This window comes from Lepisosteus oculatus, chromosome 5 (assembly GCF_040954835.1).
Source record: "Lepisosteus oculatus isolate fLepOcu1 chromosome 5, fLepOcu1.hap2, whole genome shotgun sequence".
Lineage (NCBI taxonomy): Eukaryota > Metazoa > Chordata > Actinopteri > Semionotiformes > Lepisosteidae > Lepisosteus > Lepisosteus oculatus.
In genome coordinates this window covers 58,579,539-58,696,888 of record NC_090700.1, presented here as the reverse complement: position 1 = coordinate 58,696,888, position 117,350 = coordinate 58,579,539, and the positions used below count along the sequence as shown (strand labels likewise).

At 39.5% G+C, this 117,350-nt stretch overlaps 2 protein-coding genes and 1 long non-coding RNA gene across 5 annotated transcripts; 2 read left to right on the top strand and 1 right to left on the bottom strand.

Moving 5' to 3' along the window:
• Positions 1 to 730: 730 nt before the first annotated feature.
• Positions 731 to 51,902, bottom strand: trpm1a (transient receptor potential cation channel, subfamily M, member 1a). The gene is made up of 28 exons (XM_069190722.1): positions 51,767 to 51,902; positions 47,642 to 47,836; positions 28,369 to 28,448; positions 26,718 to 26,922; positions 26,115 to 26,328; positions 25,058 to 25,182; positions 24,442 to 24,613; positions 23,105 to 23,279; positions 22,324 to 22,447; positions 17,065 to 17,137; positions 16,638 to 16,738; positions 15,896 to 16,072; positions 15,137 to 15,271; positions 14,260 to 14,310; positions 13,744 to 13,884; positions 13,298 to 13,327; positions 11,708 to 12,003; positions 10,717 to 10,945; positions 9,789 to 9,920; positions 8,897 to 9,028; positions 8,436 to 8,564; positions 7,646 to 7,897; positions 6,173 to 6,347; positions 4,960 to 4,980; positions 4,209 to 4,353; positions 3,668 to 3,870; positions 3,405 to 3,537; positions 731 to 2,390 (listed from the first exon to the last, which is right to left on the bottom strand). The coding sequence occupies exons 2-28, from the start codon at positions 47,768 to 47,770 to the stop codon at positions 1,094 to 1,096; spliced, it is 5,076 nt and encodes a 1,691-aa protein (XP_069046823.1). The 5' UTR covers positions 47,771 to 47,836; positions 51,767 to 51,902; the 3' UTR covers positions 731 to 1,093.
• LOC107076954 (uncharacterized) lies at positions 49,824 to 73,628 on the top strand. 2 transcript variants are annotated; one of them, XR_011189729.1, is made up of 4 exons: positions 49,824 to 49,908; positions 52,273 to 52,352; positions 71,764 to 71,885; positions 73,393 to 73,628. It is a non-coding gene; the product is annotated as an uncharacterized lncRNA (long non-coding RNA). The 2 variants fall into 2 exon arrangements; XR_001478073.2 differs by having other exon boundaries at positions 73,352 to 73,628.
• An 8,788-nt stretch (positions 73,629 to 82,416) lies between these two features.
• Positions 82,417 to 115,268, top strand: klf13 (Kruppel like factor 13). 2 transcript variants are annotated; one of them, XM_006628916.3, is made up of 3 exons: positions 82,417 to 82,804; positions 82,921 to 83,397; positions 105,547 to 115,268. In XM_006628916.3, the coding sequence occupies exons 2-3, from the start codon at positions 82,953 to 82,955 to the stop codon at positions 105,837 to 105,839; spliced, it is 738 nt and encodes a 245-aa protein (XP_006628979.1). In that variant the 5' UTR covers positions 82,417 to 82,804; positions 82,921 to 82,952; the 3' UTR covers positions 105,840 to 115,268. The 2 variants fall into 2 exon arrangements, with proteins under 2 accessions (XP_006628979.1, XP_069046822.1); XM_069190721.1 differs by having other exon boundaries at positions 82,418 to 83,397.
• The last annotated feature ends 2,082 nt before the right edge of the window (positions 115,269 to 117,350 follow it).

Here is a 117,350-nt window from a genome sequence, read left to right as displayed (position 1 = left end):
AACATAAAAACCCTTAACATAGGATATATATTACAGTCTATGTATCACAGAATTAGTTTAGAGCCCTTTCTCAATTATCCTGAAGCATATTCTAATGACATCTTTATAAAACACCTGGGTAATAATTGTTTGTTGTGTTGTATTCCCCAGTTAGCATTCCATTACATTTAAAAGGTGTTTTTTAAAAAGTGTCCTATATTACAAACAAAACAAAATATAAGTGTGAGCTTAAGTAAATTGAATGTTGCACCCGCTCAGAAACCTGAAATGCAACCTAAAAGAGAGTATTTATGTGTGTATGTGGATGTAAATCTATATGTGCATACAGTATGTATATGTATGTCTGTGTGCATGTACATTAGGTTGATGTTTGTGTATGTATATGAAACGGGTTAGCTCATTACTCCACCAAAATGTCCTTTGTAATCCTTACGGGACAGAAAGTAGTATTGAAACTATATGCTTCAACATTATACTTAAAAAGTCTTGTGTGTCCTTTCCTCTTACCCACAACTTCCCTGAGGTGCACTGAGTTGTTGAGTTGCTGAGAAGCACTGCAATTCACAAGATAAAACTTCTAAAACAATCATATTTTTATTAAAGCTACCTATGTAACACTTCCTTTCTTGAGATGTGTGCTTCACAATTTTTTCTGAACTGCTGGAGTAGAGATTGTCATTACTTTTCCTATTGTTTTGCGGAAGCCAACCTTAAAAACCAATTACGCTGATTAAGAGTCCAGAAAACCTTTTATTTTTAAGTCCTGGAAGAGAATGGATATTAAAACCATTCAAATATGACTATTGATAAGAACAAAAATAATATATGAGCGTAACATTGTTCCATTTCTGAAGTGTCAGTCTTACAATAAGTTTCTCACAATTAATTAACACTACTAAATCCCTGGTCCTTTTTTCTCACCTTCATTCTTCACTGGCATTAATTCATTTTCACTGGCAATGTACTGTACAGAATTGGTTGGAGAATGCATGGCAAATACTGCCTTTGATTCACCCCTGTACGTCACGGACTAGGTATGAAATATGCTTTTAACACTAGTGTTCACACATCCCTTTTGAAGCACGTGAGACCATCAACAATCGGTTTCAGATGACTTCTTCAATCCTTCCTCCATCGGTGTCTCGGTATTGCCCTCCTCCTCCATGGTGCTACATGCTGTCACGATGTCTTTGACACTGCTGGCTGCGCGGAGCTTCTCTGCGCTGTCTCCCCTGGTCTTCATCTTCCTGGGGTTGGCATTTAAACTCTTCGACCTGAGAGAGGGATACATCCTGTCCTCAGCCACAAACAAGTGGTCCATGTCCGTTCTGCCCTCCTCCGCTGGGCAGGGCTCGTTCTCCTCCTCTGTGCCCACGGCCTGCTGCTTTTTCTCAGCCTGCCTCTCGGCTTCCGAAAGGGGGATCCCACGATTGTCGCGAGCGGGCGGCTTCGTGATGGAGAGCCAGGGAGACGGGCCAAGCAGGCCCGGCTGAGCCTGAGGCTCAAAACGAGCCGTCCACGGTCCCGCTGGAGACTTGGTCACCTGGTCCATAAGAGAGCTGCAGTCCCGGCCCCAGATCCCTTCGTCTCCGGGTACATTTTCACCCGTGGCCGGAGGAAATATGAAACTACTTCTGGACTTCGTGGCAGAGGAGGGAGACGTACTAAAAGTTTGTGAGGGATAGTACCGCAAGGCTTTGGATCTTTCCAGAGGGTAAGAGATGGCAGCCTCCAGTTTTGCTCTTTCCACTGTCAAGCCCCTATCTCCCAGCACTCCGCGGACAGCAGCCTGGCCGTTGGCTGTGGGTTCTGGACGTCTTGTGTGTCTGTGAGGATCAGAACTGTCTGCTTCTAGCTGGGTTTTCTGATCACTTGAAGAAATTAAGATGTCCACACAGGAACCCGGGTGTCTGGGATCCGGGGCAACATCTGTGACCTGGCCACAGTCCTTTGTGGTCACTGCACTGGTACTGGAGGAATGGAAATAGCCGCCTTGGCATTCAGGAGTGAGCTGCTTCTTTCTCTCCCCAGCCTCCTTCTCTTCCTTGGCTTTGCAGTGCCTCCTCTGCACTCCTGGCGAGAGGGAAGAGCCGGCATCGTCCCACGAGTGGTCGTCCCCATCTAGGTGGTACCGGTAGATGCTGTAGCCGTCCGAGCTGTTGACGCTGCTCTGCCTGAGGAGGAAGGTGGGGTCGCACTCGGAGGAGGCCCGGGAGCGCGCGTGGGTCAGCTCCGACTTGTCGACCCCGGCCAGCTTCTCCAGCGCGTTCACCATCCGCCCGGAGAACTCCTCCAGCTGGGCCAGGCGGAGGTCCACCGTCTGCAGGGAGGCCTTCATGAAATGCTCCCTCTCGTTGACTTCCTCCAGTCGCATCGACATGTTTTCAACTCTGGAAAAGCCAAAAAATACAGAGGGTTCAGAAGGACAAGCTGGAAATCTCCAGAAATTTTGATCTATAGGTACAGTACACATAATACATCTGTGCATATGCTGTATATATATATAGTGGATTTGAAGCACCGTTTTATTAATTAATCCTTTTCAAAACCTTTTTTTAACAAAGCCAGTCTTTATGATGAGACACTTGAGCTTTCATTTCCTGACTCCTAAAACAGATCTCCAGCAGTTATATCATGATCTACTTGATCGGTACAATCAATCAATGAGTGCAGTAAGGGATAAGTATCTTCAGTGATGAAATAATATGATAATAATATCCTTACACTTATATAGTGTTTTTCTGGGCACTTCACTAAAAGTGCTTTACAGCTAATGGGGACTCCCCTCTTCCACCACCAGTGTGCAGCCCCACCTGGATGATGCATCAGCAGCCATAGTGCACCAGTACACTCCCCACACACCAGCTCTCAGTGGGGAGGAGAACAGAGTGATGAAGCCAGTTCAAAGATGGGGATTATTAGGAGGCCACAATTTGTAAAGGCCAGGTGGCAAATCTGGCCAGAACACCAGGGTTAACACCCCTACCTTTTTTGAGAAACTACCTGGGTTTATAATAACTACACAGAGTCAGGACCCTGGTTTTATGTCTCATCGGAAGGACGGAGCCTTATTAGTGTAGTGTTCCCATCACTATAATGGGGTTTTAGGACCCAATAACCCCTCTTCCAGCAGCAACCTTAGTTTTTCCCAGGAGGTCTCCCATCCAGGTACTGGCCAGGCTGACAGTAAGAAATATGTTAAAAACAAACACGTTTACCATTAATCTGCAATTTCTCATAAAAAACAAATCCACTTATCCGTGGTTTGTAAAAAAGTAGAAAACGTAAAGGAACCATTTCACCTGTCTATTAAGGTTTTTTTTTATTTTAATAGTGGATGCATTCTCAGGAGCAGGGATACTGAGTAGCTTGGTCTAAAAAAAAACAAGAGAAGAGAAGCTAACCTTTCTGACGTCACTCTAATGCGCTCATCATTAGATGACAGCTGCTCATCCTCTTTCTCCTGGAAGTATTCCTCCACACACTGCTCTTCAAACTCGTGAAGCTTCTTGAGCTCCTCTTCGCTCAGGATCAGCTCTGTCACACAAGGTTTGAATCAGTGTTTAACCCTGATCCCACTGAGACGTACCAAGGAATAACTGGTCTCCGCTTCACTCAGAGAACTCCGTCTTTCACATGCTTCCTTGACCCCAAAGAGCGGACTTACTCAGGCCTCGGTCTCGCTCGTCCAGGTCCCCCTCGTGTCTTTTCCTGCAGCGGCAGCAGAGGCGCTTCAGGATGATGTAGATGTGGCTGAAAATAATGAGAGGGGGAGGGAGGACAGGGCGGTCGTGGAAGGTCATGATCAGCTGATAGCGCTGGAACTTCCACACCTGGTTGGAGATGGACTTCACTTCGAAGAAAGTGTTGCTGTCAGGGAACGGGACAAGTAGAGAAGGGGTTATACCTCACAGACTTCATGACAATGACCAACAACAGTTTTTAAAGATTAGTGTGCACTCCTTGGGATAGGAACTGACCATTAATGGTCCCCAAACAGAAGAAGGGATAAGCTTTATGATGAGTTTTCTCGTTATGCACAGTGAGAGGCTGTCTAGCAGTTTCCACATGATTATGGTCACTGTACAAAGTGCTAGTGAAACCGTGCCATGTCTTTGTTTCAAGGAATCCTGAACTACGCAACATTTTGTGACGTGCATGAGCATGATAATGTATTGTGTGCTGTTAGGAAAACAGCGCATACTCACTTGAAGACTGCAATGAGTAAGTTCACAAGCAGGATGTTAGCCACCAGCAAATAACAGGCCATGATGGCAGGAGTGAGCCAAGCACCAGGGATACAGGGAGGCAGCTTCTTCCCGTCTTCATCGTACAAGTTATCGCCACAGGGAGCTTAGAAAAGAAAGACAGACCATGGGAACTCTAGCTTGGTAAGAGGGCAACATTGGGAACCACATCATCAAAGTTCTCCTGAATTAAATAATTATGCTATAGATTATTCATTATTTCAGTCTCTCTTTAGAAAATTCACAATATTGCCAAGGCTTGCAGCAAAGTGCTGCTAAAGACTGTATCTAACCACCTATATAAGTAGTACTGCTTTTGAATTTTTCGAACATAAAATTGAAAAAAATATTACTGTATTTAGCAACATGCCTTTGATTCAGACAATGGTTTATTATTGATTTCCCCTGGCTAAGCAGACTCAGATGTCTTCTCTTCCTAATCACTCAGTCAAATCCTCCATGAACCTGTCAAGATTATGCTTCCAGTCCCCTACTGAGATTAAAATGACTGAAGGTTGGAGGTTTAAAAACTCTCTGGATACAAGCCAGTGCACCATTTTAGTGGTGGAAGAGCCTCAAGGTGTTTTACATACAATACAATAGAATTATTGTCCTTTTAAAGTAAATGAAACAAGGAGAGATAGAAATTGCCAGATGAAGAGCTTAAAACAAGAAAAAAAACAACTTCTGGAATTTGGAATGTGTGACTTACGGTTAATTTCCATTGCGTAGACTAGTTACAAGTCCAGTGATGCAGGGAGACAAGAATATGAAAAAGACACAGAAAAATACACTAAAAAGCAGCTGCACTTCAAATGGAAAATTCTGATTTTCTGTCACGAGGAAGACAAGCTTAATTGGTTTCAATTTAATCATTCGTTTTGAGGGAGGAACATGTGAAAAATCTTGGGCTCCTGTAAATCGTGTAAATAATCCACCAGTTTTGAACATGATTGCTAGTTTTAAATATTTTTAAATGAAATAGTTGAACTGTGCATTAAAACCTTTCGTGTGTTAGTTTCATGCATTTGTTTTAAAAAAACATTGCTCACATTTTGAAAGTATTCTTTTGTACTTTAAATATGATATATTGCTTCCTGACGTACTCCAAAGTGCTTTAAGGTGGTGCTCAAAACAAATTGTGAATTGTAATTAACTGATTAATTCATTGAGTGACCAATTAAGGCATTGAATAAAGACCATTCTGCAGTGCTCCCTGAAGTTTCACTCACAACAAGGCTTTGGACAGTATACAACGTGTCTTCCCCCTGTCAGGAAACCTGAGAAAACCACCTCATCCTCAATACTGGCAGGCAGATGATCGTCGACATTTCAATGAGAAGCAGATGTCAAAAAAGCAATTCAGCTGAGTACCATAACACTCTTAGCGCCCTTGTAAGAAGCACTTTCATGAATGTCACCTTGGCAGTCTTATCGGAAATAAAGGCAGCCATAATTTCTACTTACATTCTGAATTTAAAATGGTTCAGTATTCAAAAAACAAAGGTCATGGAAACACACTAGCATTTTACAGATATCATTGTAGAGCATGAGAAGAAAATAATAAATATCACCCCCAGGGACAAGAGGAGAGAAACAGGTGTGTTAATCTTGGGAAATGAAGGAGTGGTTTGCAGGTGTGTGGAATCACTAACACAGAGCAGTGAGGTTCTCTCTGAGACTAATTATGCTTTAGCTGTGCAGAGAAGGGGGGAGGAGATCTATTATACATGTTTGCAGATGCTACAATAAAGGAGAGAAGCAAGTGATTCCAACACACCACAAAACAAGAGGGAGGAGAAAGAGGAAACTGGATCATAAAGCCCAGCCCCACAGGAAAGGAGAAGGAGAAGGTGCCAAACATGGATCAGATCATCCGCCTTGGAAACAGGAAACAAAAGTCTTACTATGAATTCTAGTCTTACGGTCTATCTGATCCGCAAACACCTCTCCGTAGATCATCCAGTAGGGCATGTAAAAGATGTTGCGGGCCAGCCGCCAGGTGGGCTCCTCGTCGGGGTGGAGGATGGCCTGGCGCGCCACTCCGAAGCTCATCAGCACCACCAGCATGATCACCACGAAGTACAGCATGTCGATCATCTGCAAGACAGGGCCGGGCGTCAGCTCTCTCCCCGGCGGCCTGGCCCTGAGGAGGGGGCGCCACTGAGACCGCACGCCGCTCGGTTTCTGGCTCCTGTGTCACGGTGAAGAACGCTGTTCGCTATGCACACACCAGACCTTATCGAAAACAGCTGAAAATCGGGGGGGGGGGGGGGGCATTTGCTGTAGTTTTAATATGCCAAGATTTGTTGATTTATTTGGAGTTAATTGTTTGCCCCCATGCTGAGGTGAAAGAATTGTTTCCTTGGAAACAAGATTGTACCTGTGGAGGTGGTTTTGTAACTAGAAGCCTTTTGCTTCCGAATGCATTAATTCAACTCTGTTGGACTATCCCCCTCAGAGAGAGACTTTGGCTTGCTAATACAAGCATGAAACGTCTTGACACACTGCTCTTGTCAGTCTTCCCAGAGGCCTCTGTTCACCTGAGTATGTACAGTATGATAGTACATTTCTGAAGTGATGAATGCTTGTAAAATTCAGATAGAGTGCTCGCGAGAGGCAGTTTTCAGGAAAACAAAGCAGCTTTGTGTGCATTGTTCTTTAAAAAATTTACTCAGAATGGAGTTGCCCAAATTTGCACATCTGAGCTCTAGCCAGTCATTATGAAATTCAGAATGGTTTCATCCTGTCTAGGAAAGGAAGCAGGTATTGTCATCCCATCACAATAAAACACAAAATCAAAAACAAGCTCCCAATATTCATGAAGGTTTTTTTTATCAATAAATATAATTATTGTGTATTTTTATATACCAGTAATTTTTCAGATGTCATACTCTATACCCCCAATCTAAAATCTCTGAAAAACACCTACAGCCATCCAACTTTCAGTGCACTTTGATAACCTTTTTTTAAAGAGTTTAATCCAGTATAAATCTGTGTAGTAGTGTGGCGGGATTACACATGTGTTTTCACAAGGCTGTTTGTAAAAAACATACCATATGCATCAGATCATAAGATTAAACTGCAAACTTCCTATGTTACTAATCTCAGCTTTTGTGTGCTACTCCAAAGCCATATCTCTTCATAGAATCTAAGTTTTATTAGTATCTAAGCATGAAGGACTGATGTAAATGTGATTTTTTTTTTAAATGAGGGCTCTTCTTAAATTATATGGAGAATTAAAAGTAAACAATATTTTTTAATAAATGAATAAAGCACCATTTCATGCCTGACATCTCAGGGGACGCCAAGAACATGATAATCCGTTCTTTGCATCTTATCACATTGAAATGGGGCTGTAAGGTGATTTAGTGTATGAAGCAACACGCAAGTCTCACCATTTTCCCAATCATCATAACGTATGGCCCTAGGTACTTGTTCACGCCGAAGATGTCGAGCACGCGAATGTACCAGAAGATGATGTCCACGCAGTAGATGACCCGACCGTAGCCCATGTAGGGCTGATTCTGCAGCCGAAGGAGAAGGCCCATCAGAAACACTGATATGGCCACCATGTCAGTGATGTTCCAGTACTCCTGCAGCCACACGTTGATCTTCTGCTTCAGCTTGCCTGGTTCTGACATCAGGATCTGAGGAAAGGAGGGAAAACTGAGGCAGACACCTGACCGGCACCGAGGGCGTATCATGGGAACAAGACCCGTAATCCCACAGTAAACATTGTTAAAATGATCCCTCCTAATGGCAGCAGTAAGTTCCCCTTGGATACATCAGCTGAGTGAACAAAATCAGACTGAACAACATTATGTTCCTGCCTTGCAGTACACAGGGGCATGCTCCGATTATTTTATTTGGTTATACTTGCCTGCTTGCCTCCGTTTGCAGTTGTGCTTGAAGATATGGTCAACAGTTTTACTGTAAGTGTAAATCTGCATTAAGATTCTGAGGATTATAAATCACTTCAAACTGGAACCTATTTAGCGGTTTTAAAATGTGCAGTCAGGGGATTTGGTTTCTATTTTGAAGCAACCAAAGAGCAAGCAAATACATTATAAAACGTAAATGTGGGGCAGCTCCTACGTTTTAGAGTCAGTTTCACAGCACGAGGGATCGACCTTCCTTATGTGCGAGTTAATATGAGCGTGACTGGTCTCGGACACAGAGCTTTACCTCTCTAACTTTCTCTAAAGCCAAGGTGAGGATGTAGGAGATCACAATCCATTCCTGCAGTGAGGGCCAGCGCTCCATCTTAACTAGGATGACGTAGTTGAAAAGCATCAGATACAGAAGGTAGGAAATCTACAGAGGGGAAATTATGACTTAGTATCAGGACTATAAGAAACATTATAGGGTGTATTAAATTAGAGGTCTACTATTAAATTTGTGAAGAATACTGGTAATGAGAAACTTCTAATTCAAACCTACCCATCTGTGACAGAAGGAAGGTACTAATATACTTCTTAAAACAAGTCTGTGTGTGTGGTTTCTTTGTGCGCTTTTACATCTGCATGTATGTTTTCTATTCTGTCGCTTACAGGGTATTTATTTGCTTGATCAAGTGGAGAATCTAAATGATAGAGACAATGCTCTAGCTCTGTCACAGAGCCACTGTGAGAGTGCCAGCCGCTTACAGTGTAGAACCAAAACTTGGTGAAAGGTGCATTGTAGAACTCATAAATCTTCATGCCGATAGGAACTCTCCTCTGCTTTTTATTCCCATCCTCTTCATCTCCTTTCTTGGAAGCTGAGTCAAGATTGCCATCCTGCAAGTACATCCAAACAAGGATTTGTCCCAAGAATATCCAATCAAACATCGGTGCAAATGACTATAAGAGCTTCTTCCACATGGAAGGCTTGAGCCCTTGAATTGTTACTTTGGAAGAAACATGAAGCATCCACTCTTTTTACATCTATCACCACTCCTGAAAGTTAGTGTACATTTCACCGTAAAGGGAGTGGAAAACTGGTTTAAACATTTTGATATTCATTTAATTATTCTAAATGTCAATACCAGAAGCACTGCAAAAGAAAATAGCTGTGCATCTTTTTTCTGTATCCACAGGGTGGCAGTGTTAACTTCCAAATGGCACAGGCAGCGAGCTTGCACTGCAATTTTACATCCTTAGTTTCTGCAAGTTTTGATGGAAGGTACATGGCCTTATCTGCGATATTGGTATAAAATAACATTTCTACGGCATGTAATACTGTGCACAACGTGCTTGTGTGACTGCTAGTAGCTTAGTGAGCAAGAAATTCTATCTTAAAGGATCTGCCTGCTTCAATTAGCCCTCCTTCAAGTGTCTCACTGAGCATTGAAAGAAGTCTTGGAAATCGTGAAAAGGCCAAACAAAATCATCCTGTGCCACATGTTCTTATTGCCTAAAACTGAACTTCTGTGGAAGCTGTTCTGAGCTGATGGAACGGCAAGGTAGGGTTCTGCTCATGGATTTGTGTTGTTATTGAAATTCTGGTGCAAGAACAGCAGACTTTTTGATAGTAAGCTGTGTAGAAGATTGCCTCTACCTTGTTAACCGTGTTTTCCTCTTCCTTGTCCTTCCCATCCTCATTGTCCCCTGACGTCTGACAGGACAGGTCCTCATTCATGCGAAACTCCAGGAACAAAATGGTGGGAGGGAAAATGATTCCCGAAATAACCTGCAAATAAGGGGAAAAAAGCACATTTGCGGAGATTAATATATAAGCATGTAGTAACACTGAAGTCAGTTAAATTTACAGTATTTCCATTTGTGTCAAGTTGAAAGTAATCTAAAAATACCTCCTCTGATGCTTTCAAACTCAGAGTGCAATCTGCTGTGAGGTTTGCAGTACATTTATGCAGTTTACTCCAGTGGTTTGAGGAAACCAATTTAGTTGTTACATTGTTGAAATATGAAGGTTTGCCCTCTTCTGTGTTTATGAACATTATGACAGAGAAAGAAGTGCTTCATCAGTGAACAGCTAAATGTGCAATAATGGAAAGAACCAGGAACTGTCATGATCGTAATCCCTCCTGCTAAGGATACTCCGGCTCTTTCACATTTTGCTGATTACATGCAATCCTGCCCCTCGTTGTTTAAGCCTGGTGCTCTCATTATTCTGGGCTCAGCACTGGGAGATGGACACCCAGAAGCCCGCCTACCAGTGGGTCCAGGAGAGACCCGAAGGCACAGGCTTCATCACAGCATCCTGACCGTCTGAGTCCAGGGCTCAGAGCGCCTGGCCTCGTAATCCTGTTTTTATTCCCCATCCCTGTACCTGGGCGCTAACTTTGGGACACCTTGGTTTTCTCGTGACTCCGGAGTAGTAATGAACAGAGAGGGCGTGTTAAACCCACAGAAAGTCATGTAAGCAGCACAGAAAAACCATGGTAAATATGCTCAAATACCACGATCCATTCAGCCTAGTGAAGGCTCGTAAGGGGACACCTGCCTGCGAGGCCTGGACACTCTACCTTAAGGCCAGGGTTCTTGCGCATCCTCAGGCAGCCCATCCACATGTCCGTGAGCAGCATCTGGCTGCAGGTGTGTGCAATGAAGTCGCGGTGCTTGGCTGCCACAGCCAGCTTCAGGCACGTGGAGTTACTCCAGTTCTTCAGCTCATAGGTCAGCAGCTTCATGGCCACCTGCTCATCATGCTTGTAAGATTGGTCCAACAGCTCGTAGGCCAGCTGACCAAACTCCCTGCGAGAAAGAAACTCTCAGTGTCTCGACCCAGGAGTGACTTTCCAGCAATAAGCTCAGAAGTGCCGCTGAACTGTATGAAAACTCTGGTGAAGGTTCCACCGGAACATTGCGCAACAAGAAGAACTCAACAGCAATAACACCTCGTAGCCTGAACTCATCAGATATAAGAAGATGAGAAAGTCCCAGGTTGGTAGACCACTAAGGAAGACTAAGTTTTTGCTGTAAGTCTTGACTAGTTGGTCCTTAAAGATTACATTTTTAAAAGAGTAGGAGTGTTAACTCAGGTGTCCTGGCTAAATTCACTGTGCACTTAATCAGCTTAGCCTCCCTACATTTCCAACTTCATTCATTTGGTGTAGCACCTCTCACTCCTCCGCCCGATCTGCCGTGCAGCAAGGCTGCTGGAGGACAAGGGCTCCAGTGGTGGATGAAGTGGCTCCCCTCCTATCTGTAAATTGATGTGGGATCTTTTGGGATGAAGTGTGTTATAAAAGCAAGTAACTAAGAATTAATTATTGTCATGAAAGCATGAAAATGCTTAATGTTGGCACACGTTCACACCCAGGTTAAACAAATAAATAGGCTTCTCCAAAAGGCCCTGGCATCGCAAACCAGAGAATCCAGTTAAGTGCACTTCACATTCCTCATTTTGCAGCACACCTTTCTTGAACATGAATTTTAAGGATCTTGCTTCTACCCGAACGGGCTGATAGATTGAATTCAAGAAGATTTCCTAAGGTACGGTACACACAGACGTACTTGGAGTGGTTGTCCAAATCTTGAGAGATGTCGTCCACCATCTCGCTCTCTGAGGACTCGTGGGCCATGGACTTGTACAGTTTACAAGCCACCAGAGCCTTGGCCATGGCCTCCTCACCCCGCTGCCACAGGAAGAGCGCCATCTTCTGGCGCTTCATCAGCACAGCCCAGACCATGAGCTCGTGGAATGGGTACTGGAAGCGGCTGACCTCCGGGTCATCCACGTCAATGTCCACCTCTTCCTCCTTCTTTTTCTTCTTTTTGTTTTTCTTGCCCTTGGAAGGCGGCTCGTCGTCCTTGTGGAGTCCACAAGACAGAACGGTTCGTGAAAATCTGGCACAGGTCTTTGTTCATTGGGTACAAAATAAATCATCCTGCAACCCCCAGCTGGCAGCCCCACTGAAGCTCAGCAGGTGTGAGCCTGGCCAGTACCTGGATGGGAGACCTCCTGGGAAAGCTAAGGCTGCTGCTGGAAGAGGTGTTAGTGGGGCCAGCAGGGGGCGCTCACACTGTGGTCTGTGTGGGTCCTAATGCCCCACTATAGTGATGGGGACACTATATTCTTAAAAAGGCTCCGTCCTTTGGATGAGATGTAAAACGCAAAACCATCTCCATGGTTATTAAAAAGCCCAAAGTGTTTCTCGAAAAGAGTAGGGGCGTTACCCCGATGTCCTGGAGAAATTTGGCCTCCTAATAATCCTGACTTTGGCTAGTGCTGCATCATCCGGGTGGGGCTGCACACTGGTGGTGGTGGAAGGGAGTCCCCATTAGCTGTAAGGCGCTTTTTGAGTGGAGTATCCAGAAAAGCGCTCTATGATATGGCCAGCAGCCATATCACTTTGCAAATCACAACTGGCAGCCCACTGAAGCCCAGCAGGTGTGAGCCTGGTCAGTACCTGGATATGAGACCTCCTTGGAAATACTAAGGTTGCTGCTGGAAGAGTGTTAGTGGGGCCAGCAGGGGGCGCTCACCTTGCATTCTACGTGGGTCCTAATGCCCCAGTATAGTGACACTATACTGTAAACAGGCGCCGTCCTTTGGATGAGACGTAAAACCAAGGTCCTGACTCTTTGTGGTCATTAAAAATCCCAGGGTGTTTCTTGAAAAGAGTAGGGATGTTACTCCCCTATTATTAGGCCTCCTAATAATCCCCATCTATGAATTGGGTTCATTACTCTGATCTCCTCCCCACTGAGAGCTGATGTGTGGTGAGCGTTCTGGCGCACTATGGCTGCCGTCGCATCATCCAGGTGGGGCTGCACATTGGTGGTAGTGGAGGGGAGTGTCCAGAAAAGCGCTATATAAGTGTAAGAAATTATTATAATAATAATAATTATTATTATAAGTGTAAGGTATTATTATTAACACCGAAAAGACTGAAAAAATTATCTATGAGGGGAGTGATCTTGCAACGAGCTCTCCCATTGCACAGCAGTTAGAGCCACAATCTAATCAAGCTGTAGTACTTTGCTGATAACAGGGAAAACACTGCTGTTTGGGCCTCCTTAGAAAGACAAACAGGATTTTATACCACAGTACCTGACTTTGTTTTGATGCAAAAATATCTTACAAATATAGCCAGTTCTTACCTCCATTCCTAGTAGTTTAAGAGCTTTTAGCTACAATGAGAAAATGAAAAGGGGGAAAATCAGTAATGTAAAGGTGACAACTCATTCAAACAATTTTACATTTCCCTTGGGTTAGAAAAAAGCTCTAGTAGGGTACAAAGTAGGGTTTTCATTAATCTACTCAAAATGCCTTTAAGCAACCCTTTTCTGTTGTATGACACTTGGGCCAGTTTTATATAGCACACAGAGTGGTCCGGTGTACCAATGTATTACAAACAATGTGTTTTTTCATTAGTAAGTAATGAAGTAAGTAAACCAGATCAATTGTGCAACATCTTGCACAAAGCGAGACAAAGCGAGGCAAGAATAAAATAAAGCAGAAATGGTGAGATGACTAGAAAAATGAAAGTGCCTACAAGAGCCTTGAGCTTCTGGATTGCAGACCTCACCGTCCCTGCATCTCTTACCCTCTTTGGGCCGAACAGGTTGTTGTACAGTGTGCGGAAGCTCTTCCTGGTGTAATGGCAGCGGTAGGCCCCACCCATGAGGTACTCCAGAATCAGACCAATGTCAATCAGACTGATGTGGTAATCTGGGGGAAGGTTTCCCTGTGACATCAACAGAACATCTTTCATTGCATTTGTTTTAGAACCCCTGCTCTTTAGAACTGCTTATTCTCCACTGCACATTGGAAGCTTGCGCCTTGCTGGGGACTTTTTAAATCTGTTTAATCTCGGTATGCGTTTATCTTCCTCTCTGCCAGTGGCTAAGCATCAGCATATTGCAGAGCGATAGAGAAATAAATAACGGTCTTAAATTCATCTGCATGTGAAAACGGACAGACTTGACCGATGTGGGTTCGAGCAGCTGTCGTTTAGGTTGTGCATGACATAGAATGGCATTTTTTGTCAGCAAGCTGCTGTTCAAGATACTGATGTCATTCTGAAAAGACAAAGACAGAACAAAGAATCCACCATGCTTACCTTTTTAACATCCCTGACCAGAAAATGTAATGTGTTAGCAGGCCCTAATCTCTGAAAGAAACACAAAAAAGCATTAATACACACCATTGTGCAATTACACTCTGATTTGGATGTAATGGAAAATGGAGCTTTTCATGCAGATACAGCTGCAATAAAGGATACAATAAAGGAGTTTATTTTCTGTGTGTAGGATGTCAGCAAAATCTGATACAAGGCTGTGGAAAATAACCAAGTACTTTAAAGGAACAAGTAAAGGTTTATTCCACGCTGAAAAGAAGAAAAACACAATGTTTCGGCTGTGGAGCCTTCTTCGGGTGTGAGAAAGAGAGGAAAGTGACTTGGAGTCTGTATTGACTCTGGAGTCTGCATGTATTTCATGCAATCAAATAACAGCTGTGAGTGACAGGGTTGTTTCAATGGAATGATGGGCCATTCAGTCCCCGTACTTGTATACATCTGCTTTAAATGTCAGATTAAAGGTTATTTAACTTCTGATTAAAACAGAAATGCAGCTTCAAGTCTGTAAGGAGGGCACATATATTTCCCACTGTAGCTTGCAAAAATTAACCTTATTCATAGCCAGGATTGTGGAGAAGAGTGGCAGGTTGAGCATAACAGTCAACAAAACCAAAACCGTGGGATGAAAGAGTCTCTTTCACTTGACGAATTCTGCTTTTTTCTTCGTGTTTTCCTACGATGCCGTTTAGTTTTTTTTTTTCACCACTCAAGGAACGTGACGTGAAGCGAGAATGTGTGGAAGTGATTCACGTGGTTTTATTTTTCAGACGTCTGGGCACTTTGAAGAATGAGACAAAAAACCAGGGATGCCGCATGACGAAGGAGCACACATTTCCACCCGGCGCGCAGGGCTACTCACGGTGTTGTAGAGCTCTTCCAGCCGGGGGATGGTGAGAAAGTGGTGCATGTTCACTCCGTTCTCGATCAGCAGCTTCACGAAGTCCACCCGGTCTAAAACAAGGGCATCCATCATGGCCTGCTCGAGGGCGTTCACCTGCGGCAGACAAGCGCGGTGTGTCACAGGTGACGGGGCTCGACAGGCAGAGCACGGAGCCCCACACCGGGCCAAAAAGACTGAGAATCCGGATCGCGAAGGAAGCCGACAAACGCGATGTCGTCGTGTGTGATGCTGACAGGAGAACCTGACGTTTTCGATTTCCGCGTTGGAGGAAATGCTATTGTGTCCCTAAAGGTAATTGAATTTGAAAGCGAAACAGTAGTCTTATGTAAATATAACGGTCTGAAAATATAATTCGAGGGCTCAACAGAAAGAGTGGTGGCTCTGTGGCTCAGGATCTGCGCCTGTGGCTGGAAGGTTGCCGGTTCAAATCCTGCAGCTGGCGGAGGAATCCTACTCCGTTGGGCCCTGAGCAAGGCCCTTCACCCCTACTGCTCCAGGAGTGCTGTATAAATGGCTGACCCTGTGCTCTGACCCCCAGCTTCTCTGCCTGTCTGTGTCTCATGGAGAACAAGCTGGGGTTTGCAAAAAGACAAATTCCTACTACAAGAAATTGTATATGGCTAATTAAGTGATCTTATCTTTATCTTAGAAGGAAAGCAAAGCAGAGATCTTAAGATTAATGTGCAAAAACATTGTTCCAGAGGTGTGTGTTTTTACCCAGTTCAGCAATTCTAACTTTCTGGGATCGGTTTCTTCCTCCGGCTCGTCTTTGCCTTTCCCCGCTCTCCTCTTGCCCTTCGCCCTGCCCTTGCTCCGGGTGGTGCGTGTGCTGACAGCCGGGCTCTTGTCCCTGTCTTGGGACGACGCGTCCGCGGCCCCCAGGCTGGTGAGCGGCTGGGGAAGTAGGAGAGGGGAGTGGCTGAGCTACAGCATCACGCCGGACAGCCCTGCGTCTCTGATGCCCAGGCAGTCACCGGTGCGGGCTCTCCATTTCAGAGTTACCTGCTTCAATCATTATATGAAAGCACTATAAAATAGCCAGTGTATCGGTAACAGATTTCATAGGGCTCCTGAGATCTCTTGGAGATAGAAAATGGGGTCTTGAAATCATTCGCTCAATAATATGAAAAAATTGTGGTTGATCAGATACCTGTAATTCATGTTTGGCTCAAGACCAGACTTGAGAAAACCATTGGAAAGATGTGTTGGACTTTTAGTTTAAGGACGGGGGCTGCTTTTTTCACTTAAATTCAGTATATACTGTAGCACACTGCTCTATAATCTCAGGAGTGAGGTCTACAGTCACCAGCTTTTTGCTGTTTGTTTAAAACTTTTCTTTTTCCAAAAAGGGATGATGGCTATTGTGCTCTGATCCTGACATACACCAGAGAGAGAGAGGCTGCAGCTGAGATGACGCTCAGAGAATACCTGAAAGTACAGTGCTGTGTGTAACACTCACTGGCCAGTGGTGTCCATATACAAATATCTGACTGCGTGCAATATCCACTCTGTTCCAGGCCAGAGCCAGGCTCAGCTGGTCAGGAGCTGATGCGTTTGTTCCTGAAGGCACAAAACAAGCCATGAATACAATGTCACATCCTTGTATGGGGGGGGGGGGGGATGAGACTGTCATCATTTCCAACTTTTGTTTTCATGGATGTAATATAAAATGCTGTGCTAAATGGGGTTTCTATAAGGTAATACTGTATATCCTATCAGATGAATATATTAAACCTTAATCTGAAGCAGATTTTTTGAAACTGTAGTCTAAAAAAAATAAAATTGAGGAAAAAAGGGTCATTATTTCAGGTCCAATTTAAAAAGCCAGTTCTGGTGTAGTTAAGAGCTCTTCCAGTGTGGTAACTCCATGAATGCCTCTACTGTACCTTTTAGCAAAGCGGTCAGTATGGCCATCTCAATATCTTGCTGTCCTTCGGACCCCATCCTAAACACTGTAATCTACAGCAGGTTAGGAGAGAGAAATGTACAGATAAGTAGAGTTCAGAAATTAGCAATCCTGTTTTGAGCAGTGTACTGCACTGTATGAGTGGTGAGCTTTGGCAGGAGAATCCTTGGGAACGTGACACATTGGCTGTAATGTCACAAAAGAACCCAGTTGCTAAAGAAACCTTGCAGTACAGATATAATTAATTACAGATATAATTAAGTACTCTATACGCCCTTATCTACGTGTGTAAGGAGGGAGGAAATATTCATATTTAGTGCAACTGCCAGGTTCTTATTTCTCTAATCACAAAAACGGATTGTATCTTCATAACATCATATTCCTTCAGTCAGATGATTCTACATTGTACTGTTTAATGTGCACGAAATTAGATGTGAAATATGCTTTCGTATATATTTTGTATCTATTTCAGAATGCTCTTAATGGTGAGCACTGTTTGGATTCATTTCTACCAGTAGTTTAAAGGGCTTTTACCACTTCAATTAACAAATTTTTTGGACATAGTACCTGAAAGATTAGATACTCTATATTCCAGTGTACTGCAACGTTTTAGAAACACAACTTCAAATGAAAGAAAACCAGACATCAGACAAGAAACCAGACCAGTAATCAGACAAGATAAAGCTACGTTCATTCAATGAATTGTAGCAGTGATGTCAAGTAGTCACCCACAAAGAGGTTTCATGACAAATTGAGAAACAATGAAAGGGAAAGGGTGACGAGGAGCACTAAAGTTCAGGAAGACCATCGTGAGTGACCAGTCCTTGATGGGTCATTAGCCTGAATTCAGGGATGCAGACATCATTCAAGGACTGACAGCCCAGAGCTCACAGGAATCTTCTTCCATTCAGGCTGCAGATTGACCTGAAAACCAGTGATGATATGTGGCAAAGATTGATACTGACACACTGTCAATCAATTAGGTTAACCGCTATACAGCAAACCAGTGTTTATCCTTGATCCCAGACCGGCAAGGTGCAGTCACAGTACGATTTGCCTTAACTTGCCAGGCTGAGGACCAGTTTCCTGGCCATGGGGTGAGGAGGCTGGAGCTCCCTGCAGAGTGAGGAGTGAAGGGGCAGCTGCAGTGGGGGCAGATGGGTGAAAAATCAAAATGAGAAGGAGAAGAGGTCAGTTTATGGTACTTGTAGGGTTTTTTTTTTGGTCGGGGGGGGGGGCGACATTAGCAATGATTATGTGTTAGACTAGCTGAGGTGAAAGCGAATTTGGCTGCTATCTTTGTTGAAAACTCTAGTGCTCAAAATAATTATTTGTGTTTATCCAAAACTTTTCATTCCTAAAGGATTTCAAAACACTGTACAATTACGTTAACCACCACTGAGGTGCAGGACCCACCTGGGTGACGCACTGCAGCTATTGTGTGGCAGCAGCCCTTTGACACCGCGCATCTTCATGGCTTCACTACTTCAATTAAGAGGGAATGTTATGTAGGCCAGGTTGTGCAAGCAGAGTGGAGTTTAGCCAGGGCCCTGGCTAACACCTCTCCTCTTATGAACAGCACTAGGATCATAGCCAGTTATTCAGGACCTTGGTTTCATATTTAATCTCATGGACAGTTCCTTCAGCTGCACAGTGCATTCATTTGGAAGGTCTTTGACCCCTTTTAGGTGGGGTTGAACATTGCCATATTGACGGATTAAGAGGTTTCATGCATTGGCATTGCTAAAACAATGCGTTTGAAAGTCTCAGAATACAGTTAAAATACAGTAGTAGTATCTGTAGTTCTTGATGTGAGAAAACAATGATCTTATCACTTGTCACTGTCATTGCACTCTGCTTGGGTTTGGGTCAGTCACCCATCATTTGGTGTGCATATACATATTCATACTGGCATTTTGAAATCCAAGTGATTAATGCTCACACCAGAGATGTTAAGGGAAATTTAAAGGCTACTGTGTTCATTTTCTGTGCTGCAAGGGACATTTTTCAAAACCCCTTCAGACCCCTTTCAGACACAATGTGAGCTCATTCGCTTTTCTGGTCCAGTAACAGTACTGTCTTTGTTGAAGCCCAGTTGCATAAAATGCAATTATGCTTGAAGCACTGTCACATGTGTTACATTGTAAATAATGCAATTAGTACACCCTGTATACGATCCCTTGTGCTGGAAGTTTCAAAAGGGTCTAGAATGCCTACTACTAATCGATACATCATGAAGCCCTGTAGTTAAAGACTAATGATTGCAACTCACAAGCTGCACAAGCTGCCTTTCATTGTAATGTTTGGCCAGTCTGTATAGTGCAGTGAAGGTCAATCTAAATCAGGCTGATGTAATAAATTCTAATTATCCACAGTTTCTGAATGGAGGAAAAACAAACTGTTAAAAACACGATAAAATCACAGAAGACACCCAGAAAGGGCGCTATGGGACTCTGTGTCAAACGTTTGTTATGGGTGCAAAAAGTTTGGTTGAGTGATTGAGAGGATTGAAGTAGACATATATGCTGTTTAAATGCTGGATTCAGATAAAAACATTACCAGTTTTGTTTTATTACATCTGATTGCTAGATAAATACATTGTGGAGCTGCTCTCTGCTTATATGTACTTCATATAATTTATAATCCACTGGCTCTACAAATGATAAGATGAAGGGCTAATTTCTCTGTGGACAAAGAGACTTAATACATCTGAAACTGTTAAATGATGGACAGAAAGTAAGCTGATAAGCTATAGAAATATCACGGGTTGTGTAAATTCGCCTGCCCTTAGGACAGTATGTGAATCGGAGTCCATAAAGACTTGGAAAGTCAGTCTTGCCTACCTAGAACATGTTCATTTTCATCTTTATGTCAATATAAATAGACTGTATCCTCTGAAATCAAAGGAACCCTTTTCTCCAAAGCTTTGCAATGACACAGAACCACTTTTGGGCAAGATGAAAGGATTGCAGCCTAACCTAAAGAGGATTAGCTATCTGAAGTAGTGATGAAAAGAAAATAAATACTTCAAACTATCACATCTAAGCTCTTTACAGACATAGACATGCAGTCTGCAACTCTAAGGCTAGCTAAGCTTTTTGATACACAGTATAGTCTCTGCTCACGGAGTTCTGTTCTTGCAGAAGTTGACAGAGTGTGGCCGTTCAGAAAAGTCCTTCATTTGTGTCACAAACTAAAACTACTAAGAGCATAAATCTGTGTAGCTGATGTTGTAGGAAAGTGACAATATTGTTAAGCTTGTATTATAAATTCCATAATAATAGAAATTGTTTGGTTGAGGCTTGGCATTCAATGAGGGGTTTATTATCAATGCATTTACAGTATGCACATAGAGAAGTGGGATCTCTGTTAAGCAGGTTCAGGGCTGATGAGAAAAAAATTGTTGTGGATGTTTTTAGCAACTGAAACTACCTAAATGCTGTTTATTTGTTTTTAAAAAGTAGAACTAAAAACAGAATAAACTGTTAACCGTTGGGTTTTGTTGCTCAATTTTCAATTGAATGTTCTGGATCACATTCATTTCAATAATATGAATTCAATAATGATATAATGTGAGTCAGAAAAGAGGTGGTGGATTAATGTGAAGAACAGAGTCCATGGATAAAAGAGAAATCTGTTCTTTCTCATATCTATTTGAAAACAGGCCAGTTTCATGGTTGTTTTATTCCTTCCTTAGCTGGGCTGAGGAACTCCAGACTCACATTGGCTTATGTATTTATGTAGGGGCTCCCTGAAAATATATAACCCAAATTTATTTTGAAATTATTAAAGAAATTACATATTGCTAATAGCTCACTTACAAATATACCATGGCAACTTTCTGATTTAATGGCTATGCTTCAAGAATTGCATCTGCCAGATTGAGGAATTTAATTATTGTGAAAAAGTCAAGTCATTAAGCGAATGATGGGTATTTCTTTCTCAAAAATAGGAGATGCTTATACAGATTGAACCTGATTTTGCACCATAAACTATAAAAGCTCCAGCTCAACTTATGGTGTTTCTTGGAAACAAAATGGTAAACAAAGGAGTATTCATATTCTTTTTAAGGTGTGTTTTATATTACTCCTCAGTCTAACAACAGATTAGAAAACTGTAATTTTTTCTGAAGCATGCAGTGAATACTGAGTTTATTTGAAACTGTTGTAGGCTGTATAGGAAATGGGCCAAAGTTGAAATGGTTACAAAACAAGTGACTATGCATGACTTATTTTGAAGTAAAAGTCAAAATATTTGCTTGAACAATTTCAGTAAAAAGCATAATAGAATTGAGTTTCTGAATAAGTAAAGAAGAACTTTGAATACAAAGGACATACAAATGTAAAATGTCTACTGATTTAAAAGTCCTTTTCCGAGGCTGAATGTTATTAAATAACAATTTCAAGCAACCGATTATCATGATTGTTTTAAAGCTATCTTTTAACTAGTTAGCAAATGCGTTCTACAGTATATCGTTCATATACTTGTGTTCTCTGAAAATCACAAATAAGATAACATCAGCCATTATAGGTCACGTGAGTTTTATAGTGCTTACAAAAATTGAACAATTGCTAGATTTTTTAAATTAAGTGATACTGAAAGTATTACCACTGTGTCCACCAATATCCCCTAAAATCACAGCATGTAACTATTATTATACCCCAATAAAAATGATTAGGTTTGAATAAGTAGAGCTGCTACTTTCAATAAACTTTCTGTTATGTGGTATTATGCTTTATTCTGCTGCAAGTGACTTCCATTCTAAATAGATTGTGTGAATGAAAGGAGAAACACATGGAAATCGGTGTAGAATGCACTCTGTGTTCACAACAACAATGGAGAAGGAACAGACAACACAGGTATGGAACACAACACAGACAATGAAGTTGACCAAAACATATTTATTGTGGTACACGTTTCTTATTCAGTTAGTTAGGAAAGTATTTATCTCAATACCAGGAGAATCACCTTGTATGTTCATACCTTGTGCGCTCATTCTGCTCTGGACTGTACCTTTATTTTTATATAACACAAACAATAAGTTCATAAAATGTTTCTTTAAGCCTAGATCTTGAAATGCTTTTTAATGAATGCTTTCTTGAAAGTCTTACATATTAAGCAATATCAGAGAACTTCCAGTGCCTAGTTTGTTTTTTGCCTCCATTTCGTTCAATCACTCTAGCCATAGTTACACTCTGAAACAACAAACTGTTCCTGGCTCCTCAGTCCCCATACTTACAAGTTCTTTCTTCTTCATGCACTCCATTAGCATCAGGAAAAAATGCTGTGCTTGGTTCCTACTGTGGTTGAAGGTTTTCTGGATGGTCACCAGGAGCTGATCCCTCAGACTGTCACTTATAATTCTAAAAAAAACAATTGAGATCGAGAAGCTGCTCTCTCTGAGTGGAACACAAAGAGGACTCACAGAGACTATTTGCCTGCATGGAAAACTTTTAGATAAATGAAATATCTAAGTATAGTGATATCTGAAATGTCTGAAATACAGTGAACCCCAAAATAAATGTAAAACTCTAGAAAAAGTACAGAGATTTTGGATATGGATTAAATGCTTTTGGCATCATTTTAATTAAATGATTGATCATAATTGATAGAGTTGACAGACTTTGACTGCTGTACAGGCACACAGTGTCCTCACAATGACCTCACTGCTGAAAATGTTTTTAAAACATTTAAAATCTCGACTATAAATCACGTGCAACTAGCGCTTATTTGGCTAGGTTATCTGAAAACTAGCTTTCTAACTAGCTGACCCTAAGATGCAACTCAGTACTGTTTTTAATGAATTGTATTAACTTTAGGAATATTTAATTTTCCCTTTTACTTAGCTGAAACATTTTTTTTTTGCCAATTGTATTTCTCAATTGTATTTTAGTGTCCAGTCATCCAGGGATGATATCTCAGCACACGCAAAATGAAACTGACTCCGCAACTGGCTGATTGGTACGATAGTGCGTTAGAGCACAAGACACTGCATTCTGTCAGAGTCTCCTGGTCCTTACCCTCCTTCCTCTGAGTACTTATGTGCGAATGAGATGATATCGGAAGCCCGTCCACTCCCATCACAGACCACCACCGGCACAGGGGGTTCCTCGCGCAAGCTCTCCAGCACAATGGAGATGACGTTAGGACCCCCTTCCACGATCAGACACACCACTGGGACCCCCTGGCCCAGACCTGGAGCAAGCAGACACATAGCCTCACACAAGAGACACCAGGGTCCCTGGGGCTACGATACCTGTCCCAGTTCAGGTAACCTCCTCCATTGTAAAGCAAAATAACCATCAGAAGGGGTTTCGTCGGGGAAAATCAAATAAACAACCGTGGTTGTGAAATTTGTGAGTGGAACGTCTTGTAGCTGTGACATGTTTATGATCTGAATTGATCTGAAATCTGAATGGCACCCTTGCTGCAGTATGACCACAGGTCTTTTTGAAGTGCAGAGGCTAATGAAGTTAGTGGTGACAGCTGAGCACCCCTTTGCTGTCCCTGCCTTATCACTACCACCAGGCATAGGATGACAAAGGGAAACCCACAGGTCACATGATGTGAGCATTTTTTGACTGTGAGTCCAGCCTTACAATCACTAAAAAAAAGTTATTATCCCGTAAAAGGAAAAAAGACGATGTCCGGACTTCCTTCACAGGAATAAGAGTGCTCCACACAATTCACCACAGCTCAAGACGTATTTGATTCACAAGTGCATTCCTCAGAAATTTCAGTTATTCAAGATGTTTTATGGTCAGGTGCAGGGTGTTGAGGAAGCCACATCTCTCTGCCTCTTTTCTTCACGCTTCTTCCTTCTCTCAACATTGGTAGATTGAAGATAAAACTGTTCTTACGGATGTCTCGTGTATCTAGTACGGACACTGTGTGGCATTCGGAATTCTCCTCGATGAGCCCATTATATTCTTTTCCTTTCCACAAAGCCTTAAAAACAACTCATATTTAAAATGATTTATCATGACAGAGGCCTTACTCGGTAGTAGGGCTATAGGAGGGAGATCTCTTGTTATTGGTATGTACTGTAGCTCATTAGTACTGTAGATAGGACTGTTCTCTGTGACTTCTCATAATGGTGTACAGTGTAGTTACCCAATCCTTAACCATGTACAGTACATATGATCCCTTGGTGTTGAAGTGAAGCTGCTAAATCATCTAATTAAATGACGTAAGGAGTCTCTGCACTAGAGGAGAAAGTAGCTTCTCAACCTGCCTGAAGCTCATGGCCAGACAATTCACTGTAGGAGAGCTGTTTTTTTCTGTGTAACATTATTCAACCGTCCACTGGACTTTCGTAAGTGGACTTGTTTCTGTACGGAGATGCGCGGTCACTCACGAGTGTTGATTTTCTGCAGAGAGATGTGCTTCTCCAGCTGACGTCGCAGCTTGACCTCAGCCCCGTATTTCCCATAAGTGCCGTTGTCAGCCAGGATGAAGTGCGAGTGGCTGCTGTTGAGCACCGACAGCTTGCTCAGGGGATTGGACATCGTCTGATAGGGTCTTGTTACCTACAGGGAAACATGTCATTCAGAAAGGTCAGTTTGTACAGGACTGGACAACACCAGTAACAAAATCAGGCTCTGAGCAGAAGGCTGTAGGCACAGAATCTCTGTCTGGTCGGCGAAAACACGCAAAGCAAATATGTGACCCATGTTACACATTCATTTAAACAAATATATATATATACGGTATATACTGTATACTACATTTATGACAATATGAATCCATCTCCAGAAGAAAAATGATTGAAACATATTATTACATTTAATATTGAATCTCAAATCCGTGGTATGTTTTTTTTCTGCCAAAGTCACTCATGTTATAATCTTTATTCTTGAGGCTGGTGAGTAATCAGTCTCCTCAGGATTTCTCACTGCAGGAATGGGACACAGAAGGACCTGAGATTGTAGTATGTTGTTCAGCACTGTACCTTCATGCTCATCTGTACTTACATCTCTCCCAATGAGGTCCTCTTTGTTTTCCACTATCCCCCAGGGTGCTATTCCTATGGCACAGATTTTCCCTCTGGACTTCGAGCAGTGGTCTTTCAAGGCATCTCCAACGTGACGTATCACCCCTGGAGAACAAATTAAAGTAAAAGACAACGATGTCATATGTCTTTTGCTCTTCTATAAAGCTGTACAGTAGGAAAAGGTTGAAGATCGCCTGTTCTTTGGACCAAATGATCAAAATAGTATTTCCCCCTCATGCCTCAGAGTAACTGGGGGCTATATCTTTGTTTGCTCTTCTTAATATGAATGCAGTGTTAATTACCATACTGTAACTGTAGTCATGTACAGTAGGCTTTGCTAAATGTCACAACTGGTTAATGATTACCACTATTATATGTTAGAATCTCAGTAGTTGACAAAGATTACAGAACTGACAGTGAAACTCTATATAATACTGAATAAGATAATACTTTTCCTACTTCTTTGGAAATGTTAAAGTTGGTCAAGCAATATCAACCAGTATGTAACTAACACATGCATTTATTAACAAACCTTTTTTCTTTTTTCAGTTCCATTTAATCAACAGCGTCCACAATACTTAAGCAGTTTCATAAAAAACACTTTTGGTACATTTAGTACTATTATCAATGTTTAGTACTTCAGAGTACTTTTTCCATGTGTGCATATGAATGATTAATTACAATCTCTTAATATCATTAACATGGGAGTAGACATAATCCATGGATTGGCAAGTGTAAGGAGAAATCTTTCCTTCTGTGTGGGATTACTCCAATCATGAGACTAATTGAAGGCAATGTGGATCAGACAAGTCTTTCCCACAGTATCTTGAAGGAGACCCTGATTGTTACCAACGCTGTTCAAATTGAGATTGACCCCCTGCTGTGTCACCCAAAGCAGCATTGATTACAGCAGACTCTTGGGCCTATTAAAGTGCGTGGTTGTGGGCTTAGCAAGAGCAGTTTAACCTCAATACCCAAGACTCTTACCTAACTGCACAGTAGAGAATAAGAAGGAGATGGATGTGGAAGGTACCCACCCGTGCTGACTCCGCTGGTGAAAATCCAGGCGCCCGTTGTCATGGCAGCTTTGATCAGGCCTTTCCCGAACACCTGCTTGAGTTTGGGCTGCAGGTCGAAGTTCTGAAGGCCCCCATGGACCGAAATGAGGAGGGTGGGCAGCTCCAGCTGCCAGTCCTTCACCATCAGGTGAAGCAGGTTGTCAGGCTTAGAGTCATAGGATACCCTGATATACTGAGACACAACCAGGAACGCCAAAAACAGAGCGTTATCTAAACCCTGAGGGATTGTCCATCTAGATGCCCCTTAGCAAGAGTACACTACGGGTAGGTACATGTGAGTACTTCAAAGAACTCCAAAGTTATGTTCTGTAAAATATTTTCGTGACAAATACTGAATATTTACTTGAGCGCGACCCCTTCAGAATATATGTGGGCATTACAAACCATCAGCAAACCTCTCAATGACTCGCACCATCATCTTCCGCAAGCCTTTCTTCGCATGAGCAGCTCTTGTGTGCTATCTCCCAAATCGGCAACACTAGCCTGCTTGAGGGGTGTCTCGAATGACAGAGGTGGGTCTGGGCACAGTGTGGCAAGTGTGATGAGGGCTGTGTCCCCTACCATGGCCTTGTTGGAATGGCCTCCTCCCTGGAACTCGATGATACCGTAGGCGTCGGTGGAGGTGGCTTGTGTGTGTTTGCTGACAGACCATTTCTCTGCCTGGGGGTCAGCCGGCACGAGCTGGTTGCTCTCCTCCGCGCCCTTGCTTGATACAGACCCAGGGAGGACGGCCAGGTGTTGACTGATTAGAAGGCCACAGCAGCATCTGAATGGGACACATTGGGAATGGAGTTAGAAGAGGCTCCTGTGTCTACAGACAGAGCAGCACATGCCTGTACAAGCCATTTTGGAGACGTGGTTATGTCTCAAATCCTGGGGGACATCACTGGCGCTGATTAAGGTTTCTCCAGTAAATGCAACTGCAGTGGTTATTGGAATCTTTGTAAGCTGCTTAGTTTAAAAATGTCAGCTAATATTTTCATAATAATAATAACAACAACACAATATTTGTCCTACTTCTTATGAAACTGGTAGTGTCAACATCCCAAAGTACTGTATGTGAAGATCAAAGTATTTAGAAGTATAATATAGAATATATTGAATGAAGATCTATGGCTGTTTCAGTAATACAGTTAAACCCTGGTAAACTCCTGAAATTGCACTTTAATATTGAAGGAAGTTCTGATTATGTAAAAACAGGACTCAATTTCCATGACTGTGCACATTCCAAGTACCTGTTCAATGTTTCTGAGGGTAAGTACTGTATGTTACTGATCAAAAGGTAATGATAGGAGATCTGTGTGCTCTAGTGAATTCCTTTCTTAGGGTTCCAAATCGGGTGGTGTCTTTTTTCCTGGAAGATGATGTGACATGAAACAAACTTTTGCTTTCTAAAAGACTTTGCAAAGTTTTTAATAAGAAGCTGTGAAAATTGAGCATAAAGGCAGGTAAGAGAAGACAAAAAGGAACGATTTGGAAGAGATGTAATATCAGTCAGAACCGCCTCTTTCATATCTATGTGCGTCACTGCCCTTACAGCAGATACGTGCTGCCACACACACAGAGCTGAGCTATTGGCAGCCTTTCTTCACCCTCTGAGGTCAGCACTATGCCACCTAATTTGCTGCTTTTGCTACAACTACAAAACAAACGTCTTCCTCCTTTTAATTATGTGGAGTCCAAACGTCTTCATCCTGACCTAAAGGTTTATGAAAGCCTTCACAAAAAAAACACCATTTTGCTCTTTTGGGTAATTTAAAGAAAGAAAGAAATGCTAATCTAGAACATTTTAATTTTGCATCTTTGTGGATTTACTGGGATATTCTTATACTACAGCTGTACACTTTCCAAAGTGTTATTGATTTTAATTGCTTTTAAGCAGAAGCCTGTGTGAGATGTCTCATTAGGATAATTTACCATATCTGGGATTTTCTGAATCATGGAACAATAAACCAATGTGGTTGTTTGTTTTATGAGACCTTAAATGGAATAAGGACTCTGCAAGGAGTCTGCAGTAATACTGTTGTAATACATAAAAGTACGACTGATGAAGTGTTGTGGGGAATTCACGCAGTAATAAAACACCCATTTAAATATTGACCAAATTAGAAAAATAAAATTAATGACTAAGTTATAAATTGTATTTTATACTTTATTGGAAGCCATTCCACCATAGCTTTACATGAGTATACAGCATGATTCGTCTACATACCTATTTGGGTCTTTGTTGTTAGGAAAAACTTGAATACATTCTCTTTTTTGAAAAGTCTTCTCTATCCAAGCCTTCTGGCCCTGTAGGAACAATGAAACAAAAGGAAACCCAGCAGGAGCTAACTTTAGTTCTGAGTGTCCATCCTTAGAGAGAAAGAGATAGAAATCTAAAGCTTTCCAAACTTTTGCAGTGAGGTACTTTCCCAAGAAGGCTGATATACAAATGCATACTGAAGTTACACCAAAACACACCCATATTTAATTAATTAACTTAAAGCAACTTGGTATTTTGAGTAACATTTAACGAGCATAATACTGAAACCACATCTGCAAAGCAAATCATTCTTTATAACCCAAGGTCCTGTAGCCTTACAGCTGACAACTTGAAAAGCCCAGGGATGGACTCGAGTTTTGCTTATGAATGGCAGAGAGTTTTACCATCTCACTGCCTCCCTTTTCTGAAATATAAATTACAGCTTGCCAACAAGGCCCAGAATAATTTTTCAACATCCATCTCTAGAAAGACCAACATTATGATCAACATTACTCAAGAGTGCAGGCAATTGGTTGTATTTGTAGGAGTTCTCCATGTCTGTATATACACAGACACATACATCTTAGTGTAATAATTACTCCAAGTTCTGCTTTTAGTGCACACAAGTTTCACTGTCCTTGATCTTGTAATCCTCTTACTCCAAGCTTGATTATAATCCTGCATAAATACTTAAGCAGACACTGGAGTGCCTAGCTGAAAACCTTCTCATATATACCAGCAAATAGCTATATGTATAAATCTACCAAAAAATGTACTGTATGTGCAAAGCCAGTTACTTTTAATGACTTACATTATTAAGCTATAGTGATTAACATCACTCTCACGCCGGAAGCTGTGTTAATGAGCTCCCTGCAGCGCCTGTTTTGTAAAAAGCATTCACTCTGGATTACTGCAGATTAATTTCCTAAAGACAAGTGCTGGTCATAGCATCAACAGATAGTTAGAAAAATATATGTGCATGTTCATACGTTGCTTTTATTTACTGACTTGTTCTGTGTATTTTCAGTTTCATGTGTTCATTCAATGAATGTAATCATTGACATCATTGCCAACTCCTAAAAACATGAACCCTGAAAAAAACTTTTCTCCTCTTTTAAGGCTACTACTGCAAAAAAGTTTGTAACATATTTTTCTGTACTCTAAATTATTTTGGAAGTCTTTTTCTGCAATGGTAACCAGGCAATTAAATCATGTTTGTTATAGATAAGTTTTATGAATGAATGAATCTAGATGTGAAAATCCTTTAAATAATAACACAAACTGGAGTTTTAGTAGCCATATCATATGGTGTTATGCCTGTGTGCAGTCTGTGAAGCTGAACTAATGAAGCACAGCTTTAGACTGCGAAGGCTAGAGCTGACAGAAATCTTGGTCTTTCCAAGACGATGTATTGTTTTTTAATAATAAACCTAAGTGAAAGAAATAGTGAAACCCTGACAGCGTTCATAGTCAAGCCAATGCCTGTGCAATCTTACTAAGGGGTTCATTGTGCTCCCTTGTACTGGCAGAGGTGAAATAGGATCAGCTTTGTCAGTACCAGCACTGAGTTTGGAAACCTGCATACAGTATGCTATGTGTTAGCGTTTGATACATCCAGCACTTTCAGCTCTGGGTTGGTTGCAGGATCCAGTATCATTTACATGCTTTCTCATCGTGACAGAATTTTCGCAGCTGCCCCGATGAGATGCCCTAATTTATGCTGTGACCAAGATGATTTAGGATAACAAGTTCCAAATGCCACTAACACATATTATATGAAAATAATATATATACTGTATATATTAATATAACCTTAATATAGTCCCATAAATGTGATCATATCCAATTAAAGTGATTTTACATTCTTTTGGAAACAATATCCGTACTTATCTGTGCTTGATAAATTATAAATTAAAATTATTATAAATCTGATTTCATATTTTGGGAGTCTGACACTTAAATTTGATAGAGCCATGCCCTGGAACATTGTGCCTGTACTTCTAAAGAGACATTTCCGAGATATTTCCAAATTGGATGAAAAACTTTAAACATAAAAAAGTTCATTATGTACCAAAACCTTTCATCTTAAAATAACTACTTCAAGAGAGCAGTAGAACTAGGAGGTGGATTAAATTTAAGCAACATTGCTAACTACTGTAATAGCTATAACTAAGCATGAAATAATATGGAATAGAAACAAGTACAATACACACAAGCACTTCAACAATTCTTTGGAGATCATGTTTTGCTAGAATTGTAGTTATTAAAGCAAGTTTATAGTTATATTGCATTGAACCACATCTTTTTTAAGTCATGAAAAAAACAACAAAAGCTGCATTCTTAATCAATCTATTAGCTCCCCCAAGAGCTGGTATTTTGATCTTTTTCCAGTGCTAGTCAAAAATAGCCACACTTCAAAGCAATATCTGTCTGGCCTTTTGTGTCTTGTTTGGCGCTAATTAAACCCAAAGATCTGGAAGCAAATTTCTTCTGGAAGTTTGGTTATGGCTGACAAAGGAGACTGAGAGAAATTCCATGAGAAGGAGCACGTCACAGTTCCCACCTGCTCCTGAATAAAGAGAGATGCCATTTATTCATGACTACTGCCTGTCAGATGGTATAAAGAAGTACAAGTTGAGATGTGGACCAAAAGCTAGTGACTCTATCACCAAAACTTTAAAGCTCAAACTTCAAATAAAATTTATTTTAACTTGATCTATCCTCACCTTCAGCCATTTGAGTTATTTTTAAGTTGGTAAGCAAGTTCTGCGCTGTCTTGTCAAATTCATGAATTTCAGAAATGTTGTAGATTTGTTGTGGGTTGTTGCAGATTGTTGTTGCTAAAGCAGAACAACTTTATCAAAAATTAAATAGGCAAAAATTAACAAAGATTGATATCCATGCTAAGGCAGTGATGAGGCTATCCTAATGTATACCTTTTAGTTTTAATCTCTTAGAAAGATATTTATGAAAACACAAAAACACCACCACCTCTTTCTTTCATCCTGACTCTGTACTGTACTGTTTTTTATCCTTTTTTGTTGTTAACAGCTGCTGTAATCTTTTTAAAATTACAAAACGGCCTTGATACCACACAAGACACAATAAGGTGACAATTTTACATATTATAAACATTGTACAAGAATGATTTAGATGCTAAAAATGTTCCAGTATGGTTTTCACAAACACTTTTTCAGTTTACCTGTTACTTGAGTAAGTATTCCTCACATTACTTTGATTAGTAGTAACGATATAATATTACAATTTCCTAGACAGTCATCAAAATCATGATGATCACTGAAAATATGAAAGTAAATGATTGGACTTCTGAACTACAGTACTGGGAGTTTTTAGCTATTCTTTGGCATTTGGACTAATTGTTCCTGAATTTGGATTGCAATTATTTTTCCAAACTGTTAGACATTTCTAAATCAAATAAAGCAAACTTATTAATCAACCTCTGGATTATCTTTCAAATCATAAACACCAAGAACCGATATATTCTGTGACGTTTTGATGTAGCCTACCTTGTGACTGTGTGAAAGGCCCTTTGGTGCAAACTGAAATTTGAATTTGAATGCTGAAGTGGGATTTTAAGTGCTCTTTCCCCCGTTCTCTCCCAGCTGCAGTAGCTTGGCCAGTCTTCCTGGAGCTCCTTGTTCCCAGAGTCTGTGAAGCTCCTCGAATCCCACAAGACATCAAGCTTCATCACTTTATGAAGAGCGGTTCATATGATGAGCATGTGAGCAGGCTCTTTGTTCGGACAAGTCTTATGACTCCAGTTCAAGGTAATCCTTTTGGGAGTCCCATGACCCATCCCCATGCCCACAGGGCGTTTTATCCCCTTGCTGGAACAAGGCACAACAAGTCTACTTTGATAGCCACCATAATCTCCAATTTGTTAAACTTTGCATTTCTTTCCCATCTCAACAGTGTCCAGCGTTGTTTTGCAAGGAGACGATGGGAAAAAAAAAGTTCAGTTTGCACCGGGGCAAGATGGGGGAGGAAATTAATAAGGCCTCCAACTTTTAATTTGAAAGTGTCGACCCCCCCCCCTCCCCACCACCCACTCACACACCCACACACACACACTGCTTCAATTTCAACCCGATTTGCATAATTGAAACAATTGGACAAGGCCATTCTTTTCAAAGAGACCTCGTTAAGACTACAACTCTCCATTCTTTGAAAATGAGAAATGACTGGGCCCCAGGAGAGGCAAGGTCACCCCAAAACTCAAAACAAAATAATTTTAGTCTTTTTCTTCCACTTGCTATGTTGGGGCAAATAAGACTTAACTAAAGAAGACAGTAAACAAAGAACATGAACACTGTAGTATGTTAAATAGCTAAGGTTTGTTGGAAAAGTATGTATTCTGTTGACGATGATGTATAAAAATACAGTTTAAATATTTATGTTAGATTCTCAGGTTTTAGGGTATTTTCAGGTTCACTTTAGTTACCATGAGTAGGTGCCTGATTTTCTGAAAGAAAAAACAGGGAGACAAATATATAAACTTCTGTACACAAATCACATGTTGAATATGTGGAACAGTAAACAAGAAAATCAGACTAAACTGCAAGAGAAACCTGTTAGCCTTTCCTGCTGGCCTGTTTAAGATGTGTGTTATTTCAGAGTGTCGTTTCTTATACAAAGTGAAAAGAACCCAACTCTTTCTGCTTCATGTGTTGCTGTTTCATTAAAAGTTGCTAGATACTAGAATCTTATGCTGGAGAAATGCTATTTATTTGTGGCATAAATGAGTGCAATAGTACTCTTGATACACTGAGGCAAGTCCTCACAAGGAACTCAGAAAAGTGCTGTTGACAGCCGGTTTCATCAGTGCAACATGTTGGAACAGACCACAAGCCTTTAACAACTTTATTCATAAAAGCAAACTTTTCCAGGATAATTAGAAAAATTATTGCTGCATTTTAGTTGGACTTTCCATTAGTGGAGGACCTGGACAGAAAATGTATACTGTACATTCTTGGCAATTCTGGAAAGGGCAAGCTGGGATTTTGTGACAAAATCTAGCATGGTATCATTTAAAGGGCATTCACACTTAGCAAATCTAGTCCTCAGAACAATACCTCAACCTTTTTACTCCATCAGCACAACTTTTCAGGATTGCTAGCAATGCAGGTACATTATAAAGCACCTAATCTATCTTTACATTGTAGTAATTCTAACGATACTGTCTTGTATTATTCTGCTTATACACTTTGATGTACAGTACAAAGGAGACTCAGTAGAAGTTAGTGTTCTCTTTGTACCGGTGTTGAACAGCAGAAAAACATGGTTGCAGTCAAATGTGTCTTGGAATTCAAATCTGCTCATTATAAAACAAGATTGGTTACTCTTAAGTTCATGTGTTTGCCATATTTGTTATAGGATCACACTGCAACTAATAGGCGATATTGATTCCTCATACCTGAGCTTGCTTTCTATCATTTGTCTATCATATCATTCTATCATTTGTCTATCATTTGTCTATCATTCTATCATTTGCAAGACATCTTCTGATAAATCTTATTTCAATACAATATACCCAAATAACTGCATAAAGTCTAGAAATATAAAACAATGCTAATGATTTGTAGACAAGTTCCAAAACCCACTGTACCTTTTTGAAATTGGAACATATTGATTTCTTAAAAAGTATCAATTATTTTCTAAAGGGCAGTGTGTATTCAGAAAATAAACACAGAAAACCAGTAGCCCAATGTACGTATTAGGATCAAACATGTAACGGCACTCACATGGTAAATCAATTGAAGGAAGTTGGTGTTGTTTCACAGGCACAATCGCTATGTGACTTGACAGCTGTCCGAGACAGTTTCAGCCCCACTGCCAATAGCCACAGCTCATGGGCATCAAAAGGTAGGGACTGCACATGTCAGGAAGGTTACTGAGAAAATGGTAGAATGAACTGATTACCTTCCCAGTGTATGAGAGCTCCAGCAGCATTAACAAGGTGTGTTGGGGGAAGGGAAAAGGGAGAAGGGGGGAATTTTGTTAACTGGAAAGTAGACTGACTGCAAAGACAGGCTGGACTATGACAAGTAAATGATAAGTAAAATAGCTTATTACAGCAGTCTGGGATAATATTTAAAGGGAGGTGTCTGTTTCACCTGTGCCTATATAAGGGGTCTGGCTTCTGGATTTCTTCTCCTTATGTTTTCCTTCTACTCTCTTGGTCAATGCCAATGTAATGGAAAGAGTTATAACAATATCCTGCCCCTAGAAGTATTCCTTTTATGGTTCAGACAGGCATCCCTTCACAAATGCAATGCACTGTAAAGGAGAACTAAACAGGGTTCTCCTTTACAGGGTGTTGTTGGCAGATTTGAAGCCCAGTTCATTTCCCTCTCTGCTCACAACATTATAAAGGTCCCTTGAGTTCTGAGTGCAGTCTTCCATACAGCAGCTGGGAAAGGCACTGGTCTGGGAAAGAGTGACTTTTATACCTGGCTGATAATGTCAAAATGCAAATAGAAAGGTTTCCTTTTGAAGACAAAACAAAACAAAATATTCTTAAATTCTTGAATTCTTAGTTCCCCACAAAGATGACTGTGAATTCAATGGCTTGCCGGACTTCCAGATCTCACAGGAAATGTTTAGTTGTGCGAGATATTGTTTCAGACTTTTATTTTTCTTGTCTTTAGATTTAAATAAGTAGCTTTAATTTTCTTTACAGTTCCTCAGATAACCCTGAAGATGAAATAGATATTATTTCCTCTAACAGGGCTCTTATTTTAACAGGTTAAAATAATGTAAAAATGGAACTACCTAACAGAGAAAAAGGCAAAATGCAAGTCAGGTAAGGGAAAACTTGAACTGGGACGGCTTAAACCTTAACAGATCATAAATGTTACAAATGAGAGGAGGCCCTTCAGTTCATCTATCCCTTCCAACAACATGGCTGGTAAGCATTTCGTCTTTTATTCAGTTTTAAAAGCAATTCAATGTAGTTTTCATCACTTTTCCAAAGAGGGAGAACAGCTGAGTTGACTGCTTTCTAAATATGATGGTGTCAGAATGCCAAATCCTGGAAAAATGAGCTATAATATTCCTGCTGCGTGGGCCTGTGACTGCTCCGATGGAACACACGTGGACTGCTGTTAATTACAGCAGCAGAAAACAAAGAGCACTTCCAGAGAGGGCTGAACAGTATGACGCACTTATTTCAGCTTACTTAAACTCATTATCCACAGCAATTAAAACTGAAATCCAGCAAGCATCAAGTAACCTTGTTAGAGGCTCATTTGAGCTGTAAAAATGTCCAAGAACTAAAATGAAATACCCTGGAATCAGATTTAGTATCCATAAAGCAAATTAACAGGACTTACCGCTGCACGTTAACAATGAATGCTGTTTTATATTTTTGTATCAAATGAGTGAGAAAACTGTTGAACACAAAGGATGATTGTGTACCATAAGAACAAAATAGGATTTTTCTTCCGGCTTTTCAAACTACCTCAATAACCAGATTTCCTGTCCTAAGCAGATTTTTTTTTTTCCACTAAGAGACACCACTGTTTCATCTTACCCAGATACAGTATGTCGTAAACTTACTAATGGAGTGTAAAGCAGTTCACATAGACTAGTTCACAGGCCCATCAAGGATCAGTCACGACACTGTTTAATCTCGTTCATACTATCACAAGTAACGTTTCAAATTCAGAATGATACTTTTCTGGGTTAAATAATAGTTACAAATACTTGTCTGCCTAATAAATGTATTTTAATGGGAACTCTCCAGTGCCCTTTGACATAGACATCACAATTAATTTTTGCCCAAGTGACTCTGTACTTTGAGTCAGTTTCTTATAAAGGCTTTTAAAACAACAATTCAGTGGGACCCTAATAGTGTTTTTTTATGTATTTAATTTTGTTATGTGTAGATAAGAATTATTTTAACCTATAATAAAAGCTTGTGGAAAAACATCTATGTTTTGAACTACAAGTACTGTGAAACAAGTACTTTTTCATACAGTACATATTAATAGAAACAATAAAAGAACAAAACAGCTACAACTAAAAATAATTAGATATTTTAATTAAAAATAAGATATTTTTTACACAAAGAATTCACTCAGGGGTGAATATGTACAGTATGAACTCAACATATTTAAGATTTTGATGTTTCTTTGCTGTTTTTACTGACATTTAACTTCTTTCACCCATAAAAGTGTTTGGTTGGAGCACTAAAGTTTTGATTAAAAATATTCACTTGATGGGATATTAAGCAGGATGTGTATAAATCATTTTAATTAAACGAAATGGAACACCTTAGAAAGGGGTTGAATACTTTTGTAAACCACTTTGAAATATCCCTACAACTGAACTATCTCTATGTCTTAACTATAAATTGAAGACAGTATCTGAGATCACAGGCAATGCGTCATGTAGTTCATGTACAGCAGGTAGCTGCGTCAGCATTCATAGGATACAAAGGAACATGGAATAAACATGGAATGTCAGCATGGAATAAACCTTTACTTGTTCTTTATGTGTCATGTATAACATGTATAATGTTGAAGGGCTGTTTTTGCAATGTCAGGAAACATTCCTGGTGTATTCTGTTTCAGTTCCATCTTCTGTGTAAATACTAAAGTCAAAGTTACTACTTTTTTTAGTGGTCTGATACATCCTGTGGAAAAACTGTCCAGTTAGTGTCTCACCCTAACCTGAGATGAAGTAGGACACTTGGAACTCACTAAGACTAACCTAACCCTCCCTTTATAAAAGGAGTAACATCTGGATCCATCCAGAACCCTAATGAAAATAAACCATCAACTTTTGCCTTTGACGTGTATTGAGTTATAATACTCTAGGTATCTCATTATTCAGTGGGCTGATGTGTGCTGATATGGTCAGGGGATTATCAGAGAGTATTGCTTATGCTTAGTCAAAATGCAGTCATTTACCTTTAATGTGAATGACCACTGATATAATTTTTTATTTAGTTTTTGAATGCAGATCAGCTGCAAAGTTGCAAAACTACAAGCTGAAAGAATTTATACAATAACTATACATTTATAGAACATGTGTGGTGACCATAAACAGATATGGTTGTTTCTCTTTGTGATCTTAAAAAGCATAAACTTTGATTTGCCAAGAAGTCTGAGCTCTACGTGCTGCATAAGGAGAGAATGACACTACTACCTTGTTCACCAGGACCTGATCAAAGTTCATTTTAACTAAATTTGATAAAACAGACGCTGGCAAAGTTATGTGGAATTTTATGTCACTGGGAGAGAAGATAAAAGGTATTCCTAATTGAATCTGCTCCACTGAGCGGTTCAATTGAATGAGTGACATCAGGCCCTAATGAACTGTGACAAGGGAAAACTGAGCGTTTTTTGTGTTTGTATGTATAAAACTGGAATTTGCTGAAGTTCATTAGCTAAAAATTACTCAAGAAAGGTAAGAGCAATAAATATAGGTGTACGTAACAACGTATACATGACTAAATTTAAGTTTCAGTCTCTTCTTTCTTAACCTTGAATTTTATCCAAAAAAGCATTGAGAGGAGCTCATCATTCAGAAGAATTGCCTAGTTTCCTGTTTTTAGCTTGTTTCTAAAAGGCCAATTGTCCTCATGGTTTTGAAAATCCTGTTAGCCCTCACATGAGTAGCCTACAACATGTCATGAATTAACTGGGAGACCAGAAGCAGTCATGAGATGTGTTTTTAAAGCATGGGGGAGGTGGTAGAATCTGGAAAGGGGAGATTAATAAAGAAAGTATTGTTTTGTTACCAGGTTTCTCAGGCCTACACAGCCAGAGAAAAAGTTTGTAAACCTTTGTTTAATCAAAACAAGTATTTTCTTAAATAACCAAAAGGGTTATACATATCCCGTATAAACCTGTTAACAGTACATTTACCAATCCAATATTATGTATGATATAATGGTGAAATAGTAAGTGAATCCCCAGTTTACTGAGCACAATTAAAGAGGCAATTAGAATTGAGTGGTTAAATATTTGTTAGAGTTTTGGCAGCTCTGTCGTAAATATGGGCAGAATATGTGTGAGTCTTGTCTTCACCATACAGGTTAGTGGAAACACTTCCAGGCCATGATCAAAACAGATTTCCATCCACTGGCAGACAGGTAGCCTACAGAATCACAGTGATTCTCCCTAGAACCTGTCATCCAGCCAAGATCTGCTTAAGAGAAATCTGAGAAATTATCCAGGATCCTCAGATATAAGGACCTGCAGTCATCTCTTGCTGTAGCTAATGTCAGTGTTCATGCTTCAACCATTAGAGAAAGCCTGAACAAGAATGGGGGTTCATTGGAGGATAGCCAGAACCCAGCTATTCCTATTTTAAAACAACTGTTTTCAGGTTTACCAAAGAGCACCCGGACAATCCACAAGACTATTGGAAGAACTTGAACCACAAGGAGAAATGTGTTGGAGGAAGAAAACCAAACACTGCTTTCCAACAAAACAACCTCATTCCAGCTGTCAAGCAGGGTGGTGGAGCATTAGGGTTTGGTCTGCTTTGCTACGATAGGACCAATCTTACTATTACTGATGGAACCAAGACATTCTCACATAAACGCTGAGTAGCCAGACAGGTTTATTTCAAGATTTCTTCTTTGAACAACAATTTCCCCAAAGAAGAGATTAAATGTACATTTCAGGTCACTCCTTATGGTGTTGACATATCATATGACATAAAGTATGATAAATTGAAACTATATATTGAAAACCATATATCCTACCATGTATTTATTACTGTACTTTATAGTTTTTCTACACTTCACTATGAATTATATGTTATAGTTTCTATAACAAATGGGCACGTAACATATATATTTACAGTTCCACTTGAAACTTGTTTCATATAATCAGATACTGTGGTTTAATACATACAAGTGCAGTATGACCTGATTAATTAATATTTTAATTTTCTGTCAAGCCTTTAAAGTATATAGACATATGAACAAAAATATGAGCACTTAACTTCTGTCCTTAACTTACATGGAAGAAGACCCATCAATTGTACAATGAGGTAAATATCCACCAAATAATTTTATTTAATCCAGATGAGTTGCAATGTCAGTCCAAACACCATTTTTAGAATTATTCCAGTCTGCTTCTAACAACAATATATGCTTTTATTTTAAGGTTATTTTTTAAAATTGAAATTCAAATACAACAGGCTCATTTAAGCAAAAGCTAGGATTAGTTCTGGATTATATCCTCTCACAAAAAAAAATGTTGCTACAGCATTAACACTGCATTTTTTAGCATAAAACATTTGCTAGACGTGTACTTTTTTTTACTGAATTACAGTACTACACTAATGTTACTTCCAGAGAAGATGTCCAGAATTAGTTGCTTTTTTTATTCGTGTGGTATCATTGGCATTCCAGACAGTATTATTATGATGTCATACAGAATGCTCTTCAATGTATACATAATACAAAGGTAAGGTATCTATTCTTAAGGTTGTATACATTAGTCTGTGCTGCTACTTGCACTTACTTTAATGTATCATAATTTTCTGTAATGTGCGTTTTGAAAGAGGTCAGACAGTGGATTTACTATGTAATGAATGTCTGACGGCACCTCCTAGACCGGTCCGAAATGGATACAGTGGGGTTTCTTCTCTTAACAGAAAACTGACACAGCTTCTGTTCCCATCCCTGAAGGTGCCTGGTCATGAACAACTGTGGGTGGACTACCCAATGTGAGGATGGTGAAGTGTCACTCTCCATTGACCACCCTACTCAACTGACTTTCTGGAACCCATTGCCGATGTTATGCGCTTGTTGTCCTTCACTGTGCACATGTTACCGGCCCCCTCTGTCAGCATGAGAAGCAGGACAAGCGTAGCACCACCACCCCACATTCTCCTGAGGACGACTAATTTCATATCCCAAATTGAAGCAGTGTTTGTCACGATCCCTGACACAAGCAGCGACAAGGCTGCCATCTTTGCAAGGTCTAAGCCTGTGTCATGTCCCAGTAATAAAGGAGAGGTAGGGGAGACCCCAAGGGCTGCAGGTCTGTCTTACTGCAGGTTTTTGCGGGCTCTGGACTATTTGTTTTATTTCTCACTGTTTCATCAGAAGGAGGTGGCCTTTGTAGTGAGTGCAGACTCACTTCTCTCTGTTGACAACCCAGAACCCATTTCAAGACGCTTAAAGTAAGCATGAACACTTTGCAGATATGAATGACCACAGCTCTTGAGTCTGGGCTGAATCTCGATTAGGATGCTGCCCTGGGACCCCTGAGCAGGTAATTTCACTCAGATCCCTCCATTAGAACATGCTGCTCTAAAAATGGGTCCCCGGGTTGTCATGTGAAATGAGAAATTTGTTCTCAATTGCGTTTCCTGGATCAATAAAGGATTGATAAAGCACGGAGCCCCCATGCAGCATGTAAGCTTCAGTGTGGCTATGCCTCATTATGGTTCAGCACAAATATTTGTGAAGCCCAGTGCACAAACTAGACAGCAACTTAAAATTTGAACAAAAAAAAAAGGTTTTATAACAATTTTGGAGACATAAATCAAGGAAATATCCTTGTAAAATGGGGCAGCTACAATAAAACCAGGATGGTTGTTGGCCTTAGTCATTGGTGTGTATTAATATGTACCCACCTCTGTAAGGTTCTTTAAGGGAATGGTTTGATTCTTCCATGTATACCAGTGTTACCATAACAAAACTAACATGCCTTCAGACTATTTATTTTAAATAAGGAGCAGTAGTCACCACCATTTGTAATTTCTGAAGGATAACATTTAAACTGTAACACAGATTGATCCTGTGAGTACAGCACTCCCCCGTCAAGTGGTCTGAGCAATAACCTATCTGACCAAAAACCTATTTGAAAAATGAACATGTTTCAAACATCTTTCCCCAGAAATGTTGACTGTTAAGAGTAACTGTGTGTTGGCAACCATGCTGACACATGTGTGAAGTACTAAAGGTTTGTAATAATACTCTATAGTGTTTTACTATATTAAACATTTAATATAATACTTTGGCCTGATGTGTGTGGTGGCCAAATGGCATGAGATTATTTTAAGACCTAAGATCATTTTTGACCCAAACCAACAAATGAATCCTTTCTCCTTTAATAAGAGTCCTTCAATGACCATATGACAGAGGTTTTTCTGGGAGTCTTGGTTTAAGCCTACTTATTGTATATCAATTTAAAATTGGAATAATATTGTTCAAAATTCTGAAAAACAATGTAGCCATGGATCTCTTATGACTTATGTTGTTGTGTAATGCTTCTATTTCCTTAATGAATAGTTCCATTTATAGCACGAGTACTGTATGGCAGAATCACACGTTCATGCAGTTGTGAAGCTGAAGGGCAAAACATTTACAAATGCTTTATGTAGCTGCATCTCTCAGAGTAAGCACTGCTTTCACATTAACAAAACCAAATCAGTGTATCACTCTGATTATCATGCACTTCATCACAGTGACTGTTGTCTTTGTTCTATGGTTGGAAACAATGAGTCTATTACTGCCTCACATGAGTGTGTTCATAACGTATGTAGGGTTTCATCAGTGTATGTGGAAGGGTTCTTTCTAAGTCTGCTCTTTGCATGCTGCAACAGGGAGACAGAAACCTGTTTAAAAAGTACAGTATGGGACATTTAAAGGTGTGTAAAAAGCATTGTCTCATATCTGGACATTTGGATGTAGAATGTAAAGATTAATCCTAAAAATGTACTCATCAAATAAAATATATGCTTCTCTAAATATGACATTTATGGTAACTAAGAAAATGCACTTCAGTGTGTTTCTGTTCTCTGGAAATGCCATTTTCCGTAACAAATTAAAACTCATTTAGGATCTTCAGCAAACTGTACTGGGAATTCCTGCGACCATACGGGCATACAGAGTTTCCATACGGAGTTTCATTGCAGTCACTGCTGATAGCTAAATTAAAGAAAATACAGATTTTTATAGAGGCTTGTGGAGTTGGTACAGTAGCTGCACTGCTACTAATGTACATCCCATCAAAGCATACATTAATTCCAATACAACCCAATCGGTGATAATAATCATAATCTAATGTAAGAATCAAGAATGGCTTGAATGTTTTAGGTCAGATGAGACCAAGATGAATCTTTACCAAAGTGATGGAAAGGTAAACATCTGTGTAGTAGCAGAATGAGTTCTGAAGTTGGCTTAAACATTTGGTCTAATGAAAAAAGGCAATGCCTCTATACTTAATGGAGAGAGCGTCACGAAGCAGCATAAAAATGCCCCGACACATATGGCCAGTGCAACCAAGGTGTTTCATAAGAAGAAAAAAGTGAAGAGTGGCCAGGTCAATCTCCAGATTTAAATTCAACAGATCAGCCATTCTACATGCTGAGGAACAAGTTGAAGTCAGAACACTCCGAGAATAGGCAAGAACCCACAGTACTGTAGCTGCAGCAAAGCACAGTATGTTTTGTAAAAAAATATGATCAAACGTGCATGGAATTACCCAGTTGAAGATCTATATTATATATTTTATTTGCACGCTTATCATTCAGATTCATTCCTTGATCACAAAAATGAGTTGTTTAACTCTAAAGCCAAAATAAGAGTGTCCCAGTACTCTTGTAGGGTATTGTATAGACTGTATATAGACATACCACAGTTAAATTTACCAGCCTGTCCAAATCTCTTCTGCTGTCATCAGTTGCTTTTTTAAGTATACATTTTAGCGTATTAATCACATGAAAGCAGACTTTAGAAAAAACAAAATAAAAAAGATTTAATCCTTTCCAGCTGCTGGAGCCTCCATTACTAGAGATTAAACCCAGCACTGCCATGATGTCCTCACATGCTGTAGCATAACTTCCTGCCAAAGCTGTGTGGGCCTTGATATCACTTGTGCCCCGTGTGTCCTGGGCACATAGGGAGGTACGGAAGGTCTTAAGTGGCAATGTTTAATTTTCTGCAAAAAACGCTCTTACAAATATTGCAGGAGAGTTTGTTTTTTTTTGTAGATTTCCTGCATACTGTACTAGAGTTTAAAATGAAATCCCTTTGTTCTAATTACTGGAAGAGAAAAGGCTTATTTTTTAAAGAACACATGTTGCATTGTAGTCCTTAAAAGCGAGCTTCAGAGATATTTTGTAGAGTAGGTCATCTGTTAAGCCTTTTACATTTGAGGATCCAAACTGATTGTGGGTGTGTTGCCTTTGAAAATGTGTGATAAATTGACCATGCCATCATTTTAAAGTGATGCTATATTTTAAGAAGTGCCAGAGATACCGTATACCAATATTTTTTCCCATTAGCAGGGATATCATTGGCTGGAACCAAATCAGATATTCTAGGTCCACTTAACTTTGTGTATAAAAGTTAAGTCTAGAATCTTCAGAATAGATTGAACAGGACTGGTTTGTTTATAATGAAATTGTAAAAATCACCTTTTTACCAAATCTTACATTTAAAGTCGTTTTTAGTGAATGCAGCATATTTATCTTTTCACAAAATATGGAAAACTTTCTACCTACTGTACCACATAAGTATGCATTGTATATGAAAATCAGTTACTTTACTTTACTTTTAATTTTTCCTAATTTGATAGTACCATAGAGATCTTGGCATTCTATAAGTTTTCTGATAGTCATTTTTTTCTCTGCCAGGATCTCAAAATAAGAGTATAGATTATTCCAAACTGCCATGCTTAGGACAATATCAATACATTTCCTCAGCTAGTAAATGTAATAGCTCAGTGCTGAAAAAAAAATAGGTCAGTTTTTATACTTTCAGAGGTGCCTGTCATTAGGGAAAATTCAAATTGGGGTTACGTTATTTAGTCAATTCTGCTAGAAAAGAAGCCTTCGCTAAATCTGTATGAACTTACATCAATCTAACACAAAACATTTTTATTTTGGGTATGTTTTCTTGCCTGCCGTCTTCAACTAAAAACAAAAATATTACATTATTTGTCAATTGTATGGACACATTTGATCTCAAAGGTTATTCACATGCTCACCAAAGGGGCCCAACTACAGTCTAAATTAGTGTCTTCTACTTTTCACATGACCTGCATTTGTCCCTTGAACTACTTTCTTTACAAAGCTTGTGACTGTATAACCATCCTAGAGACCAGACAAGGGTGCAAGGCCAGGATTACGCTCTGGCTATTTGTAATGTTTTGGCTGGTACGCTAAAAGCTTAACTTTGAGCTCTGTATTTTATCTATTTATCTTTTATCTTAATATCTGTCTACAGTTTATTAATATTGGTTTCAGTTTATAAAGATGTCTTTTGAAACACTAAGGTCATTGTGACTGTGCTGGCAGGTAAAAATGAGAGCTTTTTAAAGAACTCCTTAATTATGTTCTGGATGGTTAAATTGTATTATACTCAATAGGAAAGCATCTCATTGACTCGTTTCACTTCCCTTTAGGAATGAATGCTGCCAGTGAGTTCATGGTTTACTAAAAAACAATTTTCAGGCAGAACAAACTTTCAGGCAGACATCTTAGACCTAGTGCAAAAGAAAATAGACAGTCCATTTCTTTTCCAGGACAATATGAAGACACAAACACTTTTCTTTTGCAATCTAGAACAAAACTGGCTGTAGAAGTCCCTGGGGCAAACATTTTTAAAAGTTTTAAAAATATATATAATTCCCATTTTCTGGGACTCCTCACACTCCATATTGTGAGGAATTCCCTACCACAATTTCCAAAAGATATAATCTGCTAACTACTTAATCATCTGTAACTTCAGAACAACCATCTATCCATTTTCTGACTGCTTTTTCCAAGTCAGGGTCACAGCTGGGAGCCGGCAAGCAATGAGCACAAAGCAGGGTGGATACTGGACCGGACCCCAGTCCATTGCGGGGAAGACACAGACACAGACATGTATACGCTCTCACCTGGGCCACTTTTCCCAGGAACCCATTTAACTACGAGTACACTCCGTCTTTGGACTGTCAGAAGAAACCTACACGAACACTGGGGGAACATACAAACCCCACACAGACAGCACCCCAGGTCTGAAAGCCAGCCGTGCTGATTACTGCAGCACTATGCCACCCAACTACTAAACGTGCTCTGAAAAGCTCAATGGCATGTGAGGGAGTGACTAAGCAGCACTGGGGTACTGCACCTCTCCAAAGCGTGCCCTACCACTCTACTGCATACAAAGGGAAAGCACACTTAGTGACCTGCTGTCACAATACACTGCCCCCCCTTTCCACTTCCTGGTTTTACACCTTGAGCATTCAAAAAGAAACGTCATAGGAAATAATTTGAAAGGCCACCTTAGGTAGTTTAAACCGAATCAGAATATCACATTAGCATGTTGTTATTTGCATAATAAATCCATACAATTCTGCTACTCATAAAACACATTAAATATTGCAAGACTCTATGTCTGAATTCTCCACAATACATGGCGTCACTTTAAAATGATTTCCTGCAATTTTGCTATTCTTCTGATTTAAAGTTTGTATTGCTGATTCATTAGGAATAAAAACTACTGTTGTCCCCTGTAGTTTCCAAAGAAAATGAACATGTTAGATATCTAGCAGTATTTTCCTTTCACATTTGAACAACAAGTTATTTTGTGCACTTCTATTTTTCTATTACATTAGATCTGAAAGCAGTGTGTGGCGAAAAGATTTCATATTTATGACCTTTATGTTATAAAATATCAATGAGGAGTAGTAGAGAAATTTCAGGATTCCCTTATTGAGGTTAATATCAGTTTGTCACAGTGGTCTCTGGACTGGAAGCATGAAAGATATAAGTAGTAATGGATTTTTTTAACAAAACTTTTTTTTCTAAATGATCTACAACGAAGGTTTAAAGTATTAGGTTTAGTGATTATAGGATCTGTTTAAAGAACTGTGCTATAAATGTCTGAAATGAAACCATTTATTTCTGTGTTTTTACAATTGCATTGATCTGTCAGAGAATCTTTTTTAAATATTCCTATTCCAGCTGCACAATTAGGAGCATCTGCAGAAATCTGTCTGGCAGACGGAGTTAACTGTGTGTTATGAATAATTATTCTATGCTGGTTTGCTACAGTATGTGATTATGAAGGATTATGCAAACAGTTCTTCAATATTCCAAATGATTTATGAAATCATACAATGGTATTATTAAGGTAGATTTTCTAAATTGAATCCAATAATTTTAAACAACTTAGTCTCCGAATAATAGATGCATTATGTCTGATTTTTAACATTGCCCTGTAGTTTTAAAAATACCTTTGTCGTTTTTTGGGTGAGCTTGTGCGTGGATAGATGGTAAAAACACAATAAAAATTAAGATGGCAAAACGTTTTGTCATTTCTGATCCTCTGTGCTAAATTGCTCCAAATAAGTAGCAGGGTAGAGCAATGTTTTATTACAGATTAACTCTGTTACCTCCACAGATGTCCTTGTTTACAGGTTACGCATGACAGATTGAGTTGCTGTTCTCAACATACAGTACATAGTCTGCCAGTGACCTCTGTAACCAACTATCCATAGATGTCAAAAGGCAGTCCAGCACCTTGCACGCTACTTAGGTCATGGGCTCCACAGTTAGTCCAGAGCAGTAGAATGAACAAGTACATAGAACATAAACTCAGGGGGTACAGATGTAAAGACAATAGCAGCTCGGGTATGGTCAGTGTATTTTTTTTTATTCCATTTATTTCTGCCTTAAGCAGCACCAACTTTGCACCATTTGAATTCACATTTCCAACAAGATGGACTTGTAGAGAGGTGCCAAAGACCGAGGCCTCACTGCAGTCTGATCTTGTGAACCTGATTTGGGGCGGGGGGGTGAGAGACATTTATGGTGGATCTTGGTTCCAAAGTGAAAAACACTTTAACGACCTTCAGTCGTTACCCCCAAAAGATTCTAAAGTTTACCACCCGACACGGTCCTGATGGTGCGCAAGCTGGCTTTCTGAAGGAAAAAAAATGAATTCCAGGTTCAATCTTATCATTTTTAATGCCAGAGTGCTTTTATTGATTGCTATTACTGGAGCATGGCTTATTGGGTCTGTCGTTGAAACCTTGCTACAGATGTGTAGTCCCACCTGAAGCCACTCTACTAGAGCAACAGTTGCAACTCCACCCCCCCACCCCCCCCAACAAAGGCAGAAAGCAAGAATGAGGTATCAAAATGTAGATGAATAATAAAGCCTCCTGCTGGTCATTGACACACACTGTATACATTTGCTGTAAGATGGTGCAATTCTGCTAACAGCATAATGAGTGGGGAAAAAAAACTCTCCTACCTTCTGTGACCCCGATGCGGTCCGCTTGATGGAGGTGCGCTTAAAGGAGCCGCTCCTCCGGAGGGATCCTGGGAACTTCCCACCTCGACTTCCAGCATCCTTCCTCCCTCTGATGCTCCGGCTCTCCATGTGTGACCCACCGGCGTGTCACAAAGGGACACTCCGAGCCTGCATCGCAATAAGCTGAGCTTGGCTCTAGCCAGGTTTGGCAGGTGAGGACAAAAAGAAGAGGAAAAAAAAAACAGGACAAGAAGTTATGCTTTGGCAGGAAAGAGTGAGAGATCTACCCCCCCCCCCTCCCTCTCACTTCGAAGAGTTCTCATTCAGTGGGACAGAGACAAGAGCAAGGGAAAATAACTCAACGATGTGCTGACACAGAGACCCCTTTCCTCTCCCTAGCCTCTATAATCAGGCTTAATGCACCCAGCTCCTGGAAGCTATGCTTTTCTAATGGATGGAGATTTAATAAATGGTGATTGAAGGTAAATCTACTTTGGAGCGCCGTGGCCTGGAAAAGGTTTTAAAAACATGCAGAGCAAAGCAAAGCAAAGCATAGGGTAAGTCAGATGGAAACGTTTTTTGATGGCAGCAAGAAAGGCATATAGAGAGGGGAGGGAAGCAGCCGGTCTTCCTGGACCTGTGTGGGTACGAGGCTTGGGGAAGAGCTCAGAGAGTAAAAACTAGGCAAGCAGAGAAGCAGGGTGATCGCAGATCACAGGAAGCAGAACCTGATGCGCTTAATTCATCATGCAGTCCTACACTACTTGAGAAAATTTTAGGTACAAATTAGGGGCAAAGGGCTGATTTGTGGGCCAACATCTGTACCAGCATGTGATAATATCTACACACTGGCGAGGTATTTTTACTGTTACAGATATTTTCTCTGGTGTTTCCCTCTTCTCTCAGGATAGCTTGGGTTTTGTTAGTGAAACGCTTGTTTTCTTATAATAAATAGACTGTTTAATCCCTTCATGCCAGTTTACAGATCATGCAAACGACCTACATTCATTAAGACGGTTTGCAGTCTTGCTATTCGTGTGACCCTTGCACAGTCAAAGTGCCTGAATAGCATCCATTTGGAATAAGGTTGGTTAAGAAATGAAGGCCTCACACAGCAAAGTTTAATACCGTAGCTATTGTACCTACAGCACAGGACCACATGACAATGAAATGCATGTCAGCCTCAGACACAGAGGCAGCGGACCAGATATGTGTAACACATTTTTTCAGTCCTAGACGAGGTCTAATTATAGGTGTGCATAGACAGTGGTGCTGTAAAGTTGAAATAACCACTGCCATACACAAAACGCGGAAAAGGAGAAGTTCACTTTATCTCTGCATGTCTTGACTTACAGATGCATGAGTTAACCAGGACTATATATAGATTATTTCTCTTAGTTTTTTTCTAAAAAAAGGTCAACTCTGTGTAAGTCAGAAACCATACACTGTATGTACTATCATACGTAGAGGCCTCAAGTCTTAAAGTATGATCAAAATAAACCGAAAAGGGTTTTGTTTTTCTGTGTGGCACACTTTACTAGGAAGCAGCCTTTAAAATTCAAACAAACTTCGGTACAGCACAGAGTATTAGACGTTTATAAAATTGTTCCAGGAAACAAAATCCAGGTTTAATTGGGAAAATTTAATGTTTATCCTGTGTAACTGTATGAAGGCATTAACTTTAAACTAATGCAGAGGTCTATTAATAAGGTCTAACTATGATTAGTTACCTTTAGGACAACTGCTTTTATTTTAAATTGTTCATTACATCAATATAAAAAATAACAGTATGTATTCCTATCACTAGTGTAATATACAGCAGGCGCATTTCGTTTTATAATTGTCAGATAAAAATTCGGACTAATTCACGCGTGATTACTTAATAAACATAGATGATTACTAGAAAGATGCCAACTTAAATTTTCATTTAATTTTTGCATTTCTTAGTCTTTCAACAAGTGCGCTTTTCATTTAGTGTTATAGTATTTGTCTCGTCATACTTCACCTGTCTGGATCAACCTTCTTTTTTAAAATTTCTTAAAGTAACTAAAACATTTTTTAATCGTATTTATTTTCTCCTCAACTTGGCTCTAAACGCTGATCATACAACTAAACAGCCAGCAGCCCCATCTAGTGGTGTGTTACGGTTTTACAAGTCACTAAATTAAAATTCATTTTGCGGGCCCAAGTCAAAACACGAAAGCGTTTCCATTTTGTCCAGGTAATGCCAGTGCTGTCACAACGAAGTAAGAAATCATTTGAGACGCGTGAGTGTTATTTACTTACATTGAATCTAAGACAGTTTCTTACTATCTCTTCCTATAGTCACATGTAGAGCATTGCTTGTCCTTTACAAATCTACTTGACACCATAACTATGGAAAACTTGGGGTGTTACTCTACAGTAGGTATTCCTTAAACAGACTTGGGAATCCTGCACCAGATACCGGAGCTTTTTTTAATTTGTAGCATTATGACTCACACTGCAAATGCACACCATTGAATATTGTTAGATAAGTGGGTGGAGCCGATCACGTTAACAAAGACAAACGCATCCCCTCTCTCCTAGAAATAAAGAGGATCAATTTGAGGTTAATCCCCACGCCACAAAGACCTGCGGTCAGCCGTTCAGAGTAAACCCGTTTCAAGCAACCAGGTGGTACCGTTAGCAAAATAAAAGACAGCGAGAGGAAGACAGAGCGAAGAAAGACACTTCATCAACTTTCGTGTTTGCAAAGCAGCTCATAAAAATGAGGTTTCCAGAGTTAGAAAAATACGACAGAAAGAAGAGAAGATAAACCATATTGTTTTAAACTTAAGTCTCGGAGGAATCTGGAGACGTATTGACTTTGTCCTGAGATAAGAACAGAGTCAGGACAAGAACGTCATTAGTGTCGGAGAAAGAAAGCTCTGATTAATATTTTTCCCTGTCGTTGTAAAGTTTGGTACAGGTTGGAAAAACGAATTCTGGTGACTTTGCACAACTAAATTGTTTCTCGGCAGAAACTAAACAAACGTTTCCTTTACATTTTATCGAAAGAGTGGAATTTGAATATTGATAAACATAGATGTTTTCTTGTATAAATGGAAAATTAGATGGGCATTATCTAAAGGAATTATGGTTTCCGTATATTAAAAAAATCAACTGTTACTCTGATTCACGACTGCTGTAAAAACATGAGAAATGTTGTGAAATAGTACCCTTCCGACATTGTGAAACACTGAATTAAAGTACAAGGACAGATCAGTGATGATAGTCTAAAATTCTGTGTAAAGCGCAAAAGCTTTTCCTCTGGGAAACAGATTGTTTTGATGAGTCTGAAATGTGAACCTTTAACCAAGTCACTTTGAACCGTGTTTACTCATTGAAAAGACTTGAGTTCCTGAAATGCAATGAAAACATTAGATACATGAAACGCCCTGGCAGGTTGTCTTTCGAAGAAAAGCCTATATTTGAGAGCAGATAAGCTAATCATCAGTTCTAAGGTACAAGTTTACTTTACAAAGACAGTTGACTAAGTCATTCCATGCTCGAGGAATGTTTCAAAACAACAGGTTGATAAAAATGGTGCATAAAGTAGGAATTTATATATGCAGTTTCTGTTGTTTGTGAGGGAGAGGGTTTATTTTTAAATCCATTTCCAGGAAATATAAGCACTCTGTTCTTACGACTAGAACCATTTTGACTAGAGTTTGAGTTATTTAATTAATATAAATGTATAAAGACGTTAACAGTGAGAATTTATTTACCTGGGTTTCATTATCTTTTTAATTGCTTTTCTGTTGACTTACTGTATGTCACATCATTCATGAAAAAGGTTGCAAGGCTTTACATCAGTCTCATTCTTACCAAATTAATGGTAGTTGTTACAGTGGATGGAGTTAACATCAGCTAAATTAAACATATGATAATAAAAATAATTACATAGCATTTTTCTGGACAGTCTACTCAGAGCACTTTACGGGCAATGGGGACTCCCCTCCACCACCTCTAATATGCAACCCCCACCTGGATGATGCAACATATGCTACATATTAGTTTCGCACAGTTTATGACAAACTTTCTCACCACCTCTAAGCAAAAAATCCCCGAATCCCTGAAATGGAGGAGAAAGGAAAGCATTACCTCATTAGGCTTGAAAAAGTTGGCACAGCGGACGGAATCATCCAGAGTCTTTGTTGGTGTGCCCTAATGTTTGGGGCTACAGTGGAGAACTTCTCTGGTGATACTACACTGTCTTCTTGTGACCTACAGAAGTGTGAATCGGTATTGTCTTCCCTTAAGAATGGCTAATGCTTAATTCCTTCTAGTAAGCAGCTGCTGTAATATGTTCTAATGGCATTACGATGGTTAGTCAGAGAGACTAATGGCTGAACCAACATTGTGCTGCAGTAGTAAATAAAAAATGCAGCACTAAATTAATATTTCATTCAGCATGACGCTATCTTCACTTCGACTCTTGATGCTTACTAAGCAAATCTTTTTTTTTTTCTGAATGAAGCACATTGTCATTTCCACAAATAGCATGCTCTTCGCCTGGCTTGCAATCACGAAAGTGCTTAACGAGTACTTAAAAAAATAAATAAAAATGCGATGTTTTAACCCATTGTTTTTTCCTCTTTTTTGTAAAGAAAACACACAAGGTTGACTTTTGTGCTACTGAAAATTAAGACATACAAGATCAAATGCCCGTCCCTGGGAAACACAAAAAGTGAGTCTGTGTAAACGTCTAAAATGCATTAGCTATTCGTACTATTTGCCCAGTTTACGAGAATCTAGTCTTTCAGAAAGAGGCAGAATTGAACAGTTTAAATTTTTACTAGCCTAGTTATCTTAATCTTGTAAGCTTCTTAGTTGTACATTTGAAAACATTTTGTGAAAAAATCTGTGTACTCTGTGAAATAAATTTATTAGTAATATTACATTAGCATGCAAGACACAGCTTATAATGTGGTTAACCTTTTTCTTTTAAAAAGTTGTTTTCTCTTCATTCCTAAACCAGTAGTACACGTCATCTTTCTGTGTTTGATACATCACGTTTCCCTATTTTATTACCTAGTTCTTGGAGCTTCTGAGGAAAAAGATGTATTTTCCTATAAATGTCAAGAATGACCAGCACTATAAACACTGACTTCAATCCCAAGTCCATTATCAAAATTTACACAGTACAGTCTGCATTGGTTTAAAAAGCGTGTGTATAAAAATCTCAAAGCTCAATATTTTGGGTGTAGTACAGTACAGTATGCTCATTAGAAAAACACGGGAGGTTAGCTCAGATTTTGTGAAAAAATACCTGCACACATCCTTTTGGAAGTTTCTTTTAGAAAAAAGTTGTTATATATTTTTATAAAAGTGGAAATTACTATTATATAGCATTGACTAGCACTTTAAAACAGCATTATGTTTTTTTCAAAACTGCAGACTGAGTCATGTTAAATCAAAATTGAAAAGGTAAGAAAAAACTACAATAAAACAACATAACTTGACTGAATAGAACTGATAGAAATTGTTTTATTTTTGATAAGTGTCTCAGAGAGGATCTGATATGTATATAATGAAAACTTTACTATTAAATACAGCATAAACCTCCAGTCAGAAGAATGTGGTAATGGACAGAATACATTGAACAGAAATTCACTTGGCCTCTCTATCCACCAGAGTGTGCTAGAATAGTTCATTTACACACATCTCCTGCCTGCTATTTCCCAAAGTCTTTTATGAGTGTGTATGTCTAGTCCAATTTACAATGTGCATATATTTAAAAGCTTAGAAAATAGGTATTTTCTGGTCTTTACAAGTTGTTTAGCATTAATAGAAAATATGGGAAAGTTAAATAACTCAAGTTACTCTTAATTTTTGTAAAAATATAGAGATCTCAGTAAGGTCTATTCTGAGCCGGTTAAATGTACACATGTACTGTATTTATTGTGGGCTCATAACAGATAAACAGTATATTTACAACACACATAGGTCTCAAGAATGATTTTTCTAGTGATTCAGAGTCATCACTTTGTGTAAGCAAACAAGAGATTCAAACTGCGAAGATGCTTTATTTTACAGAAGGCCAGCATAATTGTCTTTTTCAGGTAAATGAAGAGCATATTCAATTTATGTCTGTTTTCTGATCAGTAAGCGCAACTCTTAAGCTATCTGATTTGCTTTTGTATGATGTAGACCCCAACACTTTAATGGTAGTTTTGAATTTGCAGGGTTATCAATGATTTAAGTACATTAAATCATGCTCACATTAACAACTTATCAGCTATTTTTAAATATTGGCATCTTAAAATGCTTGGGTTCAATAGGTTTAAAAATCCTTGGCTTTGCATTATTCCACTACAGAGTAAGCACTAAGTAGTACACCACACACACACTGAAGTGTGGCTGTGTAGGTGGTAGGTGTGTCTGTAGTTAGACGGAAATGTATGAGGTTAGGTTTTGATCTCATCCCCAACTTTTGTTTTAAAAACCATGAACCCAGCAGACATGAAATGTAGAAGCTTAATCTGGTTCTTTATGACCTATTTAAATAAAATAGAAAAATTATCATTTAAACTTAATTTAAATTTGTGTCGAAATGATTAATAATTTAGTTTTTTTCAGTGTAAAATTAGAATAATTTGAGGGACATTGTGTGGTGTGTGATTTGACATTGTACAGATGAAGCTCGGATTTGTAAAATACACAGAGGATGTTGATTATTAAACATGAGAATATTTCTGCTTGTATTTTTATTTATAAAGAGAACTGATGTTCCAAATTTACATCAGCTGTTATTTAAAGCATTTTAAACCTCTGTATTCAAACTCTACTCCACAGCAAAAATTATTTTGTATGTATAAATCAAAGTAAATGGTACAAATTAAGCTGTTTAAGTACAGCTTCCAGTTCATCAAAGGTACACCTTTACCTCACTTTTAATCCCAACCACACTAGCATGTAACCTAAAGAAGTATTTGTTGGTGCAGCCTGTTACAGCCTTCATTGAAAAATTTCTCACAATGGCCTAGAAAAAAACGGTAAAACGGTATTCAGTAAGGAGCATCAGATTACATTGGCTTTATGCAGAACTCTTCACCATTAATAATGCATTGCCATACCATGCAACCAACAAGCAAACAGCGATATTCAGCTGCCATAGAGACCAATTAAAGTTACACTTGGGACCTCACGCTAGTAGAAGATTAAGGAACTATATCCAAGCTCACAATAATATTGAAACCAAGAATTGAGCTTGCCTTAATGAATATGTTTTTGAATGACACTGAAACTACAGAAGAATCGTTTTATAAGTAGTTCAGTGAGCTTAATTGGCTAAATAGCTTCTACCGTAACTAGTGTCTAACACCTCTGTATTTTAGAATTTTAGTTTTAAAATATTGTTTTAAGTAAAAGACAATAACTCAGTATACCTCAGACTGTAAAATATTTTTTAGATAAATTACTGTATTGATTTGTATTCATAGGAATATTAATTAATCCAGCATGATGTGACAATATAATACAAATAATAAGGAAAAGATTCCTTCCGCTTTTCAGTTGTTGATTGGATGTGTATTAAGCAAAGCTAAAAAACTGTGTTTTGTTTTTAATTTTGCTAAAGTACCTGCTTTGTAATCACCATGATCTCAGCAATAGCATGTCTCTTTTGGATATATAGATGTTTATGGAAAACGAATGAGGCGATACAAAAGGAAGGAATACAACGGTCTTCTGAATGCGAAAGCAGGGTCCATACAAAGTTGATTTTTGATTTGGATTATAGAGACACGTGGACACACAGTAAGCGTTGCTTTCTCACAGCCCTTACTGGGCTTCATTCCAGCCTGGAGCACCTGGGGCTTTGTTTAAGCCAGATGCTCCAGTCTCCTCCCATAGTCCAAAGACATGCTGTCTAGATCAATTTTCCCCCCTTTTGTGTTTCTTGCAATGGACTGCAGCCTGCCTCTTGCCCATCGACTGCCATCTTAGACTTCAGATGACCACAGCCCTGAACTGTTGTAGTTATTGGGGATTAATGGACATTCCCAGCTCACAACCATCCTAGGGTTTTGAATTTACATATCTGAAAATAAATAGCCAACAGGTTTGAGATTCGAATCCGATCAGTATGTTTCATGAGCTCATGGGATTCACATGGTTTACACCTTAAGCCATTAGAGGTCTGTGCTGATCTCCATCTACTGATTTCCAATATTTGGATATTTTTTCTTGATTAACTAATGGAAGTCATAAAAACTAATGTCCGGTATATACTATAGAAATAAATAAAAGTCATTTAAAGTCCCTGAAATTCTAAAATAATTAATGTATATTCTGCTACCACACAAATTACATATAGCATACTTAATTAAATTGAAACTTTTTGTGTGTGGTATTAATCCTAAGAACTAAAAAGCTACCGTTTTTTTTTTATTTTGACATAGAACAGTCTCAAAAGGCTCTTAAATATGACTTAAAAAAAGTAGAGATTTCGAAATGGTAACATTTAAGACACTGAGTTTAAAAACACAGTTTGAGACCTTCTAGTTAGGCCTCAAACTGTGATAATTATGGCAGGTTTCAAATGACAAGAGTCAAGCTGGTTTTAATTCCTTACATATCAGATGATCCTAGGGCAAGTCAAGACTCATACTATTTCTGTGCCTTTATTGGTTGTCTTTTGCAGCTGGACTGTAGTTAAGAGAAATAAAAGGTTTATTTCCTTAAACCAGTGCCTGTATTCTAGTCAGGTTCTGAGATAAACACAATTCTAATAAGAATACTGATTATTTTTTAAGCTTTTATTGGATTCAGAGGCTTAGTCGTCTTAGGGGTTTGGGAAAGAAATGCTCTGTCCCAAAGTCCATAGTTGAAAAAGGATCAAACAGTATTTTTATTGACATCCATGTCATTACAATACAACCTTTTCTGAAAAAGGATTGTGTAGCACTTCTGTGACATTTTTGTGAGTATGTCCTCTTTTCTTCCAGCTTTAAAGCAGATGAAAGAAGAGATATTGCTTTAGTAAGATGAAAGGAAAGATGGGCTGTGTGCAGACATGCAGTTCGGACCCTTTGTGAGAGACCGCCGGAAGGAGCTGTCTGGGAGTTTGTGTACTGTACATCAGTATTGTGTGTCAGGGCACGTGTTACGAGCAGGTGCCTTAAGAGCAATGAAGAAGCAGAGGCACTGTCCATGCCACTAGATTAAATTACCTTCTCAGCTGAAGACCTTGAAAAACCTTGAAGCTGACTGTAAAACAATTAGATGCAATGGGTGACTGGACATTTGCCACTACAAACAACCCGTCAATTGTCAAGTTACCTGCTTCCTTCAGAGCCGTGGTAGTGGGGAGGGAAGTCATGGGAATTTTACCTCTGTATGATCTTGATCTTGAGCCGTCAGCCTCTCTACTCCTACTGTATTACAGCAGCTAAGGTGTCATGCAAGTGACTGTACTTTCATAATGGATGATTTCAGTTATGGATTTTTGGTTTGCATCTCATCATTTTCATATGATTAGAGGTAAACAAACATGGCCTCTCATTTCATCTCAGCTAAAAAATATTTAGCTCACTCCAAAAAAAAAAAAAACACCAAACCAAAACAAAAGAATGCTGCATTCTATGGCAGCTACCGAGAAAAGCAACCAACCAAAGTAACTTAATAATGCAGTCACCATAGCAGGATCTACTTTATAAATGATTGGACTTTATACCAATAAAACAATTATTTAGTTTTTCTTGTACTGGGAGGCACAACAGGTTAATGTACGCTTAGTATTGAAATACACAACTAGATCTTTTCTACTGCTTTCATCATTAAGAAGCTAAGGAATTAGTTAATCTTGGAAATTAATTATTAACTAAGTGTGATGCTTTGTCATGTCACGCTAGGAGCATAAGTATCACCTTTCTTTCGATTCCTTGTTCATTGTAGGTAGGTGGGTCAAGCCTTATTCAGCAGATTACAGGATTACAGGTTTGCAGCCTGAGGAGTGTGATTGATGGGTCAGAGCCAGTTGTTAACAAGAGAACTACAGAGACCGCTCACGACAGACTCAACCTCTCCTTTGAGGGTGACACGCTCACGCTACTAGACAATTAAATTCTTAGAAACGTGCCTCAGGAGCTATTACATTCTTCGAATCATGTCTCTGGGCTCTGGAGAAGAAAAACACATCTTGCAACAGAGGACTTGTTGTTAAGGAGGTTGTCCCAGCCTTGTTCTTATCCCAAACTGTAAAAACCAAATAAACAAGTCAATTCGTTTAAAAATAGAATACTTTTGGTCAACATCATATTATGGCCATTACCCATTTACTACACAGAATTCGCACTTTTTTGTAATTGTTTTTCAAAGTTAGATCAATTCAGATTGCACTAGAGAAAAATAGAATGAAATACGACAGACCTCGTAGTGTCTTTTTCTGTGATCGTGGAGTCAGATTGATGAGAACGTCTTCAGCTCAGGCTAATGTTGTTTTGAGGGGACAAACAAGATTTTTGATGTTACAGCATAAGAAGTTTTACAAAGTACTTACTTTTACTCTAAGGCCATGATTCAATGATTGTTTTATTTGTGTAGTCATACTTAATGTTCCTGCTTAGAAAAATACATTGGTTCAAAACTGTTTTGTTGCCATCTAAAATGATGCAGTTTCTAACATTTGCACATGCCTTCCTAGAGACTTTAGAGAAAAAGTACAGAGAAGCTAAACCTTTTATTCCCATGAGAGGGTCATAAGATGTTACCTTTAGTTCCACACAGTACTGTAATAATAATAATTGCTTAAACTTATATAGTGCTTTTCTGGACACTCCACTCAAAGCACTTTACAGGTAATGGGGATCCGCTCCACCAACAGCAGTGTGCAGCCCCATCTGGATGATGCGACGGCAGCCATAGTGCGCCAGAACGCTCCCCACACATCAGCTATCAGTCAGGAGGAGAGCAGAGTGATGAAACCAATTCATAGCCATGATTGGTAAGGGCCAATGGGAAATTTGGCCAGGACGCCGGGGTTACACCCCTACTCTTTTCGAGAAACGCCCTGGGATTTTTAATGACCACAGAGAGTCAGGACCTCGGTTTTACATCTCATCCGAAGGACAGCGCCTGTTTTACGATATAGTGTCCCCGTCACTATACTGGGGCATTAGGACCCACATGGACCGCAGGGTGAGCGAACCCTGCTGGCCCCACTAACACCTCTTCCAGCAGCAATCTTATTTTTTCCCAGGAGGTCTCCCATCCAGGTACTGACCAGGTTCACACCTGCTTAGCTTCAGTGGGTTGCCAGTCGTGTGTTACAGGGTGATCTGGCTCCTATCTGCTATAGATAGCTTATTAAGTCAGGTCTGTACTCTACTGCTGTCAAACTACTCAAACTAAACCAGGATGAAACTGATGTGATATCCAAAATGATTAGAAACAAAGGTTCAAGTTAATTTAAGACACCATTTATTTAGTCCTTGCTTTGAAAGATAGTGACTAGGGGTTTTCCTTAACTTTTAAATTGCTTTTCATGATAAAGGTCACTTTTGATAATAAATCTTGTGTGGAATTTGTCTCAAAGACACTTTGATTTTCCTTTAATTCATTTCAAATCCGAATCTCACTTTCCTCCTCATTAGAACTCTGCTGTTAAAGATAAGATTTACCATGCAAGTGTTTTCCTTTCAAAAGGTTTTAAAAAACGTTTGACTAACAACAATCTTCATTAATGCTCTAAAATATATTTTAACATTTAAAGTTTCATTTCTCTTTAAACCTTACCTGGTGTAAAAAGTATGACATGGTACCAGAGTTCACAAGTCTAAATAATTAGATGAACATTCTGTTTTGTTAACATCCATCATAGAAAAACCTTCAAATGGATTAAAAGATCTGGAAAAGTAGTTAATCTTTTTCAGATTACCATTAGCATCACAATAAGAACCTGCAATATACAGTAATCTGCAATTTGCCTACAGTTTTATATTATTCTGTTCATGCAGTGTAAATAAAATGTATATTGGTTACAGGAACACAAGAGTTTTTAAATGGTATGTTTATTTAGTTCTATTGTAAAACTAAATTAACTAACTAAATTAAAGGATTTTTTACATAACACATGTGCTGTTTATCACAGTCTAAAAACACTGCTTGGAGTTTTAGAGAGGTGGCACTCTTTACATAAAAATGGTCTGATTTTAGCTGAAAGAGTTTCTGATTAGAGCAACCTAATTGTAGGCCACATTTAATCAGCAGCACAAGCAACCAAAAGCAGGATAACCTTGACTTTATCCCCTTTATCCTTTCTAGAAAGCACATGAGTGAAGTTAATATTTAAAGGAAAGAACATTCAAAATACTTTGCTTATGTCATATGCCGTGTCTCTGACAGATTGTGCAAGTGTCGTGGTGATAAGGAAACAACATGATTATGTAGGATTATTTTCCACACATTTTAAGGTTCAGTAATGTTTGTTAGAAGTATTTGCTACGTGAAATTATCAAGAAAAATAAATTATGAGAGCAATATATAACCTCAGATTTCATCATCTACAGAAGCACCATCTGCTTTTAATTAAATGACAGAATATATTAGAGTTTAATATTAATAATTTGTGAGCTGATCGTTCACTATGCCACACCACTAAAATTTATATAAAATATTTTGTATTCATTTCTACCTACAGAGTAATAGTGCAAAAGCTATAAAATATCTTATGCCCTTACCAGATATTGCACGTTTCAGATCAATATACAGTCCATTACACACCATACACCAACAGTCTTGCAGAGTTTGCTCCAGGCTGAGGAATGTTGTTGTACACATGGATTCTTTATAATTGACACAACAGTAATATTACGAATTCTACTGCTGAGGTGGTAAAAATGGCAGCACTTGTTTAAGAATGGAAAGAATGAGCCTGACTACAGTACTGTACATCCATCAGAAAGATGCCTATCTTGGTACCACGGTGCGGATCATGAAAACCTGGAGCACAAGACTCTGAGAGTACCTGACACTCTGCAAACGAAACTGGTGCTAGTCCTTTGCAGGGGTCATGGCGTAAGTCTCTAGTTTAAAATCAGGCCCATCCAGCATGTCTTTGGGTGGCGGGAGGTAAGAGGGGTACCCAGAGACAGCCTGTACCATCCCCGGCTAGTGTCAAACCCCGGGCCGTGGACATAGGACCCAGCAGCCACACTATCAGTCAGTCGCTAGACCGAACACGAAATCACACAACTAAAACTAATGATAAACTGTTGAACAAAAAGTTTAACCTTACATTCCGAACACTTTCTGAGAAATGTTCTCTGTTCAGACAATTATGCGTGAACTCAGTCCCTCTGAATTCTTCCTTAGTGAATCTTAAAGATAGTGAATACGATGTAATCTGGCCTGGTGACATACATGTACAACGGTATTTCTGAGCATGGTGTTATGTAAGGGAGTGTGGATACATGCAACATTTGAAATTGCTATGGCTGATGTGAAGAGTATGTCATATTAAGGTGAAATGGTTTATAGGCCATTTTGTGGCACAGTTTTTCTCTTTTTTCGCCATGAGTTCTTAACGAGAAGTTTAAGAAACACTCGTTAAGATTCCAATCCCGGTGATTCTAAGCAGATTTAAACAGTAAAGTGATTAATTTCAAAGTGCAGGGGACAGCTGCCACAGTCCTTTTCCCTTCAGATGGGCAGACAACTTTCCAATCTAAAGCCCAATCCTTTAACACATCTAATTAAACAAATGAATTCTTCTACTTAAATAACCTGATTTTCAGGAACTCTAGATTATTTTTCATCCTAGCATGTGGCAGGCCTCCTAAAGATGATTTGAATGGCAGTAAGGCATGCATTGAATTCCTCTTTGTCCCCTTTGCCGCATGTTTGCACTCTAGGGCTGAAGTGCTTGGCAGTATAATTTTAACAGGAGTGCCTGTTTTTGTAAAGGAGCCCTTTTGGTCTTTAATCTCGATAATTTTCTATAATTATACACTTATTTTGACAAACACTGCAGACCAGAGGTTTGGAAGTCACAAATTATATAAAGAGGAACCTAGGAGTAGCGTGATAATGTGTCATTTATTTTTCACTGGAATCTGTGGATTACTAATAATGCTCATCCACAACTACGCACCTTTGCTTTAGTAAATATACTTTATTTATCAATTAATTTAGTTCATTAATATTATGATTAATAGAGATTAATATAAGTAATTAATGTGCCAATTTATTAGTGTTGCAGCAGACCAGTGAAGTGTGATTTAACAGGGATGAGGTATGACTTCTGAGAAATGATCTTTATTTTAAGTGCTGATGAAAAATGTGGGCTCCCCTAAATAAATAAATGCTTTCTCCTTCTAAATCTGAAGTAAGATTTTAATGAGCAGTCTCTTCTGAAATTGTACCAGGGCCTCCAGTAAAAGCTGTTTACTGCCATTACATTTTTTAAACAATTTTGCCCTAAGGAAGTGCTTCCTGCCAAAAATACAAATAGATTGCAAATGTTGTGATTAGTGCCCCAACACCTGACAAGTGATGTTTGCCACACAATTGATTTTGAAAGTAAAATAATGAAAGCTGCTTTACTTTACCTGTAATGTGATACTAGAACAGACATCTGGGAACTCACTATCATTCCGTTTGTACACAGATTTTTGCTTTGAACCTTTTGGCTGATTCTACATATACTGTTTGTTCTTTCATATTCTGAAATCATTTTAATTATTTTATTTAAAAAAAAAGGTCTGTATGCTTATTGCTTGATAGAGCCTCCAGGGACCAATTTTTAAAAAACCTTTGACATGCAAATCACAAAAGGTTGAGATGTGTTAAATACACATCTGAAAATCTTACATTTTTCTGTAAACTGATGACTTAATTAGGTTGGCACAGTGGCGCAGTGATTAGCACTGCAACCTTGCAGCGCTGGGGTCCTGGGTACAATTCCAGGGGTGCTGTCTGCAAGGAGTTTGTATGTTTTCCACATGTTCGTCTGGGTTTCTTCTGAGTCCTATGGTTTCATCCTGCAGTCTAAAGATATTTTCTTTTTTATCAAAATTTATTTCCAAAAACAACTTCTCACAAAAAAAAAATCTCACAATATTAGTAAACATTCTAACCAGGTATGAACTTCACATGCAATAAAACTTTCCGAACATCGGTTGATTGTCCATTATCAATCCATGCAAGTGAATGTTGGGGCTGGATTGGCGCAATTGAAGAGTCCCTCAAAGCCCTACCATTTGCGTTTGTCCATTAGTCCCTGTACAGGGCCCAAAGTCCTTTGCAGCACTCCCTTTCCATTTGGCGATTTGAGCTTCATCCTCCTTCTGAGGTCCTCCAGGATCCTCTCCTCCAGCTCCCTTAGCTTACACTTATATTACATCTCACAGTGCAGATTGGGGAGTGAGGAACACTCAGGTGAGAGTGTTCCTCGTGTCCCACAGGCCTTGTTTGGTGAGGGACAGCAGCAGCCACAGCAGGAACTGCGTCCCCTTGTCCAGTCCGGTGGGTGCCAGCCCCAGCAGGATGTACTGATAGCTGAGTACCGTTTCCGCTCCCAGGAGATGCATAACTTTGCCCATTCTGCCCCACACCGCGAAGGGGCAGCTCCAGAACACGCGCTCCTGAGTCTCCTCGATGAAACACGTGTCCCGGGGGCAGTGCGGGTTCCTGGTGAGCGAGTGTCTGTAGAAGACCTCTCTGATTGCTAGCCTCTGGTGCACTGCCATCCAGTTAGGTCCAAAGACATACTGGTAGGTCAATTGGCTTCTGGGTAAACTGGCCCCGGTGTGAGTGCGCGCCTGTCTGTGTTAATTTCTGTGTGCCTTGTGACTGACTGGTGTCCTGTCCAGGGTATATCCTGCCTTGCGCCCGTTGCATGCTGGGATAGGCTCTGGCTTCCCTGCGACCCTGTATTGGATAAAGTGGTTAGAAAATCAACAGATAACTTAATTGTTGCTTTTTCCTTCTTTTATGTATTTGACGTGCCTCAGGTGTGTAACTCCAGGACAGGTATTTTTAAGTGTAGAATTTGGAGTGTCGTAATTTGGAGTCATGACGCAAGTAAACAAGGTTTAAGAGCAATTAACTTTTTTGGGGGGGGGGGGGAGGAGGTGTGTACATGGGGGGAGACGGGGATTGTAAAATGTTTTTTGGTAAATCATGTAATTGAAGCCACAAAGCTCAATCAATGTGCAAACATCATTTTGTTCCTCCACGTTATCTAGCTGCTTTAGTGCTGAAGTGCCACAAGCCTGAATAATAATACCTAAGGGTGGTGGTTTTATAGCAACTGTTACTCATCGTGTGACCTAAAAGCCTGACTCATGTGGTTTAAGGGCATTGTATAGCTGCGAAGCAAAAAGAGAAAAAGAACAGCAACTGACATTCCGCTATGACAACCCTGTGGCTTTATCAGGGTTTTGCTTCCTTAAACCTGTTGATTCAGAAACCCTTCCCAGCAGAACTCTGTGATAGAAATGAAACATTCCACCTCTTCACAGTCCATGTGAAAGGCATATTCAATCTTTGTGAAAAACCTAAGGCAATTTTAATGCTAATGCTTAACTGCAAATTGTTCATGTACATGTAAGTAGCTAAATAAACTCATATTTTGATCCGATGTATTCTTCTGTCTTTGTCAAGAAAGAAAAACACCTCACCAGCACCAGACTAACTGTGAAATCATCTGTGAAATTGTCTGAAACCACTTAGAATGCTCATGTGGAAAAGAAAGGCCACAGTTAAATAAGGCCTTTCGGACAAAAAATAAGTGTTTTTAACCAACAAGATGTACTGTGCCTAAAATGTACCCTTTTCCTTGTGCTAATGTGATCACAGGACCTCTGTAAAACATGAACAATTTTCAAATGTACAAACTTTTGTTACTATCCACAGAAGGCTACCCTCTTAATGTTAGTCTTTCGCGGTCTCTGTGATCTAATGTCCGTTGCACGTATGTTAACAATCAATTATTAAATCTAAATGCCAATGAAAATCATTTGGGGAAACTGAAATCAACTAGAAAATGCTGCTTCCTTAAAAGGGTGATTTTGTTTAGCATTGAGAGAGAAGAGGTTAGCTCAACTTTGTAAGCCTGACAGTTTTGTTATTTTAGTGCTCAGCAGCATAAATCCAGATGAGAACAGACATCAGACTTGCTAAATCCTTCTCAAAGTAGAATGGTCCATTAACATCTGCCTAATCCTGCTAATGATAGCTGTCTTCCTTTATTGATGAGTTCTTATCTTCAGCTATATTAATTAGCACGTGAGTTAGCTAATCTGTGCCACAGATGGCGAACAGCCATTTGACTTAGTCCACTGCAAACCACAGAAGTCATTGCTTCAGCTCTGTGTTTTGAGGTGAGGTAACTGGCCCTGATTCAGACTCCAGACAAGTTAGTGCCAAAGTCATCTGAGGACATCTCTGTGTTTTCCATTTTCTTGATGCTTCATTCAGCAGTAGGAATTCTCACTGTGCAAAACCTTTTATACCCCTTACTGTACAAAACATGCAGAACACAGGTAGTGTAAAAATTATACACTTAGATATTTGACATTATTCAATTACTCTGGAGTGGGACATAAACAAGCTGTTTTTGTCATGTTTTTGTTTTCTTCTGCTTGACAGAGGAAAATGAAGAAGTCATAGAATGAAGAAGGCACTGGTTACTGTTTGTAAGTGACTTTAGAAACAGTCTAATTATGGTGTTAGGCCTCCTCAGATCTTCGAGTGACAACTTCTGAAAACCTAAAATAGATTCTACTGCACCTGTCAAGGAAACCAATTCCAATTAACTACATGAGCACTCAGCTGTTTACCCCTAGTGTCTTTATCAAGTGAACTCTTTTTGTAAATCAGATGGAGTCTATATGACAGAGAATACGAGAAGCTTTCAAGAATACTATCACCTTACAGAGGTGAGACTATATCTCAAAGAATGCACTCCAAACACTAATTAGCTCATTTGTTTCTTGTTATTTTATTTGTATGTTATGGCGACAATTCTAATTAAATGTGTCACTTACATCTTTGGAAACAGTTCAAATGGGGCCCTCAGTGTTCATGCTACAAAACAAATCTTTATCAAAGTAAATCTGCTTACCCATTTGCTAATCAATGAGTAATTAAGCTCCCTTTACTGTTTAGTTACTTTATAATTTTCTATTGCCTTAGAGAAGGTGTCTTTAAGGTTTCCTGAGTTTGTCTGCATTTTCCTGTTATTCAGTTGTGTACTTGTCATTCCTATGACATTAGATTCATTAGCTTATTGTTTACAATTCCCTGTAAGTGATATAAATTGATTTCAGAGAATACTCAGGGATGCGTTTCAGGAAACACAGTGGGGAAGTACATGTGTATTGCACGTTTTTCATTCCACGATAAACATTAAAAGCTCAAGGCAATGTTACCTGGCTGCCCTAGTACATTCTCACTATCCACTTTGGAAAGTCCTTTCAGAAACTGGGATGTGTACACTGAAACGGTTAACTGCCTATGCCTAAAACATCTGAACATTGTGGATAAAACATGCAAGCATGCACACTTGGTTGCATATTAAGTAAGCTATAAAAACATCAGTGTAAAACAGATTATATCATCTAGACCTTTACTTTAAAACTTTAAAATTGCTAAACTTTAACACTGGCAAGTGGATGAACCTAGAACTGTATTAAGCCAAAAGGTTATTATTTAAACAGTGTGTACTAAACCCACGGAGAGCTCAAGTGGTTTGTTTTCCACTCCTGAAATGGGTAACACCTTATTGAAGGGTTAATATCTTACTCATAATTGTCAGTGGGTGTGTTTGGGTTGGGACTGTAATTTGCATGGTGCCTGTTGTCTGAGTGAGACGCATGAGACCAGCTTTGTCTAAACGGAATATAAGTGGTGTGGGTCAGATGTCCCTGATAATTGAGCATTTCACAGAATATGGAAGCATGGAGAGATCTAATCAAGGCGCAAGCTAAGGGCGATCAGACACAGATGAAAAATGTGGGCTCTCCGTGTTACACAAACGCACTGACTTTTTTTTTTCAGAGAGAAGCAGCCGAGCAGTTCTGTGGCTCAAGTGGTGGTACATTATGTCCTTCTTCTTACATGTGTGCACATAAAGAGATTGATTCGTTCCTGTTGTGAACACCATAATGGAAATGTATTGATTTCATAGCCTTGAAATGTTGTTTTATTTCTATCTCCCTTCCACCGGTATTACAAACACAAATTCTATTGCAGCATGGCATGATTGACCAAGCCTTTATAAGAGCAGTGTATTGCACCATTATGTTCCAAGTATCTTATGAAAAAAAAAACAAGGTAAAGGAAATTTCTTAAGCAGAATCAGAGTTCATTTAAGGCCACTTAACCAACAAAACTTGATAATGTGGGAGAGTGCAATGTTTGTGGTGTGCTTATTTGCAATCATCTGTTTCTCCGTTCCTCTTATCTGGCTCAGCTTACGTATGACTTCTTTCAACACAAATCTGTAAATTTTCAAAATAAAAAAATAAAATCCCCCACAATCCAAAAACTCCATCGGTACGACACAACACGCCCACCGTTAAATGCATTGTTTGCTGGTTGGCGACGGCCGTTTCTAAATACTTCTAGTGTGTCTTTATTTTACCATGAGCATTTTCCAAGGGGAAGAGACTTTTGAAGATGGGCCTGTCAGTGCCAGGTTGGGAACAGTCTACAGCCAATTCCTTCTCACAGAGCTCTCAGGAAAACCTCAGATCCCCACCCAACAGACCAGTCACTGAACCCATCATTGAAAATTCCACCCACCCTCTTCCTGGGACGGTGCCAAGCTCTCTCTGCAGCCCCAGTGCTCTTGCCTCTTGTCCGATCCCCAGCGCTTTGATACTAGAGGACTGGGGGAAGGGAACGGGTCTACATCCATTTAATTTACAGAATGGAACATGGAAAAGAACCGGGCTCAAAACCAAAACAGGGTGGGATCTGCAGTGGATTTTATTTTTTAACCAGGACCAGAAAAAATAACAGCTTTCTTTAGCAAGGGAACTTTTGTCACCAAGTACTTTAAAAACTCTGAATTTGTTATCGTAGATGGAAAAGAATGCCGGCACAATAAAAACTTCCAGAAATTCCAGTCATCGAAGGATTCACCTAAATTGTCTTCCCTGAGGTATACCTGACCCCTCAAGAACGCTTGTCATATGAACCTTGCACCTAGTCCCTGTCCAAGAGGGAATGTTGGGAATGAGCACACGTGGTAACGTTCAGTAAAAGCATTTTTTTGTCCCTTGTTTTGAAGAAGGCTGCTCCTTGCTCTAAACTAGTACTATTGCTCAGTGTTAATTCCTATCTTGACCTCTTGCAGCAGCAGAAGTACAGTAGATGTGGCTGGGTGTTCTCCCAGCAGTTAATACAGCATTTGGTCCTGCATCCTTTCCTACAGTACTGTATCTCTACAGCTTCCATCCTTGCATGGTGTCAGATGAGGTGGGGCCAGAAGAGAGCTTCTGCTGTAAACCCTTATTGCACGTGTCTTCATTTTAGAGGGGCTGAATTGCTGGCATGGTGGGGTGTTGGAGGGGTGGAAATGCATATTATTTTGATCTTGTTTTGGTGTTTCTGAAAAAAAATCTAAATCACCAGAGACTGCTTCACAACAAAATTGCAAAGAGGGCTGTGTTTTGATCCGAGAATTGCTTGAGAGAGAAGACATCCTTTAAAAGCAGCTTTTTTTAACAGTTGAACTACTGTTTTTTTAGATGATGTTGCTATTTTATTGATCTATTAGTGTGGTTCACCAAGCAGTGCTTCCATTCCTGTCTTTAATTCTGTCTCCTCCTTGCGAGAGCACTATTTGAAAAAGTACTGGGACATAACTACATCATACTATGGCATCCATATTAAGGAATCTCTTAAACAAGCTTGGCAGGGGTGATGTTTTGCCAAAGATTTGTACAGGCCTGTGCGTATCATGACTGCTCCTTACACAATGAGCATTCAGTGAACGCAACGTTGAAGTTATTTAGTAGTTCTATGGCAGACAAACAACAACTGATTCTGTACATTAGTCATTTTCATGACTCATGGAAAAAACATCGCATCATCAGGCATTTTAAACAAATACTGGTGGTTCTTCACTGTCTGGGGTCTGTCAAGGGTGATTCCCAGCATCCCAAGAAATACGGGATACAATTCATAAAATGATTTGCAGCACTTAAAGGAGAAGAGCAGTTTTCTCTGAGCGTAGAGAGCTATTTTTTTATTTCTCTGAGTAGAACTTCACCTTAAAATGGTCAGACGAATTAAACGTGACCAAGGCTGTAACTAATAACTACGGTGTTTTCTTTTATTTATTATTCTCTTGACGTTTTGTCAAACACTGCGCGAACCATTTTCAGATAGGACTGCATAAAAAGATTATTTTTCTTCGGACCTAGCAACAACCTTAAGACGCCAGTGTTGCGTGCGCCCGGTTATGTACCTGGTACCTTCTGTTTGTGGAGGGTGTGCAAATGAAACCGAGAAATGAGTCAGATAACTGCGGTTTGCTGAAGTGACAGCTGCCAGGGTTTTATAACTCGCTGTTTGCCTGTGAGATAGTGTGTGCTGCTGGCCCTGTATTGTAGTTCCACATTGCGTGTCTAGCAGAGCAGTCTAGCACAATTTGGTGACGCAAGCAGTGCTATTAATATCACAGGGACGGGATGTACTCTCTGTTCACCAGCGGGGTCACTCCAGGAGAAACAATGCAGTTTCTCTTCTCGCTAATATTATGATTGCTGCTTAGATTCCGAAGCTCTGTCTGCTGTTGTTTGCTCCCATCTAAGATTTAGGAAATGCAACTAAGTTTTATTTAGTACTTACGAGCTTGTATGACCGCCAACAGTACTTATGCGTCAATACGATTTTCATATTTTGTCTTGTTGACTGCTTTCGGCTTTTGCAGCCTCGCCCACTTACAGTATGAACCCGTTGACTCGACTTCAGCAGACCAAAACAACTCCTGAAGAATGTTCTGTTGCTGCACAGAGGGGGGGCGCTTCTCGCTTCCAGAGACACGTGTTGCGCAATTGTTTTGTGTAAAATGAGCAAGTCCGTAGTGCACATACATTTATTTTACTTAAAATATCAGTTTAAGTCCCCCTCACCCCCCTTAGATCCCCGAGCAAGCTATTGATTACAGTGCACACCACACGTTTGATTACAACAACTCTTTGCAGAACGGAATTTTCTTTTTTTAATTTGATCAAACTATGAGATACCCTTGCCGAAATCGTGTATGACCTACAGTATACGTTTCTACAAACATTTCTGAATTCTCCTTTAAGACGCATAGGTTATTTTTCTAGGAGAAAACACCGTGGTATGTTTAACACTATATTTTCTTTCGCACGCCGTGCAATATCTTCAGGTTTTGTAGTTTTACAAGTATTTTACACTTAAAAATATTTTGTAAATTTAATTCGGTGGTACTGCATTATTACCAGTTACCCGGAACCAGCAAAGTACGTACAATGCAGTGCGCATAGCTACATTGTAAAACCATTGCGTCATGTTTACATTTTATTTTGGTAGTGGTCAATAAGATTTTTAATCACAGCCAACATTAGGATATTATCAGATTTTAAAATTGGTGCTTGCGTTATTCATGGTTATAAGGGCAGTGTGAGTGGAACATCTAATGGGGTATGCCACATTTGTAAACTGGTTTATGTACAGTAAAACATCAGCTTTTGACTTGATAACAGTATATGAAGTCTAGAGCCTAAGAAGTTTCTCAAAAGTATATTTCTGAATGTCCAAGTAGTCCACAGTTGTGAAATTACAGGAGAATCACATGGGAAAGACTTGCAATACTGCCAGTTAAAATATTATTTAAGACAAATTATTAATTTATAAAGAAAATACTTGACAATAAGATGGCAGCACATTGTCAGTGTATCACTGACAAACACAACAGTATTGTTTTTTTTACATTGTCTTTCTCTAATTATCATGGGTATATATATACTGTAACAGTCTTGCACGCTTCTTTTTTCACCACATTGAATTGCCCTGATAATGAATATGTGTGCACTTATATGTAATACAACCTAAACTTTGCTGGTTCAAATCCTAACCCTGGTCTCAATTCCAAAAAAGAGAACACGCTCTTTGCAGAAGTCAGCTTTAAGGATAGATTTGAAGAGATGGTTTGTGGGAAGTGTGAATTTTGGGACTGAAGCCTTATCTGTGGATCATTCTCTGAGAATGCTCCAATTTACAATCTTTTGGTGCCAGAAGTAAAAGGCATGAAAATGTACTATGAAGTACACCATATTCCGTTACTCCATAGACCTCATTAATAAATCATGTACACCTTATGTCGCATAAGAAATGAGTTGACAAAACACTCCTGGCATGACCAAATCCTATATTTCTTTACTACAAATCTCAAAGGTGTTGAAGGCATCTGAAACAGCAGGACATGAAAAATCGCTTAAAAAGTTTTTTCTTGTTTGTGTAACAGACAAAATGTACAGTGCTGTTGGGGTTCAAGCTGCTGTTGGATTGTTAAAAAAAGCTGTTTTGAGACTGGAGCTGCCTACTTTTATCCAATCAAGTGAAAAAAAGCTGTAAAAAAGGTTTACACAGCACATTTTGTTTGTCCTGAAATAAATATGTACCGCTCATATGTATTATCGAAAGAAGGAGAAAGGGAATGATGTGTTCAATAGGAGTGGCCCATTCTTTAATTACCAAGTAGTGGTAATTATTTCTGTGTGCTGTAGAGTAGAAACAGACCAGTCATTTACTCCAATGTGCTGTGCTATGAGAAAATATTAGTGCAAGTCACCTCACAAGAAGCACATCAGTTGGGTCATATGCATCTGCTGCATCACTGAGGACAACAGCAGACTGGCTAATGTGTCAATTCAGACTCATAAGTTTACAGGCAGTGGTTGGTAGACACAAAAATCAGCAGCAGGAAGTGTAATTCATGTTGCCAGCAGCTTCGGTACTAGTATTCATATCATATCATGATCTCATAAAGCTAGATTCTTATTTTCTTATCAATGCTCTCCTGCTTCTAACTAAAAACTGATCATGCAAATGAGGGAAAGGCAATGCAGTCTAAAACTTGTTAACACTCCTGTCACATTGCTCCTTTTGTTCAGGTCTGCTGCAGTTTTGCTTTGCTAATCACGAGGTCACAGGTGAATGGTGAAAGAGAACACTTCACGAAGCCTGCAATGAGAGTCTGGATATGGATCTTCGGTTCTTTGGACTCAGAGTAAAGGTATGTCCAGCACTGATGTACATAAACAAACCATGCTTTTATCCCTTGCACCTCCATTTTAACAAAGTTTTCTCTGGTTTTCTAAAACAAATAGCCTACAAGTGGCCTAAAGCAAGCACCATGTTTTATCACACACTTTTACAATTGAAGTCTGACAGCATGCAGTATATGGAACGCTGCACATATATTTTTAAAATGATGAACGTCAGTGTGACAGCCAGAGGCAAACCTTCCTCATTTTGATATTGTGCTGACAGGAGGCCCCACAGTCCTGGGGTCAGTGAGTCCTTTATTAAAAACAACACTGCTGTCACCACACGGGGAGCCTCTCACACTGACACCTCTGTTATGTTGCGAAAGTGACTTTAATATGTCTGAAGGGAAAGAGAACTTGGCTCACATCTGAAACTAACTCACTAATGAACTGAGCTGAGAGACTAATTCCCCATTATCATCATCATACTTAAACACCGCACACACTTTGGTCCAGCTGAACTACTGACTGAGGCAGCCCTCCCACTGAAAACCCCCCACGTCAGTTGAATCCCATTGGCTTGTCCGCTGTTTTATTGTATCAGAACAGCCAGTCCAGTCTGAACAGAAACATCAGCGAAAGTGGACACATTTGGGAAAAGCAGAACTTTTTCTGTCTTTTCATTGTATGGCTCTGACAAAGGAGGAATTTCAATGAACTGTTTAGTGAAAACAAAAGCTACAGTAACCGTATGTTAGTGGTTGTACATTAAATTAAATTTTGCCACATCATTTTTGTAGAAGGAATATGAATGCGCAGTGATTATTTTCAGAATATCCAGCATGCATATATTAATGGTTATTTTTTATTGCATTACTGAGTGTGATATAGAGTACACGTTCCAGCCACAAAACATGAGGTTATGCATACAACAAAGCAACACATTGATAATCATTTCAAATTCATTTTACTAGAAACAGGGAAACACTTGAGATATTTATACAGCTCTCCCAAAAAATCCTTACTATTCATTATTCATCTTTGTAATCTGAATACTACTAATTTCAGATAGAACATAATGCAATTTATGAAGCCTTAACTGTGTGTATACTGACTTACATGTAAGCTATAACCCAACACTCATTATTTTCTTTGTCAGAATTGTACAATAGAAAAACATGCAGCACTGACAAATAGGAAATGCTGACAGCTGTATATGACCATACTGCACATGGACCATGAATAGGACGGTGGAGAGAAAAATATATTTTTAGAAAAACAAGCAGTTTGGATTATTTTCTCCTAGTGTACAAGTTTCAGTTTTGGACAATGCTGTACTATGAGAATTTGAGCTGCACATAGTATTATCCAAAGAAAAAATCTATAGTACACACCACATAATTTGGTAAATAACAAGAAACTGATTTGTGGAAGACATGAAAATTATTTAACAGTTCTAAATAGCTTAACACACAGGTGGTTCCGTTTACAGACCCACCTGGGTAATCTATGGAAATCATGTTTCCTGAGCAGTCCCACTACACAGCAGATCAGGTGGAGGACATTGTGGATATCCAAGATCCGAGAGGGACATCGTGGATATAGCTATCGTTTAGGAGGATTTTGCTGGTATACAGAGATCTGCATGGAGAACTCACAGACAGATGACATGATGGATGGATTAATACCCCTATTCATTTATTCCTTTTTTAATTGTATTCTTGCTGTGAAAGGCGCTATATCAAAATAAATTGAATTGAATTGTTGAATTGAGAAGAGAGAAATTGCTTCATGCTTCAAGGTAGCCAGACTGTGCAGGCCCAGAGTGGAATTCACCTAGAACTCTAGGGTAAAAACACAGTGTTACAAACCATGGCAAGGGATCTTTAATAATTTAAGATCCCTCAGTTAGAACCTTAGTGTCAAGTCTGATTCGAAAGATAATACCTCGTACAGCATGGTGTCTCCTGTCACCATACAGAGGCACTGGCTCTGGAAATTCTGGGCTGGATGGAGGAGTTCCACCTACTGGCCCAACAACACCACTTGCAGGTGGGACAAGGTAAACTTCTCAACCATTGTTCAAGTTTATTTCTCTTGCCAGCAGGAATAACGTGTGGAATAGAACAATAACTTCCTTTGAATGCTGAACTGCAGGTTTCTATGTTTTTGGGTTTTGTTCTTGCAATCAGTACCTAGAACAAGCTGATCACCCAATCCGAAAGCCACTTTTGAAAAACACTTTTCAGGATGTTGCTTTTGCGGATTTTGTTTTCTTTTTGACTCAACTATTCTTGCATGTTGACTTCTCAGAATGGGTTTTATGCAATATTAATAAAGTGTTAAAAACATGAATGTATGCTATGACTGTGTACAGGATCCAACCAAATTGGTGGATTTTATACAAATTCTTTAAATATACTGTACAGAAGGACTATGAAGTTTTAAGAATGACAAAAGACTCAGTCTAGCAAACTTCATGTAAGTAATTACTGTATACGATAACAAATTTAGAACAACTGATATTTTTGACGTGCTCATGATCTGCGTTCAAAGATCAAGGCCTGGTTCTTTTAAAAAATGTACCACACAAGCTTTTAATCCATAGGACTCCCTGGTGAAACAAAAAGGCCCATCTAGTGTTAAACTTCTGTAACACTTATACAAGATGTGTTCTGAGTTGAGGCAGGACCCACATGGTTAATGTGTCACACCCCACCCACTTTCTCATGTGCTGTGGCAGTACTTTAGGGCTAAAACAGACAGGAAGGGCTTAGCGAAGCACCAGTGATGGGAAATGAAACGTTTCCTAATTCTGAATCTAAACCACAAGAACTGCAAAACAACTGCTTTCTGAAGCAGGTGCTGAAAATGATTTTCTGTCTTCTTTGATTCTGAGAAAAAAAAAGATGAGCACATTTGCAGAACTTGTATCTGTTGGTTTGTCTGATTTTATCACATGGGAGCTGTGATACGAATGTACTGTGTGTGAGCAGAGAAGAGCTGGGCTCTTGTTTTTTTCTTTTAAAAAAAATCAATCAATGGAAATTCTGAGAAATGATTGGCAGGGAAGATGCCATTTTGTGTTGCACGAGAGCAAATATTTTATTTTTTACTGTTTTAGGGTGTGTAGACAGATATGAGATTTTCCTTGCCACCACTGGTCACATACAGTACACTATACACAACAGAAGAAAATCTTGAGAATCCTACAAGTTACACACTATGACCATCCGATGAGATTTAAACCATTTTTTTTCCACTTTAGACCTAGATTTTATTAATACAGATCAAAGGTTATAAGACATCCAGCTTCAGATTGTATTCCATATACTTATCAGCTTCTGACTATTAAAGCAACAGTATCTCCTCAGATTATGAGTACAGTTCTAACATGACCAGTGAAATCTGTACTCTGAACGTCGTACATCGTAAACATGATGAAGGTCATGGCATAAACTAACTTCTAAGAGAGAAGTGTTGTTCTACAGGAACTACTGTGTCTGAATCTTTTTAGTGACCCCATTGGAATAGTCTTTAGAGTGGATACAGGTATGTCTGTGATTCTAAATACCAGACTGAATGGTAATGGTTTTGCATTTCTAGAACAAAAATTCTTCAGAGATATGTGCTTCATAAACATTGTACAAGCCACAGACTCCTGAAGCGCTGTCGGGACAAGCCATTCAGAAGAAGGGAAATTGCATTGAATGCACAAGGTGAAACATTCACCTTGTTCCACAGCTGAATCTCTTTTTACTGTACTGACTTCAAAAATCCCCATCATTGCTTTTGTCTATCCATTGTACTGAAAAACACATACAATTTCTATGACAGACTACCAACAAATAAACAGTCCTCTCTTCCTTCAGTCTGCTAATGATCACAGCATTCTTGTGGTCCAAGGGGAGGAGAAATGGACTCTTTTTCATCAGTGTAAATTCACCCCTTTAAAGCTAGAAATAAACCTACACTGTGTCCCTCCACTCTTGTAACACTCTCCAAAAAGCATTCTTTTGGGGCAGTCAGTGTACTCCCCCTTAGCTGTTTAAGACTCGTGTCCCAGGAGAGTTAGGACAAGCCTTGAGCAAGAACGTTTAACACATGGGTAAAACTTTGAGAACTAGCTCCTATTTCTACATAGTGAATTTTCCAAAGTCACTTTAAATGTATTACGTAGGAAAATCAGATTCTGTGTTTTTTTTTAAAAAGAATAATCATCTGTCTTTGATTCCCTTTGTAAATATAATTTGGATTTGTCAAGTGCTCTTTAATTAATCTCCTGCAGTCCTGCATTGACCTGGTAGATTCTAACATGTCATGACAGAGTTGTCTTGCCAATAGTTTATTTTCTAATGCATTATTTCTAAGACTGTTAGAACAAAGCTTTTGTGTTAAATAGTGGACAGAAATAGCTTCTCCTGGTGTCAAAGGGACATAGCCAGCAATAGAAGATTGTATTAATACGGCAGAAAGTCTAGAATCATCATCAGATAGGTTGCTTCTGGTTGGCCCAGCTAGTGTGGGTATACTCTCTCAGACGGCAGATTGAGTCCTATGCCTGTTTCAAACCCAGATCGTGTTACTAGTCAATCAAGTCCCTTGTGATGATGCACAGTTGGCAGAACACTGGTTTGGCATTAACTGCCAAAGACCTTCTCAGGATGCGGTGAAACAGTGACACCTATGACTACTTAGGTATCTGCAGGCTTGCAGTAACATCACAAGAGGCATGCCTCTTCTCCAATTGGTACTCACTCTCCTGCGAGGTACTGACAGGTGGGTGTGTTGGCTTCTCCCATTACAGTACAGAAGTCATATTTGTAAAGTCAGTTTGATGATTCCAAACTGAATGGGCATATAAAATGTAGTTGGAAAGTCAGAAACAATTACAGAGCACCAACCTGACTCCCTAATACAGAATTCACACCTTCTAAGAGGCTAGATCTAGATTTGAACCAACAGTCACCAGGTTGTTTACCTTCCTGGGCAGCGTTTAGCTAGATGACCTGTTTGCCTCACTCAGGTTAGTGCTTTATGTTGGATGGAGATGGTATTTTGCATGCAGGCGTCTCGGTGTAGATGGATGCAGTCTTATGTAACACAGATTCTGTTCCAAGAAGAAGTGAAGAACAAATGTTTCTCTTTCACTGTGTGTCCTTTGTGCAGCCTGGCCTTGAAAGGACTGCATTCCCAGCTGGCCAGCACTGTCAGATTGTACTGTACCTTCACAGGCGACTTTCCCAACACAAACAAAATGAAAAGCAAGGACACACATACTTCTACACACAAGTCCTGCAGAAACGTCATAAATCATTAGGTATAGCAACAGGAGAGAGCTTAAACAGATTCTTCCCTTGTGCAGCTATGCTGTGGTCAGACTTAGAATATGTTCAGACTTGTTCCTTTTCTGGTTCATTTTGCAGTGGAAGGCACTATTCATTTTTTAAAATAATTTTACTTGGAATGATCACTGAAACCCATTTCTGTGTGTAGTTGGCTCTTGTCCAATTGGAAACTGGACAAATTTAAATAGTAAAAAGCTGTCATGGTACCCTATACACGTTGTATAGCTAGGAAGCACCAGATGTGCATTTTCAATGCACGCATTATTTACAGGTAACAAGTAATGCACCAGATTCATCCAAGTCAGGATCGCGGGGCAGAGTAAGCCTACCCCAGCAAGGAACGGGCACATGGTGGGGTACACCTTGGATGGGACACCAGTCCATCGCAATCATCACATTCAAGAAAATCTCATTTATAAAGAAAATATTAAAGAATATCCTAAAAAGGAAAATTAGGGAGAATAACAATTCTTAAAGAATTTTCATTTGACAGAAACTGTACAATTTTGAATGAGTTCAATAGGAATTCTTATGACCAAAAACACAGGTAAAAAATGGTGTGCAGTCATCGTGCATGAATCAGTGTACCTTAACAGATAATCTGAGGCTCCGTTTGCTGTATATTGAAGTTGTTAGTGTCAGAATTATAGGTTAATTAAAGACGTTGAGCTTAACCAGATATATGTAATAGAACTGCACTACTGGGCAAAATATCTATTGCTGATTATAAACAGCAATAGATTATAGACAATATCTGTTTCAAACCAATGTGATATTTCATTTAGACCACAGATTCTTCTGGCAGGCTCTGTGAGCATCACTAATTAAAAGAGGCTGTTCTGCCAAGGCCATTAACAAATGAGGTCAACATCTGATTCTGTTACTTTGATCTGTGCTACTAATATAATTCTGTCTTTACCTGGGAGACTTAGGATACATAATATGTATACTGTCTTTATTATTGGCATCATTTATAATTTACTTAGCTGACACCTTTTTCAATGCCGAATTACATTTAAAAAATACTGAATTACAAAAATTATTCATTTTATCACTGTACCAGGAGACAGAAAAAATATTCTGTGAATGTCTTTGTGTTTCAATTGGTGCACTTGTTAGTCGAAACAAAAGCAGCCACAAGAGGAAATGAATTTTCTAACTACACCTTGGTAAGCAGCTTTCCAATTTGTCTTTGTAGCTTCAGAAGATTGTACAAAGGACAGCTTCAACCCCGGTAGCAGCATTAGTTAGTTAGGATTCCTGCTTGAGACACGTTTACACTATTTTCCATACTTTTGCAGTAAACATTTTTTCTGAGAAGGAGAACTGAAGATACTAAGACACTGTACTTTTTCAAAAGGTCAAAAATGTGGTTTTACTGGTTAAATTATCATACTTGTGAGATACACAACATTGTTCTGCCATGTGATATTTTGATATACTAAGCACAACACTAACAAGCTCAGGAAACAGGAACTATCCTCCTGTTGTCTACATTGTAATAAATAGACTTTTGAGTTAAAGCATGATTAACCATACAAATACAAGAACACAAAGTTCTTGTGAAGAAAGGATATGTAAAGTAACACAGCAGATGGCCTGTTTAGTGCTGCATACATTTTCTCCTTCTCAGTTAATACCAAGAACAATTGTACTATGGGTTGCTTCTGCAAGACAGAATAGTTCCAACTATTTTGCTGCACTCTGTCTGAACAATGTTAAGTGTGGTAGAAAGTTTCAGTTTATGCTTAAAATATCAGTATATGAAGAACAGAACCTTTTGAAATATATATAAACAGGTCAAAGGCATCCCTTTACATGTCCTAGTGTGAAAAAGTCAGTAGTTTGCGGCTTCTTGGGCCACTGCAACCACTGACCACTCCAGAGGGGTGAAGACATGAGCATGGTCAGACATGTGCCTCACACCCTCTTCGTCTGTGTACTGTAACCTTGTGACATAAGCTGGTTAGGGACTGTCTTGCAGGTGAAAACTTCAAAGACGCTCACTAGTGTGTGGTAGGCCTGCAAACCCCTGGCCCACCTGTGCACACCCTCCTCTGAGGAGCACTCATCCAATTCAGCCAATCTAAAGCAGAGTAAGCTGGCAGCACTGCCAGATGACAGTTTCACCTACAGAACGCATCGTGCACCAGCTGAGTTCATGAGGAGCACATGCAAACTCTCTTTCCATTTCATAAACTCTGTTGCAAAGATAAAGAGGCCCATTTACGGTATAAAGAAAAACAAGCTACATGGACCTGTCCAAGACAACCACACTTATACCATTACATTATAGTATTTATTTACAGGGATTACAGAATATGACTCTATTTACAGTACTTGTTACATCTGAGCGTGCATAAGCCAAAAGTACCCATACATCTTGATTTTAAACATTATTTTAACATAAAGTACTAAGGCAGCAAGTGGATAGTAAAAGATGTTATAGCCATTGATTGAAAAATTGATAATGAATCATCTGTCCATAAAAAGCGTAACTAACAAACGAAGCCAAGTACCTATAAACCCCTTAGTCTTACTTCTGTTACACGTAATGTAACGTGATGGAGATGATAATCAGAAGTGGAATTGTAGAAAGGTGTACAGCTTTGGTAACCATGAAATAAAAAAGATGCAGCTGCTTAATTTTCAATACATAGGAGAGTGATCAGATACATTTCATGGATTAAAGGAATGTCTAACACTGACAGACTAAAAGAACTGAAGCTTCTTAGTCTTTACAGGAGGACTTGGTGATTTGAGCATATAAAAACTGATTTGGATTTAAAAAAAGCTCAACCTCATTGACTCTTTCAGAAACCTGAACAGTACAACTCAAGTAGAAGTGAATAAGAAGTGCATTCAAAACAGAGAACAGGTAGCATTTTTTACAGAAATGATAACAGGAGCCTGGAATGTGCTACCAGGCTATGCTGTTACAGTCGATAACCTTCCTTCTTTTATGAAACAACTGGATGAGTTCTTCAAATCACTTGGATCATGAAATCTAGAATCTCAAATTCTTCTCTTGTTTGGAAGCTTTCTTGAGCTTTCTCTTTCGCCCCAAGTTGTTTTAAAATAAACTTCAAGAATTATCCCTAAATATGCAAAATAAAAACATCATGGCTCTTGTGCTTTAGTCCACCAAGTCAATATTTTTTTTTCCGTGATAAGATTTTTAGGAATGAGAGGCTTTGTTTTTCTGGAGCAGAGGAGAGGGTCGTGAGTCATCCAATTAGTGAAGGCACTCATTCAGAATGTCAGTGGCGGCTCAGTGGCCAGAAACTGCAGTATTGAAGTCAGACTGTGTCACCAACACAAGTGGTGAGGCACAATTCCCAGAATGTCGCAGGTATCAGGTGCGTTGGAGTTTGTGAAGATCGGGGACTCCTGTGACTTCATGGCCATCTTGCAGTGTAAGAGATTGCATCACACCTTTCATTGATGTTGGCTCTGCTGTGGGCATTGTGGAGGCTCAAAGTGTGAGAAATGGGAAATGGCCATGATCCTGCCATGAGGGTTGCAGCGATAAAGCACCGCTGATTAACTGGCTATTTCGCTTTAAGTAGCTGTAAGAAACAAATGGCTGGATATCCCAAAATATTTTCAAATAGCCTTGCATCCTAGCTGTAGGAACTAAATGGTCAATAACACACATTGTGATTATTGGATAGGAAATTAAAACAAGGCTGGATTTTTTTGGGGCTTTTGAAAAAGACGAAGTACCAGCCAGTAAACACCGGAATGAACAAAAACCTTCCCCCAAAAAAGTGACCAACCTAATCAATCTGGAAAGGCCCTTCATTTAACTGGCTTTGCATACAAACCGTTACGTGGAGTACCAGAAAGTACGTGGCCTTGTGACAGTTTTAAACGTGCTTTAGGGAATCGCAGTCTATTTAATAGAGAGAATACATCGTTTGACGTTTACACATATTTGTCGAGCTCTTGTGTTTGCTGCGTTGTTTTAGCCCGTAAAATTGTTTGGAACGGCCTTTTGGAGTTTGCACCACTGCCAATTGTGTAAAAAAAAACTGTACCATGACGGTATTGTCCCTGTAGTGACAACGGCTTCATTGTCACCGCATATAGGGTAGTAATCCGTTGACTGCGGCCCGTGTTATTCAGCTCAGCTGGACAGAATGGAAACCGAGTGCTCCGCGCGCACATGGCTAGCTGGCGCCGAGCCAAGCTCCTTGGGAGCAGCAGGAATTCAAAGGTGTAATAGTGCCTCTTCTATGCCGAGAAGAGAGCTGTGCGTTTGTTAAAGTCATACAACGCAAATGTCTGACCGACTGCAATGCAATTGCCCTTGCAAATGTAATTTCGCTCAATCGTATATTGTGCTGGTATTTTGTCCATTTCTGTTTGAATTTTTATAACTGCGCAGTCCAAGGGCTTGAAAGACCCGCACATTAGTTATGTATATTTCTGTAGCGGTGCCGTTCCCGTTTGTAAAGTAGTAAGGTAATTCAGCCTTTCGTTTTCGTGTGATGATCTGGTAGTGATCATCTCTTTTATTCAGTGATCTTCGTGATCTCTTGGTATTTGCACATAATCAAATAGTTTGCCAATAAATTGTACCCCTCCAGTGGCTCTGTAAATTTCCGTGGGATAATTGGGCCTCCTTTAATTGCTATTTCAAAAGCACTATTTTGTTGTGTGTTGCTCTACGGGACCCTAACGTTGGGGGAAATAGTGCCACCTAGAAACTGAATTAATTACAGGTTTCTTAACTTTATTGTATTCTTCAGCGTTTTTATTGGTATCGGTAATTGCCTACAATGAGAACACGCGGTTCTGGCCTCATATTTACAAGCTTTAGAACAGAAAAATGTTTGGTTTCTGACTTATTTTTAATTTATGCCATTTCTAATTCTGGCACTTAAAATAGAGCCTTCTGGCGGCTCGTGTACTTTTATTATTGTTCTGTCACGGACGAATTTGCTGACTCACAACCGCACAGTTCTTTCAAAATCGTGAAACAAAAACAAATTGCCACGACATATGCATTCCGTAGCTCACTGCATGTCGGTTTATAATGTAATATGGACACATATAATGCCGTCTGGATGGGCGGATAATTGGTAAGTATGCAGGAGCGTGAAGAATATGATAGGTGCAGCATGTTTTTCTTTTTCACTCAGCAGTGGTATTTCCTTCACTGGAATTATGATGATGATGGTGAAACGCGACGTCTTTGTTTCCTACTGAAAAGTTTCGGTGCCGCTTGCGCGAGGGCGCAGAACCCAACTTCGCTCGCGGAGTTCCGAAAGAGGCAGGTAACAGGCGCGCGGGGACCTCCGCGCGGCCAATGGAGACGCGGCGCCGGTGACGTCACGCCCATATGTTCGGGGGGCCTGCCACGCCCCCAGCGTGGATAGAAACAGCACTAACTAGAGAGCTATTATACTGTCACCATGCAGGAAAGAGGCTAAGAGCAACGATGGGAGTTTTAATTTTAAATTCTGCCAACTTTTTAAACATTTTACGATCGACACAATTCCAGTAGAAGGTGGGAGCCTTTCATCAGATGCAATACCGCTTTGATCTGAACCGTTTCCCACCCAGGATATCTTTGTTTTACTGACAAGCCGGTAAGCTCACAAAGTGTTTTTAATGAGAGACCTACCTCCGTATCGGCATCACACAAAGGGATTCGCGGGAACAACTCCTTCTCACAAGCAGTGTTTTTTGTCTTTGCATGTCACAGAGAAATAGAGGGGCCTCTATCTCTTTGACGAAATGGATCATTTTGCAGCAGAGTGCCTTGTGTCTATGTCCAGCCGTGCTATTGTGCATGGTCCAAAGGGGAGTATAGACATCAAACCAGAAACTGCATCCGCTCCTAGAAACGGAGATGAGCCTAAGGACGCAAATAAGGATCTTCTGGTGAAAGACAACTCGTCTCTCTTTGTGGTTGCCCGGATTTTAGCAGACCTAAACCAGCAGACCCCCACCAATATTGCCGACCAGGCAAAGATTAAGGAGGAGAACACACCAGCAGAGGATCGGAACACTACCACACCTACCGTCAACACCGACCCCGGTCCCAGACAAAGAACCAGGCGTGGGAGAGGTCGGGTTGAGCACGAATCTCCCCAGAAAAAGCACAAATGCCATTATTCAGGTTGTGAAAAAGTTTATGGCAAATCGTCCCATCTTAAAGCCCATCTAAGGACACATACAGGTCAGTTCAATTTTTAGAAAGCGTTTGTGTTTAGCAGGATTTAAAAAAAAAGTTTCATCCTCCAGGTGTTTTTTAAAACCTCTCTTAATGAGGTGATGCACTGCAAATCGAGGCTAGGATGAACGAGCCTGACAAAAACGCATTAAATCCTGAAAATGCAATGTCTCCAGTCTTTGATAAACTCTGAACTCCACCCACTATCTCTGTTTCTAGTAAGTGAACAAAGACCCTTCCTAGCTTTCAGAATGCAATACAAACCTGTTTTGTTGCAGGAACTACACGCGGTTTTATTAGTACTAGACACTTGTACTACCAGCTTCATTTTATGTTTTTATTTACACAGTTACATGTATACCTAAACCCTGCAGTGGTGTTGGGAGCAAGGGCTTACACAGTAGATCGCTTGCAGATAACGCCCACATGGATGCAGCATTTAATTTCAGTTTTGATCGACATGTTGTCGAGGCTTTTCAGTTTTCGGTCACACAAATTACTTCGCACGTTGCGAGCCTGTGACCTCGTTCCGAACAAACTATAGAAGAAAATGTTTTAAAATCGTGCTGGCTATAGAAAGACGCGTTAGGGTAACTGTGCGCAGCCAAGGCGGAATAAACTAAACAGACGAGTTGAGTTGAGTGCACTAGATTTCTGGCTATTTCATTATCGGCTGTGTAAGTAATTCGTAGAAGATGATGTAACCGGTCATAAAGTATTAACTGATCACACCAAGAGTGTCTGAAACTACCAGGCAACTACGCTGGGAATGTCCAAACTTCTCAAAAACTATGCGTCGGTTTCCCCAAGCAGAAGCACGCAAGCCCAAATCGACTGTTTATTACTGAATCTGTAAATACCCCGTGTCGGCAATTCTTCCGCTCGCTCCTGGTGGATAATATCGCGACATGATATGTACGAGGAGAACCCAAAGAGGGAGAAAAATGGGGGGTTGGTACGAATTCTGCAGTTGCCTGTCTGAGTCTTAAGCTCTTTGTTGTGATGTACCACACCCCCGCTCGCCAGACTGCCAGCTGATCTGGCCAGCAACAGACACTGCTAGCTGAGCTCCGAGAGCGCTACTCTCCACCAGGCGAGAGGCAGGATGGGAGGGAGCTGCAGAATTACACCTCCCAGAAAATAAAATCCCCCTTTCAGCCCGTAGATCCCAGGTTTTAAAAGCACAATGGGGCGTTTTGTATGGGATTGAATAAATGCATGCACGTTTGCATGCCAAAAGGGCCACTCGAGTCTGGGTCTCTGAACACGTACTACCCACCCAGAACCCCTTACACTGTCCTCGGGCTGTTACACAGGCACCAGGAAAGTTCTTGGCCACCATAGTTTTTGATGGTTTGATTACCCCTTTAACTCGGATATACCTCGCTTTGTTTGTTTGTGATGTTGCTGCATGCACTGAGTGAAGTTAGGAGCTGAATGTCAGTTTTTCAAAATATGGGTGCAGATTAAAAACCGCGGTATGAGTTTCTATGTTCTAAATAGTTTTTAATATGCTTTCTTTGTTCTATATATTTTGGGAATTTGGCTAATACAATTTTCTGTATGTATATATGTAGGCGTGCCTGTTGGTGCCGGTATAATAATTGCTTTCTGGACACTCCACTCAAAGCACTGTACAGGTAATGGGGATCCCCTCCACCACCACCAATGTGCAGCCCCACCTGGATGATGCACCAGTACACTCCCCACACACCAGCTCTCAGTGGGGAGGAGAGCAGAGTAATGAAGCCAGTTTTCATAGAGGGGGATTATTAGGAGGCCATGATTGGTAAGGGCCAATGGGAAATTTGGCCAGGACGCCGGGGTTACACCCCTACTCTTTTCGAGAAATGCCCTGGGATTCTTAATGACCACAGAGAGTCAGGACTTGGTTTTACATCTCATCCGAAGGATGGCATCTTTTTACAGTATAGAGTCCCTGACAGTTCGTGTGGGGAATTGGGGCAGTTCGTGTGGCCCTTCATATCTGCTACATCACAGTGCTAGGATACATCCAGTTCCTTAATTGCTATATTGATCCTGCTAATTATCAATTAAAATAATTAGAGGTGCTGGCTGTAGCAAAGCCATGTCATGGAGTGAACTGGAAGAGGCTGCAAGATGAGTAGCTCTGTGCTTTTTTTGGTTTACAATACCTGTGTGTAAGCTGGTCCTGTGAATTGTGTATTACGACTACCTTAGATTCTGGAAAGAAGGTTGATTGATTCAGTGCACTGGATCAGGGGTGCTCATGGCTAGTCCTGGAGGGCTGCTGTACCCACAGGGTTTTATTCCAACATAGCTCTTGATGACCTGACTGAAACCATTATCAGCTCGATTTGACGGAGCCATGGGTCAGATTTAGCCTGGGATATCTGCTACCCACTAGCCTCCAAAGCAAAAACATCATCTGCTGGGACAAGTAGGAGTGCAAAACTAATAAGGCACCTGAGTTTGTCCTGGCAGTTCAGAAATACTCTGCCAGTACTGCTCATATTCTTCCTGTGTGTTTCAGAGCAGCACACAGTGTTCAACCATGGTGTTCTATTTAGGATTATTTTTTAAGTTCATTTTTCATCTTGGTATAAGCATGAAATTACTTGCCCATTGAGTGTTGTTAAAATATTTCCCAAAAGAGTAAAATGTCAGTTTTTCAAACTTAATGCCAGATAAATTTTATACAATGTTGTGCTAACATTATATATATATAACATTAATTAACTAATTATGCCTGTAGTTTTTGTTTTTAAAATAGCTCATGGAGGTTAGATGAATCACATTTTAAAATAACATTTCATAAGAGAACTGAATGAGTACTAGAAAGTAAAAGTTTGACAAAACATCTGCATTTTGCATCTCATTTAGCTCGTATTGCTTTTAAGCTTACCCTAATCTGCAAATTGTTGTTTTTACAGTATGCAACCGAATAGATAAAATCCAGATGAAACCAAAACATAGAAACTTCTGTGCAAAGTCTACTGTTTGTGCCCTGTGGAGTCCTCACAGACAACACATTTGCTATCATTTCCAAAGAATTATTGTGGAGTCGGTTTTATGTTTTCCATGTAACTATCAAGGTGGAGTTTTCTCTCTGCCTTGTGTAAAATTGCCTGGGCCAAATAAACTTGGCTGTAAAGGCAATGGAAGGTATGTCAATATCAGCGATTGTGAGATTAGATTATAAAATGTATCTTGGTTAAAATGTGATTCTGAAATCCTTATCGTCACCCTGAGAATTCACCACTGATTGCCATCAAGGAAAATCTTTTTCTTTGACTTGTGTTCATCACTGCCCGCCAATCCAAATGACCATTAAGTTTCTGATGAGTAATACCGTTTAAATTAAAAGACAAATGACAATTTATGAATGCTGTTAATGTGAATTCTAATTAAAACAAAATACCCAAGAAGAAAACCACAATGCTCTGTGCAAAGGTACATATTTCAGCTACAATTAAGATGGCTGTGCTTGCCAATCATTGCTATTAAACTTGCATAATCTAAATTGGGCTTGGTTTTATACAATGAAACTACAGTTTCCATGGGTTTCTCTGTTCAGTAAATCCTTGGTCACATTTGAATTGTGCATAAGTGATAGGCTTTTACAGGGTTGGTTAACCTTTTATCATAAGATTTCTATAATTCATTTAAGCATGAAATATAGAAATAGAAAGCATTTTGCAGCATGAAAGCTGGCACTGCTGCCTCACAGTTCTTGGGGCCTGTGTGTTTGTTTCAGGCCTGTGACACTTATGGGAAAAACCATTTAGAACATTTACAACAAAGGTTTGTTGGTCTCTGGAAGAATCTGCCCAGCCATGTTGTTGAAGCGTTTGATAGGAGAATTTCTCCCTCCTATCAGATATGGTGGCTGGGTGTTCTTTTTGTGTAGTTATTAAGGGTGTAGCCCTGCCTTCCAACCTCTGCTTTAAGAAGACGTTTCTGGTTTCCACGATCCTTACTTGGATTAAGCAGTTTCCAGATGAGGGGTGGATAGGTTTTCTTATTTGTTGTCAGGATAGTAAATTGTTATTCTCATCATAGTTGTTTCAGGATTCTCCTGTAAGGAGCGTTATGGTTGCATCTTAACAAAAGCATGAAGTGACCAAACTCTTTAAGATTCTCTCACTTCGTCTCTGCTTTACTGTACTTTAATTTTTTTATACATTTTTAATGCAGCCCCCCTGCTGGTCCATAATGCAAATGGAGACTTTTCCAGACAGTTCGTCTAGACGCTGCTGATCTTTGGTTTTAAAGTTAAAATTGAGGAAAACAAGCTTTGTAACTAGTCAATTCTGGTAACCCAAAATGTGTAGTTAATGAATATATGTTTGTTGCAAAATAATATATTTCATTTTGGGGCCTTGATTTTGTTTTTGGTCTGGCTCTGTTTTGCTTTGACTCAAATGGCTATAGCTAATTTTAATGTGGCTTATAACTTTTCTAAAAAGGGTGAAAAAATTAGATACAGTGTTGTAAGATAAGTGCATGTACAGTATATTTTTCTTTTCTGAAATGTATTCATTTGTGACTCACACATTCTGTGGCCAAGTCTGAAAATATGATCTGGTACAACATTGAGCATATTGACAAGATTCATAAAGTTAAACTGAAAAGCACTGTCAAGCAATAATGCAGTTGTGAGAAGGGATTCATGTGCTGTTAGTATCAGCTGTCATAACTGCTACGTGCTGCAGTAGATGTCTGTTTATGAGAATTGTTTTGCTTTGGTTGTGAATGATAATAAATGTATCATGTTACTCGTGTGTGGCACAGCGGCGCAGTGTGTTAACACTGCTGTTTTGCAGTGCTGTGGTCCTAAGTTCAATTCCTGGGGTGCTATCTGTGTGGAGTTTGTATGCCTTTCTGTGTTCATGAGGCCTTCTGCCAGGAGTTTCCTCCCACAGAGCAGATTAATTGGGCTCTGGGAAAATTGGCACAGTGTGAGTATGTTTGATTGCTAATGGACTGATGTCCTGTCCAGGGTGAATCCTGCCTGGCATATTTGCATAGAAAGTATTTCAATACTCTTTTGTAAGCCTGGCAGTTTTGATACAATTAATATGAATTATTCTAATGTACATACTTAGAAAATCAGAATTTTTGGCAGGGTTGCTGTTCTTCCCCAAGAGGAAGAAAATGTCATAAATTTAATGCTATGCTGTCAGTAGCCAAGATTGCATTAAAGACGCCGAAGAATGTAAGGAGCTGTGTGTCTTATGTCTGTAATGCCTGTTGCACATTTTGTGTTACTGTTTTTGTGTAGAGGAGCTGTTATTTACAGCTGGTAGCTTGGAGCAGTACCCAAGGAAAAGCACTTTCAGCTGCTTGTGCCCAACTTGAGCTTTGCATACGTTTTTAGTTTTGTTCTTGGCTTTTTCATCTGCTTGCTCTCCAGTCAAATTACGAGTTCACCGTCTCATTTGTTTCGGTAATCGGAGAATGTGGGTCATTTAAGTTCAGCTCTGGCTGCTCCAACCTGCTCAGTTGCCTGCCTTCTGTTTTTTTGTGCACTCAGCAAATTTATGGAGCCTCTACCAGGAGAGCAGAAAAAAAAAGGGATTCCCAGCCCAGTCAAAATCAAATGAGAAACTGAAGAACGCATTTTTAAAAACAAAGAGCAAACCTGACGTTAACCCCCACCCACCCAACTGCTTCATGGTATACTGTGTGCAACAGAGACTCATCATCATTGCCTGCTATGGCTTAAAATTCAGTGGACTGACTTGGATCTTTTCAAAAGCATAAACCTTTGCCTAATAATAAATCAAATGTATAGTCAATACTGTGTTGTTTTTTTAACCAATTATGAAAAGACTTTATATGATACAGAGTGAAGTCTAGCTATCGTCTAACTACTCTCTTCTCAGTAGTGCTGTGACCAGCAGCTGCTGTTTGTGTGGAATGTCACATGCAGAATTAGTATTCATTTCCAGAGTTTAAAAAAAAGTATTTGTTTTATAAACAGATTCTACTGAAAATAAGTTAAAAAATCAGAACCCAGATTTCTGGTACAGCAACACCACGCCACATGATTCTGCATTGTGTTCTAATTTATTCTTTAAAATAAATATGATTAATTTATCCTCTAAAGGAGCTTTTAAAATATTCATTGTAACTTGAATTATCTGCCCTAGGCATTGCCTGTGTAATGTTCTCGGTGGCTGAACAAAATTAACAAAGTTATAGAAGCTTTTTTTTGTATAGGTGTGGAGCTCCTTAATGTACAGTACAGATCAATTATTGAGTGACCTGATAAAAAGTCATGTGCTGACAATTAGCATTGATGCATTTTACTCTTTCTGGAAATCATTCCCTTTCTTGCAGTAAATAGGGAAAAAAATCTCAATCAGTGGGCTGATCTATACATTTTCAAACAAGGGTATGATCGATAGAGAAGTAAGAGTTCATGATGGAGTGGGTAAGCATTTATCCACTACTTCACAGTACAACATGGACATTGTTTGTGCAGCACTTTGTAAAGCCTCTGTAATTAGAAAAATATAAACGAGGAAAAAAAGAAGGTAATGATTATAAGAGACTTTCATTTCACAAAAGGAAACGGGAGTCAATAACAGACAGAGCTTACATGTAGCCTCCTACGTAAGTAATGTACCCAAAACTCTGAACACAGCCTCATTCCAGGCAGCTTGGAATTTGGATGTTTGGTAACATGAAGATGAAGTATGAAAGTAGGACAGTGTGAAAATGCATCTGCGCATTTCCAAAATGGAAATAGCAAGAGATGTACTATAGTAGCTCGCAATGTGACAAAAAGTGCCTCCCATACTTGTTCAAGGATAATTACAGTTGTCTGTCTGGATACTTAAGTTACTGTCAGATCTTCAAAACAGCCTAAGGGAAAGCTTTGCTGTGCAGTAGGCGCAGAAGACTCTACTTTAGTGGGATCAAAATAAAAGGCAAAAAAAATATTTCCAGATAGCTTGAATATTCCCAATTCTTAGGCCATGCATGATTACATGACTGAACTGGATGCTTATTAACCATGGTAATACCAAAACCCAATGCAAGTCTAAATAATAAGAAATGAGCTTACGAGTTTCAAACAAAGAAAAAAACACAATTCACCTAAAACTGAGAAACACTACCAAATAAATCTCGTTTGTTGCAATTGAGTCTTATGATTTACAAACCCTGTTGGGATAGTTAAAGTGCTGAAGTTGAAATAACGTCAAGGTTTCTTATCTTCTATTTAAACAAATCAACCGAGAGCAAATTCTCAATAACCATAGTGGTTACACGGCAGGGAATGTGATCCGGTGATTTCGAAGAAAAGTTGGTCAACAGCAGCATCCCACTCACGGTTCAATCTAATAAACCTCTGGTGCAGAGGTCTTCCCAGTACTCCACAACGCCGTCCCTCAAGTACACCAACCACTTCCCCAAAACGCTCCAGCCTCCAGCGCAGAACTTTACTGCTGTACTGTGTCAATATATTCTGTCCCACCTCATAGCAGCCGTGGAAAATGCTGTGAAGAAGAAGAAGCTGGGAAACCGTTTTAAGCAATCTGAACTTTGGGCAAGGATTAAGGCAAACCTACCCTTTCACAGACCGTAGCAGGTCTGAGGTAGAAGCTAGGTCTAGGTCAAAGCAGACCCGAAAGGGTGTGTGAAAGAGACAAAAGATCATTTTGTGAATCTGAAACTGATATTTGCATAAGTGTTTCACACCTAACATCCTTCCATAATCTGGGTTGTATGCAGCATTAGGTTTTGGTGTAATCATTCAAGTAAGCATGTCACTTTCTAATTTGGGTCAACTAGTTTTTTATTTTTGCCTAGTTTCTTTTTGCCTGTTGCCAGATAACTCACCTGCAACATTTAAAACTTGCCTTTTTAAAGATTTTGATATGACTTTCCATGTGCAGTATATGTTTGCATAGGGTGAAATGAAAGGATAAAAAGCCAATTTACTTATACATTTGACTTTTGTTTTGTTCAGAATATCAAAACTTGACATTTGCTTCCTGCTGTGGTGCTTTGAAGTGTAATGTAAATTATTCAGACTTAAAAACCCATTAAACCGCAGCAATTACTTATATAATTATTGCTTTTTTGTACTACTGGTACCTTTAATCTGACCCTTTTTGTTGTGAATTAAGCTAACAAAGAGTTAAAATAAAAGGTGACAGTCTAGAGACTTATCAGTCATTAGCAGTTTTGGGTTTAATTGTGCTTGCCTGATTTCATGCTGTTTTACTATTACATTTGTAAGCATTGTTGCTGAAACGTTTTTTTATTACCCATGCCTTTTGTAATACCGACCCAGGTCTCATGGAGTGGCAATTAAATATTCAAGTTTCATAAACACTTGTTGGCAGCCTATCTGGGTTTCCTGTGGTGCTGGATACACCATAACTGAAACATAATTGCTTCTTTCTGTGTAACGTCATCCAATGGTCATCATTTAGCATATGAGAAAACATTCTTAATGTGCAATGCACTTTACAGCCAGGCAGCCCAAGAGTAAGTCCCAGGATAATTCCTTAGGATCACTGTTGCTTTGGGGCAGGGACCAGCCTTTTGGGAATTAATGTGAGGCACAGAGGTAAAATGGCTTCAGTGCTTTTCTAAGGCCTCCCTTTATGTGCTCTACAATAATGACGCAGCAAGAATAAGAAAAGCTCACACATATGAGACAGGAGATCTCCATTCTTGGCGCATACAAACTGCTCATTAAGATATGTGCACTTTTCAGGGCCATGGAGATTGCAGGGGTTCTGGGTCTAAGGTTACCAGACAGCTTTGTCTGATCTCCCAGAATCAGAGACAGGGTCCTCTTGAGACCAAAACCATTTGTCCTCAGCAGCAGAAAATGTCAGGATCAGGAGGTCACAAATTAACGTACTGGGTTGTGTAAGTGGCTTGTTGTCAACAGGAACTTTTCATTCTGGGAGAAAAGGAGGCTTTTGGTAAACATTTAACTGGAAAATATATCGTAGGCGTCTTAAAGCAATATGTGGACTATTTTTTTGTAATCTACTGAGATTTGGTTTAGGCTGTGATGAAAAGTCTGTGTGAAAGCCCATTATCAATGGTCAGAACTGACTGTTTTACCTTGTCACTGTATAATTCTCTGACAGTGTTACAAATGTAATTTACTGTTTCTGTTTACTGGCAACATAAAAGTGAAACAGTAGCATGTGCTGGTGCTTAAGAGTTGGCAAAATTCTACCCAATGTGCTCGTTAAGCCATCTTGTTTGAGGGGTTACTGCCCTTGTTGCTACCCACAGCTGTGACAAAACAAGAGAAGATACTGTTGAATCCACACACAAGGATGGAACTCACAGTAGCTTTTAATCAGCAGTGGGATTTTCAGAAAAACTGCTAGTACATTAAAAGTAGACAAAGACTACAATGAAATATTTTACAGTCTGTTTGCTTTTTTGTCGAGACCTAAAGACTTTTTTGTTTCAAAGACTCCTTGTGGTATTGCACAGAAAATACCCCCCTCTCATCCTATATAACCCATTCGCCATGTGAGTACCTCTGAGAGCTGAGTGAGGTAACCCGTTTTCACTTTCCCACGTCCACTGACTTCAAATCTGATTTGCTTTTTCCCTTGAATAACAAAACCAAGAATGTACCCTCTTAAGTGGGTGAATTCACTCTAATTCATCAGACTTTTTTTTACCTCATTTTGAGGCTTGGAGCAGAACAGGGATTCCATGAGAAGACTGAGAAGGGTAGATTATGACTAATGGAAATCCAAAGCTATTTAGTTTCCAGAAGCTAAAATATGACTGTCTCTTATTTCACACTGTGCTGTTGTTGCAAAGTGAGCCCTTCTGAGTCCCTATTGTGGTTACTACGTTTTCCATTTTACCTTTATATGCAAGACCTCCAGAGCTGCAGGCAGAGTTTTAGCAGAAACGTCTTCTTTGGTGGTAACTGGTAAGACTCTATACTGAGTAAAACAAAAGAATAAAGAGAGACTATTTTTGTTCTTGTGCAGTTTGATTTTCTTCCATTTAGTGTCTATTTAGCATTTGTTTCCAAAAAACAAGACTCTTCAAAATGAAAGCAAAGCAAACAGTACTCACCAGAAGTCTGTATTCTACCCATCTAATGACTTTAAGCCTTACCATACAAGAGTATTATGAATGCAGCTTTTCCTAGCTTGGTATTCAGTTGTGTAGTTTATTAAGATGCAAACAGTGTCTTTTTCCAGAACAGTTTCTGAAAAGAAAACCTTTTCTGAGGCCTGTATTCCAGAGGTTTTACGTTACTACAGCCAGGAAGAAAGAGATCCGTGGTTTCTGGACCTTCGAGATTTTAACCTCTGTGGTCTCCACCCCCACAGTCTCTCACACGGTGTAGACATCACTGTGTAACTAGATACGCAGCATTACAACTGTACTTCAGACAATGTGGACATACAGTAGAGCTGTGTGCATCTGGGATGAATGATGCTGTGTTTGGTGAGTAGCGTCTGCATGCAAACAGATTAATATCTTCATCAGAGCCTCCTATTATAGTACTTTATGAATGGGTTAGCTCAAATGAGCCAAAATGTGCCTCTCACTGACTTTGTCTTTGTAATACAGGCACGTGGTGTTCTAAGAAATCATTCCAAGCAAACATCTAAGTTAGATGAGCCTTCTTTGACACAATGGATGTTTGTGGGTCTGCTAGGGCTCAGGGTTTTGTCTTCATTTTTCTTTTCTGTAGGTGGCTTTAAGATTTCACTAGACGTAGGTTTCCCATAAGACAATGCTGATGAATCAGAGAAGCCTTAATGTCATTTTATATTTATCTGAAGAACACAATATGAACACAAATAGGTTATTTTATCCTGTGTGTGTTCTGCACTTTGTTGATACATGTATTCATTTATGATTGGATTCAAGAGTGTTGGCTTAATATGAAAGAACATGAGAAAGGTCATAAACAGTCATAAACAGGGGAGGCCATTCAGCCCCCCTACCACATTCAGTAATTTCTGTTTGGACTGATCAGTGCGCATCCCCATAGTTTCCAAACGTCCTCTGGGTCAAACTTGATTCTGAGGAAGTCTGATGGGTTGTCAGTGCTTTGGAGGATTATAAATTGGCTTCATCACTCTGCTCTCCTCCCCACTGATCGCTGATGTGTGGGGAGCACTCTGGCGCACTATGGCTGCTGTCTTATCATCCAGACAAAGGTTCCTAAGTAGTCTCTGTTGAAGACTTAAAAGATTCAGTTCCTTAACACTATCAGTGTAGGACATTCCTTTAACCCCAGAAATATTGGTTGCTCATCTCTGCACCAATTCCAGAGCAGTAAGTGTGGCTAAGGATCTGTGCCTGTGGCTGGAAGGTTGCCGGTTCATATCCTGCAGCCGGCAGAGGAATCCTACTCTGTTGGGCCCCTGAGCAAGGTCCTTCACCGCAACTGCTCCAGGGGCGCTGTACAATGGCTGACCCTGCGCTCTGACCCCATGCTTCTCCCACTGTCTGTGTGTCTCATGGAGAGCAAGCTGGGGTATGTGGGGAAAAAAAGACAAATTCCTATTGCAAGAAATTGTATATGACCAATAAAGTCAACTTATGTCATATCTTTTTTGTAACATGGTGACCGCAACTGTACAGAGTATTCTGAATGAGTACTTCCTGGTCTAGTGTACAATTCAGAGTTTTAATTTTAAATCCTTACATTGTTGTTTCCCCATATTGTAAAGAAGAGGGAAATAATGTAACCCAAACACCGTCATTTTTTTACAGGTAGCTTCTTCAAGCTAGTTGTTTTTATTTTAGATTTATAGTTTGCTTCTGCTAACTGCGTATAACACTGCACTTGTCGACATTAAATATTTCTGTTAGGTTTTTGCCTAGTCTTGAATTTTGTTCAAGTCTTTTTCAATTGTTTTTGTAGCTACTACGTTGTTTGTCAGTCCTCTTATTTGGGTATAATCTGCAAGTGGGACTAGTTTGCTATGTATACCAAGACATGGAGAAAATGAATCCCCTCCTTCTGTTTATTGGACATGCTCCTGGTTAATTTGCAATCAGCTTTTTCAACCATGTCAAAAATAAAGAGGACAGACAACAGAGGAATCGGAGATTAACTGAACTGTTGTTTGCTGTTTCCTTTTTTTGCGCTTCTCCAAAACCTGGTAGCAGACGCAGCAACATTAACAGAATTTATTCCATTTTGATGTGTGTGATATTCTGTCACTAGCAGTGTTAGACTTGTCTGTACGTCTGCGATTCCTGCGCAGTGCAGTCAGTCCTGAATTCACGTTACCCCGTGCAGGAGCCCAAAGGTGTGGAGCAGCAGAAAAGCAACATTCAGCGCGCAGTAATGGCAGGGGGAAGGGAAGCGGTGATTTCACAGAGGCGAAAAGGCTTCACCTTTAGCCCTTTGGTGCCAATTGTGACAAAGGACACATTTTTACCACTTTCTCCGTTTCATTTTGGAAGTCCAGCTTGACTGTCGCAGATTTTGTTTTGTATTTTACCGTAATGTATCGTAGTGGAACGGTATGTGTCTTCACAGTGGGTTAAAAGAGTAGCAACAGCTGCTGATTTTGACACCATTCCTTTACCGATATTTTTTCTTTTAGAAGTATGACTACAGTTTAGCGACCAAATTGACTGGAGATGGATTTTGTACAATAAAACCTATAGCAATAGCCATTGATATATATTTTATTGGATTGGGAAACGTTCAATAAGGTATATACCATTGTAACGCAACGGGGGCTCAGGCGGGCGCCCTTGCCGCATCTGGTCGGCCCCATCCCGACTGGAGGCTCGAACCCGGGACTTCCGCGTCTCTCTGCAGCGACCTAGCCCCGTGAGCTAAAGAGAGATCTCTCCACAGCCCAGTAGCTGTGGTCCTGCTATCACAGGGAAGGGCGGTGACGTCACCCGCTCTGGTACGCCAGCTCTTGCACACAGTGCTTGTCGGCTGTAAGCGTTACACTATTTTTCAATTTTGACTGTCAGTTTTTCTGAGTTTGCCATTTTATTTTTTTGCCACCTGTTGGGACAGAATCTGATCTGGAAACAGGAATCCTCGCAAATGGAGAGCAGGTGTTTCTGTCTCCACATGCAATTAGGGTTCAAAGATGAGCCTTTTCCCTTGTAGATGAATATTAAAAAGAGCCATTTGCGACTAAATTGGATGAATAATTAGATGACCAAGTGCCTTTTTAGAGAGGTGTAACACTTACGATGTGGACACACAGAAACATTTTGCTGTGAGCATACTTCCCCTAAAGGCAAAAAGGAGAATTCCCTCGATGACGGCCTGTTTATGAATCATGCCGTCTGTGTTCTGCGTTCTGACTTGTTGACAATAATGGGACAAAGATGAACTGAACACAGGAGTGAATTATCATTATCAGGCAGGTCCTTTTAAAATACATTAAGAAACTAGCTCTCTTGTGACCAAGGGTGAATGGTATTGTTAAACACCTGACAGTCACAAAAAATTCTTAAATCTGAAAAGAAAAACCTTGTCGCAATATATATGAAAATGTTTTTGGTGTTTTTGTGGACCAGCTGCTAACAAGCCATAATGAGTGGTGTATAGCTGACATAGACACTCCCATAAGTTGCGTGTATCTTAATAACGCACAAAAGTGCACGGTGCAAATCTTTTATTGAAAACAAACAGTCCTGTAACACTTACAGCCTCCATTCCTTGCGAGAGCTGGCTTACCAGCGTGGTGACGTCACCGCCCTTCCCTGTGAACAGCAGGGACCGCAGCTGATGGGAGGTTTCCCTTTGGCTCAAGAGGCTGGGTCCCTGTTGAGTGATGCCGGAGGCCCGGGTTCGAGCCCCCAGCGGTGGGGGGCCGACCTGAGGCGGCAGAGGCGAGGGCGCCCACGTGAACCCCGGAGCGTTACAGTTCTGTACCTTTGTCTGTGATGTTGGTTTTATGATATGTGCCATCGTTTGCTTAGATAAGAAGGATTGCAATGTATCTATCACACAGTTAAATGAAAAAAGCATATAGTCCTATCAACATGCTGAAAACATCCATAGTATATAGATACATAATACTTTATATATGTTGGGGAGACAATTTGTGTCTTTTCTCTTCAAAACGCAAAGGGACATTTTTGCATTTTCTGAATGAGAATGTATGGCTTGTTTCATCTATTAAAATACTATATCCTAATTAATCAGCAGAATTTGCCTCAGGCATCTCTACCTGGTAAAGTGTGCATGAGAATCACACTACCTTGCAGGGGTTACCTCTGCTCTTACTCTTTGTCACCTTGGAAGTGCAGGGAACAAGCAGTTCGCTTATCTAACACCCTGGAATATTCCCTTTTTTACAGGGAAGGTCTTACTTCCTTAAAACGGAGCCCTAGGCTGATGTACAGTACCAAGCTGTAATGACCGATCTTCAGGAAATCAGCACAAGCATGCGAATGTAACTGACGCATGTTTGCTGATTACATCTTTGGGGGAAACTTTGGTAGTTAATGGAGAGCAAGAAGTATTTAGCAGATCTGGATGGGGAAAAGCCCAGGCCTCTGTTTTTCTTTTTCTCCCATTTGAATCACATACCCATTAATGGTGGAGCTGTCGCTTCCATTTTTTCACATATTTTCACGTTTCTCAGTTTAAGCCATTTGGCAAAGGGCATGTGGCTATCACCATGGACACAGTGGCTGCCCCTTCAAGCCAAACATGTTTTGGTCTGAAAATAAGTGACAAAACACTCTTCTAGACAGCACTTCCTTTTGACTCCTTGCCAGTTTCCTGAGTTTATTTTGCAGACACAACAATGGATCCCTGCACTGGAAAACAAGCACCATGCAAAACAGGTCATGGGATAGGTATTGTAGTAGACTTGCTGTATCTGTTCCCCCTCTCCATTCATTTCCAGTTCACTTTATAAGTGAGGGGCTAGTTTCTCATAATCAGCAGGGCATTCTTGGACTACACAGTGTTCAAGTAATCATTTTAATGAAAGGATTGCCTGACTCTCCACACGCATCTGGTTAATACCTACAAAAAGGCCGTGGTGCTGGCTTCTGCATGGATTACAGCCACAAAAGTGGAAAGCAACAGTCGGGGCAAATTACAGCTTTGATCACTCCCACTACTGCGTTTGTGGTGTCGTTTTCCATTCAAGTTTGACTGTTTTGCTCTTGGTGGAGTAAAAAGCATAAGTTTGTTCAGATTTGTGTCAGCTGGGCTTTGGTTATAAGACGAAGTTGATGGAGAACATTGGATTTTTTTATTTTGTGTCCCTATCAAATTCTGCATTTTGTAGGAAGTATTCTTGTCATCTAATTAGTATCTTGCTAAGAATATTATTTCATTTGTCATTTGTTAAAGCTGAAAAACTGTGAAAGTTTACTTTCAAAATACTTGTTTAAATTTGCACCTCCAACCTTTGTTCATGCACCTCTGTACTGTATATTTCTGTTCTGCCCCTGATAATAATAATAATTGCTTACACTTATATAGCGCTTTTCTGGACACTCCACTCATAGCGCTTTACAGGTAATGGGGACTCCCCTCCACCACCACCAATGTGCAGCATCCACCTGGATGATGCGACGGCAGCCATAGTGCGCCAGAACGCTCACCACACATCAGCTATCAGTGGGGAGGAGAGCAGAGTAATGTAGCCAATTCATAGAGGGGGATTATTAGGAGGCCATGATGGGGTAAAGGCCAGGGGGGAAATTTGGCCAGGACACCGGGGTTACACCCCTACTCTTTTCGAGAAGCGCCCTGGGATTTTTAATGACCACAGAGAGTCAGGACCTCGGTTTTACGTCTCATCCGAAGGACGGCGCCTGTTTACAGTATAGTGTCCCCGTCACTATACTGGAGCATTAGGACCCACATGGACCGCAGGGTGATCCAATGATCAAGTAGTCTAATACAGTGTTGTTTCCTTTTGTGAAGGTAACAATGGGGAAAATGTTAAGTAATTGATATTTGAGTGGAGGAGAGAGCAAATTTGAGGGGTAATTAAATTAATAGTTGTTTTTCTGGAAAAGCTGATTTTGAAGTGGGTTGAGGCACCTCCTCACAGTCTTTCTTTACTGCCCATCAGCCCCTGAAGTGCTGTTCTCTCATTTTGTTTGGCTCCAGTGACTTACTTGTAGCAAGGGATGTGATTAAAAGGCTTCTGGATAACTAATTAAAAGTGCCTGGGCTTTCACTTGTCAGCAGCATGCCCTGAAATCTCTACATATCACCGAGTAAACCAGATGGGCAGAATTTTATCATCCTAATCAAGTGATACAGGTAGCCATCCTTGTAGCAGGTAAATGGCATTCAACGTTTAAAGCTTTTGAGTGATTTAATCTCCTGCGTTTGCTCAAGATGATGTGAAGCAGTGTGACAAAGCCTGGATTTACCTTATCTTTGAGCTAGTTACATGCATACTTTTAGACAAAGAAGAAAAAAGCTCAGTCTATCTGGTTTCTTTCCTATAGAGGTAGTTTCCTAAATTTTGGCTTTATTTCTTTTCAAACTGCATGTTCTGACCTGTAGTTATTCAGGTGGTGATTTTTCACTTATCATTAACTTGATGAACCAATGGCATGACATTTGTTTGACAGGGTCTTTCATTTTGCTTACTGACCCACTGGCACCAAAAGAGAACATTTATATAACCCAAATACCTGTGACATAATCACATCACCCCCGAGAGATACTGGTTTGTCGTTTGCAAGTTAACCTTACATGCCTGATGTGTCTCTTTTTCAGGGTAACTAGGTCACTGTGTTCGCTGTAAGAAAGCAACAATCCATAGCTTTCCTAATTACTACTGCCATTCTAAGAAAGGCAGGCTGGGCTCAGTGCCTATGGCAGTGTTCCAGAAAAAGGCCTGCTTATCAGTAGGTTATGATGTCACAGCGAATGCAGTGACCTGCCAGAAACACAAAAAAGGACCTATTTTTTTCCCCCTTTAAAAAATGAGTTGTATTGAATTGTGCTGCTGCTTTATGTGCTGGTCTTTAAAACAATTACACTCACATCACTTGACCAGTGTTTCCTCATTGTTCTCTCTGAATAACAAAGAGGCCGTTTTCAAAGCTTTTCAGCTTCTCCCGAGTTCTCTTTCTGTCATTCGAACAGAAAAACAACACCATGTGTCAGAAAACTGATAACAAATTTAGGAAACTTGAAAGTCCTTGTGTCAGTTATGTGTTGTTACCCGGCTTTTTTAAAACTTAAAAGTGCAGTTATGGAGCTTTTAAAACTGTAGTGCAACCTCCTCATGTTTATAAATTAAGGTATACCCTTTACCTCAAATGCATGTCAGTTTGTAATGTATGTGCCTTAGCAACTGGTTCCAAGAGAATTTTGCACATGAGGAGTTCCATAAAATAAATAGTTTATGTTCTTATGCTTTTCAGGTGCTTTTTCACTGCTGACTGTGACATTTTGACACCTGACACCATGCATAGTGACTTAGCCCTGGATGAAATCAATATTCTGACCTGTCCAAGGACTGTTAAATCTAAACCCCACACCTGAAAGCAGATTTCTAATGGGCAGAAGGGGAAAACTGCTCTGCTGTGCAGAAAGCAGTGATCTTGGTACCTGTGATTGGTGGGTGGGTCAAGGTTTTGAACTAATCTGGGACTTAGTACTGTACCTACCTTGTGTGGGTGTGCCTATTGACTTCATACTTAGGTGGATACACTGTTACTGCCTTCATAAAACTGTGTGATAAACCCTGTCCAAGGAGCCTACAGAACCCAGAGACTTAATACATGTTGATAGAGAATGTCTTTATCTGTCAAGGGTGTACCCAGACTGGGCAGGGTAGAGGATCTGGAACATTTTCTTGGCCTTTGTCCAAGGCTGTCCCTCCTTTACAGTTTTCACTGCCATTCAGCCACCAGTTTTGTCCGAGCACACAAACCGCATAGTTTTAGCCAAGCTGCAAACCTGAGCTGAACTTGTCTTGTCGATTCCAGCTGCTTTTAAACTTCATTACCTTTCACGGCACTTTGGTTTCTGCTGGTAGCTTGAAAACATGTAGGATGTTGTTAACGTTCTTTTCACTTGTGAGAGTGTCCTTCACTGCAGTGAAACAAATTTCTTTTTCACAAAACATAATCCGCATACGTGTCTTGTTCTCAGATGCTGGTGTTGTATCAGTTACACCTTGAAGTATGCATTTGTTCTTAAATAGCATGTGTAACACCACTGAGCGCAGGAAAAATACAACAAAAAATAATACTTCATAGAATTGTGAGGTTAAAATGGGATCTGTCTCTTCACTCCAACATCATATATATGTCCATTTTTAAAATGTATAAAACCTTAACATCAGCAATTCCTGGACATTCACAACGCAGTTTATGTGTGCATCCCCTACATGAAGTCGGAGGAATGAGCCCTGTGAATGAGCCCAGGCTGTTCTAACTGTGTTTTTGTTGGTGCGGTGAGAATCTGGTGAAAGAGAGCATGCGGCTGGTTTTTGTGCGTGTAATCCAGGGTGAGGTCAGTGCGCGTCCCCTGAGCCACACTGCTCGTTAGGAGGTGAAGTGGTGTAGCTGAGGGTGTAGACTGTGGGAGTCTAGACTTCCTTTGCCTGCTCATTATTACGGCTTTGTCGTCTAGCACTGGTATGGAGGGGTGGGGGTGGGGACCGAAATAAAGGAGTCAGTTATTGTGTTTTGTTTTCGTTCCCCCCCCCCCAATCGTGTCGAGTTGGCAGCGTCTCCAAAATATTTCAGTACATTTCACAGAGTAGGAAACGCTGCTCCAGCTGTCCTCTCAGGTGATCTTCTGAAAAAAGTATCGTGCCACATGCTCTGTCCATTACTGTTGCACGCATGGTTATGGGATTCTTCTCTGTGGACTATAGCTGCATTTGGGTTGTTTTCCAGGTGGCTCTGTGCATTTAGAAGAACATTTTTGATTATTTGCTTGGTAAATACCCACGTCTAGATCAAAAACCCTAAATTTTGGATCTGTCAGATATTTGACCTTTCCCCTAAGAAATCATAAATAACTTGTACTCTGTGACTTTAAAGACAGAAAACAATAACAAATACATGTTGTTTGTTAAATTAATGGTTCGGTTAGTAGATTAATTAAACAATTGGGAGTGTGATGAAATGAAATCCAGCAAATATTTAGGTCACCAAGACCAGGACTGTAAAGCCCTGCTTTAATTGCAGTTATGAAGGAATGATTCTGTACTTCTGTACTTTATGTACCAAGTATTATACTTCATAAAGGATTGTAACAAATACTGAAGTAGGTTTTTTATAATTAAAAGAGCTATCTAACATCTAGGTACACTGTAGTGTTCAGCTTTATACCAAAACCAATATAAATGTTGAACCAAGAAAGCCACACACCAAGATATAGAGTAACATCTGGTTTCTGGTCAAGTTTGTTGTACAATACTTTTGCAACTGATGAGGGGGAGGATGTAAAGTTGGGGTATGAAGCAGGATACTCTTTTGGAAATATGTTATGTGTTGGAAATAACGTGGAATTTATTCAATTCAAATTATTTTTATATAGTGCCTTTCACAACAAGGTTGCCCCAAGGCGCTTAACAAAGCAAGTGACCATGCATGTTGTGAATCCAGAACAGAAGACCAGAAGGCAATGGAGGAGAGGAAACAGAAACCTCTTAGTAAGGGGAAAAGAAACCTCTAGGGGTCCAAGGTCAACTAGCTGCCAAACCCCAACATTATACAATTAAAAAAAAGGAAAAAAATGAATAAAGGTATTAATCCATCCATCATGTCTTCTGTGTGTCAGTACTTCATGCAGATTGCTGTAGACCAGCAAAATCCTCCTAAACGATAGCTATATCCACGATGTCCCGCTTGGATCCAAGGCAGTGGTGCAGCATCCAGCCCATGCGTCATCCGGACATGTGGGGAGGAGAATAGGATAGTCTGGTCAGAACAGATGTATCTACCTGGTGGGCCAACACAGAGACACACAATGGCAGGTACAGCAGGCTATGATGTAAGGTGTGAGTAGGTAATAGGTCTTCAGTCTGGATTTGAATACTGAGATTGACTCGGCATCCCGAACATGGGGTGGGAGACTGTTCTGCAAGCTAGGGGCCATGTATCTAAAGGCTTTACCGCCAACTGTATTTTTATTAATGCGTTGAATATGAAGAAGACCTGCATTCTGTGATCTAAGCGGGCGACTTGGATTGCATACATTAATAAGTTCCATTAGATAGATAGGCGCCTGACCTCTGAAAGCCTTATAAAAAGAAGGATTTTGAATTTAGCCAATTAAGATGAGCCTTTTTGGTTCCTAAATTGTTTGAAAATCCTCTGACATGATTTAAGCCATGTGTACAGCCATGACTGTGTAGCAGTTGCTATCTGAGTGTACTGTATAGCCATGGCACTGTGCTGGGATTCCCTGCGACCCCTTTCATCGATTGAAGAGCCCTGTAGCTGTTTTACCCAAAGCCTTTACTTCAATAGTAGTGCCCTAAAGCTGATGTGACACAATCCATGGTGCTGCTATTTAATCTGTGGTTGTGCAGAAGTTTGTAGCAGCAAAAATAATGTGCATTTGTTAGTCCTGCGTGCTCTGTAAAAGGTCACTTAATACTTGCAGTGACCTAAAAAATGACAAATCAAACTTTTTATTTTTCTAGCACAGTCTTCAAAGTTTTTTTGAAGACATTAGTGACTTTTGTTGTAAATCTGTCATTTTAACAAAGGCAAAATCAGGTTGTATTTGCATCAATATCCACCTAATATATTCAGATGGCTTTCTGAATATTTCTGTTACTATTGCTTTAAAGTGGTAACCTATAAAACCTTTTTATTTGAATTTCAAGTTAGTTCTTCACTGTTTCATATCTCACAATGTTTAATTCTCCAATCAGTCAATCTTATTCAGGTGTAGTGTATGCAGCTATCACAAAAATAAACCAGTAGGGCTTTTAATGTTAATGGGCAGATTGGAGTTCTCTGAAACTGTAGAAACATAGAGTAAAGATTACACAAGTTCATGCTACCAAACAGTGGGAACTGATACTGATTTATATTAGTAAAACAGTGTTTCATCACAATAAAGACTCATTAGAAAGAACTTGCATTATATACAGTATGTTAATATAAGCAATAGATTAGTTTTCTTCATACCATTAAACACTGTAAATTATTTATATTAATTTTTACCATTTGAGTTTAAAACGTAGAAAATGAACAAGAAGTGATTAGTTATATAGGGCACATCATGTTGTTAAGCATTTAATGAGCACCTACAGCTGGTCATTAATTACAGCGAATCCTTTACTTTATTAATAGGGTGACAGTAAAATGATCTAGGATTGACAGCACATTCGAATTTTGCAAGACTCATCTACAGTATACAAAACATAGTACTATAGGATATAGCTAAAGAGGCCACATTCCTTAACAAATTTACCCGATTAAAAATAGGTGCCAATTTAATTGGCTGGGTGCCTGGGTCTCTGAAATTTTATTAGTGATGCATCCCTGCTTGAATGATCTCTGAGTGTTCGGAAAACTTTTTACGCCCGCCACGTTTCAACACTGTGACAAAAACAGATTGTGTTAAATATTTTGAAACCTTATTAGTAATGCACTAAAAAGCATGGTTTCTAATTGAGAATTTCACTAGCGCAACACAGTTTCTGGTATGGGATGTCATGATACTAGTCAGCTTTTTTTTTCTAAAATACTGTCGAATGAAAGGGCCATCTCCCTCATGTTTGTATGGCTTATTTGATGTGCTCTTTTCACCTTATTTTCAATTTTCCCCTGGCTCTTTATGCTGACAGCCCATAAACACGTAGTCTTCCATGGCTAGAAAAGGTCAGGATAAATCCCCATATTATTTGAATTCCTTTTTGTGTCTCTCTTATTTAAATTTGTATCAATTACAGCTGTGCAGCCGGTACAAAGTTCTTCATACAGAAAATAAAGGCTACAAAAATCAAGCATGTTCGAGGTATTTTTAATTCAATCTCCAATGTTAAGGGTAGATGTAATATGGATGAGCCAGGGCTTTAAAAGACAGTGCCTACACAGATGTGTCCGGTGTCACATGTGGAGCGAATCCCCTTGTCCCAGCAGAGCTGGCATTTTCCCTCCGGCTGGTCTTGGGGGACCCTGGGGCCCAGCCCGTGAGCACGAGGTGCACTTGCCATAAACATGGCCGCTCACGCTTCCCCCCGCCCTCTTGTCTTGCAGGAGAACGGCCGTTTCCCTGCACCTGGCCCGACTGCAGCAAGAAGTTCGCCCGCTCGGACGAGCTCGCCCGCCACTACCGCACCCACACGGGCGAGAAGAAGTTTGGCTGCCCTCTCTGCGAGAAGCGCTTCATGCGCAGCGACCACCTGATGAAGCACGCCCGCCGCCACTCCGACTTCCAGCCCGGCATGCTCAAGAGGCCCTACGGCGCCGGCGCCCGCACGGGCTCCCTCAGTGACTACAGCCGCTCGGACGCTTCCAGCCCCACCCTCAGCCCCGCCAGCTCGCCTTAAACCCCGCTTGCACTGGACGCCCGCACTTTCAGCCTCCGCCAGATGCCCCCAAGTCTTGTGGAATTCTCTTCCTTATACCTGTGTTGCACACTTGTTAGTGCCCCTATGCTAATTGCTGTACCGTACTGTGCTGTACTGTACATAGCTGCCTATTGTAGTGCAATTTCTCGGACACCTTTGCTCAAGAAACCTTCCCAGCCAGTGATTCTATATCCGATATGTCTGTATTTTTGTAGCTTCTGGCCATTGCCAGGTTATTATCTATAGTGTTTTTATTTTATTTCTTTTCTTTTTAGCAACTTGTTTCAGGAAAAAAAAAATGTCAAAAGTATATTGATTATTCTTCACCTTTATTTAAGACGGGGAAAAAAAGATCACATCTACACCTCAGGATTCAAGACCGATTTTTGTTTTCTTAACTACTTAACTGACTGCACAATACAAGCATCACTTTACTCTGAAATTCAACGCAGTTGAATTTTACGCCCTGCTCAGGGAAGGCCTCATTAGCTTGAAAGAATGAACGCAATGAAGATACACACATAAAAAAACAGCCTTACACTCAACAATATTTGCACTCTTTTTTGTATATTTTTTGTTAGTTTTCACACTGGGGGGAAACTAGCACTGGAATTACAGTAAAGTAAGCCCAAGGGTTTTTTTTTTCTGTCTCTACCAGAACCTATAATTAAGACAATAGTGGAGGACATTGAAATGAAAGACCACTTGCTGTTTCTTTTGAGACTGGAAATGACACACAGAAAATATTTCTCCTGTTTTCATTTTATCAAGAAAAAAAATCTTTCTGATCTCCATTCACGCAGCAAGCTGTTGGCAACCAAACCACAGCACCTTGAAAGAGATCTACATACTGTACAGTCTGTTTTTTTTTAAAGGGAAATGGGTCTTTTTGCTGTTTGAGTTTGGGCGATTACAGCACTGCATGTGTTGTAGCTTCCTATTTCTCTTAACCTCCCTCTCCAACATGAATAAATGGTGTAGAAGTGGTTTGTATGTTGGGAAAAAAACAGGACTCAACAGAGTCAGAGAAAAAGTTTTGAAGCAGCTGTTTCATAGTTTAAGAACAAGACTTTAATCTGCAGATGTTTCATAGTGCGAATTATGTAGTATTTAAGCATCAGTGCTGGTGTTTTATGGTATGCTAATGGATCGCTCTTTTCTTCAGAACACAGGTCAAATCTTATCTTATCCAAGCGGGTTCATCATTTCATTCATTCTAATGTAAAAAGCCTAGATGAGGCCAAAAACGAACATAGTTTAAAGTGAAGAAGTGTGATTAGTAAGAAATTATACTGTCATAAAATATACCTTTCTTAAAGTTTCTTAGGTAATTAAGTCACTATTCATTCGAAAGGATTCCAAAGCCTAGTCTAACTCGACATACCTCCGAAAGAAAGATTTTAAAGTTCTAATCTATACAAGAATAATCCAGAACTACCATTTACTTCTCTGCCCAGTGTGCTGGGAGACCGAATAGTATCTTCAAGTCTCGCAGGTGTTCAATTAAACCAGTCATAACACAGATCCTTCTGTTTTGACCACTCTCCAAAACAAACTGCAAGTCTCCTCTGCATGGTGTAGACCTCGCACTAGGAAATATTTGGCTCCCACAAGAGATTATTTTTAGTATGCAGGAGGGGCTGAAAAATGCCACTTTAGTGAAAGTTTCCTTGCCTTTCCTGCACAACCTGTCTGAGAGAAAAAGTGTCTAATTTATGTTGAGAAAAAAGACAGAATTAGGGCAATCATTTCTGTAGATGGAAACAGGGGTTTTAATTTAGATTATTACAAACCTAGTGTGAGATTTATTTGTAAACTGCAAAAATTAAATCAAATTGTGTGTCAGAGGATTCTTGTACAAGCCGGGAAATATACATTTAATTATGGATGGTTCTCTAGTGTATCTGAGGAAGTTTAAAACAATAAGCCCAATGTAAATATTAGTGACTTTCTAAGTAGAGCCCTTTTAAGTTTCTTAAGGGTAAAACAAAGATAACACTCCTAGTAGGTTTCCATTGTTAAAGGTCACGCCTGCTATTTCAGTCTATTTGAATCACCAAGATGTAATAAACACAAAAACGCACATATAGAATACAGCACCATAGCACAGGCTGTGCAGGTGGGTCTCTAGAACTGCCATATGGGTTGTGGCCTGAGTGCCACAGCTATCTGCACAAGCCGGGAATTGTGAGTCGATGTGGCAAAAACAAGATAGCAGGCTGTGCACAGACATGCAAGCTACTCCGCTCCACAGGAGCAACAGGCAAAAAGGTTTGGAGGTCTAAAACTCACCCCCTTACTTATTACTTGAAGCAGCAGAATGAAGGAAAAAACATGTACATGTTTTGATACACAGGAAGTGCTTTGCTACAAAGTCTACTGATTTTCCTCTTGCAGAAATTGGTGCAAAACGAAACCTCCTTAATAAACCTCCCTAAGTGCATAAGAGTTCTGTGTGCTTGATGTGTCCTAGGGATCAGAAAACGAAGGGCGAACTCTCTGAAAAAAGTGTATCTGACTTTCCTTGTCACGTTCCCTGTCTCAGAGCAGAGGAAGGTGTATTCCAAGCTGTAAAGGAATATTTGGTGAAAGACGCCCTACCAAAACCCTTCTAAAATAATCCATCTTAAACTAAAATAAAACATTCATAGGCTCTGTAAACCTAATATATTAGAATTTGACATTATCTTTCTGTTTCTGTAATTCCACAGTTCTGACATTTCAAATGGTCTTGCCACTTTTAGGAAAAGGGACATTTTGAAGCATAATTAATCAGAAAAAAGACCAAAAGGTTGGAATTGTGGTGTTCTGCTAAAACAATTACATTTGAAATATCATTATTTAATTGCTTACAGGACATCTGAGTTTTTCCCCTGACTTTATTATCACACAGCATACTTCATTACAGCAGTAAGGTGAGATCTCCTTGTAATAACATTTATTCTAATTATTTATGAAGTAAGTGCCATATTCACAGTGCTCTCAGACAGACAGAATCAATCACAACAGCATTAGGGACTACAGTGAGGTGCTTTTTATAAGCAGAAAGCAGAAAGGTTCACTCCCACCTCATTGTTTACTTGTAAAAGTTGCTGCTTTTCAGTAAAATGTGTCAGCTTGTTACAGTTTCAAAACTACTAAACAGCTGCTTTTCAACTTTTTTTCCTCCTCTTTTTCCAACAGGATTTAGGGAGGGCAAGAATACCAACCTTTTGTTGAAATAAATGGAGTTGTAAGTTAAGACATATCAATCTGGGGGAGGGAGGGGTGGATCGGGAATATTCTACCCCTGCATATCTGCAGAGGATCTTTGCTGTTATGGTTGAGATTTTACTGAGGAAGACTACAGTGTGTCCCCTTTTCTATGGCAGAGGTAGAATGTCCTGTGCAGGAAGGCACACAGGAGCAGCCCTGCTTCACAGTTTGGACACAGGTCTTAAGATATTTGCATGGCCTGGTGGTCTACACCTGTGCATGACAAATGTTCAAAGCAGTGCATTCAGCTGCAGTGCTTTCTCTCGACAAAAACGTTGTTTTCTCGTATGGGAACAGGGTCTGAAAGACTGTCAGCATGTACACGCACGTACTTAGTATGCCTCAAGTCCTCCTTGGGGTATCCAAGGCAATAAGGCAGTGACACGTGTGAGATTGTAGTTTGCTTTGGAAAGACTGTTTTCTGGTCCCTTAGCCATTCTCCTTTGCTCCTGCATGGAGAGGAGTGCCCAAGTGGGGAAAAGAAGCCCCACTGTAAACTTGGAAGACTGATTCCAGGAGAAAGGAGGCAGCTGGACGGCTGTGAATGGCCTGCCTTGTCTTTCTGCCTGTCCATTGGGCCTCTCTTCTGAGCCTCCGCAAAGCACATAGTCAGCTTTTCTTATTAATAAAGAAAACAGCCCTTACAAAAATATATTGTACCGTCAAAACAGCATTAATACAATAAACCACATATAAAGCCTTTCCACTATTAACTTACACTCTTAAATTATTTACAGACTGCAATATGAAACTTGGATTTCTGCTGCTTTACCTCCAGGATTCAAAGTGAGAAAATAAAAACTCAGCTGGTTGTTTCTCTTCTTTAAGGTCATTCAGCCTGAATGGTTAACTAAATCCCACAAAGACTTGCCAGTATATATTCACCCTGTGTGGCTAAATCCGCTCTTTTATTGGTTTCTTATCGCTTCAGCTGTGGTGCTGGAAAGTAGAATTTTGCTTTGCGTTACGTTGCAGAAAATCCATTTAAACATTCTATTACATATTTAATAGCTTAAATTACAGTAAGTGTAGAGTACGTTTAAATAAGACATACATTAAATGTAAAAATTAGAGGAAAGCCCTCTTAGTGTTTTACTTTGCAGTACTTTTGTGTCCCATTGCCTTACCTAGTCAGGATAACAAATTTTTAAATCAGCAACCAGAACACACTTACCTCAGGGCATGCATAAACAGGATTTACTTGGACATTGAAATATATTTTTAGGATTCGCTTTTTTTTTAGGATCTAGTGCAGAGAAGCCTTCCTGTAATTTCCTCTATTGGAGCAGTTCTAATAAACCTGTCCCTCCGATCTCTTGAACACTTGTCCCATGACTGCAGGACAGCATGGGAAGGTCACCCCAAAACTCTTAAGGTGATGATTTCAATCCCTGGGTCATCTCAGGATGTTAGGAAGTCTGTTATAAAACTGCAGTACTAGAGCAGACTTGTCTAGAGACACAGGCCGTCATTAAATCAGAATTTCTAAACACCCAACAAGTGCAAATTACAAATCCTCCTTACCTAATTAAAACCCACCATGAAGTCCTGAAGCATTTGTAATTTGTGATTTGCAGGTGTGCAATTTAATCTGGAGCCCAAATATAGAATTAATCTATAATTAAGACGATAAGTGTTCTTTTTCCTTATTTTTTAAAACCTTTTCTAGGAAAATGCTGAGAATATGTGCAGGGGCATATGCGACACCAGGAGTGGTGGCCTGTATTCATTAAGCACCACATGCAGTAAAGCCTGTCTTTTTTTAAAAACACATTCCCAACGATATATGAAATCAAAAAGCAAGACTGAAACAATGGGGATTCTTAAATGTATCACTGTGAAAGATTTGAGCTGAGGTTCGCTTTGAATGCCTTTGAAGTGTCACGGATATGTGTTAATTGTACTGTGAACACGGCTCGATATTCCAGCTCTGACCGAAATTACAGTTGGGCTCTTCTGCACAACACAAGGCTCCTCATGTTGTTTGTAAAGCATTACATCTGACCATCCACTGCCAATTTTTTGTGATAATGCTACTATCATGAAAATGCTTTAAAGCTTTCCATGCAGCATTTTAGCTCATTATTTTATTTTGTATTAAGCAATAGCACTTACAAATACTCCCAATGCTAAAGGTTTATACTATAACTGGTAGACTTTCTTCGGTGATGTAAATGTGTATTGCAGAGAATTTCTGTAGTGTAATAAATAGCAACTGTTAAGCGATTAATAATTAATTCCCAGTTATATTTTTGGGGATCCTCTTTATTTAATCATTGTTGAAATAAATTCTTTTTTAAGTGTATAAGTAAGGCCTGGGCTTCTTTTTCACTGTACCAAATCTGGGGTGATTAATGGCACGAACAACTGCTTAAGGCTTGCCCAGCTCTATCATATGCATTGTCTGGTCAAGATTATTAACTTTGACTAGAAAGTTATGGGTATTTTCATTTTTTTTTTAATGTGTTCATTTAAGTATTGTATATTCATTTATTTTATTAATTTTTAGATTGTTGTGTTCAGGTCGTGTAATAATGTGTTTTTTTATATGTCTACAGCATTATATTAATTTTCCTTTTATAGCCACTTCAATTGCTGGTGCCATTTTGGCAATGGACAAAGTAGCATCCTTTTAATTTACGTTGCATTAGGCAAAGAGTTCGTTCAGTACGGAGAACTCAAAATCTAAACTGGTTGCTGCCATGAATCATATGTGAACTAAATCCTCTCCAGCAACTAAAATTGAAGCTGAGTGTTCCTTTATAGCTTTACGACTTTTGTTCAGGGAGTGCTGAGGTGTACAATTGGGAAGGGGCAAAAAAGGGAATTCTCCTGGCTTTTAAATGCAGGCATCTCTCCTTTTTGTAAATGTATATCCGACAGCCTTGCTATGATGTATTCTACTTCATTCTGAATGTTGCTCAACCATCTTGAGACCACAGCATTGTGATGTAGTACTCTTCCCTTTTCATTCCTATTGTTTTTTTGTGTAACCCACTAGATATAAATATTGTTGTTTTTGACAGTGACCCAGGAATTACTTTTTTTTAGTTACAAGGCAGTCACCTGGCTTGAACAATACCCTAAGGCAAGATATCTACTTTTGATAACATATAAAAATGTCATATTTATACCCATGTCATGTCAGAGCCAGGGTGGTTAGTCACTCATAACTGCCAACAGTATTTGGCAATTGAATCCTAGCTACAGTAGCTGCAGGATGGTGCACTGCATTTGTCAACATTAGACTTAGATATTCAAGTTTATACATCATAAAAATTGTTTAAAAGGTTTGAAATGCAACTTTGCAAAGCTTTGAGCTATAGGGTTTTGAGATTTATAAACTTAGAGGAAAATCCAGTATAAGAAAATTAATTTAAACAGGTCTTTTGCTGGAAACCAGTAACATTTTAAAACAGATTTTATATGCCCATATGTAAAATGAAAGTACACCTATCACGTGTATCCAAATATGGTGCCGTCTAAATAAATGATATGTGGTTTCGTTCGAATTAAAGAAATTTACAAAGGTGAATACCGGAGTAACTGCAGTGGTCACAGTGCATCATTTGATTTAATTGTGATTTTATCAGGTGCCAAAGCTATACAGTAAGTGTGGTCCTTTCTATTGGTAAAAAGATAATGTAAAACCGTTGCAAAAGTCCATAGATCTGTCTGAAGACATTGGCAGAAAACTAAATTGTATAGGTTTCTATATAAATTTAATGTTTCTGTGTATGTATGGGTCAGAATGAAAACAAGGTTTGTGAAAAATTCTCAAGTACCTTTATAGTTATGCTGTATTGACCTTTTATAGTTTGATTTCTTTAATTTCACGTTAATTCTACTTGTTTTCCTGTATATTATTTGGGCTCCCTTTAGATTCAGATGCTTTGAGTTTGTTAGTTTTAATTTTCTTCAGATTGAAAATGTCTCTGCTTAACTGTTCAGGAATAGTATATTGCAGTTGAGTTGTAGCACAGTTCTGGAATAAAATGTTCTGTTCACGTGAATGCCTACCCATTCCAAAGGATTTAATTGTTGTCTATATTGCTGCTTTGCATCAAACCAATGTACCAGATCTTTGAGTTTATTTATTTTTTTCAACTTGTACTGTACTTTGACTGTGATCCATTTACTTGTAATGTGTTGTAATACTTTGTGATTATTAGATTGGGTACTTTTGCATCACAAATTCAACGTTTGCTTTTCTTCTGCTACGTTTCTTAGTTTTAAAAAAATATTTCTGCCTTACATGTGATTTTCTGTTTTTGTTTTAAATCTTTCTATGTGTACTAGGCTGGTCCTTCATATTAAACAAAATAAAAACAAAACCCAGGGCTGACTTGAAAGGGATGGATGTTATGGCTGTTTAATTTGGAAATCTGCTTGCTGATTTTCTAAAATATAAGTTGAGATAATTTTTTGGTTGGTTCGTCTTTTACGTGAGGAATTTTGCTACAGTATCTCGATGTGCAGGGACATGTATGATAGAATAGTAGACTGCACATTGGAAAAGTGAAGCTTTTTTATTTTTCAGGGGTGTAAATGACTGAAGTGATGTCAGGATGATTGTCGTGGCACAATGCGCTCAGTCTTAGGTTTATTACAATTAAAAAGAGCAAATTTTCTTATATTATTTGGAATGAATTCAGGAACCAGTGAAAAGCTTCAGGAGAGGATGAGTGTTCATGTGAAATGTTTTCATTGTCCCTTGAATATTGCCATGAAAATTTGCACAGCAATTGTATAGTGTCTTTTTCCCTTTTTGTGCTACCCTTTCAGTGATTGAACTGTGATTTGCCATGCTTTTGTTCATATCTCACCACACATTTTTGTACTTTTGTCACATTGATTCATGCATTAACCTTTCTACACTGTAATAACTTTTTATTAGGGGAAATCATCTCGTTACAACTTTTTACAGCATTGTATTTTCTGTATTTTATTGGTATTTTCTGGTGATAAGTGGTAATTATCACATATGTTTTCAGTTACCCATTGCAGAACACAAACAGAACTATGCTTCTACAGTTCAGATTGCTCAAACGCAGTAAGAATAGCAGTGTATACGGAATTATGTGTACAAATGGAAAGAACATAGATAATTCCTTGTCTTTTCAATCACTCTTTTATGGTTGATGTTTCTGTATACAGAATGAGAAAGAAAATGTGCTTATTCAGCATCAGTAATCAAAATAAATTCCCCCAAATAATAACAATTCCTTAAAGAATTATGACAGCCCCCCCACATAAAAGTGTGCTCCAGTAATTGACTTACATAAGTATTTGTAAATTATAATTAACTGAGCCGCCTAGATACATGTCTGATTTTTGTTTTAAAAGTGTCTCCAGCGGTTACTTGCACGTGATGCATGTGTACTTACTGGAGCAAGTTTACAAATCCAGTGAGAACAGGGGACTGCAATTTACACGAAATAAACACTCAGTACTTTTTTCGTGCCGAAACCCAGGTCAGACTAAGACTTGACATACATGGGAGGTGAAATCTACAGAAACGAGCTGACTGACACATCCCCTGAATGTCTCGTTGGGTTACAGTAGTTATTGAAATGTTTTCATCATTAATCTATGCCTTTCACTGCTTTTTGCAAATTGTACTCTCAGTCTTCACTTCACATTTGATGTTGGAAAGAGAAATAAGCAATGGCACAGAAATATAATTTGCCCTTTCGATCTGAACAAAGCCTTCCTTCCTTGAGGACTTGTCTGTCATTTCTCTTTTTGACACCATCCCATGCCTCTTATACGACGCGATGATGCTTGTTTCCTTTCTAGACAGGAGTGTTACTTGCTTTATAATTTAACTATTATTTAACTTTGGGCCAGTTTTCTTTTCCCCCCATGAACTCATTAAAACTGCCGTGTATCATATTTCTCAATCAACCAAATCACTACATTGAAGTATTACAGTTGTACAGTTCCATAAATTATATACAGATATTAATGTGCTGGTCTATTGTTGCTCTGCTGTACCTTTTTATTACATATTTTTTACTTGTTAGACAATATATTGTGACTATGTCCTATGCAAAAGAAAATTAACAGAATTTTTAAATATTGTATGTTGTCTTAACTTGTATGCATGAGTTAGTGAAGTTTACATTTGGAAATAAATTCATAAATAACCAACTCTTTCGGATTTATTTTCTTGCTTTACTTCAATGGTGAGAAAAACAACCCTCCTTTCAGATAAATTCCTTTCATAACATTTATTTTTAGCATTGACACCAAAACAACATATCCCTTCGGCTACTAGCTACAGTACATTGCCATTTATACTTCATGTGGTTAGATGTTTTGGGTTACATCATTACCTCAGCCATGTGCAACATAGGTTTGGTGCTCTCAGGCAATCAACTAAGGAAAATTAGTCTAATTCTTGCATCCTTGGAGACCCTGATCTTAAATATAATTTCTGTGACAAAGTACTGATTACCATTTTAAATTAGGGCCAGAGGTTTTCCATTCCCACTGAAGAAACCACCCAATGGCTCTTGTGTGAGAGTATGCAAAGATGCCTGGAACTATGCGCAATCATGTTTCTCAACCACAGCAACACACTGATTGCTGTATTCAGCAAGAACCTTGCCAGGCCTGTAGAATGAGCAGAAAAATGTGATTTTTTTGTGAAGATTTTGCTCAGGACTGGTAAAAATCTTTTAATGAACTCAATTCAAGTATCCAAAGATTCGTACCTTATCAACGAGTATTTATTTTCCTGGCTTTTATTTTGGGGGGGATTCCTGTTCTTTGACATTTTTAGTTTTGTTGATCTCGCAAACAAAACCCAGCTAGTATATCAATTTCATAGCATGCTGTTGGACAAATGTGTTGTTTTCTTGAAATAGCCGTAAAAAGTAACAATCTCCAGAATGCAAGGCAATATGCAGTACAGCTGAATGTACAGTATTATGAAAAAGATAAGGTAATTGTCTTGTAGCTTAGCCCCTTAGAATGCTGATCTGCAATCTACTTGAAAGGTTTATAATAAGTTACCCCACATGAGCAGGCACATCCAGCTTATAAATGTGCCTTTAGCATTATGAAGCGGGACTATGGTTCTGCCTCGCTCATAAATTAATTAATTAATTAACAAAAGCTTAATTAACAAAAATGTATCTTTTTTCTGAAGATTTTTGAACATCCAGTTTTTCTGTGACACCCTCTCCATATGGGAATAACCAGCTGTGTGTTTTTTCATTTTGACTCTCAGCTTCAAACGCTGTAATCGCACACAGGGAAGAATGAGGAAGTTCAGGCGGCCATTTACTCTATATGTTGACACCTCACAGACTATTCGGTCCTATGCTAGACATTCAGGGACAGAGAGTACAGATGTCCTGTGCATGATTAGTCTCTTCGTATTTTAGACATCATACGGAATAGACAACATTTATTCTGTTGTAACACAGGAATAATTTGTTCTGATTTTGCTGTGTGATATATTTTTTTACCCATTATACATTTACATTTTTCATTCTAGAGTCAATGAGAGTTATGTTTGCTAAATCATAACATAAGCTCCATTAACTACAGTATGTGGTTCATTGTGGGAAGGCTACAGATATTTGTATAAAATTATCCTTTCTGTGGGATGTTTCTATGAGACTCTTTATTTGTAATCAAGTGCATAATCATTGTTTTTTTCTCAAAAGCTCTAAAAAAAGCCCAGCCACTTCTTTAGGGCTTGGGTAGGATGAGTGTCAATTTTTAGTTTTTCTCCATTAACAAGATCCCAATATTATAGGAGGGTTTCTGGGCTGGTTAACAATTAAAAACACCCTTTGTTTTAACAATACAGTTGGAACTGGCGGCACTTTAATAAACCTATCCATTTACGTTGCTTAAATTTCTTATATTGATCAGTTATTGGAAATATTTTAATGCTAACAGTTCCATTGCAGGACCTGAAATGTTATAGGCTTTCCTGGATGGTCTCGTCTTACAGCACAATTCAAGACTAGATTGTATTTTTCTCATTGGAGAAACACATATATACTTTATAGTCAACATCGACATTTAGTTATGAATGTTTAAGAACTTACAAAATAAAGTAATTAGCTGTTTAAAAGGAAGTCAAATTCTTTCCTCAAGATGACACTGGAAGTGTAAATGGCCAGGGGAATAAGCTTACACCCCCACATAAAAGCTATTTTATTCAATCCAGAAATACTCAAGGTTTACATGACAGCTGCTGGTTTATTCCACTGT

Excerpts from the sequence above, each read along its gene's own strand:
- trpm1a (XM_069190722.1), bottom strand. The coding sequence starts at position 47,770 with ATGGAGAGCCGGAGCATCAGAGGGAGGAAGGATGCTGGAAGTCGAGGT. Across the intron at positions 13,885-14,259 it reads TGGTCAGGGATGTTAAAAAG|GGAAACCTTCCCCCAGATTA; the intron begins GTAAGCATGGTG and ends TTGATGTCACAG. Across the intron at positions 3,871-4,208 it reads TTACTCATTGCAGTCTTCAA|CAACACTTTCTTCGAAGTGA; the intron begins GTGAGTATGCGC and ends GTTCCCTGACAG.
- klf13 (XM_006628916.3), top strand. The coding sequence starts at position 82,953 with ATGGATCATTTTGCAGCAGAGTGCCTTGTGTCTATGTCCAGCCGTGCT. Across the intron at positions 83,398-105,546 it reads CCATCTAAGGACACATACAG|GAGAACGGCCGTTTCCCTGC; the intron begins GTCAGTTCAATT and ends CTTGTCTTGCAG.